This window comes from Lagenorhynchus albirostris, chromosome 19 (genome assembly GCF_949774975.1).
Source record: "Lagenorhynchus albirostris chromosome 19, mLagAlb1.1, whole genome shotgun sequence".
Lineage (NCBI taxonomy): Eukaryota > Metazoa > Chordata > Mammalia > Artiodactyla > Delphinidae > Lagenorhynchus > Lagenorhynchus albirostris.
In genome coordinates this window covers 10,213,125-10,350,455 of record NC_083113.1, presented here as the reverse complement: position 1 = coordinate 10,350,455, position 137,331 = coordinate 10,213,125, and the positions used below count along the sequence as shown (strand labels likewise).

General features: G+C 53.8%; 8 protein-coding genes and 1 non-coding gene across 27 annotated transcripts in view; 3 read left to right on the top strand and 6 right to left on the bottom strand.

Moving 5' to 3' along the window:
- The window catches only part of CALM3 (calmodulin 3), a 7,907-nt gene extending 2,517 nt beyond the window's left edge, over positions 1 to 5,390 (top strand). The window contains exons 2-6 of the mRNA XM_060130506.1: positions 1,978 to 2,008; positions 4,257 to 4,400; positions 4,568 to 4,674; positions 4,943 to 5,078; positions 5,218 to 5,390. Of these exons, the coding sequence (XP_059986489.1) occupies positions 1,978 to 2,008; positions 4,257 to 4,400; positions 4,568 to 4,674; positions 4,943 to 5,078; positions 5,218 to 5,246 (447 nt within the window). The 3' untranslated portion in view covers positions 5,247 to 5,390. The remainder of the gene's footprint in view (positions 1 to 1,977; positions 2,009 to 4,256; positions 4,401 to 4,567; positions 4,675 to 4,942; positions 5,079 to 5,217) is intronic.
- An 8,030-nt stretch (positions 5,391 to 13,420) lies between these two features.
- On the bottom strand, positions 13,421 to 16,006 carry PTGIR (prostaglandin I2 receptor). Its single transcript, XM_060131570.1, has 2 exons — positions 15,008 to 16,006; positions 13,421 to 13,970 (listed from the first exon to the last, which is right to left on the bottom strand). The coding sequence occupies exons 1-2, from the start codon at positions 15,773 to 15,775 to the stop codon at positions 13,584 to 13,586; spliced, it is 1,155 nt and encodes a 384-aa protein (XP_059987553.1). The 5' UTR covers positions 15,776 to 16,006; the 3' UTR covers positions 13,421 to 13,583.
- A 6,681-nt stretch (positions 16,007 to 22,687) lies between these two features.
- Positions 22,688 to 28,140, bottom strand: GNG8 (G protein subunit gamma 8). 7 transcript variants are annotated; one of them, XM_060130105.1, is made up of 3 exons: positions 28,014 to 28,140; positions 23,192 to 23,277; positions 22,688 to 22,877 (listed from the first exon to the last, which is right to left on the bottom strand). In XM_060130105.1, exons 2-3 carry the CDS (start codon positions 23,273 to 23,275, stop codon positions 22,749 to 22,751), a joined length of 213 nt encoding a protein of 70 aa, XP_059986088.1. In that variant the 5' UTR covers positions 23,276 to 23,277; positions 28,014 to 28,140; the 3' UTR covers positions 22,688 to 22,748. The 7 variants fall into 7 exon arrangements, with proteins under 7 accessions (XP_059986088.1, XP_059986083.1, XP_059986082.1 ...); XM_060130100.1 differs by lacking the exon at positions 28,014 to 28,140 and adding an exon at positions 27,882 to 27,900; XM_060130099.1 differs by lacking the exon at positions 28,014 to 28,140 and adding an exon at positions 25,469 to 26,683 and having other exon boundaries at positions 23,213 to 23,277.
- Positions 28,141 to 33,653: 5,513 nt separating this feature from the next.
- On the bottom strand, positions 33,654 to 43,035 carry DACT3 (dishevelled binding antagonist of beta catenin 3). Of its 2 annotated transcripts, none has more exons than XM_060130086.1 (4): positions 42,742 to 43,035; positions 37,262 to 37,358; positions 36,880 to 37,032; positions 33,654 to 35,899 (listed from the first exon to the last, which is right to left on the bottom strand). In XM_060130086.1, exons 1-4 carry the CDS (start codon positions 42,988 to 42,990, stop codon positions 34,512 to 34,514), a joined length of 1,887 nt encoding a protein of 628 aa, XP_059986069.1. In that variant the 5' UTR covers positions 42,991 to 43,035; the 3' UTR covers positions 33,654 to 34,511. The 2 variants fall into 2 exon arrangements, with proteins under 2 accessions (XP_059986069.1, XP_059986070.1); XM_060130087.1 differs by lacking the exon at positions 42,742 to 43,035 and adding an exon at positions 39,219 to 39,293.
- A 7,006-nt stretch (positions 43,036 to 50,041) lies between these two features.
- Positions 50,042 to 80,521, bottom strand: PRKD2 (protein kinase D2). Of its 2 annotated transcripts, XM_060129732.1 has the most exons (19): positions 80,344 to 80,521; positions 79,637 to 80,056; positions 77,297 to 77,435; positions 73,821 to 73,952; positions 70,562 to 70,716; positions 70,225 to 70,447; positions 68,552 to 68,629; positions 68,323 to 68,476; positions 65,631 to 65,748; positions 65,254 to 65,331; positions 63,592 to 63,850; positions 62,080 to 62,132; positions 61,862 to 61,934; positions 61,280 to 61,386; positions 60,243 to 60,404; positions 56,116 to 56,214; positions 52,296 to 52,563; positions 50,785 to 50,870; positions 50,042 to 50,452 (listed from the first exon to the last, which is right to left on the bottom strand). In XM_060129732.1, exons 2-19 carry the CDS (start codon positions 79,874 to 79,876, stop codon positions 50,240 to 50,242), a joined length of 2,637 nt encoding a protein of 878 aa, XP_059985715.1. In that variant the 5' UTR covers positions 79,877 to 80,056; positions 80,344 to 80,521; the 3' UTR covers positions 50,042 to 50,239. The 2 variants fall into 2 exon arrangements, with proteins under 2 accessions (XP_059985715.1, XP_059985714.1); XM_060129731.1 differs by having other exon boundaries at positions 79,637 to 80,493.
- A 73-nt stretch (positions 80,522 to 80,594) lies between these two features.
- On the bottom strand, positions 80,595 to 108,804 carry STRN4 (striatin 4). Of its 5 annotated transcripts, none has more exons than XR_009536909.1 (18): positions 108,506 to 108,804; positions 101,614 to 101,717; positions 101,044 to 101,117; positions 100,033 to 100,111; positions 98,013 to 98,210; positions 95,869 to 96,010; positions 92,169 to 92,328; positions 91,469 to 91,582; positions 91,013 to 91,128; positions 88,998 to 89,173; positions 88,845 to 88,892; positions 88,362 to 88,483; positions 87,003 to 87,173; positions 86,709 to 86,849; positions 86,157 to 86,255; positions 85,891 to 85,977; positions 84,349 to 84,584; positions 80,595 to 80,715 (listed from the first exon to the last, which is right to left on the bottom strand). XR_009536909.1 is itself a non-coding variant. In XM_060129733.1 (17 exons), exons 1-17 carry the CDS (start codon positions 108,785 to 108,787, stop codon positions 84,415 to 84,417), a joined length of 2,283 nt encoding a protein of 760 aa, XP_059985716.1. In that variant the 5' UTR covers positions 108,788 to 108,804; the 3' UTR covers positions 83,326 to 84,414. The 5 variants fall into 5 exon arrangements, 2 of the variants coding, with proteins under 2 accessions (XP_059985716.1, XP_059985718.1); XR_009536908.1 differs by lacking the exon at positions 80,595 to 80,715 and adding an exon at positions 83,326 to 84,094; XR_009536910.1 differs by lacking the exon at positions 80,595 to 80,715 and adding an exon at positions 83,326 to 84,094 and having other exon boundaries at positions 91,013 to 91,107.
- FKRP (fukutin related protein) lies at positions 108,424 to 125,123 on the top strand. 7 transcript variants are annotated; one of them, XR_009536913.1, is made up of 3 exons: positions 108,424 to 108,447; positions 110,035 to 110,093; positions 123,716 to 124,658. XR_009536913.1 is itself a non-coding variant. In XM_060129738.1 (3 exons), the coding sequence occupies exon 3, from the start codon at positions 114,277 to 114,279 to the stop codon at positions 115,762 to 115,764; it is 1,488 nt and encodes a 495-aa protein (XP_059985721.1). In that variant the 5' UTR covers positions 109,233 to 109,630; positions 110,032 to 110,093; positions 114,237 to 114,276; the 3' UTR covers positions 115,765 to 118,135. The 7 variants fall into 7 exon arrangements, 2 of the variants coding, with proteins under 2 accessions (XP_059985721.1, XP_059985720.1); XR_009536915.1 differs by lacking the exon at positions 123,716 to 124,658 and adding an exon at positions 110,203 to 110,458 and having other exon boundaries at positions 108,427 to 108,447; XR_009536912.1 differs by lacking the exon at positions 108,424 to 108,447 and adding an exon at positions 124,918 to 125,123 and having other exon boundaries at positions 109,233 to 110,093; positions 123,716 to 123,950.
- LOC132510566 (U6 spliceosomal RNA) lies at positions 120,531 to 120,634 on the top strand. The gene has a single exon (XR_009537367.1). It is a non-coding gene; the product is annotated as a U6 spliceosomal RNA (small nuclear RNA).
- SLC1A5 (solute carrier family 1 member 5) lies at positions 123,065 to 134,416 on the bottom strand. Its single transcript, XM_060129736.1, has 8 exons — positions 133,221 to 134,416; positions 130,863 to 130,905; positions 130,400 to 130,447; positions 129,033 to 129,199; positions 126,948 to 127,181; positions 125,979 to 126,173; positions 125,698 to 125,832; positions 123,065 to 123,925 (listed from the first exon to the last, which is right to left on the bottom strand). Exons 1-8 carry the CDS (start codon positions 133,787 to 133,789, stop codon positions 123,691 to 123,693), a joined length of 1,626 nt encoding a protein of 541 aa, XP_059985719.1. The 5' UTR covers positions 133,790 to 134,416; the 3' UTR covers positions 123,065 to 123,690.
- Between the last annotated feature and the right edge of the window lie 2,915 nt (positions 134,417 to 137,331).

Sequence of the window (137,331 nt, the reverse complement as noted above, 5' to 3'; positions counted from 1 at the left end):
TCTTAACAGGGAGGGAGAGAGTGTGCGATGGGCCCTACAGTCAGAGCCACGCCTATTTGCAGTGACCCTGTAGGAGTGTGGCCGAGCCTCTCTGCGCCTTGCAGCTTGGCGGTGGGGAGCGGCAGACACCGGCCTTCAGAGCCACTCTGGGCCATTCTGCAGCCTGTGCCAACCGCCTTGCCTGCAGCCCCTGCCACTGCTGCCCGAAGGTGGTGTGGTAGGGGTGCGGAGGTCCCCGACTGGACTAGCTTTTTCCATCCAGGCCAGGGGAAGAGGATGAAAGCAGAGGGGATGGCGGCCCTGCTCCCCAGACTGCTGCTCTCCCGTCTGCCTCCTCCCCTCCCCTCCCCTGGCATCACCTGGCCTTGGTAACCAGAAGCCCATCCTCTGTTCTCACTTTCCCCCAGCAGCTTCCTCGGGTGTCAGGACCTAGGGGATCGGCTCCGGCTTCTTTACCCGTAGAAGCCAGGGGAAGCGGAGGAGCAAGGGGCTTGTGGGCCTGGGGCTGCCACGCTGGCGTTCAGGAGCCCAGCAGCCCTGGGTCTTTTTTGAAAGTGATGCAGAAGTGGCTCCATTTGGCCTCCTAACCTTCCCTTTAGACTTTGGACTTTTCCAGAATGTGCATGTGTGGTGTTTTTCCTTCTCTACCTTCCTGCTTCCCCCTCCCTTAGCCATCTCCCCTCTGTCATCATCACTTTGATTTCCCCTCCCATTCTGACTATTTGGGGCTTGGCCTAAGTTTCTCTTCCCTTAGATTCAAAAAAAAAAAAGAAAGAAAGAAAGAAAGAAAAAAAGAAAAAGGACATTTGAGACCTGTTCTAATGTGATCGGTCTTCATATTTGGGACAGGGTTGGGGGGTTGTTGCTAGCTCTGGAAACTTTATAGAGAATAATGCAAATACACACAATGGCATGCATCAGTTTGGGGGGCTCTCAGAGTCAACGTTAGAAGCCCCTTTCCCCTAATTGTGAAAGGAAATAAAGGAAGGGGATGGTGGCCTGGGGAGAGCGGTGCCTTTTTGGCAGCATTCACAAAAACCAAGGAAAATTCCTTTTTTGATGCTAAATGTTGGGATTTTGTTCCCCTCATGGCTGCTCCCCCGGAGGATCCCTATGCCTGGCTAGTTCCCAGCACACCAGTGTGGGACAAGCTAGCTTTTGCTTCTCCTCTGCCCCGCCCCCAAGCCCCGCATGCAGTAAGGGCTGCCTGCCACCGTCCTAACGACCAAACGGAGCGGCCAGGGCCGGAGAGGGTTCAAAACTGCAGTGCAGCGGGGGAAGCTGACTTTAGTCCTCCAGCCTCTGCCACCACTGCCTGCTGCAGTCCCCTCCCTGACACCCACCCTTCCTGCCCAAGAGAAACAGCGGAATGGTGCCCCGTGCACAAGAGAGTGGGGGGCTGCCCCCTGCCTGAGCAGGATTCTGTTAGGCACTCGGAGCGCCTCAGAGCCACCAGTTAGGAGAATTGTTGCCAGTTGGGTCCACTGTGCTCGGACCTAGTGCCTCCAAATCGGTGACATAGAAGCTAGCGAAGAGCCCCCAGACGCCTTCCCTCTGCCCTACCCAAGGACTGGCCTGTTTTGGTCTGGAGCCTTCTAGAGCTGCTTGATCAGGCCCCTAGGGCAACTGCGCCCTTCACTCAGCCTCTGGGGCTCCCGCGCTGTGCTGGTGCAGCTGGGTCGGGTCTGGGGCAGCACTTCCTCCCGCCCACCATGGCTCCAGAGCGCTGGGCTGGATTGGAGGCCTCGGAGCCTGGGCGGCGTAACCAGGCCCTGCGTCAGGCTGGCCTGCGTTTCCAGCCCACCTTAGTCCCCAGCTTCCTGGACCACCAGACTTTATCCCAGACCCTGGCTCTGGCATGACCTCCCTTGCCCAGGTACGTGGGTGCCGTGTGGAACCAGCCTCACCAGAGGGGCCCGGGCTGAGCAAGGAAGATGTACCAGCCTGTGACTAACTTTCTCCTTCCTGCTTTTCCAGGCTGACCAGCTGACTGAGGAGCAGATCGCAGGTGAGCTTTCCTCCCTCCCTCCCTCCCTCCCTCCCGCTGCCGCGGGAAGGCCTCTGCATCCCCAGCCAAATCTTGCTTCGGCCAGAGGAGCGTGTGACAGATAAACCTGTTGTGTGTAAGAGCACGCCACTGCCCCAGTAACACCAAAGCTCACAGTCCTGAGCCCGAAACCCACCGGACGGCAGGGCTGGCTCCTCTCCTGGCCATGGCTCCTCGGGGTCTTTTAATCAGCGGCTGCAGGGTGAGCCCGACCCCTGCCGGTTAGGCTCAGAAGGTGAGCTCCCTGACTCACTGTGGGGCTGCAGAGCTCCTGGCCCACTTGAGGAGCCTCCCAGGAGATGGCTCGGCACTCCCACCTCTGCACTTGCCTTTGCACGCACTCGCACTTGCTTCCTCCTGGGCCAGAAGTGCCTTCCCCCGGCGGTTTGCACTGACGGGCAGCTCCTTCTCATCCTTCGGGTCTCGGCTCCAATGTCCCCTTGGAAAGGACTTCCCTGACTCCCCTCTCAAATAGACAGCTTTCCTTTACTCTCCATCAGGTCACTCTGTTTCCTTCACAGCCTTTCTCTCTATCTGAAATTATTGTATGATGTCTTTACCTGCTGTATCTCCTGTCACTAGATGAGTTCCTTATTTGGGGACTTTGTGTCAGTCCCTGCTGTATCTTTGGTGCCTAAAACATAGTAGGTGCTCTGTAAATTTTTGTTGGCTCAATAACTAAAATGAATGAACAAAGGAATGATCACATATTTCCCAGTAAGCTAAAAGAAATCCTTGAATCCTGTCTAATTCATTTTTGTAGCCCCACTGTCCCCTAAAGCCCAGGAAGTCACAGCTGCAGGAAGTACTGTGTGTTGAGCAGGTTTCCCTGCCCCCCGCCCCAAGACGATGCGCTGCCTGAGGACAGAGGCCAGTTCTCAGTTAAGCTCCACAGCCATGGGCTGGAGCAAAGTAGCCCCTGGGCCCCAGCAGCTACCCAACCCCAGCTTTGCTGTCCCGTTCAACACGCTCCACGTAACTGGTACTGAAGGTCCAGTTTCTGAAGTGGGAGGAGACAGGGATGGACTTGCCTTCTCTCCTTTCCTCCCCTCCCCGCACCCCTCCTCCTCCCCCCACACTTTCTGCTTCTAAACTTTGGCCCCCGGTAGCTATGGAGACCCACCGAGGAAAGCCAGAGAACCCCCTTGTTGTTTAGCGATCATGAGCGCAGGGTGCCCACATGACCCCCTCCCCCAAAGAACAAGAAGGCCTCAGCACAGGGCGGTGGCAGCATCCCCAGGGAGACACTTAACGCTTCTCCAGGGCCCAGGGGCTCGAGGGCAAAGCTTCTCGGCTGTACGTGTGGCTCCTGCGGCACTCAACCCCCGCCCCGCCCTCGGGTAACACAAACACACGCTCCACGCCACGCCCCGTCCCCACCACCACCTACCCCCACCGTCCCCATTAGCAAACTGTCCACCACCTCACCCCAGCCCACGCCCTGTGGGAATAGGCTGCCAGGCATCTGTCCTCTGAGGGTTTGGGCTGGGGATAACCAGGTGCCGAAATGGGCCCAGTGGGAGGGCAGGAGCCACGCGCTTGTCTCCCGCTCCTGATGCGTCCCCAGCTGTGGCCTTCCCACTCAGTGCCACTAGCGCCTCATCCTCCTGGCTTGGCAGCCATCCCCTCTCCTTCCGTCCCCCCACCTACCCCACGCATCGTCCGTCAGCCGTGCTCTGCTGCCGGCCACCCCCAGACTCCACCATACACAGCGCTCGGCTCCTCTGGAAACCAGGGAACTGGGCTGGCGGTACCAGGCAGGAGGGATGCCGTGCCGCCCAGAGGCGTCCTGCACCTCTCCTTCCCTTCCTTTCCCAGCCAGCTGACCTTGGCTGGCATACTTCAGATAGAGACTTCCCACGGCTCTCATCCCCTCCATGACGTTGGTCCGTTTCATCATTTGAGGGAGAGGCTGAAGCCAGGGACCAAGAAGAGATGTAGGAAGGTCTAAGGCCACTGTCACCCATTTTCCCCTCTGTCCCCACTGAGTTAGGGTGACAGGCAGCTTTGCCTGGCACAGGCCAGGTGCTCAGTAAGTGTTGACTGAAAGAAGGAAGGGTCCGGCCCTGAGTACAGAGGCGAGAGGCTTGGGCTGGAGTTGAAGTCTTGTTCTGGTTTCTTCAGGTGGGCCTGACTCTTTCGGCCTGTCTCCCAAGGTCAGGACTTCCTTGTGTCCTCAGCCTCTGACTCATTGTCTTTCTTCTCCCAGAATTCAAGGAGGCCTTCTCCCTCTTTGACAAGGATGGAGATGGTACCATCACCACCAAGGAGCTGGGGACAGTGATGAGATCCCTGGGACAGAACCCCACTGAAGCCGAGCTGCAGGACATGATCAATGAGGTGGACGCAGATGGTGAGCCCCATGGAGCGGGTGGGCAGCCCCACTCCCGGTCACCCTCACGACCACGGGGAACCTTCCTCCGCTGATGGATGAGCCGGTGTCTATCCTCTGCCAGGGCTCCGGGCTCGTCTCCCAGGGCCCAGGCCCAGAGCATCCCTGCTCCCTTCCCCACCTTGCAGGGAACGGGACCATTGACTTCCCGGAGTTCCTGACCATGATGGCCAGAAAGATGAAGGATACAGACAGCGAGGAGGAGATCCGAGAGGCCTTCCGTGTCTTTGACAAGGTGAGCAGGCCTTTCCCAGAGTGGCTCTGGGACTCCGGCAGAGAGCAGAACAGGTGGCGTCCCAGGATGCCCTGTGTAACGGGAGTCAGAACTTCCAGGAGGCCCAGGCCCCAGTGCCATCCCCGCTGCCGACTTGCTCTGCCACCTCAGGAAGCCCCCCTGTCCCTGCTGAGTGTGGGTGACTTGACAGTTCCTGCACTGTGGCCCCCAGGGAAGAGCCGGGCAAATGCCTCGAGCTCAAAGCTTTTGTCTGTCCCCTGACACCCAGGATGGCAATGGCTACATCAGTGCCGCAGAGCTGCGCCACGTCATGACGAACCTGGGTGAGAAGCTGACCGATGAGGAAGTGGATGAGATGATCAGAGAGGCTGACATCGACGGAGACGGCCAGGTCAATTACGAAGGTGAGCCGACCCGGCCCCTGTCTCTGGGCCAGCAGGAGCTTCTGGAACAAGCCCCCAGGTCGGGGCAGGGTGCGGGGTGCGGCTTGGGGCTGAGCCCTGCTCGCTGGCTGACCTCCTCCCTGTCTGTTTCCCTCCACAGAGTTTGTACAGATGATGACTGCAAAGTGAAGGCCCCCGGGCAGCTGGTGATGCCCGTTCTCTTGATCTCTCTTCCCGCGCGCGCATCTTCAACACTCCCCTGCGTATCCCGGTTCTAGCAAACACCAACTGATTGACTGAGAATCTGATAAAGCAACAAAAGATTTGTCCCAAGCTGCATGATTGCTCTTTCTCTTCCTCCCGAGTCTCCTTCCATGCCCCTGCCACCTCTTCCTTTTGCCCTTCCCCCTTCCATTCACATCTTCCAAGGCCTGATGCATTCATAAGATGAGCCCCCTAGTCCCCTTGTCGGGGGGGCCCTGCCCTCCTTCTCCAGCCCGGGTGGCTCTCGTCCGTCTTGGTTTGTTTCTTTTCATATGTCCTCTTATATTTTGGGTGCCGGGTGGCTGCCAGCCCTGTCCCGGGACCTGCTGGGGAGGGGCCAAGGCCCTCCGAGGGCCGGGCAGGAGAGCATGCCTTTCGCTGTTGCATGCGACCAGCCCTGTGATTCCCTGTGCCGATCCCAGCAGCCTGTTGGGGCAGGGGTGCCGAGAGAGGCATTGCAGAAGGACTGAGGATGGGGCGGGGGGGCGGGGGGGGTTCCAGAGTTGTGGTGTTGACTGGATGTGGCCCAGGAGGGGGTCAAGGGGCGAGGGAGGCTTGGAAGCCGGCATTCTTTCCCACTTGAGGAGGCCGGCTCAGAGAAGGGGCCGGAGAGAGTGGACGAGGCTCAGATGCCATCGGCTGCTCTTCTGAGCCCATCTGATCGGCTTCCTGAGGTGGGGCTGAGCGGGGCTGCTCCCCGGACCCTCCTGCACGTTGTCCAGCCCGTGCTCCTGACGCGATCTCAAGCTGTCCTGTAAATACCTGGTGCTAACATCCCATGCCGCTCCCTCGTGACGCCCCTGCCCCCCCGCATCGAGATCCCCTCGTCGGAATGGATGTGGGGATGGCCGCTTTGTAATATGCTGGTTATCCTTTTTCTTCATGCCCCTTAAAGCTTTAATTTTGTCCAACACCATGCTGGGCTAGCTGAGGGGTGGAGAGAGGGAAGATGTGCCCCACCACACTCTGAAGAGAACATGCCTGCAATAAAACAGTCCTGTCGGCCAGCTGCCCTGGAGGACCAGCGGCCGTGGGCAGCTCTGCTTCCTCCGCCGGCCCCTCCCGCTCCCCTGTGGTGACTTGGCTGGCTCCCCGACCTTTGTGCTGTCTCTGTGCCCGCCTCTGCCCTCGCCCACCTGCCTGCCCTCACACTCCCCGGCCAAGAGCATGAGCCGTGACCTTGCTTCTGATTTTCGCCTCTGGGACAATTCAGTCAATGTGGGCAGTTTGGTCATCCGGATTTTTTTTTGTTTTTTTCCCTGTTCATTTCATCTGCCCTCCACTCCCTCCCCAGCCCCAGGTTGATCAAATGGCTTTTCCTGGGACCTGCCCAGCTTTGAGAATCTCTTCTCATCCCCACCCTCGGGCACCCAACCTCCGGGGGACGGAAGGGGAGGGATGGGGCATAGTGGGAGACCTAGCCGAGAGCTGAGGGTTAGGGCAGGTAAGCGTTAGGCTGTGGATGTTTTCGGAGTGTTTTGGTTTGTTTTTTTTAAACCGGGCAATATTGTGTTCAGTTCAAGCTGTGAAGAAAAATATATATCAATGTTTTCCAATAAAATACAGTGACTACCTGACTCTGCTCTTCTACTCTTGTCTTGGTTAATGGGCCTGCTGCCTGCAAGGGCCTGGAGCCCTTCCCCGGAAGAGCCTGTCCTCCATGCTCGCTCAAGAGACTTGGCCTCAGCACTGCACAGCCACAGTTTAGAGCCCAACCAGACTGCCGGGTGGTTGAGGGCAGGATTCTATCCTGGCAGCGCAGCCCGTCAGCTCTGAGTGCTCGCCATTGGACATCTTGGGACCTGCACGCGTGTGCGAGAGAGACTGAGCCCGCCTTAGTGGGGGCCTGTATCAGTCACACGAATGACTGCAAGATGAGGCCTGAGAAGGCCTGAGGCAGGTCCATTGCGTCACAAGAACATCCCAGTTTGGGGGTTGAGGGCGGCGGGCAGCATCAAGCTGAAAGGTGAGTGGTCACCTGGGTGTGTGGGGGTGGGGGAAGGAAAGGCATCATCCCAGAGAACAAGAAGGCAGGGTCAGGCCCTGGGGACCTAGGCCGGGGGGGGGGGGCGGGGGGGCGGCGGTCTCGACACGGTGCTCCGGCCAAGAGGTGACCAGTGTCAAGCGGGAACCCTGAGTGCCAAGTTCGAACACGTGGTGGGGAGAAAAGCGGCGTGATCCCGAGCTCACAGCTTCAGTCAGCTCCTGGAGAGGGCACACGACTAAGATTTGAAAGAAAAAGCCCCAAACAACTGCAAACCATAGAAAGCTCCTCAGCTTCCCTGAGGTAAGTGGGGATGAAAAAGAAAGGAGGGGAGGCCCCACCCCCAACTACCAAACACTGGTCGATAGACGTCATCTAACATCTGAGCTGCTCTCACTCAACCAGGGGCTGGGCAGGAGGCGAGCAGAGACAGCTCAGTGGAGTAAAAAGACTTCTGCTCACCTTTACCCGGCCTTGGGAGGACGGAGAAGCCTGGCAGCGTTCAAACTCAGGGTCCTTCCTGTGGCGGAAAGGAGACACATTTTTCCAAAGCCCCAGTTTCTCTGCCCCCTTTTTCTGCCATCTGGTTGTGGCTTGAAATTGGTGCAGTAAAGATGGTAGAGTGTTGTGGGTAAGAGCTCGGGGTCCGGGGCACTTAACTGCGTGCATGGCCTTGGGTAGACGGCTCTCTGCCCCTGTTTGGAAAGTGGGGCTGTGATAACACTGACCTCGGGACTTCCCTGGCGGTCCAGTGGTTCAGACTCCATGCTTCCACTGCAGGGGCCGTGGGTTCGATCCCTGGTCAGGGAACTAAGTCCCGCATACCACGTGATGTGGCCAAGAAAACCCACTGACCAGGACCAGCCGAGGATTGGTGAGCCCGCAGGAGCCAGGCCTGGGGTGCAGTGAGCGTCCAGGGGGCATGAGCTGCTCTCCATTGGGTGCTTTCTACTCCACGGGCTGTGCCTCTAAGCTCTGCCTCCGTGATCTCATTGAATCCTTCAAGCAACCATCTGGGCTGGGTGCTGTTAGTCCCCATTTGGCAGACTAGGAAACTGAGGCCCAGAGAAGTGCAGGAACTAGTCCAGGGTGATTAAGCAGAAAGTGAGAGCTGGAATCTGAACCAGATGTGACCTGAGCAGTCAGTCCATGCTCTCAGCTGCCTGGCTTTAGAGTAAATGGTCTTTTTTTTTTTTTTTTTAAGATGATTTCAGGTAGGCCAGAGACAGCCAGTGGGAAGGCTAGGCTGAGGCTGGGGTCACAACGGTGGAGTCTGTGATGGGAGCTGCCTTCTTAGCAGCCAGGATACCTGTGGAAAATTCTGGTCTTATAGCTGTGAAGAAGATAGGTTTTGGTGACTCACAGAATTGGGCTCCAACCCAGCGTGACCACTGCAGTGTCTGTATACTCACTAAGCCTCAGGTCCCACCTCTGTCACTTCCTACCTGATAACCTTGGAGCAGTGACTTCACTTCTCTGAGCCTCAGTTTACCAGTCTGCAAAATGGAGAATAGTAATTGTCTCTCAAAGGAGGATCAGAAAATATTGTGCCGCTTTTTAGACATCGTCTCATTTACTTCTCACCCAGGCCAGGTTGAGTCTTAATAAAATTTAGTATGCATCTATGACATGCATCCTCCCCAGTGGGCATATGAGCACAAGATAAGTTATCATCAAGAGCTGACAGGAGGGGGCTTCCCTGGCGGTCCAGTGGTTAAGACTCTGCACCTCCACTGCAGGGGCGTGGGTTCAATCCCTGGTTGGGAAGTTCTGCGCTGCGTAGTGTAGCCAAAAAAAAAAAAAAGAACTGAAAGGAATGGAGGCAGGGGTCGGGGGGGCAGCTAAAACCTCTAGCACCACACTTCTTGGAAGTGGGTGAGCTGGGACTTGAACCCCAGATTATTCGCATCCCAAATGCCCACGATTTTAACCACCGCATTGCTTTGCCTGCACTTCTCTACTGCCCCGTCGTTTATTTTCCCCCTTGGGCCCTGTGTTTTGACTTTTACTCCCATATGGCCTGCGTTATTAAAAAGTCATGACTTCCCTTTCCCATTCTTTATTAATCACAGACACAGAGATGGCGCTCTGCGCTGCTAATGACATGAGCAGGCAGGGAGGGGCAAGCATCAGCTGATGCTTGCTGTGGGTCATTTCCAACTCAGGCTTACAGATCCCGTGGGCCAGCTCAAAACCTGTCCTGAGAAAGTGACTACACAGGGGGACACATCGGGAGGTGCCCAACTGGGGCCCACTGGAGGGAAATCCAGGTTCCCCTCACCTCCCAGAGGGGAGCTCCAATGCAGTGGCTCTGAAACCACCTCTAAGTGTCATTCCCAGTGTGACCAGCAGGCGGGGCAGTGACCACAGAAGGCCCAAGAGCAGCTACTCCCGGGGACTGGCCAGGGTGTATGTGTGTGTGCATGCCTAAGTTCCATCTGTGCCCGAAAGTCAGAAATTAATCAAGAAATGAAGTTAAAAGTGCATAAAGTCTCCTTGAGGGAGACAGACCTGTTCCCAGCATGTCACTTCTTGACCCCAACGCCAGACCAGAGCGGGCGCCTCCCTTTCACTGTGTGCTCGGTACACTCCACAGCTTGTAAATTTATATTTTTGTGGCTTATTGTAATACATATTTCTGTGATTATTAAATTCTCACCACCACTGCATTGTGAGCGAGGCAGGGCCAAGGCGGTGTCAGTCACTGCTATTTCCCCAGCAGGCACAGAGCAGGCTCAAGGGAATGTGTGTTGAATGAATGAATGAAACGAAGGAAAGGAGGCGTCAGAGGCCAGAGTCAGAACTGTGAGCACAACAGAAACACTCTTCTTTACTTGGTTCACTTTCTTCCAATCCTCAGGTCCTGGCTCAGCCATCTCCTCCTCCAAGAAACCCTCCCTGATGTCCTCCAAGACTCCACCCTTCACAACGTCCAGCCCTGCCCCCTCTGAACTGTGAGCTCCAGGAGCGCAGGGCCAAGGCTGTCTGTCCCTGCCATGTCCCCAGCGTCATAGGGACAAAGCCTGACATACAGTAAGCCCTCAATCAGAGCCTGCTGAATGAGTGAATGGACGTCTGTGCTACAACAGGCTGCAGTGAGGACCATTGTGGAGCCTCAGATGCACTGAGAGCGCCTGAGAGGAGTGATTAAGTCTTCAAGGAGGAGGAATAGCCTAAAGCAGGAACTTGAAGGGCAAGGGAGCTTTTGACGGATGGAGAAGGGGAAACACGTCTCATGGGAAGGGTGAGCTCAGCGAGCTAAGAGGTGGAGGCCCCAAAGGTCATGGGCTCTTTGGGGAAACCTCGGTCGTCTGCTGTGGCCAAGCAGAGAGTGTGGGAGCCCTTGGAGCTCGGCAGGCAGGGGAGGAACCATTCAGACAGGACCTCCAGACAGGACCATGGCAGCCAGCGGAGAGGCTACCCGGGCAGTCGGGGGTCAGGAACCAGCCAAGAGAGGAGCTTCCACATCATCCTGGAGGGGCCGAGGGAGTTGTTGGAAAACCCGCACCCTGGCAGACAGTGTAGACATCCAGGCCAGAGCTGGTGGGGGTCTAAGATAAACAGTAGGATGCAGAGGAGGGGGAAGGTTCCTGAGATGTTAGGCCTGGTGGGTAAAAGCCAGCAGAAAACCAGCTTCAACACTTAATCCTCTCCTCCCCTTAATCCACATCCGCAAAATAGGACTGAAAATGGCACCCACCTTGGGCGAGGATGCTGTGGGTTCCAAAGCCCAGCCCTGCGCTGCCATTCAGCCAATGCTGAGGCCAGAACTGACCCACCTTCCAGGGGCGGCACAGAGAGAGGAGGGAAGCGTGCCCCCCACCCCCGGGGTCTTGCCTGGACAGGCAACCCTGCCCCACCTCGACTCCTGCCTGAAACGCAGCCCCTCCATCCCATCCCTTCTGCACGCTCCTCCAGGGGCACCTTTGGGCTGGTTCCCACTGAGGCCGGACCGGGATTGGTAACAAAGGCCGGACCCCACCTGTTGTTTCTTGAACTGTTTTTTGGTTTGTTTTGGTACAAGTCAAATTTTTACTATTAAATTCAAGCAATAGGACTTCCCTGGTGGCGCAGTGGTTAAGAATCCGCCTGCCAGTGCGGGGGACACTGGTTCAATCCCTAGTCTGGGAAGATCCCACATGCTGCAGAGCAACTAAGCCTGTGAGCCACAACTACTGAAGCCCGCGTGCCTAGAGCCCGTGCTCCGCAACAAGAGAAGCCACCGCAACAAGAAGCCCGCACACCGCAACGGAGAGTAGCCCCTGCTCGCCGCAACTAGAGAAAGCCCACGTGCAGCAACGAAGACCCAACGCAGCCAAAAATAAATAAAATAAAATAAAATAAAATATTCTAAAAATAAATGAAAAATAAATTCAAGCGATACAATATTTCTCTGGCAAGACTGCTATAAAAGTTTCTAAACTTCCTCAATTTTTTTTTTCAGTATTACATTATTTTTATTGTGGTAAAATACCCATAACACAAAATGTACCATTTTAACCATCTTAAAAAGTACAATTCGGTGACATTTAGTACATTCATGACGTTGTACAACCACCGCCACTATCTAGTTCCAGGACATTTTCATCACCCCAAAAGGAAACCCCATACCCATTAAGCAGTCGTTTGACCTATTTTTAACTCTCGCAGACACCCCTTCAAATGAAACATAATGTCTGGTGGGAAGAAGTCAAACCAATGGAGAAAAGCGTTGTTTTCAAACAGCATTTGCCCAGATGCCAAAGACCACTACAGTAGCCACAACAATAACAACGGCAGTAACAGTAACCCGTATTGTGGGCTTTACTCCAGGCCCTGTGCTAAACTGCTTTTCAGGGGAATCATTTAATCCTCAGCACGGCCTCGTAAGCTAAGTATTAGATTATGATCATCATTCTACGCAAAAGGAAACCAAAGCAAACTCATCAGCCCAACAGTGATCTGAGCTAAGAAGCTAAAAAGATAGACCAGGGACTTCCCTGGTGGTCCAGTGGTTAGGACTCTGGGCTCCCACTGCAGGGACCACGGGTTTCATGGCCGCCGCTATTGTCTTTATAGGAAGCTCATGCCTCATCTACTCCTCCAGCCCTCCCCAGGGGCAGATTTACTGTTTTAACCCTGAAGCCAAGTGAGAAAGAAAGGGGAACCCAGGGCTGGGGGTGAGTCTGGGGGGCTTTCCCATTCACCTCCTCCCACCAGCAGAAGCACCACTTCCTTTCATGTTCACTCCTGGAAAACCCTTGAATTCTGTACCTGAGGGCAGGGGATGGCAACGAGAAGGGGGGAGGGGTGGATGGCTGGACATCACCCCAGCAATCAGAAGGGGAATTGAAGGCTGGAAATCACCCCAGAGGAATCCAGGGTGGGGCCGAGACTGCTCTGTGTCCCCAGCACTTGGTAGAGTCAGCGACCACTATGTTGAATGAATGAATGAATGAATGAATGACATTTGGGTGGCAGTACCCAGGACACAGGCGGTGAAGTGAGGCTCTGAGAGGGGGCATAGGGACAGGCACAGGACTTAGGTCTGAGTTCTTGGGCCGTCCCTGGGTTCTGTACCTCCCACCGCTTCATTCCCCAGCTTCTCCCCCAGCCCAGGGCCCCACCATCCACATCTTGCCACTCACCAAGCCATGCAGTTTCCAGGCACCTGTCCAGTGGTGTCACCCACAATGCAACAGTCTCCCCTTCTTCACCTCCCCTGCGGGGACCAGGCCTCCCAAGTCTGATAGGGAATCAGAAGTAAAGGGAAGCAGGGAGCTTGTCGGAGAATCCTGGGCTCCCATGAGGCAGAGAGAGGGTGGCTCTTGGAGTGGACTGGGAGAGGGCAGGGCTGTCCGCTGGGGGTTTGGAGTGGGCATCCAGGGCACCCTGCATGAATGAGGATCAGAGCCAGAACCCTAACCAGAGCAGACCTGAGTGCACAGAAGCTGTTGGGAACTTTTCTGCCTTCTAAATATTTAGACAGCGAGATGGATAGGCAAAGCGAGGGCCAGACCAGGCCACCCAGGTCACCGGATATTTTGAGAGAACTGTTCTTTTTATGCTCCAGGATAATTGTTTCCTCTCCCTCTCTCCCTCCTCCCACAGCCCATCGTGGCCACCCCGAAGGAGGAGAAATAGCAGCTGATCACCCCCCTGAATCCAGGGGGTCAACATTCTGGCCGGCTGGGCTCCAGGATCCAGCTCTGGGCTTGTCCACCCGCAGCCACCGGTCAAGTCCCTGAATTTCTGGCTGCTGCTCTCGGAAGACAGGGCAGGAGATCACGGGGCAGATGTCAGCAGAGGGAGCAGGCTGTCTCGGACCCCACTTTGGACGGTGTTCCCACGGTGCTGCTGGATGGCTGTAGGACAGGCAAGGGTGCCCCCTGCCCCTTGCCCCAGGCTGACGAATGCACCCAGCTCCCATCCTTCCCCCCAAGAGCAGTGGGGACCCTTGAGCCCTTCCTCCCCGAGGCCGGCTGGGAGAGGGACGTCTGCAAGTCGCCCGGGCCAGGCCTCAGGCACAAGCAACAGAACCAGAGCTTGAGCCGCTGGAAGACGGCCTTGCGGAAAAGGATGAAGACCCAGGGATCCAGGATGGGGTTGAAGGCATTGAAACGGAAAGCGAGGAGGTCCCCCATCTCACTGCTGTCCGGGGCGATGGCCTGGGTGAAGCCGTGGATCTGAGGGCAGAGTGAGGGTGTCAAGCAGCACCCACAAGTCCTCTGCCCCCACCCACGCCCCACCCTCGATCCCCTCCCCCCTGCTCACTGGCAGAAACAAGGGAGGGGTGGCCTGTCGGAAGGGGAAGGAAATAAGATAAGATGAAAACTAATAAACAAGTGCATCTGGGGAGCAGAGGGAGAGGAAGCCCCAGGAGACAGCCAGCAAAGCCCTAGAGGGAGAGAGATGGGGCGGTAGGGCTGGGTCCCAGGGCTGTGTCTGTGTGTGTCCAGTTTCTGAGTCCTCTGTAACCCCCCAAAGGTTTGACGACCCTCAGATCTAGCCCAGCCTTTGCGTTTTACAGAAAGAGAAACCGAGGCCCAGAGTATAGACAGGATGACTGGGTGCCACGGGACCAGGGTTGGCCCCGCTGCAATTTGGGAGGGGCAGGGCAGGAGTTCCTGCAGGAAAGGGGCGAGGCCAGGAGATGCCAAGGGCAGACCCATGGGTGGGGCTGGGGAAGTGGGGAGCACGGTGGCAGGGAGATAAGACTCTGGCATCAGAGGAGCCCAGGGTGCAGACCTGCCTCTGTGTGATCATGGGCAAAAGACATCATCACCTGTCCTCTGTAAAAATGGTGACAGGGCAGAGACTTCGTCACATTTCTTGCTAAATGCTTGTGGAATAGATGCATAAGATCATTTTGGAGATTATCGGAGAAAGGATTTCTAAACCACTGAGCACAGGGTGGACAGAGAGCAATGAATGGCGGACCTTATTATCATTGTAGAAGGAGAAGGTTGGTGGGGGGTGGAATTGGTAGGGTTGGGGGGCTAGAGATGTGGAAGGGGGAGACAAGGGTCAGAAGGGGTCAAATGGGGCAGAAGCAAATGGGGAGACTTCTCCAGCAAGTTGGGAGTTGTTTGACCCTGGACAAAGCTTCTCATCTCTTCGGGTCTCAGTTTCCCCATGTGTGAAATGGGTACAAACGATGGAGGACGGCGCTGGGCTCTGCCTTCCTCCCCACCGCCCACCCCGATCTGCCGAGGGGACTCACCGTGAGAGGCAGGGAGCACACGGCCATGATGCCCGTCATGAGGGCCAGCAGAATCAGGTGGTCAACCTCGTCTTCGCCCGCCCGGGGGCTGGGGACCAGCGAGCCGTGGTGGCGCCTCTGCTGGCGGTACATGCGGCAGAGGCTGAGGGTGACCGAGCCGTTGCAGAGGAAGATGGTGGCCACCAGCAGGGCCACGAGGCTGGCGTAGGCCAGCGAGAATGCGCAGCCGCCCAGCTCGGACGAGCGCATACGGATGAAGCACCAGCTGCCCGGGCAGTACTGCTGGTGTTGGCCCAGGCCCAGCAGGGGCAGCGAGCAGAAGACGGCGCAGAAGGCGTAGATGGCGGGCAGCGCCAGGCGGGCGCGGCGCGGCCCGTCCAGCCGGGCGTAGAGGTAGGGGTGGCTGAGCGCCAGGCAGCGCTCCACGGCCATGGCGAAGAGGATGAGCGTGGAGGCCAGGCCGAAGAAGGTCATGGCGAAGGCGAAGGCATCGCACAGCGCCGGGCGGCCCCGGGCCAGGCCCAGCAGCGAGCTGTTGCGGGCGTAGGCCGCGAACACCACCGGACTCAGGAAGCACGTGCCCAGCAGGTCGGTGACCGCCAGCCCGGTGACCAGCACCGCGAAGGCCGAGGGGCGTGACCGTCGCCGCGCTCCCAAGATGCCCAGCGCCAGCCCGTTGCCCACCACGCCCGCCACGAACATCAGGGCGCTGGTGGCCGGGCCCACCGAGTCCCGCACGTACGTGAGGTTCTGGCACGAGTCCGCCATCCCCGGCCTCCGGCGGCCGCCCGGGCCGGAGGGGTCCCCGGGGTGGGAGGTGGCGACGGAGGGGAGCCGCGCCGGGTCCGGCCCTGCGACGCCCACCACCGCGCTCCCCTCCCCGTGGTCCTCGCTGCAGTTGGAGGTCGGGGGGAGGGAGGGTCCCAGTCAACCCACCGCAATTCTTGTGCGACTGTTTCTCTCCCCTCTGTCTTCCCCAGGCTCTGGTACTCTCTCTCTCTCTTTCCCCTATTTCTTTCCTTCCCTACATCTGTCTCTCTGTCTAGTCTTTTCCTCTTCAAGCCCCTAGTTCTTTCCTTCTCTGTCTCTGTCTCTTGCTGTGTCTCTGTCTCTGTCTCCTCCCTGGTCCACCCCCTCTGCCTCCCTCCCTCCCTCCCTCTCTCCTGACAGCCGTCTATTCCCTTCTCCGCGTTTCTGCTTTCCCAGCCCCTCCTCACTGCCTGCGGTCTCTCTCAGCTCCTCCTCTGTCCCCTCGCTCCTTCTCCGGGGTCGTGCTCGCTGGGTCCCTCTCCGAGTGTCAGCTTCCCCCTCCTCCCCTCCCTCCTCCCTCCCTTTCTACTCATCTTGCCTGCTCACCCCGGCTTTTTCATTTCCTCTCTCTGCCCCACGTTCCCCCGCCTCTGCTTTCCCCAGAGGGCCCTGGCCTCCGTCCGCCTTCCCTGGCACGCTCCCTCCATGCCCTCTCCCCAAGACATCCGTCTCCCGCCTCCCCCTCCCCCTCCCCGTGTCCCCTCACGGTCCCCATCACCGAGCCACCTGCCACCTCGCACACTCAGGACTCTGCCAGCGTTCTTCCCTTCCCAGCGCCGGCCGGGTGGGGATCACCCGAGTCATCATCACCCTGGAGTTGGGAGCTTGCCAGCAGGGACGCGGGCGGGACCTGAGGGGCACAGCCGACCAGTCTGCAAGGCTGTCTGGGGTGGCTTCTGGCATCTATTCTGGGCTCAGGCCCCACGGGGTTAGAACATTGCCCAAGGATTGAGAAATGACCAGGAAATTCCTGCCTGATGTAGTGTTTTCCAGGCAAAACTGAGCTTGCTTTTCCCTGGACACAGTTCACTCCTTCCATGAGCCCTGGGGGGGTGGGGGGCGGGGGGGGGAGAGGAGAGACTTGGCATCTGCTGGTACGGGACCAGCCCCCACCCCATCCCGCCAGGATTTCCACTGCTCAGCATCAAAGGGGAGCACCCTCCTGCCCTCTTGCCTCTCACACTAGCACTCCCAGGCCTCAGGCCAAGCTCTGGTGACCTTGACTTCAAAGAATAATATTTTAGCCACAGACAGCCGTCCAGGGCTCCAGTACTGCTGTTCCTTAATTCCTCCCACTCCTCTACAAACACACCACCAGCGCAGAGCCGCCACCCTCCAGCCAGTGTGAGCAGCCTGTGTGTCCCAGACGCCAGCACAGCGGTCACCAGTCCCTGTTGCCACTGAGCCTGTGGCTTTCCATGCAGCCTCCCAACCCATAAGGGCCACATGGGACCTCAGAGACCTTCTCAGACACCTCTTAGTTTTCAGGGAGTCAGTCTAAGTGCAGAGATGACAAATTCAAGCTCTCACTCCATTTGACTGGAGTTTCTGTCCCAGTTCGACCACCCCCTTGCTATGGGATAGTCCCAGGCCAGGATGAGAAGCCAGTGGACCTCAGTTTCTTAATCTGTACAATGGGCTTCGTGGGCCTGGTGGCCAACCATGGCCAGTGGCCCATCCCAGACCCCCCTTTGGAACAAGGAGAGAGCCTGTGTACGTACTGTATCCCAGCCAAGGCCAGGAAGGATGATCCTGACCCCAAGGACTGGACGTGGGGCAGCTACAGACTTCCCCTCTCCGTCGCCATGCCACCCCTGCTTCCGTGACCACAATCCCCTCCCCCCTCCCCCTCCTCCATCTCCCTATCACCCACGCCCAGCTGGTACCCCCAGCTTCCGCCAGGATGGATGCCCCAGCTCCAGCCACACCAGGGGCTCCGAGAAGGACCCTTCAGCCCCACTCTGAGGGTGCCTGTGTGTGTGTGTCTCAGGCATCCTGGCCACGTGGTACCGCCCTCACTCTCTGCGATCCCAGGCGGAGCAGAGGGAACTCAGGAAGTTCTATCATATTAATGATGATGCCTGGCAGGCTCGCGTCCTGTCTCTGCATCAGGGATGTTGCAGGAGTGCCAGGGGAGTTGGGGGTGGAGCTCTGGTTCCTGGAACTTCCCTCCTACTGGCTTCCTGCCCCCACCGGCACTGCTGAACGTTCAGGAAGTCCACGCTGCTCCCATGCCCATCGGGGCCTCAGACAGGCGCCTCCCCCAGGCCTCAGTTTCCCCACCTTTGCCGCTGGGGGCCGGGAGCCCTGGCGACCCTGGCATCAGTTCTGTGCTCCAGAGCAGGCAGGAGAGGTGGCAAATGTAACTCACTCCTAAGGAGAGGACTAAGGGTCCCTGGGGTCCATGCCAGTGTTGGACACGCTCACGCCACGACAAGGGCACAAAGCGTTCCCCTTCCACCGGGGTGCCCTGGGGTGAGAGGTCACCCCAGCTGGGCTGGGCTGGGGGTGGGGTGACTTCTGGGGCGGGAAGAGCTGTGGGAAGGAACTGCTCTGGATGGGTGAGTCAGCACCCTCCCCCTGCCACAAGTCAGGCCTCCCCAGAGGGACCCTGGGGCAGCGCCACAGAAGAGAGAGGACAGCCCAGAGACAACTGGAAATGGACGCACAGCACTGGGAGCGGGGGAAGAACGGGTACCTGGGAGGGGGTGTGCTAGGGACTGTGGATGTGTGAACTTCATGTGTGGGTTTGTGTGACCTAAGCGAGCATCGTATCAGCATAGTGAGTGTGGTGTGTGTGTGTGTGTGTGTGTGTGTGTGTGTGTGTGTGTGTGTCAGTGGAGGGCATTCTTTCCTCTAAGGTCTCTTTGTGCACTGTGTTTACTGGTGCGTCCACGCGTGTCTGTTTATTGGGGCCCACCTGTTTCTTTATGGCTGTGTTGGCCCACGTGGGTCTCTAAGCCTCGATGTTCGTCATCACATGGCTGCCATGCCCTTGGGATGTTGTTGGAAGGTTAGAGACGGAGTTCACTCTGCCTGCCTCTAGGAAGTCCTCAAACAGCTACCGTTGGTGTTGTTATTCAGCGAACCCTAACCCACTCACCGTGGGTCAAGGGCTGGGGGCGCAGAGGGCCTCAGAGGGCACCATCTGATGGGCGCGCGGTCCCAAGTGGCGTGCAACAAGTGATGGGAGAGGAAGGTCATAGCTGGAGCCTGGGCAGGCCCTCAGCTGAGTCATTCCATCTAGGTGGGTGTGCTCAAGGGGGCAGGCACCAACCAGGCCAGGAAATGGGACAGGGATGGGCTCTTCCACACCTGCCGGCCAGTGCCTCCTGCTGCCTTACCAGGTCTGCCTGACCTAAGATGCCAGCCCACCCTGCGCCCGACCCTCTCCTGGCTCCCTGGTTTCCGTCCTTCTGGTCCTGCCCTGGGAGGAAGCTGGCCTCACCGCGTACCCCACACACACGCCACCAGCTGCTCACGCCTGCCAGGCCCGCCTGTCGCCTGTGCCCGCTCACTGCTGTGAGAAGCCTCTGTGTGTCCATCCTGACCCATCCTTCCGTAGCAGGTCCCAGCCGCCCCAGCTAGAGGCCAATTTTCTCTGCCCACCGCCCTTTTCTCCACCACCAGTGGGTCCTTGCCTACCTACTGGCCGCTGTTTCCCTCTCCGGCTCCTGGTGTCCCTGCTCTGTCGCTCCTTTCCCACCTTTGCCTGGGCCGTGCACCTCACCTGAGGTCCCCTCACTTCTGTCCTTCAAGGCCCCCTTTGAACCCCTCCAGCACCTCCTGAAGTCATCCATCGACTTCTCCCACTCCATCCTCAAACCCCGACTGACCAGGTGACATCACTTCTCCATGCCGCTCTTCCATGTCTGTAAAATGGGGGTAAACAGAGTCTTTTGGGGGCTACCGTGAGAATTACGGGAGATGGGGCTTGTGAAACCGGACTCCCAGTAAGTGATGGCCATGATTCTGGATCCTTCTGGCTCTGGGCTGCCCCACCCCTTACCCCCGGCCCCTCAGTGCCAAGCACATGGGTGGGGTGTGGAAGGAGGACAGCTGGGTGGGGCAGCCCCCAGCCCTGGGGTTTGGGGTGAAATGGGAGAGAACTGCTGGGCGCAAGCACTACCCCAGGCCTTCACCTCTCTGCCTCTTGGCCTGGCTCTGCCTCCAGCCTGGGCCTGACCCCAGAGCTGACTTCAGAGCTGGGGGTGGCAGGATAGAGCAGCGGGTAACCAGAAGCGGATGCTACGGAGTCCTACCCGCTAATGACGTTATCTGGTTTGCAGGCTGGTCACCCAGGACCTGCTCTGGCGTCTCCCTTCTGGCTTCTCCTCCCTCCCAGCCTCAGTCTGGGTGCAGGCTCACCCAGCCCCCCTCCTTCTCCAGGCAGACATTTCCTCCCACTCCCGGCCCCCCATCAGGTCAGCCAGCCCCACTTGCTTCTCCCCAGCTTCCATTCCCCCAGACCAGTTCCAAGGTCCCAGGGCTCAAAGGATCTAAATCCCAACAGTCCAGGCTCAAGAAATCCTTACACTCCTGAAGTGCCGAGCTCTGGAATCCTAGCCCGACAAGGGCGCTGGACCCCAGCATCCTGGCCCCGCACTGGTCAAAGACTCCAGAATCCCAGCCCTCCAAGTTCCTGGGATTCTAGATTCCTTTGCATTTCGGGTTCTAAGATGCAAGGATGCTGGGTCTGTGAAATTCCAGAATCCTTCTGGCAACTTCCCTCCCAGCATCCCTCCTCCCCCCACTCCCCACCCTGAGCTCATCCTTGGCTCTCTCTGTCCCCCATCTCCCCCGGGGCTCCCACAGACATGATGCAACCAGACCAGAGCCGGCTGAGAGGTAGGAGACAGGAGGGAGATATAATTACAGCTTCTCTTGCCTCAATTCAACAGGAAGCTCAGAGTTGGGACCCAGGGGACCCTAATCCAATGTGAATAATGGAGCACTTGCCAGACACAGGCACAGTCCCTCTCTGGGCAGCGGAGGCCCAGTGAGCCACCTTCATCCAGATCCAGGGTGCAGTCTCAAGATGAGAGAGTGAGGAGAGGGGAGAGGTTGCAAACTCAGTGGCCCTTGGACCAACCAGGTAAAATAATTAACCAAACCCACAGGTCACCCAGTCTGCATTTCTTTTTTTCTTTTTTTAAAATTTATTTATTTATTGTTGGCTGCGTTGGGTCTTCGTTGCTGCACTTGGGCTTTCTCTAGTTGCAGCGAGCGGGGGCTACTCTTCGTTGCGGTGCACGGGCTTCTCATTGCGGTGGCTTCTCTTGTTGCGGAGCACAGGCTCTAGGCGCGGGGGCTTCAGTGGCACGCGGGCTCAGTAGTTGTGTCTCGCGGGCTCTAGTAAGCACAGGCTCAGTAGTTGTGGCGCACGGGCTTAGTTGCTGCTCCGCGGCACGTGGGATCTTCCTGGACCAGGGCTGGAATGCATGTCCCCTGCATCGGCAGGTGGATTCTTAACCGCTGTACCACCAGGGAAGTCCAGTCTGCATTTCTTTATTTTCAACAGAGACATGGGTTCAAGATATTTTACGTTTCTCTTCATTCCTCTGTAAGAAGCCCTTGGCACAGGCTCTGTGATAGATAGTAACTGACTCTCAGCCTCCTTAACTGGGAGACAATGGGGTATGGTGGGGACTTTGGCAAACTAGAAGGCCCAGGGCCCATCTCATAGCCTCTGGTCACCCTGCAGGGTTGTGCAGGTCTGAGGTCACCAGCCCTTCCAAATGGAAGAAGCCAGAAATATGGATTTTTATGTGAAGTACTCCTATCTAACTGCAGGCTATATAGGTCCTGCAGACCACCAATGTGTGAAGTGGTAAACACAGGACAGGAACCAGGGCTGTCACAGTCACCTGTGTCCAGAACAAAGGAAATCGGGAGGCATGCATACACTAATTTGTCTCCCGTAGCCACACATCTCTCTTCTCTGGGTCCCCAAGTTTTTGTGTTTGTTTTTTCGGGGGTTGTTTTGGCCACACCCCGTGGCATGCGGGATCTTAGTTCCCCCAAGGAGGGATCGAACCCGTGACCCCTGCAGTGGAAGCACAGAGTCCTAACCACAGGACCGCTAGGGAAGTTCCCTGGGTCCCCAAGTTTTATTATTACCATGTCCCAGCTCAGATGTTCCCTCCTCCAGGAAGCCCTCCCTGACCTTCAAGCTGAGTCAGGCATTCCCTCTGAATTCCCCCATCCCAGCCTTGCCCACTCTGAATCATCACTATCTGGGGACAGGTCTGTCTTTCCCACTGGATTCTGAGCCCCAGAAGCCCAGGGCCAGGACTGTCTCAGTCATGACCGTGTCCCCAGTTTCAAACAGCACACGGCCAGGAGTGTTTGGAATAATGAATAAATGAACAGAGAAAAGTTCAGTGCTTAAGGAGAGGGGGGCCTGTGTCAGGGACTAACCAGATGTGGAAAAAGGGGGTGGAATCATTCAGGGGATGAGAAAGGTGGACACTGGGGATTCTAAGAACCTCCAACTCAGGAGGGAGGAGAGAAGAGAGGCCAGCTGAGAGGTTCAGGTAGCGCTGGAGTCCAGTCTTCACCCCATTATCTCCTAGCCACCTTTGGCTCAGTTTCCTCATCTGTAAAATGGGTGTCATACAAGTAGCCAGCTGCTTTCTGAGGCTGCTGGGTCGATTAAATAAGTTCAGGATCGCGGAACACTCTGTGGAGGCCAGAGCCAGGAGCGCTCATTTCCTCCCCTAACCCCTCCGCATCCACAAACCCCGCATAACCTCACGCCCCGCCAGACACTCCACACACACTCAGAAGGGGTGAGACGGGACACCGGCTCCCCTACGGTGGCCCCAAGCTCTGCGCGTGCCTCAGTTTCCCCGAAAGCACAGGCACCACCACAGTCACCACGTTTATTGGATTCATACTTTGACAGGGGAGGGTAAGCTGTCGGGAGGGCTCAGAGCAGGACGCAGAAGAGGCGCTTGTCGCGGAAGGGGTTCTCTGCGGCGGGTACCGGCGTCACCAACGGGTCGTCTTTGGCATGAGTCTCGCAGAAGGCCAGGAGTTCGGCCGCCGCCTGTGACACCTGCGGACACCCGGGTGGAGATGTTCACGCCCCGCCCCGCCCTTTGCCTGGGCCCCTCCTCGGGTCAGGCCCGCCCCTTATCAGACCCCGCCCCCTTGTCCGGACCGCTCCCATTACCCGGGCGCGCCCTTGGGCCCCGCCTTAGCTCTGGCCACGTCCCTTATTGGGCTCCGCCCCCTTGCCTAGGCCCCTTCCCCGGGTTCTGTCCGGTTCCGAAGGAGATCTCTACACGGCTCCCGGCCCCACTCCCAACACTGACCGGTCCAAACCCCAGCCCCGGAGCCCCCGCCTTCCTCCCCACCCCGACCCAGCACCTTCATACGGTCGATGTTCACCTCCAGCTTCAGCTGTTCCACCGTCTTCCGGGCCTCCGCTATCTTGGCCATGTTGTTGGACATGGCTGCGGCGGGGACAGGGTTAAAAGCCGGCGGGAGTCGGGGCGGAGGGGCAGGCTAGGGCAAAGCTGGGTCCCCAGATAGGGATGGCGGTGGTGATGGGACCCAGTAACAGGGGCGTGCGTGGAAGGGCGCACGAAAGGGGTGCCCAGAGGAAGGTGGAGGAAGGAACAGCAAAACAGAAGAAAAGGGGAGAGATGAAGATCTGCGCAGATGGGGGACCAAGAAGCCGGCCGAAAGAGGGACAGATGAACAGAGAGGAGAGGGGCAAGTGGAGGGATGGAGGGGTGCACGGATGGGGTACCTAGAGTCAGGTGGAGGGAGGAACAGAGAGAGGAGAAGGAAGCCGGGAGGGAAGCACAGGTGGGAGGCTGAGAGGCAGGTGGAGGGAGGGACAGAAGGACAGGGCCACAGGTGCTGGATCAAGATCCAGGGATCCAGGTGTCTTCACCTCCCGGGGATACAGCATGAGCCAGGAGGGGTCCCTCCCCAGGCCAATTAGCGGTGGCTCCAGGGAGAAGGGGGAATTAAGATCACGGTGGGAGGGGCCCAGAGGGGGCCTCATTAGGGCCTTCGCAGCAGCTGCCCGCTCCGCCCCCCTCGGGGAGCCCCCCTCACCCCAGCTCTGGCCACCTCAAAGGCTTCTCTTGCTCATTAGCAGCGGAGAGAGGGCTGGAGAGGGGGGGCAACCCAGCCATGACTGGGAGAGGGGCAGAAAGGATGGAAAGAGGGACAAACAGAGGGGCAGAGGAAGAGACAAAATGACAGAGGCAGAGTCTGAGGCACAGGGGGGAATAAAGAGACTGAGGAGGGATAGAAAGATGGAGAGATGGGGAGGGACGGAGTGATGGAGGGAGCAGCGAAAGAGGGAGACAAATAGAGGGGTAAAGAAAGGGACAGAGTGATACAGGGGGAGGGAAGCACAGAGGGGACGAGGGGACAGAGGGAGGATAGAGAAGGGGAGATGGAAGGGTTGGGGAGGGATGGAGTGATGGAGTGGGAGAGGAGAGAGAGGGACAAATGGAGCGGTAGAGGGAGGGACAGCGAGGAGAGGGAGAGAGAGGCACAGAGGAGATAAAGGGACAGAGGAGAGAAGGGGCAGGGGGACAGAGAGAAGGAAGTGGAAGGGCAAGAGGAGAGATGGAGTGACAAAAGGGGACAGAGAGGGGCACATGGAGGGACAGAGGGAGAGACGGGCCGATGGAGATGCAGAAGTGTAAAGTCATTCATTCACTCACGCATCCATTCATTCCCAGGCAGAGGAACTAGCTGGCGGGGCCGAGACCGGAGCCTCCTACCTGTTGCTGCTCAGGGCCGGGATGGCGGGCGGGTGGCAGAGGCTGGGAAGCAGCGTCTGGGTCCCCCCTCAGCCCCGCCCCGCCCCCTCTCCTGGGGCACAGTCTCTGAGGACCCGCCTCCTCCTGCCACTGCCACCACCATCCCCTTCGCCCTCGCTGCCTCGCCTCCGTCTCTCTGGGTCCTCTTGTTATGTCTGTCCGTCCCCCTCTTTGTCTTTGTGTTTCTGTGCCTCTCTCTCTCCCTCTATCTCTCTTGCAGTCTCCCCTCTCAATCTCTGTCTCTCACTCTCTCTCTCTCTCTGTCTCTCACTCTCTCTCTCTCACACACACACACACACACACACGCTCACACACACGCTCACACACACACACACACTCACAGGTAAAGACAGTCTCTCAAGATGTGCCTCATGCTCTGCTGCATTTATTCCACAGTCACACAAATCTCTCCTGTGGGTCCCACACAGCCTCTCACGCCATTACATATGCTCTGCCACCCTGTCACATCCCCCACCTCAGTGCCACCCCATCCCAGATGACCCCTCCCAGCAAGCAGACTCACACTCACCGTCCCTGGCAGAGAAACGAACAATATCACGCTGTGTCACACGGTGCTGCACACGGTCTCCTGAACCAGCTGTGCTCAACACACAACCTCCCAGAGCGCCACAGTCACACAGCCTCTCAAAATGTCACACGGCCCCTCACAGGCTCTCCGAGTCTGGCCCATCCTCACTGGTGACATCTTACACAACTCGAGAGTGTCAAGCATACACACACAGCTCCGCACAGGATCGCACACAATCTCTCAAGATGTCATGCCGAGCCTTACACAGTGTGTCACACACAGCTGTCGCCCTCACACCGCAATCTCCTGGTGTCACACACGTACACTTACACACACGAGGTTTCTCTTGTACACCCATCTGAGTGCCCAGGACGGTTGAACACGCTCTAATGCACTGTCCTGACACTGGGCCAGTCTCAGGGTCCCACATGATCCGTGTTACACACAGTCCCACCCAGCTTCTCCTACGTCATCAGTGTGGCTGAAACATCCTGTCTCACACTCACATGGTCACTCTCACACCCAGCTCCCCCGCCCCCGGGGCCTCTCACACTGCTTCTCACATCATTACCTGGTGGATCACACTCATTCATTCTCGCCCTCTCTCACACACCATCTGCCCGTGTGACACACACAACTCTCCTGTCCTCACCATGTTGCACAGTGTCACACACGATCTCTTGCTCACGTATGGTTTCTCGATGCCACAAACATCCCCCAAATAGTGTCTCAGGGACACCCAACCTCACGGTGTCACACGCAGTCACCTATAGGTCATCTCGGTCACCTCACATACACTGTCACACACAACGTCTCGGTGTAACACGATTTCACACAGTGAAACTCTGTTTCTGGTTGTCACAGAAAATCTCACAAGGTCACACAGCCACACACAACCTCTGGCGTCACGCGCGATCTCAAGTAGTACACACTCACACAGTGAGTCTCTTGGCGTCACACACTACCTCCCGGTGTCACCCACGGGCGGCCACAGTGCTCTGTACCAGGCACACCCATGCGGGCGCGCGCACTCTGCCTGCTGTCCTCTCCTTACAGCCCCCTGCGGGCCACACGGGGGCGCCCGCGGCCCGCCGAGCTGCCCACCCTGCCGGCGCCAAAGCCGTAGGCGGCTGTGGAAACCCTGAGGGCAAGGCGCCCCCGCTGTCCGGCTAGGCATGCAGACGTGGGAAAGAGACACAGAAAGGTGGAGGGAGCTAGAGGGAGATCATTGAAGATGGACTGGGACACAGAAATTCAGAGAGGGAGAGAGAGACGCAGGGAGAGACAGAGGCAGAGAGAGATAGGGACACAGAGACGGAAATTTGGAGAGATAGAGACCTAGGGACTAAGACAGAGACAGGCAGAGGGTTGCAGAGAGAGACAGACATCGAGACGTACAGGGTACAGGAGACACACACAGAAAAGTACAGAGACAGAAATAGTGACCGAGAAACACAGACACCCAGAGACACAAAACAGAGCGGGGTAGAGAGACAGAAAACTCAGACCGCGCCCTCCGCAGGGGACCTGAAGGCGGAGGCGCGTCCGAGGGACCTGACCTCGGGGCCTGACCTCCGGGCAGCCAAGGGGGCGTGGTGGTTCGGGGCGGGGTTTATAAGGGGAGTGTTCGGAGGGCGGGTCGGTAGGGGCGTGGCCTGGGTGCGGCGTGTCGCCCAAGTGGGCTGCGGGAGGGGCTGAGGCAGAGACCGGGGAAGAGGTGGAGGTGGGGGAGAGCCTCGTCTCTACTGCACTCACCCCATCCCAATTCGGTTTTTACCGCTTGAACAGGGAAACGAGACCTGCCGGGAGCGGATACGGGCCGGGGTCCCTGGTAGCGATTTGATAGAGGGGTATCGGACTCTAGCTCCCCTCCCTCCTACCCCGCGGGAGCAACGGGGACAGATGGGGGAGGGAACCAGGCTCACATCTGGAAAGCATCAGGCGCGCCGGACGTGCCAGGGCCCCGGGCCCAGCTGCGGAAGAGCGGAGGGGAGTTAGGGCGCCCCCGTCCCCCTCCCTTAGCGGGGTCGGCCGGCGCCGGGGAGGGGCCTGGGCGTACGCCGAACCTCGGCGCCTTCCGCAGCTGGTTTCCATCAGCAGTTCTGGCCCGGGCAGCCCCCGAGGAGGAAACGCAGCTTAGAGCGGGGAAAGACAGGGTGACAACCCAGTCTCCCCTCCCTCCCTCCGACAGCAGCCAGAGGCTGGGGGCGGGGGAGACGGACAGGGGGACACTAACTGAACGGAGCGTAACCTCCATTTCTCTTCCCAGTTGCGGACCTTTCCACCCTACGCATAACCTTAGTTTCCAGATGTGCAATCCTGCCCTGTGTTGCCCAGGAATTTCCCAGCCTCATGACAATGGTATTACTGGCCCCATTTTCTGGAGGGAGAAACTGAGACCCTGGATTCGGATTCAGTTCTGACTTTAATTATTCAAGAAACATGCAGTGGGACTTCCCTGGCCGTCCAGTGGTTAAGACCCAGCGCTTCCAGCGCAGGGGGCACGAGTTCGATCCCTGGTCGGGGAAGTAGGATCCCCCACGCTGCCTGGCACTGCCAAAACAATATATTAAAAAAGAAGAAAAGAAAAGAAAGAAACGTGCAGTGAATGCCAACACTAATTCTAGTGTCAAATACCCAATCCCTATTGAACACTGTCACTCAGATGTCTAGAGTATCTCAAATTCAGTGGTCCAAAACTGAGCTCCTAATTCCACCCGCCAAACTCCTACCACAGTCTTACCCATCTCAGTTGATAGTAAATCTTTGGGGTCAATCTGGACTCCCCTCCTCTTCTCACACCCCACAACTGATCTAGCAACAGATCCAATTAACTCCATCTTCAAAGTCTGTCCACAATCCAGTCACTTCTCACCTCCTCTGCTGCCCCCACTCTGGTCCAGGCATCATGCCCTCCAGCTTGGACTATTATAGTCGCTGCTCACTGGGTTTCCAGCTTCTAACTCTGTTTCCCTCAGCCTGTTCCTCACAGAGCAGCCAGAGGGACTCTAACAAAGTCCCCAGGTAATAATAGCAAGGGTTAGTGAGAATGGCGAAACTGGAACCCTCATACGTTGCTGGTGGGAATGGAAAATGAAGCTGCTATTTTAGAAAACAGTCTGGCAGTTCCTCAAAAGATTACAGAGTTACCAGATGACCCAGCAATTCCATTCTTAGGTATCTACCTAAGAGAAATGAAAGCATATGTTCACACACAAACTTGGACATGAATGTTCATAGCAGCATTATTCACAATAGCCCCAAAGTGGAAACAACCCAAATATGCATCAACTGATGAATGGATAAACTAAATGTGGTACATCCAAACAGTGGACTATCATTTGACAATAAAAAGAAATGAAGTACTGACACATGCTACAACATGCATGAACTTTGAAAACATTATGCTAAGTGAAAGACGCAGTTACAAAAGACTGCATATTGCAGGATTCCATTTCTATGTCCAGAACAGGCAACTCTACAGAGACAAAAGTAGATTAGTGGTTGCCAGGGGCTGGGGAGACTGGAGGTTGACAAGTAAGGGAGACAGAGTTTCTACTTGGGATGATGGAAATTTTCTGAAATTTACTGTGGTGATAGTATAGTCACAGCACAACTCTGTGACTAGAATAAAAGCCATTGATAAGACATTGATAAAAGACATTGAAGAAGACATAAATAAATGGAAAGACATCCCGTGTTCATGGATTGGAAGAATTAATATTGTTAAAATGTCCATACTACCCAAAGCAATCTACAGATTCGATGCAATCTCTATCAAATTTCCAATGGCATTTTTCACAGAAATAGAACAAACAATTCTAAAATGTGTATGAAATCACAAAAGACCCTGAATAGCCAAAGCAATCTTGAGAAAGAAATACAAAGCTGGAGGCATCATGTACCCTAGTTTCAAACTATATTACAAAGGTATAGTAATTAAAACAATATGGACCCAGCAAGCCCACTACTGGGCATATACCCAGAGAAAACTCATGCGCCCCAATGTTCATTGCAGCACTGTTTACAATAGCCAGGACACAGAAACAACCTAAGTGTTCATCAACAGAGGCATGGATAAAGAAGACATGGTACATATATACAATGGAATATTACTCAGCCATAAAAAGGAACGAAATTGGGTCATTTGTAGAGACATGGATGGACCTAGAGACTGTCATATAGAGTGAAGTAAGTCAGAAAGAGAAAAACAAATACCGTATATTAACGCATATATGTGGAATCTGTAAAAATATTGGTATAGACGATCTTATTTACAAAGCAGAAACAGAGACACAGATGTAGAGAACAAATGTATGGATACCAAGGGGGAAAAGGGGGGATGGGATGAATTGGGAGATTGGAATTGACATATATACACTATGGATACCATGTATAAAATAGATAATTAATGAGAACCTACTGTATAGCACAGGGAACTCTACTCGATACTCTGTGGTGACCTAAATGGGAAGGAAATCCAAAAAAGAGGGGATATATGTATATGTATAGCTGATTCACTTTGTTGTACAGTAGAAACTAACACAACATTGTAAAGCAACTATACGCCAATAAAATTTTTTTAAAAAAACCCAATATGGTACTGGTACAAAAACAGAAACATAGATCAATAGACCAGAATAGAGAGCCCAGAAATAAACCCATGCATACATGGGCAATTAATTTACAACAAAGGAGCCAAGAATATACAATAGAGAAAAGATAGTCTCTTCAATAAATGGTGTTCTGAAAACTGAACAGCTACATGTAGAAGAATCACAAAAAGTAACTCAAATGGATTAAATACTTGAAACTAAGACCTGAAACCACAAAAGTCCTAGAAGAAAACATAGGCGGTAAGCTCCTTGACATCAGTCTTGGAGATGATTTTTTTGGATTTGACACGAAAAGCAAAGGCAACAAAAGCAAAAATAAACAAGTGGGACTACATCAAATTAAAAGCTTCTGCACAGCAAAGGAAGTCATCAACAAAATGAAAGGGCAACCTACAGAAAGGGAGAAAATATTTGCAAACCATGCACAGGATAACGGATTAATATCCAAAATATATAAAGAACTCATACAACTCAATAGCAAAAAAAAAAAAAAAATCTGATTTAAAAATGGGCAGAGGATCTGAATAGACATTTTTCCAAAGGAGACATACAGATGGCCAACAGGTACATGAAAAGGTGCTCAACAACACTAATCACCAGGGAAATGCAAATCAAAGCCACAATTAGATATCACCTCACCCCTATCAGAATGCCATCATCAAAAAGACAAGCCATAACAAATGTTTTCGAGGATGCGGAGAAAAAGGAACCCTCCTGCATTATTGTTAGGAATGTAAATTGGTGCAGCCACTATGGAAATCAGTATGGAGTTTCCTCAAAAAATTAAAAATAGAACTACTGTATGATCCAGCAATTCCACTCTGAGTATTTATCCGAAGAAAATGAAAACACTAATTTGAAAGGATATATGCACCCCTGTGTTCATTGCAGCATTTCTTACAATAGCCAAGATTATAGAAGCGACCTAAGCGTTCATCGATGGGTGCCTGAATAGAGAAAATTTGAATATAATGCAATATTATTCAGCCATAAAAAAGAAGGAAATCATGCCACTTGCGACAACATGGATGGACAAGTGACATAAGTCAGACAGAGAAAGACAAATATCACATGGTCTCCTTATATATGGAATCTAAAAAAAACAGGCACAACATTGTAAATCAACTATACTTCAATAAAAACTAAAATTAAAAATAATTAAATAAAATACAGTCCTTCAGCAAAATAAATAAATAAATAAAAACAAAACCAAGTTCATAGGTACAGAGAACAGACTGAGAGTTGTCAGAGGGGTGGGGGGGATGGGCAAAATGGGCGAAGGGGATCAAAAGCAAATTTCCAGTTATAAAATAAATGTCATGGGATGTAATGTACAACATGGTGACTATAGTTGATAATCCTGTGCTGAACATTTGAAAGTTGCTAAGAGTCAATCTTAAAGGCTCTCATCACAAGGAAAGGAAAATAAAGAAACAAAAGCCATTGAGCTCTATATTTTATATGGGTGAATTTTATGGTAGTGAATTATGTTTCCATAGAACTGTTAACCCCTCTTCCCCTCCAAACACCTAAGTCCCTCTTCTGCTCTGAGTTCTCCCATGGCTCCCATCTCCGGAGGAGTAAAAACCAAGTTCCTCACCATGGCCCACGAGGCCCCACGGGATGCAGTGGTCCCAATCATTCTTTGCCCTCGCCTCCCCCTCTTCTCCCCCTCACTCACCGCTCCAGACACGCTGGATTCCTGGTTATTTTGCCCACATACTAGGCACTGTTTTGGCTTCAGCAGTGGCTGACCCCTCTGCCTGGGAGGCTCTTCCCCAAGAGATCCACAAGCCTAACTCCCCCACTTCCTTCAGGTCTCTGTTCAAATGCCATCCTCTCAATTAGACAGCTCTGATCACTCTACTTAAAATTACAAACTCCTCTCTTCCCCCATCCCTCCCAATTCCATCATATCTCTGCTCAGTTTCCCCCCACAGTCCTTAACACCTTTAAAAATGATAGAAGTTATATATTTATTATGTCAACATCCCCTCCTGCCCCCCCCAGCCCCTATCCCTGTGAGCAGTTCCTTATGTATCCGTCTAGAGATGATCCATATAGAAATAGGCTTATAGGGCAATGGCTAACAGCATGGACTCTTAGGCAGTCTGAACTTAAATTCTGGCTTTGCTACTTATTGGTTTCAGGTAAGTTACTCAAGAGATCTGTGCCTCGGTTTCTCCATCTGTAAAACGGGCATAATAATCATATCTACCTCCATGAAATTGTGAGGATTAAATGAGTCAGAGAATGGAGTCTGGCATATAAAATAAGTGCTCATTGAGTGTCAGCTGTTACTTTTTATGATTAAGCACTAAAATTTTAAAAAGGAAGAAAGGTCAGCCATCTGTAATTCAACCATGTTGACCACTGTGTGGCCTGTGTATCCTTAGACAAGTCCCTTCCCCTTTTGGCTTTAGTTGCCCCTTTTATGAAACAGAGATGGGGCAAATACTCCCAAGGGCTTGAGAAGCAATGACTTTTCCCGCAAACTTTAAAAAATAGCTTTGGGAGTTCCTTGGCAGTCCAGTGGTTAGGACACAGCACTTTCACTGCAGTGGCCCCGGTTCAATCCCTGGTTGGGGAACTAAGATTCTGCAAACCGCGACTAAGAGGATTATGCTCTTAGTCGCGTATGCTGCAACTAAGAAGCCCCCATGTCGCAGCTAAGAAGGTACAGAGAAGCCCCCATGTCGCAGCTAAGAAGCCTGCATGCCTCAACTAAGAAGCCCACGGGCCACAACTAAGTCCACATTCTACAACTGAGACACAGCACAGCCCAAATAAATGAATAAATAAATATAAAAAAAAGAAAGTAGGGAGACATGCTAATTAAAACAAAACACCATTCTGCTCCCCCCCCCCAGATTGGCAAAATGAAAATGATTAATAGCATCTCTTGTTTGGTGAAGGAGTGGGAAAATGGGCATCTCAGGGGTTGCTGTTGGAAATGTCAACTGAGGGCAGTCTCAGTGGAAGGAAGTGTGACCAAGTCAATTAAAAATTTTTAAATGATGGTACTGTAATGACCAAGCCAGTCTATTTCTAGGAGTGGATCCTACAGAAATATATATATGTAAAAAAGAGGCATGTACAAGGACATAACTGCAGTAAGGTCCAAAATAGCAAAGGAACTGAGGAGCTGACAACAGGGTTAGATTATGGGTACCCCCGACCCCATGGAATCGTATGCAGCTACTACAGTGATAGGAAAATACGTCATCTAAATTTAGATGAAATGAACAAATCCCTAGAATACAACTTAGTAAAACTGACATAAGAAGAAATAGAAAAGCATAAACAAATAAAATAAAATAGAAAAGCTAAATAGTACTAAACCCTCAGAGATTCAATTAATTAAAATCCTTCCCATATAGAAATCGCCAGGCACAGATAACAAAAAAAATTGATAAACAATGCATACATATGGCTCAATTTATGTAAGTATATAGTTTTACCTATATAGAGTATAACTATATGTATATGCATATATATAGTTACATATATTTATATAGCTACAAGATTCATATATGTATGCAAACACATAAAGGAAAACATACAAGGATGCACATCAAACTGATTATGATGACTTCTGAGAGAAGGCGTTTGGGGCTGTCCCTTTACCTACATTATTTCCATTTAAAAAATTTTTGTTTTTTATTTCTTTATTATTTCCATTTTTATGAAACCATATTTATGACCAAACAAAACTCAACCAAAGGTCAGAGTCATTGAAGTAAAATATTCAATGGTAAGAAAATGCTATTGAGACCTACCCTGGGATCTGCCATCTGGTTCTGGACACTACATACCCAGAGCAAACCGTAGTTGCTCAATAAATATTAGTCCAAAGGAAAAGCCCATTTAGCCACAGAAGGAGAGTCCACCACCACGTATGTAACACTGTGCATTTATTTACAAAGAGGTTAGAGAAACACACAGATTCTGGCCCCCCTGTGCACTGGGGAGTCACCATCGTCATAATAAATACAGTAAGTTTAAAAAAAGAAAAAAAATACTGGATCGGAACAACGGAGGGTCATCCTGGACTCCCCCCACTCCCTCTCACAGAGGGTGCCACGAGATAGAAGCCATCTTCCTTCCCCTCTTCTACCCTCCAATCCTCCATATCTGTCCGGGGAGGGAGGTGAAAGAGTCTTTCTTTCTAGGTGTTACCAACTCCTACTTGACCCTCAAAACCCCAAAGTCAGTGCTCCTTCCCTTCCCAGGGCACTCTGCAGGCACCGTCTGGGTCAGACACAGAGTCTCTGACCAGGGTGCTAAGGGGGTATCCTAAGGGTCCAGGGACATGGAGGGGGGCACTTTGTGAATGAGGGGGGCCATATCTGGGCATGGAAAGGAGGAATAAGAAGGCTCAGTGAGAGAAATGAAGGGGAACAAACGGACTAAGTGTCTAAACTAAAATGGGGAAATTCAAACTGAATTACCCCTGCTGCATACCATAGTACACCCATAGTACAGATGAAGAAAGTGAGGCCCACAGAAAGGGAACTTTCTTGCCCAAGGGCTGCAGAGCCAGCAGCTGAACTGGGTCAAACAGGGCTCCTCCCCCATTCCTCCCTGTGGTGGAGGGGGAGCCTTTTCAACCAAGACTGCAGTGGATGGGGCAGTGAGGAAGGGTCTTTGGAAGCAGAGAAAATGGTGGTCTTTGGAAGGGAGGTGTAGAAGGGTCAGTGATTGGGGGTGTGATGGTGCAGAGGCCATGAAGGGGGAGCCCAAGCAAACCTCTAAACTCACACTGTAGTCATGACCTTGAGAGAACCCGAACGGAAACGCAATATCTTCTTCTTGAGCGCGTGGGAAGCCTTGATCTTCACAAAGACTTTGGCGGGGCCCGCGGGCGCCCCTACACCTGCACCAGCCCCTGGCCCGGAGGCCGCGGTGGCTGCCACCAACTGCTGCGGCCACACGAGGCCACCGCTGCCATCGGAGTCGCTGGATGCGGAGCTGAAGGCAGGCGACTCTCCCTCGCTGGCGCTAGATTCACTCTCCCCGTAGCCGACGCCGACGCCGCCTGTCGGGCCCCGGCGTCCGAGGGGCCCCAGGCGCCCGGCCGAGCACTCCGAGTCGCTGCCCGCGCAGCCATAGAGCAAACGGCGCTGAGAAGCTGACGGGGATGGGCCAGGACCCGGGCCTCGGGCGGCGGGACCGCGGGGCCGGCCTCGGCGCCCATCGGCAGCGTCGATCTCGGCCGTGGAGCGCCAGCGGCGGCAGGACCCCGCGGCCTGAGCCGCGAGAGTGGGCGCTGGGCCACGGCGGGGCCGTGGCGGCCGAGGCTCTTCTCTTTCGGCTGTAGGGTACTTGGGGGGGCCCGGAGGAACCGCGGCGGCGCGGCCCAAAAGGCTGGTCTCGGACTGGGAGCGAGCGGCCTTGCGAGCCCTGGGCGAGCCCCGGCGGCCCGAAGCCTCGGTCATGCGTCCGCGGCGGCCCGCGGCCCGGGGACGCTCCCGGGGTGGGGACTGCTCCACGCTGCGGCCGCGGGTTAGCGGGGGCGCTTTGCGGCGCGCCGCGCGGCCGGGGAGGCCGCGGGTGGCGGCCTGCGCGCCTGGGATGTACTGTGCCTTCACCAGGCGGCCCTCGGCCGGGCTGTCGGGGGGCGAGGGGGCAGCGGGCGGTGCGGCGGGCTCGGGGGCCGCCTCCGACTCCCATGGCGAAGCCCAGCCGCGGCCCAAGGGGGCCGGGCTGGCGGGACGGCCCACCGCGCGCTCCACCGGGGGCTCCGGCGCGGACCGCGCGCCTCCGGGGGGCGGGGACGCGTCGGGCGGCCGCTGGCGCACGCTGTTCTGGCGCCGCGGGCCCCCGTCCGCGCCCCCGGGACTGGTCCGGGGCTGGCCCGCCCCCCGGCGGCGGCGCCTGCGCAAGAGCGCCGAGATGTAGCCGTCCAGGGGCCGCCCGGAGCCCGCGGCGTCTGGCGAGTCCGGGGGAGGACGGCTGCACGGCCGCGGGCTGCGCAGCGCCACGGCGTGCAGGGGGCTGGGCGTCAGGAAGGGCCCCGCGCGGGCTCGTCGCTCCGCGGAGGAGCAGGCCTCCGGGACCGCAGCCGTCGGGTAGGGCGCCGAGAAGGACCGGGGCACGGCTGCCCGGGCGCCCACCGCCTCGTGTGCACTGGGACTGGCGTCTCCTAGGGGAGGGAGGCAAAAAGGGAAGAGAGGCTCTCAAAGCCCTTTCCCAATGAGCCTAGGAGGGGCAAATTGCCCACCGCCTCTCCTACTCTCCCACTCCCATTAAAAACAAAACACACACACACACACACACAACCTGCTCTCACCCCTTCTCGCACACTAGGTTGATAACAAAATCTTCACAGTGGCCTATAAGACCTTGAATGGTCTGTCCTGCATCCGTGTCTCTGACCTCCAACTCCTCTACATTTATAGGTTTTCAGCTACACTGGCCTGGATGAAGGGGCCAGTCACGCTCCAGCCTCAGGGCCTTTGTACTTGCTGTTCCTGCTGCCTGAACTACTCCTCCCTCAGGGTATCTGCTTGGCCCACTCCCTCACTTACTTTAGGGCCCCACTCAAATGCCACAGTCTCAGTGACCTCCTCTCCGGCCATATTTTCTAAAATTGGAGTTCCCTCCCCAACTCCAAGGGACACGCTGTCGTCCCCTTCCCTAATTTTCTTTTCATGGTACATGTCAATATCTAATATCCCAGATATTTTACTTATTTAGCTTGTATATTACCTATTTCTCCCACTAGAATGTCAGCTTCATGAAGACAGTGATTTTACTGCTGTATCCCTCACCCCTAGGATATGTGCTAGGAATGCACATAGTAGGGACTCAGAAACTTACTTGAATAAATGAACAGCAATTTTTGTTTACCTAATGGCTACCATGTGCCAAGTTCAATGTCTTAGGGCAGAGGCTCACTGAATAGTCAAAACTTCCCTATGAAGTAGGTGCTGTCATTAATCCCATTTTAACAGATGGAGAAACAGAGGGCCAGAAAGAAGCAACATGCTCAAAATCACACAAAAAGGGACTGTCACGGCCAGAATTCGAATCCAGGTTGGTCTGACTCAGACGCTTGTGTTTAAAAGCATCCTCTTATTGTCCATTCCCTGGCTCTCAGGGGCCCAACCCCACCCACCTTACCTAGGGACTTGGGCCTCTCGCTGGCATAGATGCCCCGGGGTTCAGAGGGACCCAGGCGTCCATAGGAGCCAGATCCAGAGAAGCCACTGTCCCCACAAAAGGTCGAGGGTGGTGAGTCCGGACCTCCTGTGGAGCTGGGGTCTTCATAGAAGCCTGGATTCCAAAAAGAAGGGGAGAGACAATCGGGGGGCCTGAAAGGGGAAACCAGGGGTGGGGAGGAAAGGAGGAGATCAAGAGGCATAGAGTGGGGAGCCTGAGAAACAGGAGACAGTGGGGTGGAGGAAAGGAGGAGATCAAGAGGCATAGAGTGGGGAGCCTGAGAAACAGGAGACAGTGGGGTGGGGTGTCCCAGGCAGACCCCACTACCTCTAGCCATGCTTACCCGAGCTGCGCCCACTCTCCTGTTCCAGGCCCCCAGACTCCAGGCTCAGGTCTCCCAGCTGCTGGCCCAGGTCCCAGATGAGCCCGGGCAAGGCTTCCTGAGGAGGTGGGAAAAGCAAGATGGTCAGAAGTACCCCCGAGCCCTCTGCCAACTGGTCCCCTATTCTAGGAGCTCATGGGCAGGGTTTCACTTTGACAGGGAGGCTGTGATTTCAAAAAGGTAAAAGAGTACCCAAGTTCCAGGATCCCCCTGAAGATCTCTGTCCCTTCATCCCATTAGAAAGTCCTCTGGCTGTCTAACTCTAGTCCCTCATGCTGCAGTCACCTCGTTCCCTCTTAAGTGTGAGTGATAAGTCTTCAGAAGTCCCCATCCCTTGTCCCCTCCCTATCAGCTCTTCCCTCTATCTGGTGCTCATGGCCCCTTAACTTTATTAGAATGTCCCTCTTTGAGTGTAACTTCAGGTCTTCTTGCTGTAAGGGCAGTTCGCCGCTAAAAGTTGGTGTTGAGGACCTAGCAGATCTCTTAGCCATCCGTTCGTCTGCCTTCTCCCAGACTTTGACTCTCCTTTCTCAGATGCTCCTATCTTCCCCCACTGCTCCTTATAACCAATGGAAGGTCCTTCTGCAAGTCTTCCTTAAGTCCTTCCTGCTGCAGATTTTTAAAAAAATAAATTTATTTATTTTTGGCTGAGTTGGGTCTTTGTTGCTGTGCGCGGGCTTTCTCTAGTTGTGGCGAGTGGGGTCTTCTCATTGCAGAGCATGGGGTCTAGGCGCACGGGCTTCAGCAGTTGTGGCACGTAAGCTCTAGAGCATAGGCTCAGTAGTTGTGGCTCAAGGGCTTAGTTGCTCCGCAGCTTGTGGGATCTTCCTGGACCAGGGCTCAAACACCGTGTCCCCTGCATTGGCAGGCGGATTCTTAACCACTGCACCACCAGGGAAGTCCCCTGCTGCAGACTGACTCTTTCCCTCATTTGGATGACACAGGCTGACCATGACTCATAAATCTTTGCTTCTCCTCTCAGAAAGAATCCCCCCCATGCCTACTGGAAAGTCCTTCTGTGAATCTAGCCTTAGTGGTATTGTACTACAGCGGTGAACCCCAGCGGGTTCCTTTGTCCCCAGCAGGGACCACATCCTCCTCCTGCCCTTGCTCCATTCCCACCCAGAAGCCCCCATTGTCTGCTGCAGCTCCACATCCCCATGGGAAATTTCGATGGAGTCTACCCTGGATCCTTGCTGCAGGAAAAGACCATTTCCTATCAGATGTGGATAAATGAAGGTGAAAACCCTTTAAAAGGGGAGTGACTATGACGCGGTGGGGGTAGGGGCTGAAGCAACACAGATGGGGTCTCCAAGACACTAGGACTTAACCCTATTTTGGAAAACAGGGCCAGAGCCAGGAAGAGTCTCACGCGGATCTGGGTGAGGCCAGAGGTGGTGGCAGCCTCAGGCAGACGGTTGACCCTCAGACAAAAGCGGCTTGTCTGGACGGCAGGCGGCAGGAGGGAGGGAAGGAGGGAGGAGGGGCTGAGAGGGCGGACGCCCAGCCATGCCTATTTAGGGCAGAAAGACTGGCCGGCTCCCCCGCAGACAACGCCCCCCCCACCCCACCCCCGCCCCGCAGCTTCCTACTCCTTCGGCTGCTCTCCTGGGCCCCAGTCCCCACCCCTCCCCCCTAGAACAGAAGCCCCCATCTGGGCTTGTTTATGGGAGGAAAGTCAACAAATCGTTCCACTTTGGGCTCCTGCCCTGCGTGTAAAGAGATGCTCGGGGTGGTGTCATCTTTGAGCAGAAGCCAAGCATGCAGCCGAATTGTGCAGCCTCAGGGGTGGCTAAAAAACGTCAAGGACCTCCCCTATACCCCATAGCCCGCCCCCCACTAATCACGCCCTTGCTCACGCTCCTGGAGCCACACTGGCCTCCTCGCTGTTCCCTGAACATATCACACATGCTCCTACCTCGGTGGGATGTGTTTCCCCAGCATACCCTCCTGGCTCTCTCCCTTGCTTCATTGAGATTGTTACATGCTCCCTTCTCTGACCACTCTTTCCAAAATAGCTCCTGATCATTCTGCACCTGGGTTGCCCTGCCTTTTTTCCACCATAGCAGTAATGACCTCCTGACTTAAAGTGACATATCAGGCTATTTGTTTATTGTCCTTCTCCCTAGATTGTCAGCCCCAGCCCCAGGAGGGCAGAGATTTTTGTCTGTTTTGTATACTGCTGTGCCTTCCCCCACCTCCACACGCACCCCCCCCAACCCGCCCCAGTGTCTAGAACAGCTCTTGGCACAAAGTAGGTGCTCAGGAAATATTTGGGGAAGGAATGAATGAGTACCACAGAATACTATACAGCTGTTAAAATGGAATGAGGCAATTTCTACATAGAACCATCTCCAAGACCTATCATGGAGTGGAAAAAGAAAAATGCAGAATGTATAGTATAAGGGTGAGTCAGAACTACCGGGGAGTCGTGTTAAAACCTAAATTACTGGGTCTGACCTACAGAGCTTCTGATTCCAGGCAGAAGCCTGAGAATTTGCATTTTGAACAAGTTCCCCAGTGACGCTGCTAGTGGTCCAGCGGGCCACACTTTGAGAACCACTGTCCATAGTGTCTGACACCTCACCCAAGAAACTGGAATTTGAAAAAAAGCAAAGCGAACTCTACGTATCTTGGTATGTAAGCTGTTTCTGCGCATAGATGCAGAACTCACGCCAGGGTGACAGTGGTGGTGATCACAGGGGAGAGGGTGCATTTACGGGGTCAAGGGAGGGATGAGGGGACTGGATGGTAGGATGAAGTGTTTATGGAGGCATGGCTGGGAGCCAGATTGCCAGGGTTCAAATTCAGCTCTGCCACTTCCCAGCTGTGTGACCTCAAGCAGGTTACTTCACCTCTCTGGGCCTTAGTTTCCTCATCTGTAACATGGGCATCATTCGACTCCCTCTCCTATGAGGTTGTTGTGAGGATTAAATGAGTTTAAACAGCAGTTCCTTTTAGGCACTTAATAAATGCTGGATTTTATTATTACATGAAAGCTATGAATTTATAACAAGGAAAATATAAAATCACGTTTTACTTGTGTAGTTAGAAATAAGAGAAAAAAGATTTTTTTTTTCGGTAAGTTCTGCAGGTCTAATTTCAGTTCTTCCACTGCAGGGAAGAGTAGGAGTTTGGAAGATAAACAGCAGAGGCCTCCTCTTCCCCTGTGCCTGGACCCCCCAGCACCCCCATAGTCTACACACCCCACCCCATTTGTAAGTCTGACCTCATTTCTTCCAGCTGCAAAGGGACAAATCTTTAAAAGACCAGAAGGTCCTTGGCCTGAATCTGGCTCCCTGCCTACCCACAATGCCCCTCACCCTTTTTTTGCAAGCCCTTCAGCAAGTGGGCCTGAGGCTCTCCAGCTCAGGCAGGTTTAACATGAATGTGGTTCGGACCCCTGGAGACCCCTTTGCCCAAACTTTCCCAGACCTTGGCTGCCCCCACTCACATGCCCCCAATCTGTGTCCAATTCCCTTTATCTCTGTTAGGAAGTCCTTCTGCAAGTCTAACTTTAATCCTTCTTGCTGGAAGGGGACCACTTTCCTTGGTGGGAGAGAACAGAACTCCTGCCCCCATTCAGGATTCTTGCCTCTTTTCTCTGAGATACCCCTAATCTTTCCCTTCATCCTCATCATTCCTATTAGAAACGAACCAACTCTGGCTTCCATCTTTCTTGCTTCAAAGGGAGTGTACTCCTGGGAGGGGGGTGGAGGAGTGGGAGGGGTAAGCTTCATAAAACAGAGACTCAGGGACCAGAGGAGGCTCCCACCCCCTCTTTGGAAGGACCCAGGAACCCCCAACACCAGAGGAGTTTATATTTAGCGCTTCTCTGCTCCTCCCTCAGTGGCGCTGTCTCCTTCCCGTTGCCTGCCACCGCCTCCTCCCTGACGCTGGGACGGAGCTTTGCCTGGAGATTGTGGGGGGAAGAGGCCCCTCCACTACCACTTCGTGGGGGAGATACTGAGGGCTGGGGGGTAGACAGAGGGGCAGAGAAGGGGGAGACTGAGGCAGAGAGAGGCAGAGGATGAGGGACAGGGAGGCAGGACACAGCTGGCCCATCCGCATGCCTTCTCCCTTTCCTTGGAGGGGTGGGAGGTGCCTTCCCAAGCCCAGCCAGCTCAGGGTGGGGTGAGCTGCTGAAGGCCCCTACAACGCGTCTCTAACTTTGGGAGGGGGTGAGGCCTCCCACAGCTGTTTCTGTTTCCAGAGAAGAATGTGCAGGGTCCCTCTCCCCACCGGGGGGGGGGGGGGCTGGGGGGGGAGGGACTGGGCTTGCAGCCCCAGAGTCTGGCTTCAGTATTCCTCCCCATTCTCCATCTGGGGAGGGGGCAGTCGAGGTCAGTAGCAGGGAGAGCCCCCTCCCCCCACTACCTCGGCTCAGGTTTCCCCAAACGGGAAGCTCTGACCACACACAGGCTTGGGGATGGGATCAGCAAGTGAAGCCCGGGTCTGGGGCCTGGCGGGCTGGGGGGAGGGGAAGAGAGAGAGGGACAAGGATGTGGGGCAGGAAGAGAGAGAGGTGCAGAAATGCGAGAAGGGAAGGCCAGGGAGACAGAGATAGAGAGACAGAGGATTGAGAAAGACGGAGAAAGAGACACAAAGTCACAGAGATGGGGCAGTTGGGAAAAGAGTGCAAGAAACACAGGAAGAGGTCAGGAGAATTAAGAAATGGCATAGAGACGGAAAGAGGGGTGATGCTCCTTAAGTAATTCTGGAGAACTCTGGCTCATCTTCCACTATCAGAGCACCCAGGGAATCTAAAAGTCAGACACCCATGCTGCCTCAATCTACCGCCTCTTGGCTTAACAAGGGCTGTGGCCAGGTAGGAAAGGAGGGAAAGTGTCACAGAGGGTCAAGATCACCGTGGGATCCTAAGGGACTGTGAACTTCCTCTCAGCAGCAATCCCTCCCTCAGGAGGCCCGAGGATCCCCTCCCCCCCTCCCCGCCCCCTCCGGAGATCTCCAAGCACACCAGGACTTAGGGAAGTCGGGGCCCGGTATGGAGACCGGGAGAGAGGCATGTTTGGATCCTGCCGTGTGACCTTGGGTGAGTCGTTTGCCTTCTCTGAGACTCAGGGTTTTTTTCTCTGTGAAGTGGGAACTATCACCCCCTGCCCCCCAAGCTGCAAGAAGACAACGCTCGCCAAATACTCAGCCTGGGCTTGACACATACTTGGTGCCCAGATGGATTTTCTTTGGGGAAGGGGTGTAGGGAATGGACCTGGGGGTCCGGCGGAGGCAATGCAGCCCCCTTCCCCAGTTTGGGGGCGGGGAGGCCTGATCCCGCCCGCCGCCCCGACCCCCCAGCCCCACCCCCCTCTCCTTTCCCCCTCCTCCCTCCCCCACCCGGACGGGTGTCTGAGCATCCAGCCGAGACAGGCGGACAGACAGACACAGACGGGGGCAGAGGGACGGACGGACAGGCGGCCCCTCACCAGCTGCTCTTCCAGGGCCGCTGCGGCCCGGCGCGCCGCCGCCGCATCTTCGTCCTCGTCGGCGTCCTCCTCGTCCTCGGCCTCGGCGCCCCCCATTCCGGGCTGGGCCAGCCGCAGCGCCTGCTGCACGCGGTACTCCTGCCTCTCCCGGAGCCAGTGTAACTCGCAGAGCCCGGCCAGGCTGCCCTCCAGCCAGCCCCGCAGCCGACCCCTCTCGGGGCTCACCGGGAAGGAGAAGGCCCGGATCATGGCTGCGGCCCCCCGCCCCAGCCCGGCCGGGCCCCGCGGCCACCCCTCTCCCGGTCCCACCTCCCCGCCCCAAGAGCCCGCCTGCCCGCCCGCCCGCTGGCCCGGCTGTCACCGTCTCATCTGCATAGGCGCCCGCCCATTGGGCCGCCCACCCGCGCCTTATCTGCATGGCCACGCCCCCGGCGACAGAGCAACCATCGCTTATTGGCTGGTACCCTTCCTTACGAAGATGCTCTGCTGTGCACCCGCGCCCCCCAACGCGACGCATGCTCGCAGCTGCCTACTCGCTCTGCTTACTGGCCTCTTCGCCACGCCCCCCTTCTCACCTCCCTTTGGGCCGTGGCCATGCCCCCACGCGTCACAATGAAACAAGTCTGCCCCTTGCCCCGATGTCATTGGTCCTTGTCTCCCCTGCAGCTGGTTCCGCCCCCTTGCAGGAGAGGTCTGGCTACCATTGGACTGTCCCGCGAGAGGGGCAGGGGTGATCTATAAATAGAGAATCTGTCCCCGTGACATTTTGGCAGCTGCTTCTCTCCCCCCACCCCTCGTAACCTTCAGCTTCTGAGGCTAAGCGGGGGGTCGGAAAGGGTTTGAGAGTCGAGTGCTGATTTTGCCTGCTCTTCCAGGAAGCCTTCCCAGACATTCAGCTGTAAAAGTAGAGGGCCAAACCACTAAAAATTGGTAATCCTCCCATAAAATTGTGCTTCTGAGCGAGACCGGCTTCACGAGCATACGACCGGCTTAGAAGGGCCCCGAGCTTGGTTTAATATTCTGCTGTTACTGTCTTGAAATTCTTATTTTTTTGAAAACGGGCCTCGCATTTTCATTTTGCACTGAGCCTTTCAAATTCGGTAGCCAGTCTTACGTCTAAGAGTTTAAGATCGGTCATGTCCCAAATTCTGGAATTATAAGACCCTGGCTGTAAGATTCTATGATTCCACCCTAACAGAATCTAAGCGTCTTTTGTCTCCCAGATGCTGTGAGGCTTTGCGCTCACCATTCTACGATTCCAGGGGCCTTTGTTCTACGTTCTAAGAGGCTTTGTTCTCAGCCTTCTAAGATGCTCTGTTCTCAACGTTCTGTGGTTCATAAGTCTGAGCCTGACGTTCGTTTCCAAGGTTCCCTCCTCCCTCCCCTGGCTCCGCGAGCGGGGCTGGCGCCCCCTCAGGCGGCCAGCCAGTGTCACTACACCGAGTGTGCGTCCCTACAACCTTCAAGATTTAGCTTCAAAATTCATACCCATTTCTCAGACAGACCTTCACTCCCTAAAAGCCAGGGCCCAGAAGATCATGTAAGACCCTCCCTCTTTTATGATCCCAGGTTACCTTCCGGTCCTGAACTGGAGAGACAATGTTGGTGACTGAGAGCAAAGACTCCAGAACCAGACTGCCTAGGGTGAGCCCTAGCTCTGCCACTTTCTAGCTGTGTGACCTTGGGAAAAATGCTTAACCTCTCTGTGCCTCAATTTCCTTAGCTGTATAATCGGAGTTGTAACACTGTCTACCTCATAGAGTTGTTATGAGGATTAAGGGAGATGTTTGTCAAGTGCTTGGAGTAGTGCCTTCCATGTATAAAGAGCCACAGAAGGGCCTGATAAATAAGTTAAAAATAATCTAGTGAGTCCCAAGGAGAAAAAATGAGTCTGGGTTTTAGTAGAGATAAACTTTATTTAATCCCCCTCTTGTTTTATTATTATTATTATTTACTTACTTATTTTGGCTGCGCTGGGTCTTAGTTGCCGCACGCGGGATCTTAGTCGTGGCATGCATGCGGGATCTAGTTCCTTGGCCAGGGATCGAACCCGGGCCCCCTGCATCGGGAGCATGGAGTCTTACCCACTGGACCACCAGGGAAGTCCCCCCTGCCTCTTGTTTAAGACAGATGTAGACTGTCCTTACATTACCTAAATTTACCAACAATGGGGAGATGATCAGGCTGATGAAAGGGGATATGGAAAACTCTCTCTCAAACAAGATTTTCTTAGTAGTAAGGATCTGGGGTGATGTCAGGATTGGTCTTCATCTCTGCTGTTTGTGCAAGACCAGTTGAACCATTTGCTGTGTAAATGTTGGATCTGGAGCTGACTTAGGGGTTCTGGCCATTTGAAGATGGGTATTCCTAGGAAGACAAATAAAAAGAGAATTATTCAGGGTTGAATAAGGGAGTAAAACCAAGATTTGAGACCAGAGGGCAGCCATTTAAGAGGGTTCCAAGAAGGAGGTGAAGAGAGATCCTTGGTTGGTGGAGTCAGAACAGCGGTAGCAATTTTGTGGATTTCCTTGTTGGCCTTTTCATGTTGATGACGATGATGTCTGCAGAGTTCCTGGGGATGAACCTGGAACTTCCTGGTTCCAGGAAGTTCCTGGGGTTACTTCCAACCGCAGCACACAAGTCCCTGCCCTGGAAACCCCTGAAGAGTTGTCCAAACATGGTCAGAGGCCAGATGAAATCCTTGGAGTTTACTCCCAAGCATTTGGTTTCTTATCCCAAGGTTTCTTTGGGTCCTGATGAAAAAGGAGATTACAGACATCCTGGATCTGCATGATTTCAGCCTCCACAGGATTTGGTGGATCTCTCACGTTTGTGAGGAGTTGGGTGTTTGACAGGAGAAAGAATGAATTCTGAGGTATTGACAGAATGAAGGGAAATTGAAACGCTGATAAGGGCTGCGAAGTCGCCACGAGTAAATTATGAATCACTGGGGGGCAATCCAAGACTCGTGGAAATAATTGCCTTATTTATTTGAGTGGTCAGAAAACAAATGTCGATTAAAGGTGGAAAACCAAGGAGAAGGTGCAGGGACAGGACTGGGACCATGAGATGAGTCACAAGAGGCGCGATGCCACTGACACCAAGAGACATTGTCAGTGACATCAGTTGACTCGGGATTAGTAATATTGTGATAGCTGGAAAACCCAGGTGAGTTCAATGAGGAGGTGGTTCCTGCCATTATGGTTTTATGGCATCATTTAAAGTTCAGTGATTACAGAAACTGAGTCCCGTGAAGGGGCCATTAGGGAAGTTGTATTGAATAAAAGGAGGACATGAATCCTGATTCATAGATGGTGCAGGCAGGGAGAACTTCCTGTAACAATCGAGCACTGAGTTGGGAGGGGTCTTGGAAGGGAGTATGTGGGACAATGCTCAATCCATCTGCAACGATCCTATTTTCCAAATCAGGTCACATTCTCAGATACTGGGGGATAAGGCTTTCACATATATTTGGGGGGACACAATTCAACCCGTAACAGACCCAGAAACCACTGGAGTTGCATTTTCAGTCTTGGGTGAAGATGAAATTAATGATGGGATAAATGCGTTCTGTGGATAAGGTCTTACCTTCAGGTGCAAGGACATGTACTAAATAGTATACTTGTGGCTTACATAGTTGTAATTTGTCCCCAGATATCTTGCGTCCCTATGGGCAAGGGCACGGGGTAGATATTGAGTGGCAGTGAGTGAGCTGTTGAAATGAACAGAACAGACGAGAAGATGATCCACGTTTTGGATTAGAGAGGAACTGCAAGGGAAAACCAAATCCTTAAAATTTATACTCAGCGTCTGAGAAAAGTAAGTAGGAACTTCAGTGAGTCCTTGAGACCTACCTGTCCGTGTATATTGTTGATGTTCCCAGGTGAAAACAAAGAGAGACTGTGAATTGGGGGGTGTTGGAAGGAATAGAGGCTGGCCAGGAAGGTGTATGGATCGGGAGCTCTCGGGAACCAAGCTTTGACTATTTTATTTATAGCCTAGAGGTCTTGGACTAGCCAGTATCCCAGTGGAAACACTGGGGTTCTTCTTGGTTCCCTGACCAGGGATTGAACCCAGGCCCTCGGCAGTAAAAACGCAGAGTCCTAACCACTGGACCGCGAGGGAATTTCCAACATTGGGGTTCTTGACAGTCAAGATGGGAGTGTTGCAGGGGCTGGAGGTGGGTATGAGGAGGCCTTGAATGATGGGTTGAGTGTGTCAGAGCATGTGAAGGTGGTTTCAGGAGGGACATGAAAAAGATCTATTTCCACTTTAACAGGCTCAGCCTCTGAGATGCATCCTATGTTTGCTGAGTTGGAGGCCCAAAGAGAATCACGGGTTGGGGTCAGCATATCTTGACTCTGTGGGCCTCAGGGAGAGGTTGATGGGTTTTTTTCTGGGGGGTGAGGGAGATTAGTGATCTAAGATGGACAGTGGCAGTCAGGGACTGGGAAAAATAGGCTCTCTTGTGAACATGAAATGTTAATGTTCCCAAATGATAAAATATCCCTTCCTGAAAGACTTATTGGAATAATCTGAGTAAGAAACTGTGCTGGGTAGTAAGGGGCCTAACAAGACGGACGGAGAGTGGCTTAGACATGGTGTGGCAAATTGTGGCATCTCATGGCAATCATTGCTGGGCAGGGGGCTTCTCTGGTGGCGCAGTGGTTAAGCATCTGCCTGCCAATGCAGGGAACACGGGTTCGAGCCCTGGTCTGGGAAGATCCCACATGCCGCGAAGCAGTTAAGCCCATGCGCCACAACTGCTGAAGCCCACGCGCCTAGAGCCCGTGCTCCGCAACAAGAGAAGCCACTGCAGTGAGAAGCCCACGCACCACAACGGAGAGTAGTCCGCAAGAAGCAAGCCACTAAGAAGCAACGAAGACCCAACGCAGCCATGAATAAATAAATCAAATAAATCAATTTAAAAATCATTGCTGGGCACCAAGGGAGGGTAAGGGGTTGGGGGGACTGTGAGATACTTAAGGGGGTGGGGTGGCCCCTGTATCTACAAAGCCGGGGCTAGCATGTCCATTAATGAGAACGGTCATTTCCCTCTGTGGGTTGAAGGGTGTTTATGGACACAGAGGAAAAAATCTGCTGGGAGTCCCTGAGGAGACTGAATCCAATTCCGTTTTGTATTTTAAAGCTGGACAGTCTCAAATCCAACGTCCCTTTTCTTTACAGTACCTATAGCTGTCTCTGTCAAGATTTGCTTTAGTGTTTTGTGATGGCCCTGATAGGATGGACCTCTTTTTTCTTTTCCTCTCCCGTTGTTTAAGTAGCAGGGTCTTAAACTGGATTGTGTGAATTTTTTTTTCCTGCATCCTCATGTTGGGCTCTCTTGGAGTTCTGGAATCAAGGCATTTCTCCAGCTAACATGGTGTTTTTCATCATGTCTCTAATTTTTGGTCTCAGAATGTTGACAAAACTCGTGGCCACGATAGAAGCGGTGTGACTGTCAAGGACCAGGCCTTTCCATACATTTCCTGGACTGGCTGTATCATTGCAGATGGATTTGGGACTCTGTTGTCTACACTCCTGGATTTTAGACCAGTCAGTTTTAGGAGAAGCATTCAGGATGGAGTCTAAGAGACATTTATTCCCCCATAGTATTGGCTTGGATTCTGCCTCGGAGGTGTTCTGGCTCATTTGGAGATCCTCATTGACTGAAGTTCATTTAGCTTTTTCAAACTAAAGATGTGCAGCTCCGGAACCGACCAGCAGATGGACTAATGGATATAAATTGGAAAGACTTGGAGCGTAAGCTCTGGGTACTAGCCTAAATTGGCTGCTAAATACCACCCTGTTTTTATGGGGCTCGGGAAAATCTCTAACTATGGCGTGTAACTCCAAGCGTGACCAAGGTGTAAAGAGAACTTGTCTAAGTGCATGCTCTGATTGCTTGCCTTCAGCTGTAGGGCCAACAATCTGAGTGAACAACGGGGAGCTAGGGAGCTGAAGGGCAGGGGTCAAAGGAAGAGAGAGGTTCCCTCTGCCTACAACCTCAGGGCCAAGGTGAACCTTAAGAAGTCAGCTCAGGGACTTCGCTGGTGGCCCAGTGGTTAAGACTCCACGCTCCCAATGCAGGGGGCACAGGTTCGATCCTTGGTCAGGGAACTAGATCCCGCATGCCTCAACTAAAGATCTGCATACCGCAATGAAGATCGCGCATAACGCAACTAACACCTGGTGCAGCCAAATATTAAAAAAAAAAAAAAGTCAGCTCAGAAGAGCTGCCCCCAGACCCCCAGGCTCCCTCTAGGCTGCCCCACCCTCTTGGGCTCTCCCATTCCAGCCCTCCCCACTCTGGGTCATCACTCACAGGGAACGGGTCTGTCTCCCCCACGGGATGGTGAACCCCCCTGAAGGCAGGACCTGGGCTCAGTTACCACCGTGTCCCCAGCATCATCCAGCACGGTGTGAGAAATGGATGAACCAACGAGTGAGCACATTCAGTGTGTAGACAAGTCATCGCATCAATTTAAAAGAAAATACCAACTGTTGTGTATCAGCTTTCTACCGTGGACCAGACTTGTGCTAACTGCATTGTTATTAATAGTTGTGATTAGTAGCAATAAGACCAAATAAAAAATTAAACCGTTAAGCCATGAGATTATTTGCTTTTCTATAAATCCTTCCCCCCTCCGATCACATTCCTTCCATCTCTCCTCCATTACTCTTCCCTCTCCTATGCTCCTCCACACTGTTCCCCTCTAGTCCTCCCTCCTGGCAGTGCTCCCTCTGTATATATATATATTTTTTTTTTTAATTAATTAATTTATTTTTGCCTGCGTTGGGTCTTTGTTGCTGTGTGCGGGCTTTCTCTAGTTGCAGCGAGCCGGGACTACTCTTCGTTGAGGCACGCGGGCTTCTCATTGCTGTGGCTTCTCTTGTTGCAGATCATGGGCTCTAGGCGCGCGGGCTTCAGTAGTTGTAGCACGTGGGCTCAGTAGTTGTGGCTCGCGCGGGCTCTAGAGCGCAGGCTCAGTAGTTGTGGTGCACGGGCTTAGTTGCTCCGCAGCCTGTGGGATCTTCCCGGACCAGGGCTGAAACCCCTGACCCCTGCATTGGCAGGCGGAGTCTCAACCACTGCGCCACCAGGGAAGCCCCCTCTGTATATTTTTTACCCCAGTTAGTTCTCCTTCCAAAACTCCTCTCCCTTCAGTGCTCCTCCCCCATCCCTCCTCCATCCCATCTTCTTTCCAGGTGAACTCCATCTGGGTGAACAACAAACTAATGATAGGAGAGTGCGGTGTGGCCAAAAGATCAAGGCCATTGGGCCAGGGATGAGTCCGTTTTAATTGCTGGGAAATTAGCTTTGTAAATAACCCCGGCCCCTGCCCCCAGCCCCGCCTTGCCCCTCCCCCGGGGCGTGTCCAGTTTGGGCAGGAAGCTGCTTCCCCTAGAACAGTTCATCGCTGGGAAGGCGTGGAGGGCCCCTCTCCGAAGACAGGAGGAGCGCATCACGAGGCAGCCAGGGCGTGAGCACGAGGCCTCAGAGGACACTGATGCGCTCGGCCAGCCCCTGCATCTCGTGGTCCCGGGGTGGGAGGCTCCCGCCGAGCTCTCCGTCGGCTGGCAGCCCCGACCCGGGCAGCGGGTGCTCTGCCACGAACTGCTCCCAGCGCGCATCATCACTCTCGTGCGTAATGTACCGTTCGCCCATCTTCCCCTCCAGCTCTCGGAGGTCCAGCCACGTCTGGTACTCCTGGGCGGAGGAGAACAGGGGTTAGTTTGGGCGCTGCACCAAGGGCAGGCAATAGCGGCCAGAGCTTCGCCCCCATATGATCTGCCCTGCCAGTGAGAAGCCGGGTACGAGGGAAGGTGAAGGCACACCCTTCACAACCTGCCCAGCCAATTAGCTCCACCCCCTTCTACAGCCCAGCCAATGGGAGGCTCAGCAACGTTCCACGTCCATGAAAAATGTACCTACCTCCTTCACTACCTTAGCAGCCAGTAAGATATGGCTCCACCCCTTCCTCTAACCCGTCCAATGGGCCAGCCCCTCCCACTTCGCTCTCAGCCCCGCCCCTGCATCACCTGTAACCAGGGGTGGCTGAGAGACTTGTCCACGCTGTAGCGCTTGCGCATCTTCACCTGCAGTAGGTTGTTGATGAGGTCGATGGCTGCACCGGAAGGAGAGAGACGGCTCAAGCCCTGCGGGGTGTGGGGCCGTCCCTCCTCCAACAGGAATCCCAGCCTACTAGCCTGCCATCCAGGCCTTCCTTCTTCACTGGCATGAAAGCGTCACCTGCACTAATCACTCACCCACCCATTTCCTCATTAAATTACACATTTACCCCCACCCCTCACGAGGCACACACACTAGATCCTCCATCTCTTCTCCAAGTCTCTACCTCAGTTTCCCCATTCCTATGTCACCTTCATAAGTTTTGTCATACACAAGTACATACAGGATCTTGGCTTGCAGGATCTCAGTTCTCCGACCAGGGATAGAGCCTGGGCCACAGCAGTGAAAGCACCGAGTCCTAACCTCTAGACCAGCAGGGAGCTCCCAAATGATTGTCTTAACTAACCTCCCTCCCACACTTCCTGTCCTCCTGAGCTTCTGGCTTCAGGACCTGCCCCTTGTTCTAACTTATCTAAGGCTTCTTGATGCACCCCAGTATCTTAGCCCTGCCCTTAGCTCACCCTCATACTTGGCTTTGCCCCAGAGCCACGACCTCAGGACTTAATTTTCCCAGGCCCATCTTGAAGTCGGCAAGGCGCATCACACTACCAGGTCACAACGCCACAGCCCCTATATGCATGGATCCCAAGATCTGCCTCCATCCTGGCCCCCAACCCCTGCCACCATATGCTTCTCTGACCTCCACCTGCTCCCAGGTTCCAGGTGTGACTTTGGTCTCAGGGCCGGTCAGTCCTTCTCCTGGACAGCTTCAGAAATCCTCCATGGCCCTGCCCCTCCTCTAGCCATGCCCCTAAACCAGCTCCCTCCATCACTGGATCCAACACCATGGCCCCAGGCCCATCTCCATCCCAGTCACAGACCCAATACACGGCAAATTAGCCAAGCCCGTGTTTCTTAACCTTGCCCCATGGTCCCACCGCTTCTGCAGGACTAACCCTTTTGGGGTCATAACCCCAAAGACTCCAGGCCCCAGCCAGTGCCTTGAGAGGATCTGTTCCCTCTCTTGGCCACCCCAGCCCATTGGCTTTCTCAGGTCTAGTCCCTCTCCTGGTCCCACCCTAGACAAGCCAAGTCTTAGCCCCCAAGGCAGCAAGGGTCTGTCTTAGCGCTGCTAGGACACTTCCTTTCCAAATCACATGACCTAGTCTAGGCCTGAGTCTAGGGACCCTGGTTCCATACACCCTCTTGAGTCCCTAGCCCAACGTCCCAGGTCCTGGTGCCTCCCTGTTTAAAAGACGGCCCTCCCCATGCCCTTGCCCCATCACTAGGCTCCACCCTCATGACACCAGGCTGTTTTTTAGGGCCCAACCCTCCTGCGGCCCCGCCCATTCTTCCCACCATGCCCCCACCAGGGGGCCTCGGCCCTCGCCTCGGCCCAGGGGTCAGGTGAGTCCCACACCTCCCGCGGAGATGCAGCTCCAAGGGCAGGCTGGGTACATGAAGGCAGCGTTCTGAATCTGGTCTTTGATGTCCTCGTCCTCGTTGAAGGGAAACGTGCCACTGAGGCTGACGTACATGATCACGCCCACTGACCACATGTCCAGCGAGCGGTTGTAGCCCTGGTTGAGCAGCACCTCGGGCGCCAGGTAGGCCGGCGTGCCCACCACCGAGCGCCGGAACGACTTCTCGCCGATGATACGCGCGAAGCCGAAGTCACACAGCTTCACCTGCGGAGGCGAAGGGTAGAGGGTCTGAGGGTGTGTGGAGGTCGTGTTTCCCGCCCCTCCGCAAGTGTACCCCACCGCGGTATTCCAGACAAACTCGAACGCTGGTTCGAATCCAGCTTCCTCTGTTCACTAGCTGGGTGACCCTGGGCAAGTGACTTCCTCTCTCTGTGCCTCAGTTTCCTCATCTGTACGAGGAGGAGGAGGACGAGGGGGAGCGTACCAACGCCTGTATCAGATGGCGGCCGTGAGGATTCCCTGAGTTGATCCATCTAAAACTCACAGGACAATAAATGCCCGGCGTGCAGTGAGGGGTCCATAAAGGCTCCCTGCCACTTGACCTCTGTCACATCGAGCAGGTCTCAACCTCCTCGTGCCTCTGCTTCCTCTTTTGCACAGTGGAGATGCTAACAGTTCCTACTTAAAGGGTAGGGTGTATGAACTGAAATATATGGAAGATGTTAGGAGCAGCGGCAGGCATAGAGCGAGCCTCGGTGACCTCAGCGGAGGGACCTAACTTCTCCCAGCACGGGTTTTGTCTTCTGGGTTGGGAATGTTAACAGCAGCTGCCGCTCAGGCTTCCCTGGGGATTAAATGGGACCGAACATGTAAATCGCTGACGATGGTATCCAGACGGTAACAGGTGAGAACTTACCTTGCCCTTGTTGGGGGCAGTCTAGGGTCATGGACAGGCTTTAGAGCCAGCAATATCTGGGTTCAAGGTCCTGTCTGCTGCTTACCAGTCCATGGGCAGCTGCTACCTCTATTCACATACTGTCCCTTCCCTACACAAAACCCTTCTCTGGCTGACTATTGCCCTGAGCCTCTGTTGCCTTCAAAAACAGCCACACCCCAACCCCTGACCCAAATCTCAATGTGACAACCAAACCACCCTTTCCTAAGATCCTTTGCCCTTCTGACAGACCTTATAATCTTTTCCTTTTCTAAGATCCACGCTTTTCTACCTATCTTACAATGGAATATTATATGGCCATAAAAAGAAGTGAAGTTCTGACACATGCTACAACCTAAATGAACCCTGAAAACATTAACTAAGTAAAAGAAGCCAGTCACAAAGACCACATATTATATTACTGTATATTCCATATATTTAATTCCATTTATATGCAATGCTCAGAACAGACAAATCCATGGAAAGCAGATCGGTGGTTGTGGGTTGGGGGGATGATGGGACTGGAGGATGTTGGCTAAGAGGTATGAGGTTTCTTTTGTGGTGGTGAAAATATTCCAAAATTGATCGTGGTGATGGTTGCACAACTCTGAATACATTAAAAGCCACTGAATTGTATACTTTAAATCGGTGAATTGTATAGTATATGCATTATATCTCAATAAAGCTGTTAAAAAAACAAAAGTACAGATCTTTCCACCACAGGGCCTTTGCACAGGCTGTTCCAGCTGCCTAGAACACTTGTCCCCCCAGAAAACTACTCCTTCTTCAGATAGGTTTTCTCTGACTCTCCACTGGGCTATACAGTTATGTGAGCTCATTGAACTGTGTCACGGAACTCATCACAGATATAATTACATTTCTGGGACAAATTGATCAACATTTGCTCTTCCCTCTATGATCTTTGCTGTCCAATATGGTGGCCACTGGCCACATGTGGCTGCTGAGCACATGAATGTGGCAAGTGCAACTGAGGAACTACTTTCTATTTAATTTTAATTAATTTATATTTAAAAAGGGATCCTAGGGACTTCCCTGGCAGTCCAGTGGTTAAGAATCCGCACTTCCACTGCAGGGGGCATGGGTCTGATCCCTGGCTGGGGAACTAGGATCCCACGTGCCATGCGGTACGGTCAAAAATAAAAAATAAAATAAAAATAAAAAGGGATTCTAGATTTTGTTATTGGAAAACTTTTAAATACGCTTGGAACAACTTGGGTGTGTCAATCTACTTTCCCAACAGTTAATTTTATGAAATCTAAGTACAAAACCGAGTATTTCTGATAGAAATTTAATATCTGAATTGAGATGTGCTGTAAGTGTAAAATACACACCGGATTTGGAACACAGTATGAAAAGAAAGAATATTTCATTAATAATGTTTATGCTGGGACCTCCCTGGTGGTCCAGTGGCTAAGACTCCATGCACCCAGTGCAGGGGGCATAGGTTCGATCCCTGGTCAGGGAACTAGATCCCACATGCTGCAGCTGAGAGTTCACATGCTGCAACTAAAGATACTGCATGTTGCAACTAAGATCCGGCGCAGCCAAACAAACCAATAAATAAATATACTTTTTTTAATTAAAAAAAACTCAATAATGTTTATGCTGATTGCATGTTGAAATTGTCATATTTAGATATACTAAATAATTATTAAAGTTAATTTCACCAGTTTCTTTTCACTGTTTAAAATGTGCCTACTAGAAAATGTAAAATTACACATACGGTTCACATTATATTTCTAGTAGATATTACTGCTCGAAGTTAGAGTTTCTCATTCACTGCACTATTGACATTAGGGAAAGATAATCCTTTGTTATGGGGCTGTCCTGTGCACTGTAGGGTGTTTAGATGCCCGTAGCAACTGCCCCCCCCAAACAGTTGTGACAACCAAAAATGTCTCCAACATTGTCAAATGTCCCCCGGGGGGCAAAATCACCCCCCCACCCCCGCTGTAAACCAGTGGGCATAGAGATGGGGATGTCTCTACTTACCACAGTTCCTAATGCCCCAGCATGGAGCCTGGCACAAAGCGGGCACACAGTAATTTTTAGTTGGTGACCAAAATGAACTTTTAAAATGAAACGAAATAATCACAAAACATAGATAATAAAGCAAAAACTTCACAGGGATGTGGAAGGGCTAAATGAGAACCTATAACTAAAGGCCCGTGAACACAGTAGGCACACAATCAACTGTAGCTGTTATAATCATCACTCTTGCTTAATCTGGTTCTGCCCCAAGGGGGTTCTCATCGACTAGTCAGAGGCTCATCAAAACTGTTTTGCTAAGAGACCCACAGAAGAAATTACCCGTGGCCCCCTTCTGATATCTGTTCTCTGCTTCTCCCCTTCCTAAAAATCCTGAATTTTTAATGAGCCACATGGTCACCCAGAATGAAAACTACATTTCCCAGTTCCCTTTGCAGCCAGCCATGACCACGTGATAAAGTTCCAGTCAATGGGATGTGAGAAGTGCCCCATGCAACTTCAAAGTATTGCCTTAGGGAAGGTAAGGGGTGTATCCATTTCTTCTACCCCGTTTCTTTCCTCTCTTCCTCCCACCCCCATTATCTTTTCACAATTGGGGGCGCGGCAGCAGCACATCATGGACCATGAAGACCAGGCAACACCATAGAGAGGCCAGCACACGACAGCAGGAGCTGTGGTCCCAACACCATGGAGCTGCTTTTTCACCCTCAAAATGCTTATGCTGGACCCTACACGAGTGAGAGACAAGCCTCTATCTCATTTAGGCCATTATCTTGGGTCTCTGTGTCTGATTAATTATCTTGATTAATACAATCCCCACCCACCACCAGTACTGGAAGGACTTCCCCAAATCAGGAGGAGACATGTCTGACCTGAGGAAATGGGTCGGCTGACGCCAGCAACACATTTTCCGGTTTCAAGTCACAGTGGACGATATTCTTGAAGTGAAGGTGTCTCAAAGCCACCAGGATCTGAGGGGAGGCAATGGAGCCAGTAAGAAAGTTAGAAAGGTCCCTGCCCCAAGATTCTGCCCTCAGCAGCCAGCCCTCCACACCCCATCCATGCCCCACTCTGTACCCCTAAAGATGCCCCCCAGCACTAGGGGAGGCACTGGAGCACCAACGAAGAATTTCAAAACCCCAGAACCATTTCCATCAGAGATAGGAGTTGGACATACAATTCTAGGAAGGCTGAACTGGAGCAGAGATTTGGGAAGCTCCTGAGACACCTTGGCATGTGGATCATGATGAAAAAGTGCTATGAATAAAGCAGTGGCTTTCAAGGAGGTACTATTGTGTGATTCCATTTTTTAAAAAATATTTTTCAGCCATTAAAAAAATGGAAACAATACAAACAATACCAACATGACATGTTATAAATTAAACGTAACACCTTTAAGAGGTGGGGGGATTGTAGAGCCAGCCTACTAAGGTAGCAAACCTGGCTCCACACTTACTAGCCTGTTGCCTAGGGCAAGTCTCTTAACCTCTCCGGGTCTCAGTTTTCTCACCTGTAAAATGGGGGTAATAGCAGTATCCATCCTCATGGGTTGCTGTGAGCTTTAAGTGAGTTGAGGCATATAGAGTGCTTAGGGCAGTGTCTGGCACAGAGCAAGCACTCCACGTGAGCTATTATTATTGTTGCTGTTTTTAGTTATTATTCTTGTGGTGGTCTGTTAGCAGACATATTCCTGTGAGTGTTTCAAGTAAAACTTTTCCTGCTGTATCTATTAATTCAAGAGTATTCTATGATGGCAAGGTGAGCTGACTTAAAAAAAAACAAAAACAAAAAACTGTTACCATCTGTTACCACTAATCTACGGGAGCCATGATTTTCCTTGATTCTAGGTAACCCAAACAAAATGCCAAATACACCGGAAGTACAGTGATATAAGCATGAAGTTGTAATCTATATGTTAGAACTGAAGTATTTGTACTTTCTCATTGTTTTTGCTGGATGATTTTCGAGTACGGAAATGCTATTTGAAAGCTACTGCTGAGGTCCAAGCTCCTCATTCTACAGACAGGGAGACTGAGATCCAAAGACATATATGGACATCCTCTTCTACAGATCTTCAGTGTTTTTATTTTTCCAACCCCTAGTAAATGTGGTGAACAGAAAGGGCAGATTGGAAGCTAGACAGACCCAGGTTCAAACCTTGGCCAGACAGCTACCTAGCGATGTGACCTTGTAGCTGTGTGACCCTGGGCAAGACCTAGGAACCTCCCTCCACCTCAGTTTCCTCATCTGTAAGATGTGGATTATAGTAATACCTACCTCAAAGGTGGTTGTGAAGCCTATAAGTTCATGAGGTATAGGGCTTAGCACAGGACTTGGGGTGGGGCAGGCAAGAGGCAAAAAGCAGAGATCTGCAGAGGGAAAGAGAAAGAGAGAGAAGAGCACAGGCAAAAAGAGAGGAAGAGATGAAAGACCAGAAAGAGAAACTGCTTCAGTTGCTGAAGGCAGGCAGTTTCCTCTCCCCACCTGAAGTCTGGATGAGCCTGCCTCAATGGGTTTCTAACCCCACCCTGCAAGTCAGCCTGACAAAGGCACACAGCTTGGGAGAGCAAGGGTGCTGGGCCTGGAGAAAGGAAGCCAGCACAGGGGACTTTGCAACCAACAGAGAACATGTCCCAGAATCAGGTGTGGAACCAGCCAGGTGGGAAGATCTTTCTAGGGAGGCTGTGAAACCCAGAAAATGAAAGTAAACCATGAACAAAATAAAGAGGAAAAGAAATACTGGGATTAGAGATGGGTACAACACAAGCAGCAAAGATCCAGGGTCCTTCATATACAAAGAGCTCTTACAATTCAATATTAATCCAATTGAAAAATGGGCAAAGAGTGCATAAAGCACAGGCCAATAAACATGTGAAAATATGCTCAACTTCACCCATAATTTTTAAACCAGCAAATGAAGCCACATGTAGTATTATTTTTCCACCTTTAAAACTGGTGATTGGGCTTCCCTGGTGGCACAGTGGTTATGAGTCTTCCTGCCAATGCAGGGGACATGGGTTCGAGCCCTGATCCAGGAAGATCCCACATGCCGCAGAGCAACTAAGCCAGTGCACCACAACTACTGGGCCTGCACTCTAGAGCCCACGAGCCACAACTACTGAGCTCACGTGCCACAACAACTGATGCCTGCATACCTAGAGCCCGTGCTCAGCAACAAGAGAAGCTACTGCAATGATAAGCCCACGTACCGCCAGGAAGAGTAGCCCCCACTCGCCACAACTAGAGAAAGCCCATCCGCGGCAATGAAGACCCAATGCAGCCAAAAATAAATAAATAACATTAAAAAAAAAAAGACTGGTGATTATATTGGGAATTCCCTGGCTATCCAGTGGTTAGGACTAGGTGTTTTTACTGCTGTGGCCTGGGTTCAATCCCTGGTTGGGGAACTAAGATCCTGCAAGCCATGCAGCATGGCAAACAAACAAACAAAAAACCTGGTGATTATATTATCCAGAGTTAGTCAGGAGTGAGAAAATAGACACCCTCAAACTTTGTTGGTGAGAACAAAGATTGAAGGAGGTTTTAGAGGACTTCCCTGGTGGCACAGTTGTTAAGAATCTGCCTGCCAATGCAGGGGACGTGGGTTCGATCCCTGGTCCAGGAAGATCCTACATGCCACGGTGCAACTAAGCCCATTCGCCACAACTACTGAAGCCCATGCGCCTAGAGCCAGAGCTCCGCAGCAAGAGAAGCCACCGCAATGAGAAGCCTGCGGGCAGCAATGAAGACCCAACGCAGCCAAAAATAAATAAATTTATTTTAAAAAAAAGAAAGAGGTTTTAGAGAATAACCGGGCAACAGCTTTTTTAAAAATTTAAAGCACATTTCCCTGGGCTCGAGAGTCTACTCTTCGAAATGTATTCTATTGAAATTCTGCCACCAGAACCTGTCGATGTTTGTAGACAAATGTTCACAGGATGTTGTTTGCAGTAGTGGAATAGTGAAACCAACTACATGCTCAGCAACTGGGGAATTTGGTGATACCCGTCATGGGGCGCAATTAAGAAAAAGAGACAGTTCTGCTAACTACACACTGAACTAGAACAGTCTTCCAGAAGCACTGTTAAAGTGAAAGTAAGCAGAACAACGTAGCGTTATATACGTGAAATCAATTAAAATGCATGCACTTGTGCACGTGCACACACACACAAATAGCACAAATTAGTTTGACTTTACTCAGTAAAAGCACAGCTCCCAGGTTTAAATCCCACCAGCTGTGTGACCCTGGGCAAGTTACTTATAAGGTCCCTGAGCCTCAGTAAAATGGGAGTAATAATAACCACTACCACATAGGTTGCTATGAAGATTAAATGAACTAAAACAGTGCCTGGCATAGAGTAAGTGCTCAGTAAAGTTTAGTGACCACATTATTTATCATCCTCGTTATCAGCATCCCCCGTCCCAGCCCCGCCCACTCTGGGGGATCACTGTCCAGGGCTGGGGCTATTTTGGTCACCGCTGTGTCCTCACACTGCCCAGTATGGCCAGGCACAGTGGTTCAGGCAGTGTTTGTTGAACCATTTAATAAATGAATGAATGAATGAGCTCCTCAGAGAAAGGCCTCTCTCCCCTTCCTTGTTTCTTCATGAATAAAGTCAGGCCCAGTGAACCTGACTCATTATATAAAGTAATAAAAAATATAAAATGATAATCATTTATTATTTTTCTATAATAATAATTATTACTACTCTATTATTTTCTACTTATTATCCTATTATGTTTCTATTGTTATTACTCTATTATTCTATTAACTGTTCTATTATAATCTATTATAATTTAAAAAGTATCACTCTATTACTTTTTCTATGATTGTTATTATTACTCTATTATTACGTTTTCTATTACTCGCTATTATGACTCCCACCCAAGGTCTGCCTGCCCTTCGGGGGCACACGGCACATGCGCGTCTTGCAGGGCAGGTGGGGAGCCTGGGCGGGGAGGCTGGCGTTGGGCGGGGCAGTGGGCGGGGCAGGCGCACCTGGGTGATGAGGAACTTGGTGAGGCGCTCAGGCAGCCGGCCCTTCTCGCTGGAGAGGATCATCTCCAGCATGTCCCCGTGCAGCTTCTCCATCACCACAAATACCTTCTCCGGGGTCTCGAACATACACTCCAGGTTGACAATCCCCGGGTGCCGCAGACTCTGGGGTGGGTGGGGTGGGAGGGGGGGCGGGGGTCAGAACCCAGGTCACCCGCAAACTTGAGACCCTAGAGGGCAAGCCATAGGAGCAGGCAGACGACAGACAAGACAGATATCCCCGGAGGGTCGGCTGTTCCTTCCCTGGGGGTGCCATTGGGGGAGGGGAAAGGGCTTCCACAGCCCCAGACAGAACCACCCTCCAGCGCCACCAAGTGTCCAGAAGGATCTTTACATCATGAAATTCTGGTGAAGGTCCAGGGTTGTGGGAGCAAGAGAAGGGGAGCGTGGAGAAATGGGAAGGAGCTTTGTACATGTGTATCTTTTAAATCCCTGCCCTCCTTCCCTTCCCCAGCCCTTGCCTAGCTGAACCCCATCTCTCCTGCCCAGGTCCCCACCCAGTCTCCTCCCTGGGGTCCAGGTTCCAGCCCCACACCTTTTCCCCCTACCCTCCAATAGCAGCCAGAGGGATCTTTCGAAAGTTCACATCTGACCCCGTCCCTTCCTTGCTCAAAATCCTTCCATGGCTCCCCAGCACCCTCAGGAGAAAGCCCATAGGGTGTGACCCCCAGCCTCCCCCCTAGCCTCACCACCCACCACCTTTCTTCACATAAACCATCTAGTAACCTTGAACTCCTTCTAGTTCCTAGAAGACTTCGTGTTCCCTCTCACCTCTGGACCTTTGCACGGGTTGGTCCCTCTGCTCAGAGTACCTTCTCTACCCCTTCAGTCTCAACATGCATGGTGCCTCCGCTAGGAAGCCTTCCCTGACTATCCCCAGACTGGAGGAAGTGGCAAGGGGGCAAAGGAGGAAGTGGGAAGGGAAGGCCCTTCCTGGGTGGGGAGGGGGGCAGAGTTGGACCACAGATCTCAGGGGTCACCTGCAGAATGGCTACTTCGTTCCGGAGTTGGCTCTCCTGCTTGGTGGGGAAACGCAGTTTGTCGATGACCTTTACTGCCACGTCCCGGCCTGTCTTCCGGTGCTTTCCTGGGCAGGGGGTAGGGGAGATGGGGGATGAGGGGAGCAGGACCTTCCAGTCCTGGCAAGAGGAAGGCCCCACCAGAGGGACACAGCTGGAATTGGGCAGAGGTGGATGAAAGGCCATCATGGGGGCTCTGAGGGGTCCCCAGGAGAGATGCGAGGGGTGGGGGGCCCTGGGAATAAAGGTGGAAAGTAAAGACAGAGCTCCGAGGAGGGGAATCTATAACATGGGAAACTAGATATATAACCAATCAGAATCTAGCATCTAGCTCTGTGGCCAATCAGCATAGAATTTACCTTCCCTATTAATAACGGGAGAAAAGTCATTGGCCTTTCCCAGTGAGAAAAGGCGAGCCTGCAACCATCTGCCCCCAGGATCTAGCTTTCTAATCAGCTAGAAAAAGTGGTGAGTATGCAGGCAATCACAGGGAAGGTCTGGGCTCAAGACCCCTTTCTGGGTCAGCTCTTGAAGCATCCTTACCGCCATAGACCACTCCAAACTGGCCCGAGCCCAGCACCTCATCCGGGAAGATCTGGTAGACAGTGGCAATGTCCTGCAGGGTGGGGACAGGGAGGGTCAGGGGTGCAAATGGAGATGAGGAGGTCAAGGAGACTAGGAGGGTGGGAGAGCTTGGAGGCTGTTTGGGAGCGGGAGGGGGAACACATCCTCGGGGCTGTGGGATGCGGGCAGGGTCTCACCACATTCTCTTGGATCTGGCTGTTAGACACAGAGATGCTCAGAGAAGCTTGTCCTGGGGAGAGGGGGAGGCGGAGGTGAGGGGACCCCAGGCTCAAGGTCACGTTCACCCATAACTCCACCCTCTGGAGCCAGTAGTCAGGCTATTGACTGACTTGTCCACTAAGAACCTCAGTTTCCTCCTCTGGAAGAATGGAAACCATAAAAAGACCTCTCTCCTAGGGCCAGTGAGAGGAGGAAATGAGACAGGAGCTCAAAAAGTGAGGCCATGGATGAGTTCACGGAGCACTTCACTCTGTGATCTCAGCACCAAGCAATGATCCCATTTTACAGAGGAGGAAACTGAGGCTCAGCGGGAAACTCCAAACTGACTCCGGCCTCTTCGCCTGCATTTGCCCCACTACTAATCCAACCAAGGTCAGACATTTCCAAAGTCTTGATCCTTCTGCCATTTGAACATCTGTCCCCTCCCTGAGGAACATCCAGCCCTCGCCCCTCAGCCTCCTCCCTGGTCTCCCTGCCCCGTTCCGCCCTCTCCTATTCGCCCTCCATAAGGAAGCCAGAGGGATCTTGCTGAAGCACAAACCTGACTCCATCCTTCCCCTGCTCAAAACCCTGCCATGGCCGCCCAGTGCCCTGAGGAGGAAGGCCGAGGCCCTTAAACAAGCAGAGTTTGACATGCTGGCCTCCTTGCTGGGCCTCCGATACAGCAAGTTCTCTCCTATCTCTGCGCCTTTGCATTTGCTGTTTCCTCTGCCAGGAATGCTCTTTCCCTCATTGTGGACTTAGTTAAATCCTCCTCATCTCTCAGTCTCAGCTCAAATGTTACTCCTGGGGCCATGTCAGATTCCTTTAGCACATGTTCTACGTCCCACTTGTCTTTCATCCAGGATGACCTGATGAATGTCTGTTACTCACCCTCGACTATGAGCTCCATAAGGCGGGAACCTGGGACTCCCTGATTATCCTTTGCCTCTGCATGAAAGGATTTCCCACTTCCTTTCCCTTCATTTCACCCCTCTTCAACTTCCAGGTCTTAGCTCAGATGTTGCCTCCTTCAGGAAGCCCTCCGGGACACCCAGGCTGAGTTAGTCACCCCCTCTGAGCTCCCACAGCCCTCTGGCTCCCCTATCCCAGCCCTGCCCACTCTGAGTCATCACTGTCTGGGAACAGGTCTGTCTTCCCTACTGGACCAGGAAGGCAGGTCCTGAGTTGTCTTGGTCATAGCGGTGGCCCCAGCATTACCCAGCACAGGCCAGGCACAAAGGAGCACGAATCAAAAAGTCTGAACTCACAGTTTGGCGGAGTTGGCACCCCTGGGAAAAGACTCAGAAAGGGAAAGTAACATGCCCAAGACTGTACGTTAGGTCTAGGGCTTAATGATTTAGACCCAGGCCTGCTGAGTCCAGAAGCCACGTTCTCCACTCTGACATTCCCTGGCTCTTCCCTTCTCCAGGATCCCACCCAAGCCCTCCAAGACCCATCCTCCCAGGGACCCAGGGTGGGGGACTTACTGTGGGGCGCATGGCCTGGGGCACTGGGTGCATCCTGGAGGATGACAGGCATCAGGGCCTGGCGGATGGCTGTTTCCCAGCCCCGGGCAGTCTCGGCCCCCTGCCCGCTGGGCCCCCCTGGGGCCCCGCCAGGGGTTTCGCCCACAAAGTAGGTGGTGTTGGCAGTGACAATCTCGAAGCAGTGTGGGTTGGTGCCTGGTGGCACAAGGCTGAAGTTCTGGGCAGGCTCCACGGCGAGGATTTCAGACAGTGGAATTTCCTGGCAGGACACAGAGCCAGCACCCGTGAGGGCTCCAGGCTGACCCTGGGGCTCTCCACTTACTCAGATGAGCACACAGAACCCAGTGTCATTGCAGAAGGGGCTGGTTTGCATGGAGGGGTCAGGAAAGGCCTCCTGGTGGAAGTTACCTTGAAGCAGAGATTGGAAAGGTAAGAAGAGGCCAGCTGGTGGAGGAGTGGGTGGAGCATGTGCAAAGGCCCTGAGGTAGAAAAGGCTTGTGTTCAAGGAACATGTCGTATCCCCATTACATGGATGGTGCCTGGCACACAGTAGGCATGCCATGTTTGATGAACTAATAAAGGATAAAAATAAAATAAATAAATTAATGAAATCAGGCTAGGGCCAGGCCTCATGGGCCTCATGGGCCACAGGGAGGAGCCTGAGCTTTGTCTTCAGGGCCTTGGGGAGCCACAGAAGGGTTTAGTGCAAGGTGGGGAGTAGTTCTCTCTGGCTGTGTGTGGAGGGTGGATGGGAGAGGATGGGACTGACATAGGAGACCAGGAAGGAGGCAGAGGGGACCCTGGGAGGAGAGAGGGTGCAGTGTCTATGGGGAGGAAAAAGAGTGTGCTTTGAAAAGTGTTGAAAGACAAAGGAAGGGAGGAAGAAAAGAAGGAAAGAGTGAGAAAGAGAGACAGACTTATGTAGCCAATAAAACCAGGAGACAGAGACGTTGTGGTGGGGATGGTATTTTAGATAAAGTGGCTTGAGGAAGACGGGAAGGATAAGAAGGAAGCAGCCATGGGAAGGGTAAGGAAGATGCTCCAGGGCAGGTAAACAACGAGGTGTCTGGGTTTTATTCCAAGGGCAGTGGGAGCCATTGGAAGCTTGTGATGGTTTTAATGGACTTCTCTGGCTGCTGCGTGGGAAAAGACTGAGGACAAGGGCAGAAGAAGGACTGTGGAGGAGACTGGCGGGAATGCAGCGCTGGCATGGGAGGCGGTGATGAATGAATACAAAGAAAGAATTCAATAAATTAATTATAAAGTTATAATGATAACACACTTATAGTTACTGGGAGTTTAACGGAGCTTAACATACGCCTGGCCCTAAACTAATTGCTCCACGTAGATTATCTCTTTGAATTCTGGCATCAGCCCTGAGGCGAGGACTATTCTTTGAGGCCTTTTACAGGTGAGACACGTGGGGTGCAGAGAGGTGAGGTAACTTGCTTGGATCCCCCAGCTGGAAAGTGATGGAGCTGAGATCAAACACGGGGAAGGGCATCCAGGTGGGCGACACTTGCTGATGGGATGGAAGCGGGCAAGCAGGGGTGGGCAGAGAGTGTGATTCGCAGGTGTTTGCCTGAAGCAACTGGGAGAGGAGGGGAGAAGATAGTGGACAAAGAGGAGAGGTCTGGGGGATCTGGGAGCCAGAAGGCCCACCTTGTAGTATCTGTTGGTTGTGTTGTTCTGGAAGAGCGTGATGCACTTGCAATCCAGGCGCCAATAGTGCCGCTTCCTCTGTTGGGAGAGGTGCTTGAGAGACTGAGGTTGTCTGCCCCACATGCTGCTAGGGCTCTGACTCTAATCCCAGCCAACCCCGCCCCTAATTCTAGCCCCGCCCCACCCCTGACCTTGCCTTAGTCCCGCCCCTCCCCTAAATCCTGTCCCTCCCCCTTCATCCCTATAGCCACCCCTCTAATTCTACCTCAGCCTTCAGCATGACCCCGCCCACTCCAAACCCCAACCGGCTCCGCCCCCTCAAACCCCGCTCTCCCCAACTCTAGCCCCACCCACCTGACCGCGCCCCACCCACTCACCAGCGTGTCCTTGTTGCTGTAATGAACCACCCAACCCTCACGTAACGTCGTGCTGGATTTCCGTGTTGTGTGTCGCACTGACTGCACTACCCTCATTAGGGGGATGTACCCCAGGGAGCTGAGGGTTGGGGAGAGGAAGGGGTGAGAGGTTACAAGCAGAAAATAGCAGTAGTGCCTGGGGCCGCGGCGGGTGGTGGTAGAGGCCTGTTCGGGGGCCGGGGGTGGGGGGGTGGGGGGGGTGCATCTCTGGGCAGCCAAGGGTTTTTTTGGCCACACTTTTTTCCTTTGTGGTTTCCAGATTTCCCATAATGAGGAAGGGGACTCTTGAGAGGCCCACATTAAGAGGCTGCGTTCCGAAGCCAGGCTGCCTGGCAAATTACCTAACCACTTCATGCCTCAGTTTCTCCACCCAAAGGGGTTGCTGTGAGAAGTGAAGCCTTTCTTAGGAGTTTAGCATAGTACTTGGCACACAGTGGGCCTCCAATAAGTGCTAATTAGTACTGAGCCCATTGATTGTGGAGCCAGCTGTGTGACACTGGGCAAAGGACTCAACCTCTCTGTGCCTCATTTCTCTCATCTGTGCACGTGCTATTATGACAGTGAGGAAATGAAGGCTGAGAGAAATTAAGTGACTTGCCCAACTTCAGAACCAACATCCTCTTGATCCCTGCGCTAGACCTGGACTTGAGAGGCCTTGGCCACTTCTCTTTGCCTCTCTGAGACTCGGTTTCCTCATCTGTGAAACAGGCTGCCTCTCCCAACAGCCCTCCCCTCCCAAGTCCTTCAAGGTCCAACTCTGATAGCCTATGATTCTGTTACTAAACACTCCCAGGAAAGACCTGGGAGAAAGGGATTCTGAGGTTTCAGGTGGCTAGGGCCGGGTGGCACGAGTAAGAAACTCTCAGTGATCACTGTGACCTGAATACCCGTCCCCCCTCTGGCCTCACTTCCCCTCCTCTTCCCATCACTCTCCCTGCTTCAGCCATCCCAGGTTCCCTGATACTCCTGCAACATTGTTGATTCTACCTCAGGGCCTTTGCACTTGCTATTCCCTCTGCTTGGTAGCCTCTTCCCCCAGATATCTTCCACACCACTCCTTCCCTCCCCTCCCTCAGATCTCTTTAAAGCTACATTTCCTCACAGAGGGCTCCTTTAACACCCTAAGTAAGATAGCATGTCCCCATTTTCTATCCCCTCTCATTTCCTTTTTAATTTTATTTTTGATAGCAGTTATCAGTATCTTATAATAACCTATAACGGAAAAGAATCTGAAAAAGAATACATACATTATTCTCTCTCTCTCTCTCTCTCTCTCTCTCTCTATATATATATATATATATGTACTGAATCACTTTGCTGTACACTTGAAACTAACACAACACTAAATCAACCATACTTCAATTAAAAATTTTTTTTCTAAAACATATGAAAAAAAGTGAAAAGGTTCAAAGGATGAGATTAAAAATAGAGAAATGGAAATGCAAATATTTTCTTCTCATACCTCCAAATGGATCATCTCTCACCCTTCCCACTTTAGAGATTCAAGATTCAAATACTAGGGAGAACTCCTTTTCCATTTTCTGAGCACTTATAACCTGGCAAGCACTTTCCCTGCATGATCAAATAGAATTTGCACAATCTGTAAGGCACGTCCCCAGTCCCCAGGAGGAAACTGAGGCAGGCAGAGAAAGGACCAGCAGTTTAAGTGATGGAGCTGGGATCCAACTCTCAGCCTCCAGTGCCCTGTGCTTTTAGCCCTGCTGCTTTCCTGCCACCTCAATGAACAGTCATCCATGGAGGAAGCCAGGCCTTGTCCTAGGCACTTGGGAGGCGGATAAATATCCTTGCCCTTGAGCACTTGAACTCACATTCTAGTGAAGCTGAAGATTAATTCCATTTCTAATTTAAAATGTGTAATTAAGTAAACGTTATTATTTTTCAGAGCTTCCATGCCAGAAGAAAGCCACTGCCTGTCAGTTCGTTGGGGATATTTTCCTTTCCCCATTTTACAGATGGGAAGACTGAGGCACCAAAAGGAGAAGGGACTTGTTTAAGGCCATACACATCAATCCAAGGCCAAAATGGATATTTTCCCTTCCTTTTTAAGATTTAGGGCTCTGGGATAAGAGTTAAACTAACACTTACTGTATACCAGGTACTGTTTTACATACTTGATTTACATTAATTCATTTCATTCTCGCAACAACCCTATACGGTAGGTACTACTTTATCCCCATTTTACTGATGAGAAAACTGAGGCCCAGAGAGGTTAATCTCTTGCCTAAGGCCATACAGCAGTCTGGTTCTAGAGTCCATATTCTCACTCACTCTTTGTCCTGTCACTTTGCCATATGGACTGTTTCTGGAAGGACCCACCAGAACCTAATCCCAGTGGCATCCTCTGGGCAGAGGGGCTGGGCAGCTGAGAGGCAGGGAAGTGGGAGGGGTTGACTATATATGTTTTGAGTGACTGTATTACCAGTTCCAATAAACGAAAAACAATTTAAGTTAAAATAGGCTTCCATTAAAACTTGTTAAAAATGTAAATCAGGAAAAATGCTTAGGTTAAAAAAATAAAGTTCGGATGCTTGAAAACGTTTGCCTCAGGAACCTGAGAAATTTGTAAGAATGGGGTGATGTCAACCCATTGTAGGGACGGAGAACGGCCTTTGCTGGAGAGGGCCCTGGGTACCTCTGGGCCTTGCCTCCCTCGCCTTCCTCCTCCTCGCTGGCATGGAGAGCATTTTCTGAGTGGGAGCCCGGGACGAAACCCGAGTCATCTGACTCATCCATGAGGGAGCTCTTGTCAGCCTCGCTGAAATCAGTGGCCTCCTCCATCGGCACATCTGGGAGGACAGGGGCATCAGAGGGGCCTCCACACAGTCCTGCTGCCCTTTCCCGCTCAGCCCCCAGCCTCTTACCTCCGTTGATGAGTGCCTCCCCCAGACAGTCATTAGGGACTCGGGTGGCGCAGCGTTTGTGACAGTTGAACTTGCAATCTGGTAGGAGGACAGGGAACATGAAGTCGGGTGGGAGGGGGAAGAGAGGTCACCTCTAAGCGTTGACCCTTGACCCCTAGCCCCCAGTCTCAAGAGTTCGCTATTGCTTTTTGGGGCAGGAAAGCTAAATGACCCTTCCCTGGTCATCCCTCCTTTAAGCCACAGTCCCCAGTTATAGAGAGGCTTGATTAAATAGAGGAGGGCCAGATGAAGTGTCCGTGGCTTGATAGCCCTAGCACTCTAAGGGTCTAAAGTTCTAACAGTGTAGATATCCGTCACCCTAGATTTCTACAATTATAGAGTGTAATCGCAGGTAACGTTCTATGATTCTAGACTTCAGGCTTTTGAGGGTGGGGTTTCTCAACCTTTGGCACTATGAACATTTTGGGCTGGAAAATTCCTCGTTGTGGCGGGTTGTTCTGAACATCATAGGATTTTTAGCAGCATCCCTGATCTCTACCCATCTGATGCCAGTAGCACCAGCCCCATATGACAAACAAAAATGTTTCCAGACATTGCCAAACATCCCCCCTTGGGCAAAACTGTCCTTGGTTGAGAACCATTGTTTGGTTGAGAAGTTTGAAGACTCTGAGGTTCTGGGGTGCTATACATCAAAGATCCTGGAATTCTATGAAAACTTATTTTGCTAAGGTCCTTATGATTCTAGATTTCTAAGACTGCAGAGTCTGATGTCCAAGTTTCTAGAATTCTACACATCTATGCTTCTACAGTTCTACAGTTCTAGACTGCTAAGATTCTTTGATGTCTGAGGTTTTAAGGTTTTATGTATCTAAACTCTAGAATTCGGTGACTCTACAGTTCTATGATTCTAGACTTCTAAGCCTGTAGAATCTGAGAGTTCCAAAGTTCTTGGGTTCTGTACACCCAGGAATCTAGAACTTAATGTTTCTATGGTTCTTTAACTGTAGACATCTAAGATTCTAGAATTTGATTGTTCTGATGAATTCTAGAATTGGATGGCTCTAACCTTTTTATGGATCTAGACTTCTGGTATTTCAGAATTTGATCATTCAAAGTTCTGGGATCTTAGATTTCTAGGACTCCAGAATTTGATGGTTTCAAGGCTATATGATTCTAGACTTCTAAGACTCAAATGTTTTGCTTCTAGGTTTCTATTCTTCTCAATTCCTATGGTTTTAAAGTTCTAACATTCTGAGAATCTATAATTTGATAGTTCTAATATTTATGAGTCTAAAGTTCTATGATTCTTTTTGCTGAATCCTATGATCTAGAATTCTTGAAACTTATGTTTCTAAGGTTCTCTGATTCAAGAATTCTCAAGTTCTAAGGTTTTAGAATTCCATGCTAAGTATCATATGAATCTAGATTTCTTAGGTGCTAGGATTCCAAGTTTCTAATGACTGAGGTTCTAGGATTCCAGAATTCCAAAGGCTCTAGAACTTCAGGATTCAGGGCACTCCCTTTCCAAGGCCCTGTGCTTCTAAGGATCAGAACAGAGATTTTTGTTTCCTGCCACAGCCCAGCTGAAATCCTAAGCTTCAGTGTGTCTGTGTGATGGGGGGTGTTCTGACTCTGTCCCTCGCCACCCCCCAACGTGGGGGGCCCCCGCTGACCTTTGCACTGCAGGCCCTGGCGAAAGAGGCCCTTGAGCAGTTTCTTGCAAGCCTGGCAGACGGTGGGCCGCGTGTAGCTGTGGATGAGGAAGGTGTGTGGCACCTTGACCTTGGACAGCAGCATCTTGTCCAGCTCGATCGGGCGACCGGTGTAGGATGAGACAGAAGATGAGGAGGACGAGGATGGGGGGCGGCGAGGGATGAGCTCGGTGGTGCTACGGCTCTATCAGATGGCAAGGTGGAAAGGGACACCTCAGCGCATCGTCCCTGCGCCTGGACCTCATCAACCCCCAACCACCACCCCTCCCCACCCCTCCCCACTCCCCCAGCTGCTCACCAGCTCATCAGTCATGCTGAGCAGGGACTCAGAGGTGCCGAGGCGCACCGAATGGCCACTGGCCAGAGACGTGGACGATAGGCGTCGCTTGCGGGCCCCACTGCAGTTGTTGGGGATGCTGAAGGCGCAGCGTTTGTGGTAGTTCAGTCCGCAGCCTGTGTGGGGCGCCCGACGGTCAGAGACATAGCCTCCACCTGACCTGGGCACTGAAGCTCAGCTCCCCCCACCACGCGCCCCTCCCCCCCCTTCGCCACCTTCTCCTTTTCTGAGGATCTGGAACACAGCACGTCCCTCAGGATGCCTCTTCCTAGTGTAATTAACGTCAGCGGAAAACTACAAAACCCAATTCAGGCAGAACTGCTAATGGCTGAGAGCCTTCAGGAATAAAGGTTTGGGGAACTCCCTGACGGTCCAGTGGTTAGGACTCCGCGCTTTCACTGCCTAGGGCGCGGGTTCAATAATCTCTGGTGGGGAAATTGAGATCCCACAAGCCACTCGGTGAGGCCAAAAAAAAAAAAAAAAAAAAAACAGGAATAAAGTTTTGGGCCACCCCAACAGACAAAATACCATGAGCAGGTGAGGTGCTGGCTGAGGGCAAAGGGAATATGGACCAGGCAGTGGAGAAGGCAGAGAAGGAAGCCACAGCCACGTGACCAGTTGCAGCCGTGAGGACAGTCATAGTATTTCTTCCTTACTTTGTTATGAATATGTGCATACACCAAATATTTTTGTTTTCTTCCCTCTTCTACCCCCTTATCATCTAACATAAGATATTAATAATAATTAACTTTATACTGTGATATTTGTTACGGGATATCAAAGGAGAAGACGGAATATCACACAAGGACATCGTCTTATGGGGAAAGAGAGCATTTTTCACTTGTACTCGGGATGGTTGTATCATATCATGTGGAAGTGTGACTTTGTTCTTTCTTTTCTTTTCTATTTTTAATCCTTGACCACGAAAGAGTCAGGCTCAGCTTGTCATTTCCTACTGGACTTCCTGAATGCTTCTCCATACATTTCTGGTGATTCCAAATGATTCCAGGATCTCTTTCTGGAGTAAAGAATGTTCCTCCAGCCTTTGGAAGCTTCCTTCGGACATTTTATGAAGATTGTCTTCTGGCAGCCGGCCTCTTATAGACTTTCCTGTGCAGTAATTCCTCATCATAGGCACTGTCTCAAATGCACAATGTCATGCTGCAGAGGCAAGCTTGGGGATTGCTGTTGGTGCCACGAGGAGAGTTTCAGGATGGCAAATTGCACACAGGAACCATATCCCAGTTTTGGCCTTTAATCACTCACATGCTTCACAGAATTTCAGAATCTCATCTATGGTTCCTGTTATGAGTATCAAGGTAGAATCAAACTCCCGTAGGAAGGCGTCAATGGCATAAAGTACAGGCATAAAGTATTGGAACCCTATGAACTTGGACCATCATCTGTGATGCTGGGCCGATGAAGTCCATTCGGAGAATGGCCATTAGAACTTGGTGATACCAGGGTTGCTCCATGACAACAGTTACATAAACCAAGACTTCAAGAGTTGGATATGGCATGTGGACGATGGCAATATCGATAGCAGCTTTGAATGCAGTAAATTGGTGTTTTGCAGGCCTGACACAGCTATTATCCCTAGAGTCCTTAAATAATGCCACAAGTATATTTAACTTTTTTTTTTTCCGTGCCGTGCGGCATGTGGGGATCTTAGTTCCCTGACCAGGGATTGAACCCGCACCCCCTGCAGTGGAAGCACAAAGTCTTAACCACTGGACCACCAGGGAAGTCCTCCACAAGTATATTTAGGGCTGCATGATAACAATCCGAGTCGATGCTGTGGGTCATCTGGAACACAAGGTATCAGGGACTCTGGATTTCTACAGGAGCATGATAGCCACAAAGCTGGAGATCCTTAGGCAATGGAACATCTGAGAATACGCCTCCAATAGTGGAGCACACTGAACAACAATGGAGATGCAGGTCGTCATCATATAATGGATGGTCTTCATCTGCTGTGTGTAGAGCAGAGCCAAGCTGGGTGTGCGGCCTTCCTCTGCAGGGGAGGCGTGATCTCAGCATTCCCCCTCAGAAGCATCAAAGACGGGAACAGTGAACCTGCGGATCCTGACACTTGGGCTTAACCTTGAGACATCTTGTCTCAGAGGAACACACTGTGTTCCTTTATTTTTTTTAAGTATGATTTAGGGAGACGTGTATGGGTGCCTGTTATAGACTGAATGTTTGTGTTCTCCCCAAATTCATATGTTGAAGCCCTAATCTTCAATGTGACTGTATTTGGAGATGGGGCCTTTAAGGAGGTAATTAAGGTTAAATGAGGCCATAAGGATGGGGCCCTGATCAGTGGGATTGGGGTCCTTATAAACGGAAGAGACATGAAAAATCGCTCTCTCTCCACGTGCTATGTGAGCACAGGAGGAGATGGTGGCCATCTGCAAGCTAGGAAGAGAGCCCTCACCAGGAACCATATCTTGTCAGAACCCAGATCTTGTTTACGCCACCCAGCCCGTGATCTTTTGTTAGGACAGCCCTAGCAGACGGAAGTGCCAAGCTGCCAACAGGTGGACTCTGATAGCTTTATGTGTCACATCCCCAGTTATTCAAACGATAATCTGCGTGTTGCTGCGAAGGTATCTGGAGATGTGATTCAAGTCCACAATCAGTTGACTTTAAGTGACGGAGATCATCCTAGTTAATCTGGGTGGGCCTGTTTCAGTCAGTTGAAAGGCTTAAAGAGCCGAGCTGAGATTTCCGAGCTGGAGAGCAGCTTCATCTCCTGCCTGTTCTCCCTGACGACCCGCCCTGCGGATTTCAGAGTGGCCAGCGCCCACAATCCTGTAAGCCAATTCCTTCCAAAAATCCCTTAACATATGCCTCCCTACAGGCTCCGTTTCTCCTGTTGATCCCTGACTGATATAGGCTCCGCCCTCTTCCCCATCACCCCTGTTCTCCCCCATCACCCCTGTTCTCCCCCAAAGCTCTGCCCCTTACCACTCCCTCGGAGCTCCACCTCCCAGTCCCCACCCCCAAATAGAGCCCCACCCAGACCCCGCCCTCCACCCAAGCTCCGCCTCCTGTTCCCACCTCCAGTTCCTTCCCCAAGCCCTGCCTCTGGGCGCTCACCTCTCCCTCCGAACCCCACCTCTTAGGCCCCACCTCCTGGCCCTGAGCTCCATCCCGGCCCCGCCCTCACGCCCACACCCTACCTCCTGGCCCCGCCTCCAGCCCCTCCGCCTCTCACCTTCACACTTGAGGCCCTGGCGCACTAGGCCGAAGAGCATCTCTCCGCAGTGATCGCAGAAGGCAGGCGCTCGGTAGGAGTGCACCGTAAGGGCGTGCGGGCGGATCTGGAAGTCCTCGAAGGTGGCCGAAGCTGCAGGCAGCAGGGAGGGGCGGATGGTTGAGTCGGGACCCGCGGTGGCCATTTCACCCTCCGCATTCCCAGGTTTCACACAGCCCTCTCAAGTGCAATGTTTGATCTTTCCTTCAATCATTTACTCGCATCCTACATTTCATTCGACCTGGGTTCAAATCCCAGCTCCACCATTGGCCAAAACACCTATGTGCCTATGCCAGGGACCGGGGAGGGGGAATGGGGAATTGTTTAATGGGCACAGATTTCCAGTTTTGCAAGATGAAAACAGTTCTGGAGGTTGGTTACACAACATTGTGAATGTAATTAACACTACTGAACACTAGACTTTGAATATGGTTAAGATGGTAATTTTATGTTGCATATATTTTATCACAATTAAAAAATTTTTAATTAAAAAACACAGATAGGGCTTCTCTGGTGGCACAGTGGTTAAGAATCCGCCTGCCAAAAAAAAAAAAAAAGACAAAACACCTGGAAAAGGTAAGGGTCTGGACCATGCAGGTGTCTAGGGAAGAACATGCCCAGTAACATAATAGTATCGCCTTATAGTTCTTTTTTTTAAATTTATTTTGATGAATGTTCCGCTTACACTTTTTTATTTCTATTTTTGAAAACTAATTAATTTATTATAATTTTTGGCTGAGTTGGGTCTTCATTGCTGCACGCGGGCTTTCTCTAGTTGCGGCGAGCGGGGGCTACTCTTCGTTGCAGTGCGCGGGCTTCTCATTGCAGTGACTTCTCTTTTTGCGGAGGACGGGCTTTAGGCCCGCGGGCTCAATAGTTGTGGCTCGAGGGCTCAGTTGCTCTGCAGCATGTGGAATCTTCCCGGACCAGGGCTCGAACCCGTGTCCCCTGCTTTGGCAGGCGGATTCTTAACCACTGCACCATCAGGGAAGTCCCTATGGTTCTTTTTTATGGGTTAAATGAATATATGGAAAGCTTTTTTTTTTTTTTGGCCACGCGACGCGGCTTATGGGATTTTAGTTCCCCGACCAGGGATCGAAACGGGGCCCTCAGCAGCGAGAGCACGGAGTCTTAACCACTGAACCGTCAGGGAATTCCCGGAAAGCTCTTAAAACAGTACCTGGCTCAGAGAAAATGCTCAATAAATGTTAGCTATTATTTTAAAGTTTCATTTTTGGACTAAATCTTGTTCCTCTCCCCACCCCCATCCCCCCCAATTTCTGTCTAATATTAAGCTATTTTTCTTAGTATTATGCAATGGAGAGGGGACTCTGTTCTATGTGCCAAGCACTGTTTACACAGGCAGGATAAAGCTCTGAACAAGAGAGTTTCTCCACTCTCAGAGATCTGACATTCTTTTGAGGAGAGGGAAAAGATACATAAAACAAACAAACAAACAAACAAGGATATTTCTGACACTGAGGAAATGGCATTTAAGCTGAGATCCAAATAACAAGAAGGTGCTAGCTATGAGAAGACAGGACAGGGTCGGGGGTGGGGGAGAAGGACAGCAAGTGCAAAGGCCCTGAGGTGGGAGGGAGCTCGATTTCTTCAAGGGACAGAGGGCAGACAAGATGGTTGGAACAAAGAAAATAAGAAGGACAGTGTTAAGAGATGAATTTGGGGAATTGGCAGGGCCCAGGTCATGGACAGCCTTGAGGCCACGTTGAGGAGTTTGCATTTTGTTCCGAGGGTAATGCAGAGTAAGGGGAGGATTCTGAGCAGTGGAGTGTCATGAGCTGACTTAGGTGCTACTGCAATAGTCTGGGCAGGAGGTGATGGCGGCTTGGATCAGTGGAGGGAGGAAAGAAATAGATTCAGGATGAGTGAGACCAGTAGGTTTGAGGATGGACCCAGTGAAGGGGTGAGAGAAAAAGAGGAGCCAGGGATGGCCCAAAGTTTGGGGCATGAGCACCTGGGTGAATGGTGATACCCTTCACCAAGCTGGAGAATACTGTGGGAAGAGCAGGTTTAGAAGGGTGAAAACAAGATTTCTGTCTTGGACAGGCTGTATCTGAGAGGCCTGGAGCTGCCGAGTAAAAGCCTCAGGGAGACAGCTGCACGAACAAGACTTGGGTTTGGGGAGAGACCAGGATGAAGATAAAAATCCAAGGGTGGCAAGCCTATATGAGGGACGTAAATCCAAACTTCTTTTTTTAATGATTTATGCTCTTTATTTATTTATTTATAATTTTTTTTTTGGCTGCGTTGGGCCTTCGTTGCTGTGCGTGGGCTTCCTCTAGTTGAGGCGAGAGGGGGCTACTCTTTGTTGCGGTGCGCGGGCTTCTCATTGCAGTGGCTTCCTTGTTGTGGAGCACGGGCTCTAGGCTCCCAGGTTTCAGTAGTTGCGGCACGTGGGCTCAGCAGTTATGGCTCGCGGGCTCTAGAGCGCAGGCTCAGTAGTTGTGACGCACGGGCTTAGTTGCTCTGCAGCATGTGGGATCTTCCCAGACCAGGGATCGAACCGGTGTCCCCTGCATTGGCAGGAGGATTCTTAACCACTGCACCACCAGGGAAGTCCCGTTAATCCAAACTTCTAATTGTCATCCATCCATCCATCCAACAAATTTTACGGAGCATTGCAGTACGCCGGGTGGGGGTGGGGGGCAGGGGAGGACATACAGCCATGAGTAAGGTACCTCCTACCCCCCTACCCTACCCTCCTGAAGGAACCAAGGGCTAAAGAGTCCTCTAAGTGCTGAGAGCTTGCCCACCCATCAAATGGGAATGGCCAGTGGGTGGACTAGATTTTGGCTGAAAATACAGGTACCCGGGTTTCATCTCATGCTGCAGAGTCTGATTTAATTTAGCATTTCATTGGGAGGAGGCACAGGCAGCAAAACATTTTTAACTTTACATCAAAGTGTAACGTAGGTCTAGGAAAGGACATATCAGAAATGCACAGCTTAATGAATTGTCAAACTGTACACTCCCATGTCACCAGCATTCTGATGGATAAATGGAAGTTTAAACCATTGTGCCCCCCACCCAACTCCAGCTGCCAAAAAGGTACCCACTCTCTTGGCTTCTAACAAAATAGGGTAATTGTCTTTGTGCTTCGTAAATGGAATGATACAATATGCAGTCTGATGTCTAGCTTCTGTCCCTCAGCATTAGGTGTGAGATTCATCCGCGTTGCCGTGGATGGTTTATGTTCAGTGCGGTGCGAATTCCACAATGTGCAGGCACCACACCTACCCATTCCGTAACGGTGGTTTGTAAAAAGCTCCCGCGGTGATTCTAATTTGCAGCCAAGGCTTAGAACCGCTGGTCCCTAACTTTAAGAACTAAGTTTCTGGGCCCACCTCCCCTCCCCCTCCTCCCGATGCCCCGCCCCCGCTCGAGGCTCCGCCCCTAGGCCCGCCTCGGCCTCTCACCCGACAGTACCACCTCCACCAGGTCGCCCTCCTGGATGTCTCCGGCAGAGCGCACCAACTGCAGGAGGTTGGCCGACGTGGGGTCATGTTTGAAGAGCAGGATCTTGTCGTAAAGGCCATAGAAGCCACACTCGGGGAACTGAGGAGCGGGAGAAGGAGGTGGTGACGGAAAAGCTCAAAGCAGCGGTCTGGAACCCTCCCAGGGCAGGGCCGGCTGTTTCCCCCGGAAACTCAGAGACCCCGCAGCCCCTCGCTTCCTGCCCGCTCCCTCCCAAGCGCAGCTCCAGCTGAGCCGGGCAGGGTGCCAGGGCCCCAGGTGTGCTGGGAGCGAGCGCTGGCCAGAGTTTGAGAGAGTGGCTCTGGGAGCGTGGGCACCTAGAATCTTCTGGAGATGGACGGGGGTAGGGCTGAGTGAGCATCCCTTCCCTTATCTCCCCACCACCTCCCGCTCCCCCTCACCCCCAGCTTCCTTCCTGGAACTGTTGTTGTCCCTGTTACCTGGCTCCAGGCCCAGCACTGGGGCTGGGCGATCTGGAAGGAGGGGATTTAGGACTCCTAGTTTGGGGGGGAGGGGGGTGTGGAAAGGCTAGGGCTCAAGGGAGCTGGAAACTGGCACGGTGTCCCCCACCCAATGCCTCAAGGACCCAGGTGTCCCGGTCCTTAGCTTGGGGAGGCGGGGCAGGAAATGAAACCTGGTAGAACAGAAAGTGAAACCGCCCAGGTGGAGCCACTGGAAGGAAGGAAAGGGGCCCTACCACACCTGGACGGGGTGGGGAGGGGGGCAGAAAATAAAACTGCGGTGAGGCCTGAGGCGGTAGGCTGAGGACTTGCGCATCGGATAAAGAACTTCACCCAGGGGACAATCATGCCCTCTCCCCAGCCTGTTTTCCCAAGGAGCAGGCTAAGTGTGCGAGCTGGGCCTGCTAGTTTTGGGGTTTGGGGTAGGTGGCAAAGGAAGCTCTATCTGTTCTTGTTGCTGGGAGAGGGTCCACAGGTGGCCAGGACTGCCAGGGTCCTGACTGCCTTGGAGGTCTTTCTCTAAGCTTCAGTTTCCTTGTCTGTAAAATGGGGGAGTTGGCCCAGTTCCTAATGTTTTGTCTGCAGCCCAAAGAATTCTTTCCCAGGAATCTAAGAAGATCCTACAATTTGGGTATTTTGGGATTCCAGCATGCTCACATTATAGGATTATACATTCTAGATTCCAACAAATTATCATGATAAGTTTTAGGATTTTAATAACCTAGATTAGTAGTAGTCTAATATTTTAAAGTTCTAGGAATCTGCTAAACTAGGGTTCTAATATTTGAATATCTTAGCATGAAAGGATTTCAGCGACCCAGCATTCCAGAATTCTAACATTTTTACACTCTAGGAGTCTAACAACGATGGAATCAAATATTCCAACATTTTAATGTTTTAGTATTTCAACAACCTCGGGTTCTAATGTTTGAACACTTTAATATCAGAGGAGTTCAGTTACCTAGCAGTTGCATATTCCAACAATTTAGAATTCTAACATTTTAACACTTTTACAGTCCAAACTTCCAACAGCAGAGTAGCCCACTATTCCAATTCTTTTTTTAATTCTAACTTTTAACATTCTAGAATCCAAGCATTGTGTCCCACCTGATTTCCCCTTGCCGTGCTCCCCCAGGCCCCAACCCCAGTGACCCTCGTGTCCAAAGCGAAGAGTGGGGTGGGACCGGGGAAGGTTCGTTTTCACAGACTAGCATTAGAGCCGGGGGGTGGGGGGACACTGATCAGGAGAGGGGACAGACACCTCAGAGCCTCTGGACTGTGAAGAGGCGCACCTGCCCCTCCACACACGCTCAAGCCTGGGGGAGGGCAGAGATTGGACTCTGAGACCTCACTTGCCCCTGGCAGCTACTGCAGGCACCCACACCCACACATGTCACTTGATCGCCACGGCCAGCCTGGCTTCAGTTTCTACTGTTTCCACCAAATGGGAGGCCGGGGATAGGCCTGGACAGGGAGGTCCCCCGACATCTGCTGCTCCCACCTGCCCCTTCCTCTCGGCTCCTACACCTCACCCGTCCCTCCCTTCCTCCATGCTGTCTGCAGCAAACAACAACATCCAGGGACATGCAATTTGGGGAGGCCTCTGGGGCACCCCACCCCTGACCAGGCCTCTCTCAAAGGAGTGGCGGGGTGAGGAGGCAACTGGGGGCCAATGCCCCACCCCCACCCCTCAGTCGCCCAAGGCTTATCCCCCTTCTCTCCCTCTTCCTTATATACTGGGCTGGAGATCGCCTCTGCCAGCACCTCCCCACCCTTCCAGACCTCTCCTCAAGCTAGATGAGGGGAACCCTGTGCCCTCACCTTCTGGTCAACGATGGAGCAAGCCAGCTGCTTCACGTGGGCCAGCTCGGAGGCGGTGGGCAACAGCACGAACTCGCGGGTCAGCCCGATCTGGATGTGGAAGGACACCCCCGAGCCCGGCGCCGGGACATGGGACAGCAGCGGTGGCGGAGCCTGCAGTTCCAAGCTGCCAGAGGGCGGAGGAGACCCCGGCCCGGGAGAGCCCGGGAGCCCGGCGGGATGGGAGGGTGCGGCGGCCATAGGGCGAGGCCCGGGACCCGCCGCCCGGCGCCCACCCGGGATCAGGCTGCAGGAGCCTGAGCAGGGAGGCTCAGGTCCCTGGATCCGAGGTATCTTGTTAGCTGGTGGTAGGAGCGCGGGGATCCCGGGGATCCGAGAAGAGAATCCTGGCAGGTTGAGGGAACTCGAGGAGGTGGGACCCTGGGAAGTTAGAGAAAAGGAATCTCGTGGATCAGACGCCCGCCCGGAGATTAAGGGATCACAGACGATCAGAAAGGAGAAATCTAATGGTTTGGGCGGCCCAGCGATTGGGAGATTCCAAGAAATCAAAAAAGAAAATCTAGTAGGCCGGGGTCACAGGGATCAGAAGAGCCCAGGATCCAAAGGCTCTCTGGAGAAAGAAGGGATTGGAAAAGGAGCAGGTGGGGCCAAGAATCCAGTGGCTGTAAGAAGAGGATCCATATAAGAAGGGAGCTCGAGGGATTCACCAGATCTTGGGGTGGAGAGCAGGAGTCTCTGAGTCGGGGATCGAATGGATCCCAGGGATCCGACGGCGGGCCTGGGAATGGGCAGAGGGATTCCGAGGGCTGGGGTGCTAAGGCGGGAATCTCACGGGTCTCAGAAGTTGGAGAAAAATTCGGTCGGGGGCCGCGGAGAAGGGGGTGTTACCGGCGGCAGTGGGGTGCCGGGGGGTGGGAGGGAAGGGAGGGTCGTCCGGCGCCGGGCGCCGGTGGCTCTTTTTCCCACTCCAAAGTTTAATTCGGCGGCTGCGGCCCAGGAGGAAGTGTCCGGAGTGACAGTTCAGTCGGCCAATCGGTGCCGGCCTCGGTGACGTCAAGAGGGCGGAGCCTGACGAGGGCCTGCGGGCGGAAGAGGAGGGCGGGCTTAGCGCCTCCGAGTTGGGGCGGCATCTCCCGCTCCCGGGTCTGGGGACCCGGGGGTGGGAGATGCGGGGAAGGGAGGCGAGACTGATTCCTTCCCACCTCACACCCAAGTCTGGAAAACTGACTTTTCCCTGAGCTGGAGAGGGAGGGGCAAGCCACCCTCACCCCCACCACAGGTCGCGAGGCCGGGGCTGAGGAGGCGTCTGGCCCTTTAAGGAAGGGGGCCGTCTCGCCTGGCCTGCATCCGGCGCCCACCGCTGGGGAAAGGGTGGGAGGCGGTGTCAGGTCTGGCCCGCTCTCCGGGCCGGGCCTGCCTCTTCCCAGGGCGTCAGCACGCCCGCCCCCTCCTCCCACTCCCGAGCCCATTACACAGGTGGGAAGACCGAGAGACCTCCAGATGGGCAGAGGTCCTTGCCTCAGGTCTGTCTCCAGCGACCTTGGCCAAAGTGCCAGGAGCAAACTGCAGAGGCCAGGGCTGGGTTACCCGCGCGCGGAGAGAGTCAGGCACAGGGCAGGTGGAGAAGGGGTGTAGTTTCCTTCCATCAGCTCCCCACTCCACCCCAGTGTTTAGGAGGGTGAAGAGCCAAAGAAAAGCCTCGGGGTGCCTGGAAGGACCATAGCGACCAGGGAGGACCACACATCCACACCACTTCATAGATGGAGAGCACATAGTTCTCCTGGGGAAGTGTGCACATGTCTGTCTCTGTGTGACTTTAGGTTGGTGACCTACCCCCTCTGAGCCTGTTTCTCTTTTAGATGGGACAATAATAGGACTGACCCCAGAGGGTCTTTGTGGGGATTAATGAGATGGTTTAAGGGTGCCTACAACACAGCAGAAGCTCAGTAATGGTGACTGGCTATAATGCGCTGAGATAAAGGGGTGGGCACCTCAGGCACTCAGGTGTTTGTGGGTGGGTTTGTTCATTTAGTCTTTCAGCAAGTATGGATTGAGGCCCTAATATGTGCTAGGCCTGTCATAAAACACCTCTTCCAGGACCAATTCCAACTTGGTTTCTCCTCCCTAGCTAATAATGAGTGGCTACCATTTAGTTTACATACAGGAAGCTGAACCCTCAGAGAGGCAAAATGACTTGTCCAAGATTGCCAAGCGAGTAGCTACCACCCACTGGCTTCACTGAGGGGCCAAGGCCTGGCTGAGCCCCAGAGGCATCCCAATAGAGATGGGCCACCGCCGCCTAGACTCCCGACCAGCAGGGCTGGGTAGCGGGGATGAGGAACTCACGATGAGCCCACATTCCTGGTAAAGGGCTGTTGGGGGTAGCTGAGGTCGGCACAGTAGCGAATCTGTCACCACATCCGGGGGCTGGCTGGGGCTGGGGAAGGAAGTCTGAGGCTGGAGCGAAACCCTAAACCACCACCTGGGGAAGCTGCACAGAGCCCAGAGGGATGAGGGGGCAGTGAGGCCGCACGGCACCCATAGCTGGGCTCCTGTCAGCCTCACCTGATGGCCATCTGCCCACCTGTGCCCTTTGTCCAGACCAGCAGACGACCACCATGGTGAAAGCCTAACATGAGTGTGCACTTCTCAGGCCTTCCTCCTTCCTCAAGTGTTCATGGGGCCCTGACAGGAGCCAGGCCCTGTTCTGGGCACTGGGGTGCAGCCTTTGATAAGCCAGGAGGTGGGTATTACTGAAAGGCTCACTTTACAGGGGAGGCTGAGGCCCAAGGAGGTGCCAGGACTTGCCCAAGGACCTCTGGCTGGTAGGCAAAGAGGCCTCATAGCAAGCAGAGGGAGTCACAAGGGACTGGATACCAATTCTGATTTGTATCCTGCTGGGCCCTGAGCAAGCTCCTCGAGCCCCCGCCTCCATCTCTCGTCCTTTGTAACGTGTGCATAATGCTGCGCTCCCCTTCTTGAGGTTGTGGGGACCTAGTGAAATGGCACGTGAAGAGCTCTGAGGGCACAGCCGACTACTGTGATTCAGCCACCGCAGAGAAGGGAGAAGGGAATGGCATGTCCCAGGGTCTCCCTTCCTTCCCACTCCATGCAGGCCCAGGCGTGGGGCAGGGAGAGAAGGGGGGCGTTCAGTTTTCTGGATTAGCACTTTGGCCTCACTACCAACCATCACACAGGGGGCGGGGGGGATGAGGAGCTGAACCGTCACATTGTTTCATCTGCTAGTCAGGGCTCTGCTGTAGCCCCTGGGGAGGGAGCGCTTAGGGACAGAAAGGAGGGAGATTCGGTCCTTGCCCCCACTTCCGTCCCGCCACCCACACCCCACCCAAAATCTGGGCCCCTCTCTGCACCCCCGCCCTACCACGAAACCCCAACCCATCACATCCCGTCGCCGAGCTCCACCCACCCCTGGCAGAGCCAGTCACTCCTCCCCGCGAGTCCCTGGTCCCCTCAGTAGTCAGCACCGCCGCCCATCTTACTCCAAAGGGTTTATTGAGACAAGGTTCACAGGCAAGACCAGGGCAGAGGGGATGGGGCTTATAAACAGGAACCTGGAAGGGGGCCTGAGGGCACAGGGTGGAACCCAAAAACGAGAGTGAAATAAATAGAGGAAGAGAGTGGAGGGTCAGGAGAGGAGACGGACAGACTATCACACAGTGATAACAACATGGGTGGGGGTGGGGCTCCATTAAAATCCCATTTATTTATACAGATATACAGGGAGTTACGGGGGACCCGAGGGACCCCACTCCACCCTCCATGCGCCACAGAGGGGCAAGAGAAGGCCACCTCTCCCCATGGGTGACCCCACGGGGGTTTGGGGGGCTGCCCTTGGAGGAGTGTTGGGGGGAGGTAGGGGCGGGCACCTCCCCCGAGGGCATCACCAGCTCCCCAGGCAGTTACTGGCCCTGGCGGCGTTGGGTAGTGTCTGGAAAGCTGTGCTGAGGAACTGGAGGGGAGGGGGTTTACTGGGCGTGCTCTGGGGCGGGCCAGGCCCGCACCTCCACAGAGGACAGCCCAGCCTGCAGCTGGCTCCAGGGCCCCGGCAGACCCAGAGCAGGGGCATTGGGGGCTCCTCCCGGCACAGCTCCCACCCGGATCCAGGGAGGTGGAAAGGAGGGGTCAGGGGTTCAAAGAGAGAACCTGGCACCTTCTGGCGTCTTGGAAAAGCTAATCCCTAAGGACACCCAGCCCTGGCTGTACAGCCCCTGAGAAGGCAGCTCAGAGACCTGGAGTGGGTGTCAGGGTGAAGAGAAAATTCCCAGAGACCATCCTGGAGGGCGATTCCTGAAGGAGGCCACGCCCCGGCAGGATGCCCGGGGGAAGGACGGGCCGAGGGGAGGGCCTCCTGGGGAAAGGGCCAGTTAGCACCACCAGGCTCCAAGGCAGGCAGGAAGAAGCCAGGCCTTGGGGCCTACAGACCAAGGCTGGAGTCACCTATGGGGGGCAGAAGGGAGGGGAGACTGGACCACAACCTCCAGGGTGCAAGAGGCCAGGCAGCTCCAGCCCCTCCTCTGAATGCCCAGGGGCTACCTTGGCAATTCTCACAGGGCATCCTGACTAGGATTTCGGGTCTTGGCACCCTCTGGAAATGCCAGGCGAAGGGGTGTTTGTGAGGGCCCCATCGGGGGTGAGGATGCAGGGGGCTTCTGCCCTCCCAAGCCAAGCCTCCCTCCCATCTGGCCCCTCACCTCAGTCCCACCTGCCCAGCCCCGCTCCCCAGCCAGCGTGGCGGCCTGGGCGGGGCCAGGTGGGCATCATACGAAGACCTTGGCCAGGGCGTCGGCGCCCGCGCTGGCGATGAGGGCCTTGCTGGGGTGGCAGGCGACAGCATGGATGGCCTCCTCGTGCTTCTTGCGGTGGGCCGTGATCTCCTGAACGCATGTCTTATTGTCCAGGCTCCACAGACGCAGGGAGCAGTCGTGGCCTGTGCAGATGTGGGAGCAGTCGTGGCCATCACCCAGCAGCTCCGGGTCCCCCTGCCTCCTTGCCCAGACCTGCTCCCCGAACCTGGCCTCATCCGAAGGCCTGGGAGTTGGGTGGGGCTCGCTCCTCTGCCCAGCTGCCTCCAGATGCCCAGCGTGAAGGACTGCCCTTCTGACCAGCCTATCATCCAGCCATCTAGGCACCGAGTGTTCACTGAGCACCTACTGTGTCCTGCACTTGGGGGCGTGGTGAACAAAACAGGCAAATCTCCCTGCCCCTGTGGTGCTGCGTCCCAGTGTGTGAGACAGTAAACAAGAGAACAGGATAAACGAGGTCAGGTGGTCACAAGTGCTGTGAGCACAAGTCAGTCAGTGTGAGGACCGTGTGGCCCAGGGGGTAGGGCAGGGGGAAGAACCTTCCAGGCAGCGGGGACAGCCAGGGGCAGGTCCTGAAGACTGACAGCCTGAGCAGGCAGGCGGGGGGTGGGGGGAAGTAGACTGCGCCAGGCCTTGGGGCCATGAGCCACTGCGGGGAGACCGCCGGACTTAGGCGTTACCAGGATCTGGTGGGCTGCAGTGGGGGAACCTGGGCCCTGTACTGAATTTTTGCCTGGGCCTGATCTCACTGACTGTTCCCTCAACCGGCGTCCTCCCTGGAGACAGCTGTAGCACCGTCCTGGGCCACCCCCGCCCTCCACTGCCACTGCTCACGCCTGTGTGTGCACTCACTTGCTGACACCCCGGGGCAGGCTCGGTCTGGTCAGGCCTCTGTAACCGCCAGCGCACACCCTTCACCCCCTGGGGAGCTTCAGCCCCTTCTCCATCCACCCAAGTCCCAGCCCATCCCGTTGAGGTGCAGCTCCACACTCACTGGGGCTCAGTGCCTTTATCCACAGACAGCAGGTGCACCAAATGCTAAAATTTCTCGTGGGGACCGAGAGTCAGATAAACCTGAACTTCAATTCCTGCAACCCTGTGGGCTGTGACCAAGTGAAATGACTTCTCTAGCCCCAGTCACCACATCCGTGGAGTGGGAATAACAGTACCAACCTCATTCAAATCCAATGAGATGATGTGGGAGAGGGCCTACAGTGGGCTCCGGTGCACAGTGCTTTGCTGTCCCCATTCCAGCCACAGAGGGGCTCCAGGCCCCTGCTCGGACAGCACTCCCATCAGCTCCCCACCCTCAGGGAGCCCCCGGAGTACTCCCTCGGGACCAGAGCCTGGGTCTCTTCCTCTTCCTCTCCCCAGCCTGCCAGGAAAGGCACACGCCCTCACTCCTTAGGAGCCAGGAGGCTCCCGACTTACTTCCTGACATCAGGAATACGCCATTGGGGTCCACGGCTAGGCAGGTGACTGCATCCAGGTGGGCAACCATGGAGTGCACGGATCTCCCTGAAGGGAGAGAGGTGGGCAGCAGGTTACTTTCCACTCTGCGCCTTGCCTGGGAAGGTGAAGGGGCTAGAAGGGACACAGCCTTCAACGTGGACACCAGGAGGTCTGCCATCTGAGCCTGGTCGACCCCTGCTCCCCCTGAGCACACGTGAAGGGGGGCCAGGAAGGTTGGGCCTCACCTGTCCGGTTGTCCAGGAAGCGGATGCCTCTGTCGTCATGGGCGGTGATGGTGAGGGGCTGGCTTGGATGACTCACCACCTGGTTGATCTGGGTTGGGCCTGACAGGAAAAACGAGGGAGAGGGGAAGAGGTCAAGGGTGGGAGGCAATCAGGGAGACCGGGACAAAGATAAGAGGAGAACCACCATCCCATGCCCATCCTCTGCTTAGACAGCGAGCAGGGCCGGGCACTCCGGCCGCTCCCTCCTGGGCCCTGTGCTTCATCTGTGCAATGGACACTGCATGGCCTCGGGGCGAGCAGGAGGGATGACAAACACGAAGACGGTCCTTCTGCTCCACCAAGTGGCCCATGGGCGAGTCCCTCGTGATGTCTCTCCAGTCAGCCCTCCTGAGCACACTGTGCCGTCCATAATGGCAGTGACCGGGACCTGATCTCCGTCCCTCTCAGAACCCCCAAGGGGGCAGGGTAGCCACTTTCCATTGACTGGGCAGCAGGTCACCAAAGCCACAGGAGAAACTGGGGCCCTGGAGGCATTCCTGGGGCCTCCCTTACCGCTGTTTCCCCGGGAGTCCAGTGTGAGGAGGGCACTGCCAGCCTCCAGGTCATACAGGACGGTGTCGCCAGAGCGGAAGGAGGCCACAATGTGGGCAGGCTCGGTGCTGGTGAAGGCCACTGAGGTGGGGGTCCCATGATCTGAAGGCGGAGGGGGAGAGAAGGCTGCCTAACGGCCCTGCTCTTCCCTGGGCACAGGGGGACAGGAGGCGACCCTCCTCTGGGGGCCTCCGTCTGTACGGCTCCTGTGCCACCTGTCAGGGTCCCGCATGCCCCCATGTCCCCCCCACTCACCGCTCGCTGTGGGGAAGGTACAGAGGCAGGTTGGGCTGCTGCTGCTGGGGTCCCAGATGCGGACGGTGCCGTCGGCAGAGCAGGAGGCCAGGCGCTGGGAGGTGGGACTGAAGGCCAGGCCCCACACTGCATCCCTGTGGCCCTCCAGGACGTGGCTCAACACGCTCGGGTCTGGACCCGCCAGAGGGAGAGAAGGGCTGCGTCAGGGCCGCCGGCCCCGGCCCCAGCCGCGACAGCCCTGGAGCACCAGTTCTGCCGAGACACAGGCACTGAGCTCGAGCTGCCCTTTCGTCTGGCTTCGTCTCCAAATCCTCACGCCTGCTCTGACCGCTAGCTGTTCTGTGAAGCTTTCAGGGCCCTGAAGGCGCCGCAGAGTGGAAGCTCCAGAAGGTGGGGATTTCCTTGTTCCCTGCTGTCCCCGCAGGCCCGCGATAGTGCCTGGCACAAAGCCGCTGCTCGAGATACCTTTTAGGACTTAGTTAAGGGGATGAGGGACAAGGGTGGCTCTGTGGCCCTGGGACCCTTTGCAGCCTGGCCCCTGTGGGTCAGCCCCACCCTCGGTCCCTGCGGTGTTTTCTGCCCAAGAGCACGGCCTTGTCCGGTCTCTCCAAAACCCTCTGGTCGTTCCCACCATTGCCTCCCTGGTCACTCGAGTCCACACAGGGTGCTCTGGCTGGGTCCTGCTGACAGCCGACGTGTGACAACTTGCTTAGCCTAGAGCAGATACTGCCTGGGACTGACCCTTGACCTCTGAAAGGGTGAGACCATTCTTCAGAAAACAGTATACATTCTCTGAGAGGAGACACAGACCTCTAAACTCTGCCATGACAGCCTGTTGTACGGAGCCACGTGTGCGATCAAAAGGGTTATCAGAAGAGGCGTCAGAGGGCAGGGACACGGAACAGATGTTGACAGTCTGGTCACTTCTCCACTTAATCTTAAAGGTGGCCCAAGGATACAGCCAAACTCCCTACAGCCTGGCCCAGCTAGAGTCTCCGTCTCACCTGCTCTACCTGCTCGTCGCTGGCTCCCTGCGCTTGACCACGCAGACGTGGGCAGAGCTGAGCACAGAGGGCTGCCAAGGCCCACCACGCCTTCGCCCAGGCTGGTCCCCGGCCCCAAAGCTCAACCCCAATCAGCTCCTCTGCGAAACGCTCCCCCACCGCCCCCGCTGCTGCCTCTTCTTGTCCCACCCTCGGGCACGTGCTGAATCGCCCTGGCCCGTGCTTCACCAGACCGGGAGCCCTTGGCAATGCCGACCCCCAGTACCCAGTGTGAAGCCTGGGGGCTGCGGGAACCAAGAGGCCCCGGTGGCAGGGGGGTGGGGGAAAGGAAGGCAGGGGAGGGAGCTGTCCTCACCGTAACCGTCGTACGGATCCATGTTGAGGTCTGGAATCTTCCAGCTATGGATGCGGGCATCTGCCCCACCGCTGTAACAGTATTCACTGTGGCTGCCCATGGCTACTGCCAACACGGGGCCCCTGGAGGATACCAAGTTGGGTGAAGCGGGGAGATGAAAAACTCCAGGCTCCCCCTCTCCCACGGGACCCTGAAGTGCTCCACTAGCATTTTTCAAGGCTGGCAAAAAGGAATCCAGCATCTGGACCTCTGGTGGTACCATCCAGGCAAGGTGCCTGTCCCAGTCCCCGTGTCTGTTTCCTCCTCCGAAGGCTGTGCTGAGAAGCAGCTACGGGGGCACTGAAAGTCTGCAGAGCGCCAGGAACAAGGTGGGGCATGTGCAGAGGGTCACGGGACTCCGAGCCCTCCTGCCACCCTGCCTCAGCCCCCAGGACAGCAGTGGGCGGGCCAAGGGCCAGGCTGCCTTTGGGGGCACTTCCCTACCTGTGAGCCCGGAAAGCATGGATAGGTTCCACGTCTAGCGCAGCATTCCTGGGGGGAGACAGAGGAGCTGGATGTCGCTGGGAGCCCCTCATCACCCTGTCCCGGCGCCCAGGTGCCCTCCCCACCCCCCCACCCTGGGGCTGCTGCTCTCACTTCTTGGCCGTGACCGCCTTCTGCAGGTTCCAGAGCTTGAGCGTGCCGTCCTCGGAAGCAGTGAGCAAAGCCGACTGGCTGTGATGGAAAGCCAGGGAGCGGATGCCGTCGTAGTGGGAGCGGAGGGTGAATTTGGGGTTCCAGGTCTTCTTAAAGGCATCCTTGCTGTCAGACAGCTGGGGTGGGGGAGCTGCCTCAGTGTCTGCTCGTCCATCTCAGCTGTCCCGCAGACACTAACTCCCAGCCCCACACGGGGCACCTCACAGACTGGCCTCCAGCCCGGCCCTCTCCCACTTCCTCCTTGCCCGCAGTGTCCCCTCACTCACTCAGCAAGTGCCTGCAGTGTGCAGGGCCTGGGCTGGCTTCTGGGGAGGCAAAGGGGAGCCCAAACCCTGGGGATCTCACCATGCAGAGGGAGCCTGGGGGAGACAATCAGATCGTCTCCACAGCGCAGAGGATTATGAAGTGCGAGCAGTGCCACGAATTACAAATGCACTGAGAGGAGGTATGGGGCAGCCTGTCCTCCTCTGTGGGGGGTCAGTAAGGCTTTCCTGAGGAACTGACAAGCCATCAGGATGTAGCCAGATAAGGGGAGGGGACAGAGGATGGAAACTGCATGTGCAAAGTCCCTGAGGCAGAGGCAGCAAGGGCGGATCCTGAGCCTGAGAGGAGGACTGGGATGCAGAAAGCAAGGGAGAGAGCGGCAGGAGATGAGGCCAGGAGGGCTGGCCAGAGCCACAATAGTGGCCCACGCTCAGGAATGTGCAGCTCATCCCAAGCAACAGGGGAGCCACAGAAGGGTTTACAGCAAGGAAATGACACAGCTTCTTCCGGCCGCCCCGTGGGGGGGCTCGACTCGGGAAGACAAGAGTGCCTGTAGAGAGAGAGGTGAAGAGGTCCTGAGGGAAGTCTCCCAGGGAGACGTGAGGCAGACCAGACGCTGCGGAGTGGAGATGGGGACAAGCACACAGTGGGGAGAGACTGGGAAGCCGAATCAATAAGCCTCTGAGGGAGAGTCCCAGAGACACCCCACAGGTCCTGGCGGACGATGGTGTCGCTCTCCAGGTGGGGTACCTGGGGAGGGCCACTCGGGAAAGGAGACGAGCAGATTGTCAGTCAAGCCTCAGTGCCCTGCCCCAAGATGAGGTGTACCCCTGATGAACCCCTTCATCTGGGCTCTGTCCCCCAAGGTCACCACTTCTGCCACAGAGGTTTAGGCCGGAGGGTCTACCCCCTCCCATGCACGCTGCCCCGTGGGGATGGGTCTCACCTCGGGGAGAGCAGAGGAGCCCTGCAGCGTGCTCCCTGCTCAAACCCTCCGCTCCAGTCTCGCTTCCCAACACCCCACAGCAGTGTCCTACCCTTGCTGGGATCACTTGAAATCTTGCTAGAAGCTGTGGTAAATGTCCTGCTACAGGAACTTGCTCACACACGCCCATTTCAGAGATGCCCAGATAGCCAGAGGCCCGGCCACAGATCTCAGGACACTGGCCCTAAGGTCTCCCTTCATTCCAGCCCAACATACCAGATCGGCCTGATTTTTTGTTTTGTGGCTTAAAGTCACCTTCCCTTCCAAAGTCAGCTCAATTCTCACCTCCTGTGCAGACTTTCTTACCCGAATTGCCGCCAGCCCAAAGCCCCCTTCCTCTAATGCTGTATTTTGACTCAGCACCCCCTTCACCCTTGCCTCCTGTCTGCGGTGGGTCCTGGACTTGAGGTGCACGGAAGCCCAGGGTGCGAGGGAGCAGCGCCGGGAGAAGGAGCCTGGCAGCATGATTGAAACATAGGCGCCAGAGCCTTTTAGGCCAGAAACCTCGGTGACCCCAGTCAAGTGCCACCGCCTGTCTGTGTCGGCACCTCTGTGAAACAGGGAGCTGGCGAATGAGCTCACATCGTCCTCGTGTGTGAGGGGCTGGGCACAGGTCGGGCACACGGTCAGAGCTCAGCCAGTCCCGGCACTGCGTCGACCGACGCCCCGTGGGGGCCTGTGGGGGGTGGGCACCCTGAAAACTTACATCACAGCTGAGGTCGTTGTCGTTGGTGACGGTGAGATCTGCCAAGTCCCCCAGGCTCACCTCCCCGCCCCCGATAGTGTCCATGATGAAAACGTCTGAGGAGAAGCCAAAGGAACCTGGTAGGGGGAGGGGAGGGAGGGTGCAGAGAAGGGCAAGGAGAAAGAGAGAAAGACAGAGAGAGGCAGAGAGAGAGATAAGGAGTGAGAAAGAGAGACAGGGAGAGGACAAGATCAAGAATCACAGCTGGAAAGAAAGAGACAGGGAGAGACAGACAGACAGGGCAGGACAGACAAAAAGAGAGGGAGACAGAGACAGACAGACGAACTTTTGGGACAGGGAGGCTGCAGACTAGAGGCTGGGCCTCGACCCTGAGGACACAGAAGCCCTGGGCTTAGCTCTGCAGCCTCCCTCTGCCGTGGGCCCTCAGGACTAGGCCAGGGTGGAGGGGCCTCTTACCTTCGTGGGGCCGGGGCTGGGGTGTGCCGGGAGGTGGGCCGGTCACTTTGGGTGGCAGCCCATCCACATCCCGAAGGTCGGCCAAAATTCCCTGGAGTTTGACCCGCCGGGTTTCTGCAGGGACAAGGCACAGGGCAGGAGTTACTGACTGGTTCACTCAGCCACGTGCAGGCGATGCCTTCCCCACCACCGAGAGCTCTCCTGCAGCTGTGGGGAGGCCGGAAAGCCCTGGGCTCCAGGTGGGGATGGCGGACAGGCAGAGGAGACAGACTGAGATGGGACCCTCAATGGGCTGCCCTTGCTGGGGCCTCAGTCCCCAGCCATCCTACATGACCCCCGAGGGCCGCGCAGCCGGGAGTCACAGGACAGGAAGCAGCAGCTGCACTGCCCCGTCTGCCTTCTCCACTCCGGGTCTGCATCCTGTCCACCCCGCCCCCTCCGAGGTCCGCCAACAACTGGCTGCTCGAGTGGAGGACTGGAGGCCCTGCTGCAGGAAGAGCCGGGCCTGCCTGTGTCCCCACAGGGGTTTTCCAGGGAAGGAGTGAAGGCCTGGCCATCGTGGTGCAGGCCTCCCGCTCTCCTTGGCCACCCTCCTCTCAGGAAGTGTATCCGTCCGGTGGAGACCCTGGGGCAGGAAGCAGCTGCAGGCGGCTGTGTGTGCCCGCAGTGAGGAAGGTGGGCCAGAAAACCCCCAACTCACCCAGTTCATGGTGGGTCCCCTCTCCGGCGCATCGCCGGGGGTCTGGAGAGCCCTCTCCGTCCTCTCCTGAGCCCAGGAAATCAAATTCGTTGATGGCATCCTCTGAGTCATCTTCCTCGTCTTCATCCTCCATTTCAGGAACCAGGGCCTTGGATGGCAGCTGGGACATGGAGACAACCAGGGGTCAGGGGCTCCTGCATGGGCCCAAGCCCACCCAGTCTCCAGGAACAGAGAAACCAAGGCTCCTGGCCTCGGCCCGCAGGGTCCGCCCCAGCCCCACACTTTGATGCCGTGCTCCCCCTGCTGGGAGCATTCAGGGCTGCTCCTCACTGGAGGAGCTGCTCCCCCAGCCTGGCTCTGGAGACCCCTTCCGCTCCTGCTGCCTCCAGCAGTGATCCCCACACAGGGCCCCCCTCCTGGCCTTCACTCAGGCTGTTCCTGCTCCCCCATGCCCCGCCCCCCAGCACAGTACTTCTCATGAAAAAACGTCGGATAATATGACAGCCTGTTTCGGGGGCGAGGGAAGATATATGTGTTTCTATGGGTGTGAGTGGAAGGAGGCACTCAATCAAAGTGAGAACAGATCCACGGGTACAATAGTAATAATAATGAACACTTACTGGGCCAGCCTCTCTGGGTTACTCAGTGCACTGAATAAGCTTCACATATATGATTTCACAGCCCCATGAATAATTACTATTGTAATTACTATCCCCATATCACAGATAAGGAAAACTGAGACCGAGCAGAGTGAAGCCCCTTGCCCAGGTCACCAGCTCAAGCCATTCCTTATACACTAAGACGGCTCTGGGGTGCGAGGTTACCTGAGGTTCTCCGAGTCTTCCTTATAATTTTCTACACTGGCTGAATTTTTGTTTTCTTACATAACAAGCAGGAGCTACTTTTAGAGTGAGAGAAAACACCCCAATTCCTCCATTTTGAGAAAGAACGCTGGGCGAGTGAACACTAAGTTTGCTATTTCCCACAGTCGGTCTTAACCAGGAGCAAGAACCAAATCATCCTGTTCTCCTCAATTCACAAGCTTGGACCAAACCCCAGGCTTGTGAACTTAGGAGCAGCACCACACCTGTCTCCCCACACGGACACCTCCGAGATGCAGCCTCACGAAGTGGCATCTTGCGTATGATTCTTTACCCTCTTGTGGCGTAAGCATCACCGTGTTTCACATAAAGTGCCAGCCGGGAGCTGTGTACTTGGCACTTCAAAGGCTGCACTTAAATGGCTTAAGGGAGTTTCAGAATTTTCAAATACAGTTTTGAATCCGAGTTCTGCTTTAAGTGCTTCGGAGACCACTGGTTCCGAACACCACCTCTTCCAGGAAGGCTTCTCCCTCCTAAGTGTTCCCTGCCTGGGCCCAGCCTCAGTCAGACTGTGAATTCCTCGAGGGCAAGGCTGATGCCCCTCCTCCCAGAGGCTCAGCATCCTGAGCTGGGTCTGGAGGGTATGAATTTGGAGCAGCTATGCTCAGGCTCAGGCATCGTGGAGGGCCAGCCCCTGGCCTGTGTGGGAGGAGGGGGATGGGACGTGAGTGCCTTCCTCTTCCGTCCTGGGAGAAGACCCAGGGTCAAGGTTCAGACAGCCTGCCCAGAGAGAGAATGGCAGGGGTCAGTCCACGAGAAGGGCCCTATGCAGTTACATCCTGCCATCACTGCCTGGGACTGTTAGTGCCAGGCCCCTGCCAAGCACTGCTAATACTGCTGCCGCCGAGCACCTGGCCTGGCAGCCACCGTGCAGCCAAGGGCTTTGTACGCATGAACTCATTTTAACTAATTCCACAAACCAGAGACAGGTACTAATTTTTTTTTTTTTTTTTGCGGTACGCGGGCCTCTCACTGTTGTGGCCTCTCCCGTTGCGGAGCACAGGCTCCGGACACGCAGGCTCAGCGGCCATGGCTCACGGGCCCAGCCACTCCACGGCATGTGGGATCCTCCCAGACCGGGGCACGAACCCGTGTCCCCTGCATCGGCAGGCAGACTCTCAACCACTGCGCCACCAGGGAAGCCCGACAGGGACTATTAGTCCCTGAGACTGAAGCCAAGACAGAGAATCATGCGCCCGCAGTTACAGAGCCAGGCCACGGCCACTCTGGGAGTCACGGACAGGTCTTCTGAATCAGGGTCTGGTCACTGAAGGTCTGCTGTGTGGAGACAGAGGGCTTGGGGAAGCATGGGACCCCTACATAATGAGCCACCTGACAGGGCATGTGGGACAGATGCGGTGACTGACGCAAAGGCTGAAGGGAATACGCGATCATTTCTGATGGGAGGAGCGGAGAGGAGTGGGAAGGTTTCCCAGAGGAGGCTGAGGCGAGACCTGCAAAAGGAGTGAAAATCCCAACAGGGGGCAGGAGGGACTAGGCGTTCTGGACCAGGGGAGAAGCTCAGAGACCCCGGACTCAGTGACACCCTGCTTCTCCTGCAACCCCAGTACCAGTGTGCCGGCTCTGTGCATTCCATTCCCCTCAGTGCGTTCACTGAGTGCCTGACCTGCGCGGGACCCTGCGCTGAGCCACGCCGGGGACACTGGACATAGAGCTGAGGCCAGAACAGACCTGACACCAGACAGGGAGGACCCAGAATGGTCCCGGTCAGGACGGGGGAGCCCACAAGAGCCTCCTGACCCTGTGGGGGGAAGGGGAGCAAGGGCGAGTCAGACAAGGATTCCTGGAGGAGGGGGGTGTCTGAGGTGAGTCTGAGGAGGGAGGGCTAGAGCTCGGGTGGGAAGGCCGGGTCAAGGCAAGCCCCTGAGGCCGTCTCCCACAGGCTCCCCTTCCTGGGCACGTGTCCCTGCATCCACTGTGGCACGTCCCTCTGCCTGTGACTACCTAGAAGCCCGCACTGGCCCCAAGCTCCTCCACGCCGGGACCGGACCTCGGCGTCTCCATGTTCTCATGGCCAGCACAGAGCTTGGCCCGTGGAGGCCCACATGGATGTCTACTGGACAGATGAGAGCCGGCCCCGTGTAAGGACGGCACCGTCAGGATGGCGGGAGCATGGGGCTCTGGCAGTTAAGGAGTGGGGGGAAATGCGGTGGGAGCTGTATCTCCAGGCCAAGCTGAGACGTGGACTCTACCTTGCGGGCAGTGTCCCTGGGCCTCGGTCCTGCCACCAACAGCAGACTGGACACTCACATCCTATGAAGTCCCCCCTGGAGTCCCCCGATCTGGCTCCAGGCTGAGCCCTGGGCCCGGCCACACTCCCTCAGGGTGCTGGGGAGGGAACAGTAAAAGACTCGCACAGTCCCTGCCTTGTGGAGCGCACAATCTACTGCAGGAGACAGAGGCAGAGTCACACCAAAACATTTCTAAGTCCGACTGTGGCCAGGCTGGCCAGAAGGAGAGCACAGAAGAGAGGGCGTCTCAGAGCTGGCCTAACCTGGAGACTCAGGAAAGGCCTCTCGGGAACATCTGAGCCCAAGGAAGGAGGATGGAGAGAATGACGGAAGTGCAGGTGGAGAAGGGGCCGGCCCTGATAGAACAGACCTAGGCACCTCCCAAGGTACCTGAGGCAATGGCACGGCGGGACAGGAGATGGGGACCCAGGGAAGCGACATGATCAGGACACAGACCAGTCCTCAGAGGCAGCCCCAGAGCACTCACAGAGGCGCTCTGCTCTGCACACACAGCAAGGGCCCCCTTGCAGAAAGGGGGAGGGGCACCCCTTGAGCTCCCGTGCTCACCTTCACGCGCTGCTTCTTGTGCTGCACGCTGTCCAGCTCATCGTCCTCATCGCTGTCCTCATCCTCGCAGCTCTGCAGGAAGGGAATCTGCTCCAGCACTGAGCCACCCAAGCGCTCTTTGCCGTCTTTGCCGGCCGCATTCCTGCCCACGACAGGGGGGGCAGAGGGGGCATTAGTCTTGCCAGGCGACAAAGCTCAGATGGGAGAGTGCCGAGGCTCGGGGGCCAGAGCCTGGACCCGGCTCTCAGGAGTGCCAAGCCCACCCTGACCCCAGAGGAACCTTGACTCTGATCACACGCAGGGCTTCAAGCCCAGCCTCTGCCTGACACACCCCAGCTGGAACCCTCACTGGGACCACAGACCAGGCCCAACCCCGCACTGAGCTCTGACCCTCCCTGAGTCCCAGACTAGCCCCCAACCCTGACGGCACGGCCCTGGCATATGCTGAGTCAGAAGGAGAGCTGGACAACCAAGCGCCACTGACTCAGCAGCTCCCGTTCCCACGGCCGCTCCAACGGCGAGCACACAGCAGGTGAGTGGCGGGGACAGACCCAGCAAGAAAGAGGAACCGGCCACTCCACGGCCACTCGGGCCCCTCACAGCCTGCACTCTCCCCACTGACAGACGGCGCTCCCCTGTCCACCCCGGCCCGCTGTTTAACGGCTCCGTCGGGATGACAAGTTTTAGTGAAGGAGGTTATTTTCCAAACCTGACTCCAGGGCAGAAAGGAGGGTAGAATTTGAAGTTCAGATAAATGCCAACAGCCTCCTTTTCTGCCACTGGACTGATGCCCCAGAGAGTTCTTGTCAACTGCCCGGGTGGATGGCTGCCACTCCGCCGGGACGCTGCGCCCAGGCTCTCCTCCCGCTCACTAGCTGCCTCGGCCTGGCCTCCTCTGCTGGACCGCCCCCAGGGCTCGGTCCTCGGACCTCCTCTCGGCACCATCGACACCCTCTGCCTCAGTGACCGCCGAGTCCCGTGGCTTCCAAACCCACCCGTGTGCTGGTGAACTGGAGGTACGTTTAGGAGTCAAGCGCCCCCACCCCTCGTGCTGGGGGTCAAACAGGCACCTCAAACTCCACTCGTCCTGAACGGCCCCCTTGAAGCCCTCCCACCCTTTGTCTCCTCCATCTGGGTCAGCACTGCTCCCAGCTCTCAGACCACACCCTTCAGTCACCCCTAATTTCTTTTCCTCTCCCCCCACAGGCAGTCCTTTAAATAGTGTCGGCTCAGCCTAAAAACCCACCGAGAAGCGGACCCCTTCTCACCCCTCCACTACTGATGTCCATCATTTCTTACCTGGACATCTGCAGGAATCTCCTACCCGGCCTCCCGGCTCCCAGCCCGACCCTCCGTCAGCCTCTCCGTCTCCAAGCAGACCAAGTATATCAGATGATGTCACACCCCTGCTCGAAACCACTGGCTTCCCACAACCCCAGCCTCCAAGCTCCTTCTGATCTGACTCCTGAGATCTCAGCGCACCGCAGACCACAGCCCCCACGTGCTCACGCCACTGCAGCCACACCAGCCTCTGTGGCTGCTCCCGAACGTTCCAGGCCCTTCCCATCCCGGAACCTTTACACTTGCTGTTCCCTCTGCCTAGAACATTCTCATTCCAGCTGCTTGGGTGGCTTAGCCTCCACTCCACGCAGTTCTCTTCCCAAATGTCACCCCATCCGAAGCAGTACTACTTCTCCCATCACTCTTTCTCACTGCCTTTTACATAGCACCTCACGTCACCACCCATTAAGTTATTTATTTTGACAAATTACAATTACTGATGAGAGAATGAACGAATGAGAGCTCCCTGGGGGCGGAGACCGCATGTTGTGCCCCCCTCACCCCCCGGTCCTGGCATGCGGCCCAGGGGCTGCCTTCAGCAGGGGCTCGGTGTTTCCTGGGGAGCACACAGGCCTGAGCCTCGGCGGGGCCGGGCCAGCGGGAGCTGTGATGCACAACAGCAGCAAGGCAACGCCAGGGGAGGGGAACCCAGGGGAACCCAAGACAGAGCCTGGACACCGCACAAGGAAGGGACAGAGGAGCCCACGATACACTCCAGGAAGGAAGCGGCCCCCAGAGCATGGCGGACTTCCTCAGGATGCAGAAGGCACACAGGGATGCACCCGCCAGACCCAAGGGCTCACCTCTTGATCTGCTCCTCGATCTGTTTCACCAGCAGCGACTCGCCACCGCTGAGTCCCCCGGGGCCCGGCGTGGCCCTGGGGCCCCCTTCGCTGGGCTCCATGGCCCCGTTGAGCTCCAACGAGCGGCCCAGTAAAGAGCGCACGCGCTTGGACCGCATGTCCAGGATGGTGTCGGTGTAGCCCACCTCTTCCAGGTACCTGCAGGGAGGCAGAACCAGGGCGGGTCAGGAGCCTTGTGGCTTCTTCATACGCTGCGGGGGGCCGATGCAAATTAGGCCAGGCTTTTTGGAGGAGCAACTTCAGACTATACATCAAAATTTCAAAGAAGCATACCCCTGACCTTACCATTTCCCCTTTGAGACTATTTCCAGTGGAAGCCTTTGTACACGGGCACTGTGCTGTCACAGATGCTCGCGGAGACACTGCACATATGGGTGAACCAAAACGCAGGGGCCAAACTACACGTCCGCTGCTGAGGACTGTGGGAGCAAATGACTGCTGGGACACTATGCACAAGATAAACAGAGCAGAGTGCCAAGGAAAGAGGCCATGATGAACAGTGCAACAAAAACTGTAAGTTAGGTGTTCCTCACAATTCAAGTGTTTGTGGGAAAAAAAGAATGTGCATATAAGTATAGACCACACACAAACACACATTTCATCACGCCCCTCACTAGGCCTAGAGAGAGACACACTAAACTGAAGAGCAGTGACCTCTGGAGAGCGAGATTGGGGATATTAATAGGAACTTCTGGCATTTACTCTACTCACTTCTATGAATGAGCATTTATCACTTCTGCAATTACGAGAACTGAAGCCAGCTGGGACTGGTCTAAAAGCTGAAAATATCTGTGGCTTCAAAAGACTGGAGACAAAGAGTCCCATGCTGGTCCTCAGGAGGCGCCTCCAGAGACTCTTCTGTTGAGCCTGACCCTGTCCCTTTGGGAACATCAGACAGCGCCTGCCTCAGCCTGCTGTCTGGCCTGCTATCTCATCTCGGGTGCCTGTGTGTGTCCAACGCTTCCCCTCCCCACCAGTGGAGGGGCAGGAAAGTGTGGTGCGGAAGGAGTTGGGCTCTGGGGACAGGCTGCCCGAGATCACACCTCAGACCCTCTGCTGATTAGCTGTGACCTTCCATAAACAGATACCGTCTCTGCCCCTTGGTTTTTTCATCTGTGAAAATGAGGGGAATGCTAGCAGTTACACTACACAGGGGTTTATGTGAGGAATCCTTGGGTGCAAAGCGTTTAGCGCGGTGTCAGGCTCATAACAGGTCCCTGGCAAGCGTCGCCTGTGATGATCTTTCTGTTGTCACTGTTTGCACACCCTTTAAGCTAGCAATTGCACTCCCAGATATTCAGCTTAAGGAAATCAAGGATATGGACAAATAACTTCCTGGTGTTTGTCACACTGTCTACTGAAAAAAACACCTTCAACGAAATACACAAGAAGAGACTGGCCATAGGAAGTCATGATTATCCACGTGACAGACTACTATATAGGTCTTGAAATGATGCAACGTAAGTAATTTAGTGGGAAGATGTTCACAACGCTTAGCAAAAGCAATGCATTATGAAACACTGCGAAGGGGGAGCCCCGGCTTTTATAAAACACACACACACACACACACAAATACATATCCATGGAAGAGAAAGCATATGTGCCAAAATGTTTACAGGGGCATGAAATTCCTTGGGTGGTGGAATTATGAGTGATTTTTATCCTTTTCTTTCTGTTTCCCTATGTTTCCCTAGTTTTCTAAAACACACACATCTCTTTAATAAAAAACAATTTAACATTACCCAAGGCACAGAGGCACTTGGGGTCGCTTTCCACACGTGCCTCCTGCAGGGAGTCTTCCCTTGCTCTCCCCGACGGGGTGACAGCTGTGGCCAGCAGGGATCCTGACAGCTCAGGGTCCCCAGGGGGACAGGAAGGACTGTGGAGTCTTCGGGCTTATCTCCCAAGCCAAACATGTGTTCTCGCCCCCCAGCCTCCACCCTGCCCTCCACACACTCACTGTCGGAGAAGCTGCCGCCCCTCTTTCCACACCAGCGGGCTGTTCTCCAGGGTGACCGACTCCACCGGGCCATTGGAGACTGGAGGGTGGAGAGAAGGGAGGTGGGCTGTCTTGGTCAGGGCACCACCACACACCCATCACCTCCTCCATCGTCCTTGGAGCCCCTTCCTGAGAGCGTCTGAAGCCTCCCTCTGCCCCTGTGCTCCTCCTCTCTAGTCTCTGGGTCACTTCCCCAACCATTCCCAGACTATCCTCAGACTCTACTTATGTTATTTTCCCACACGGGAAATGGGCTCAGTTCTGAGTGAACGGGCAGACTCGACCGCGTCCCAGCCTGGCTCTGCCGCTTCCCGGCTGTGTGGCCTTGAGCAGGTTAGTTTACCTGAGCCTCAGTTTCCTCTTCTGAGAAACGAAGTTAATAATCTCAGCACCTATCTCTTGGGATTGTTGAGGATTAAGTGAGACAATGTTTGTTTTATTCATCAAATATTTATCGGGCATCTACTATGTGCCCGGCTAGGTGCCTGGACTACATCAGTCGACAAAAACCCCTGCCCTGGTGGAACTCACACTCTGGTCGGAGGAGTCTGACATGAAGAACAATGATCACTGTCAGCCTGGCCTCGAAGGCCCCAACCCCGTGAACACACCACTCTTTCAGGTCTCCGTGCTCCAGTACACTCCTCCCTCTACCTGGAGTGCCTTCCCTACTTCCCTGACGATGAACTGATGCCTCCTTCCAGGAGCGCAGACGGTCTGTCTACCTCACACAGGGACAGCAGGCAGGACTCCCAGCCTTCTTCACCCCCTGTCCCCACTCCCCCGATCGCCCAGCACAGGACCTGGCAGAGCAGCCTACGGGGGAGGGACACTGAGACCCAACCCCTCCCCACCCCGGCCGAGCCTGCTTTCTGTGGAGCACAGTGAGAGAGACATGGCCCATCTCAGCTTTCCTCTGTCACATTCGGTTTTGTTGGGAGGGGGCAAGAGGGGAGGATCGGGGGTGCGTACCTTGTTCCGACAGTTCTGGTTTCTTCTCCCCCTGGTTCAGGTCTGTCCCGAATTTCAATTTATGATATTTGGCCCTAAAAGATCAAGCGAATAACCAGTGAGAGACGCGGAAGAGTAGACAGGGCCAGCCCCCACCTCAGGAATCCCAGATCCCAGATCCTCTCTAATCAGCTCTCCTCCCTCTGAAGCTGAGCTGCCCGATTATGAAGCAGCCCGGGCGGAGGAGGCATCACGGATGGCACTGTGAAGAGCCCACTCTTTGGAGTCAGGCAAACTGGGTTGCTATCCCAGCTCCAGAGTCCTTGAAGAAGTCCTCACCCTCCGGAAGCCTCACCTGTACCCATTAGGCCACTGGAAGGGATAAATGAGACAATGAATATATGGTGTTTGGCATGCAGCGGGCCACCACCATTATGAATACTGTTATCAGTTGTTTACCCCGAATCCCACCCACTATTTCCTGTTCTGTCGCCCTCTCCTGGAACCATGCAGGACTGGGTGATGGGGAAGAGAACGCTTGACCCCAAAGGCTTGATCCCTGAAGGCAGGACGGGGGACAGCTGGGCTCACCTTTCCTGCTTCAGTGCATATTCTAACATCTTGATCCGCCGCACCAGGTCTGTCTTGAGATTCTCTTGCCCCTTCCTTTCTCCCTGGAGGAAGGCCACCTGAGCCTGCGGTGGGGAGAGAGGGAGACAGGAAGGCAGCAGGGCTCAGGCTCACTGACATGTGTCACTCACTCAGGGACAATCAGCTCCAGCCCTGCCCCCACAGCAACACACAGCAGCCACTTCTTCAGGCGTGAAGACCCTGAGCCAGGGTTCCATGGAGCAGTGAAAGGGCGGCTGGATCTGTCTCCATGTCACCCGCAATGAAACAACTGAAGAGAAGCCCTTGACCCCTGAAATTAAATAGGGACAGCCTGGGCCTAACTTGGTCCCCACCTCTGGGGAGGAGGTGGGCCAGGGAGGTATTAACAGCCCTGGGCGCCTCCTCTCCCCACTCAGGCAGCTGCTGTCCCTAAGGTTGCTGGTGGAGGTGGTGTGCCACTACTCCTACCAGAGCATCTGTCTCTGGGAGGCGTGGGAAGCTACTTCTGGCGTTTAGGGACAAGAGTGGGCGGCTCAGCTCAGCTCCCGCTGCAGCGCGAAAGCTTCCCCACCCGACCCCCACGGTGGGGACCAACCTTTCCACTGGAGTCTGCCCAGGGTGAGGGAGACGTGCCACAGCCACGACCCAGGGCCCCTGCCAACCACTTCACACTGTCTGCTGGCATGGGCTGCCCCAGTCTGCTCTGGTCTGTCAACAGGTCTTTTGGAGACACCGGGTCAACGGCCTTCGAGGCGGGATCTTGGCCCCTGACCAGGTTCCGGAAGCCCAGTGCCAAAGCCCTGAGTGCAGGGCTCCTCCCTGGCTTCTCCCCAAGGCTCCTCTGTTCCAGGCTAGGACCGCCTGAGCTCCAGGCTTGGCTCGGCCACTTACTCGCTGCATGATCTTAGGCAGGTCACTGGCCCTCTCTGAGGCTCTGTTTCCCCTCACGTGTTAAGTTCTTCTCAGTCCAAAGCCTGGCACAGAAGAAAGGCTAACAAATGCCAGCCCCTACCTCTTATTATTTTTATTCTCCCTGTCTGTTCTTCTAGAGTCTTGAAATGGGCCCAGTTCTTTGAGAGAGCTAGGATCCCTCTGAGACCTAAGGCCCATCGGGCAGAGCTGGCTGTGGCTCACAGGCCTCCTGCCCCACAGGCAGCTGCATCTTCCTGAAGCCAATCCTCACGCATCAAATGCTTATTGAAGAACTTCAGCAGCTCCCCCAGAAGACCCCAGTCGCCCCAGACACCTTTTCCAGGTGGTGAACGTTCCCAAAGCCTCGCGTTCAAGGACTGTCCATTGTTGGCGGCCTCTCAGACGCCCATGAACACGCCTCTTCCTCGCCTTGCGGCTCAAAGGACCCTGACCTATCTGCCCCCAGCACTTGGAGCACAGCACAGCCCTGTGCCCACAGGCCTCCTATCACCCGTCCTGCTCCAGGGACCAGGTCTCTCCCACAGGTTAGTAGAGAACCAAATGTGCGCCGGGGGCCAGGGCAACAGGCACACTCAGACACCACTGGTGGCGCCATGAACTGACAAACCCTTCCGGGCGGGCAATCTGGCTATATCCACAAACGTGTGAAATGCACATGCCTTTCGTCCTAGCAGTTCCACTTCTAAGGAATTTACCCCACAGGCATAACTGCAATGGTAGACTGCCTTTTGAAGAAATAAAAAGGCATATATGTATACTAGTGTATGACAAAAGTATCATTCATTCATTTACTCACTCCACAAATATTTATTGAGTCCCAACTATGTATCAGATACAGTTGTGGACAGAGGACACAGCACTGAACAACACGAGGTTTATATTTTAGAGGAGGATGTGGGAAAAACAACAAATAAATAAATACACGTCACAGGTACGCTATGGAAAAGAAACCTCACCTGTCCATTGAGAGAAAGGGACTCCCCCCAATACTTTTTTTCTTTCTACACTTTAAATCAACATATACGTACATAAACACCTAAGGCCAGACAGGCGGATTCATACGTGATCAATGTCTTGGAAGTTTGAATTTCTGTCCTTTGTATACCTTCTCAGTCACCCTGAGGTCTACTCTGTCCATGAGTTGTTAGAAGGTGGGGGAGCGGTAGAGAAGAAAAGGTCGATCACCAAATACAAGTCCGGGGTCACGGCCTCCCTGTACCCTCACCCTTCTGGGCTTCCGTCCATGAGCTTGTTTCCCAGTGCCTGTGTGGCCTGCTGAGCCCACATGCATTCAGTATCTGACACTGGTGACCGCCTGTGACGGGCCAGGTTCTATGTGAGGTGCTGGAGAAGGAATGGAGAAGACGAGTGCCTCCTGTCCCCACAGAGCCCTCAGTCTGGCTCAGGCGACAGACAAGAGCAGCCACAACTAACACAGGATATGACTAGGACCCCAGGGAGGGAGCAGAGGCGGTTATGGGAGGGACACCCAACCCACTTCTGGAGTGAAGAAGTGACAGTTCAGCTAAGACCTGAAGGCTGATTAGCAGTCGGCCAGGGGCCAGAGATAAGGGTGGCAAGGTGGGCTTAAGGAACTCTACAAAGGCCAGTATGCCTGCATCCGAATGTGTAAAAGGGTTAGTGAGGAAAATCAGAGAAGCCTGCAGGCCTGACAAAGGATCGCAGACCATGTGAGCAAGTCTGAAATTCATCCTAAGAGCACAGGGGAAGCTACGGAAGGGTTTTTTAAGCAGAGAAGAGATATAATCAGATTTACATCTTACAAAGGTAATTCCGCAAGCTAGAATGTGGAGAAATGATAGCTGCAGGGGGCGAGGGGAGGGCAAAGCTAAAGGCCGAGAGACCAGTCACAGAAGGAAGCAATCCCAGGAATCCCAGGGAGAAATGACAGGGGCCCAGATTAGGATCAGGCAGGGGGGCAACGAGTGGATTTAAGTTAATAAGGAGGTGGCCCTCACCTGCGGGGGAAGAAAGTGGAGTCGAGGGGCAGAAAGCAGGGTCAGACCTCACACCTGCTCAGCCTCCCGCACCCCCCTTGCCCCATAGCAAGCCCTGATTTCCCTTCTCCTAATGATGATGCAAGAATCTCACTCTGGGGGACTTCCCTGGCAGTCCAGTGATTAGGACTCTGCGCTTCCACTGCATGGGACACGTGTTTGATCCCTGATCGATCGGGGAACTAAGATCCTGCATGCCATATGCCGCGGTCAAAAATAATCTCACTTTGCTCTGTGGGCCTCTTCCCAGTTCCTCTGGCAAAGAAGGTAAAAAAGAGAACCAGAAACATGTGGCTGAAGTGTCCCGAGTTGGTGGAATACCACGGAGAGGGGAAGTGCTGGTGGCCAGTCCCTCCCACCCCGCAAACACCAGCAGCCGGGGCTGCCTGATCTGTTGGCAGGTAAGGCTGGGATCTGGAAGTTTTCTACCCACCACATCCACCCACTGCCACTCTGAGACAGGGCCGCCGCCTCTCCTCCGGCTGTTCCCTTTCCACCCAGGCGGCATGGAAAAAGCTTCCGGAGGGGCCTGAGCATCTCAGTCCTCCGAGGGGCCGCTGATGACTCTCTGTACCCCAACCTTTCTGTCCCAGCCCGCTCCCCGTCCCAGCTCAGTCCCATCTGGCCCTGCATCTCCTGCACTCCACTCGTCCTCCCCAGGGTCTGGGGGCCCCTGGCAGGGTTGAGTCCCCATGGATCCACCAGAGCCCCTTGTGAGGCTGGCAGTAGAGACGGGCCAGCTCCATACCTTCTCCACCAGCTGCTCCTATGTGAATGTCCAGTTCAGGCCCCGCCCCCAAGGTTCCTCTCTTCCTCAAAGAGCTTGCTCCCCTTTGCAGAAGTACCAGAGATCGTGGGCAGAGCCACGCAATCAAAGACTCAACTGCGTCAGTGTGTACAGTTCTCTGTAACCTCCTGCACAAACCAGCCTTCTCTATTAGCCTGGAAGTTTCTGAAGGGCAGAAACCACACCACCTCCTTCTGGGAATTCCCCTACCTGGCAAAGTCCTGCTTACTATCAGACCACGTCGATGCCACCTCCTTGCTCCCATCTTCGGGCGCCTCCTGACAGGACCTCACGAGAGGCTGCCTTTTCTGCCGCTCCCCACATGCTGACTGCACGTGGGTGCTGTGCCAGGAGCAGCTGCACGCAGCTACTTGGAGAAAAGGTATTCAGAGTTTATCAGAAAAATCTGACGCAGTCCAGGCCTTAAAGGATCTCACAGGAGAAGTCACACCTCCCTAAGTGATAAGGGCTCGAGCAGAAGTGTATAAAAAGGGGTGCTGCTGCTGGGAGTGTAAACGTGGGGCGACTTGGCACAGCTAATCACCCCTTTATAAACACATCTATTCTACCATTCCACCCATCTATTCTGCTGTATACTCACAGGGGAACACAGGGACATTCACTGCAGCCATTTCCCACAGGCAGAAACGGGAAGCAACCTAAAAGTTCAGCAAAAGGGCTCAAACTTAAATGAGCTACGGTACAGACACCGGTGGAATGGAGTTTTCAAAAATAATAAGACCTCTCTCTGCTGATATGAAAGGAACACAAAGACACATGAGTATGTGGGATAAAAAAGTCACCGAATGATACATGTAGTATGATCTCACATATTACACACAGAGGTGAATTACTTTCATAGCAATAACAGTTGGGGGGGACTTTCCCTTTTCACTTGCGCGCGCACGCGCGTATTCACATCTATACACTCTGACGCTTCTGAGATCTTTGAATTTTTACTAATGTAACAGAACAAAAGAAAATAAACGTACAAAGTAAGAAATGCTGGAGCCTAGACAAAGGAGAGCCTAACTGGGTGCTATCCACAACTTCCTCTCAAACGCCAAGAAGGACCACCAAATGCAGGAACAGACACATCTTTTCTTTTGTTTGTCTCAAAGATGAGGAAGCGGGGTGGTGAGTGCTGTAGGGTACACTGGTCTGTTACGAGTGCCGGATGATCCTGGGGAGGCCACTGGGTTTCCTTGGAACAGGCTTCTCATCTGTCCTGGGCGTCAGAGAGGTATAATACATGGGCTTGAAAGCCCACAGACCACCCCTGCCACCCACAGGCTGTGACCCTAGATAAATCACTGACTTTCTCAATGCCTCCATTTCCTCTTCTGATTATTAAAAAAAAAAAGGGGGGTGGTGGTGGAGGAGGAATAATATCACTTACCCTCCCAGAATGTTGCAAGGATTAAATGATACCATGTATCTGAAGTGCCTAATACAGTGCCTGGCACATAATATGTGCTCAGCAAACAGCAGCTGCTATCATGATTGCTAAGTGAGGGCAATGCCATTGGCTCTGCCTCCATAACGGGATACTGAGAAGATCTAATAAGATGTACCCTGGGGAAGAGTTCTGTAAGTAGAGATGGGACACCATGGGACACCAAAGCAAGGGGTACTTACATAAGGATTTCTCTCCCACCCCAACCCCAAGCCTCTGCCACCACACAGCTAAGATCCCTATTGGGGTGGGAGAATTGCGGGATGCTCTCTTTATTCATCCTAAAGACAAAATTCTAAGCCGGTATTTACTTGGGTCCCCACCTCAACTAGATAGGAAATAGCAAATCGGAAGGGGAAAGACGAGCTGCTAGAAGCAGGTACTGACTTCTGCTAATAACGCCCCAGCCCAGGGACCCTTCAAATCCTCACAACTCTTGATACCCAGGCTCATGACACTCTGCCAATCGACCCACACTTCTCAAGGTCACAAAACCCAGTCCAGCCTCAGCCTCTTCCAATCATCATCCGAGGGCACATCCCTCCCCCAAGCTACTCGACAAACCATAGGGTCCTTTCCCAGAAACTTCCACAAACACCTCCCCCCAGGATCCTTCTGAGATGCTTCCTCTGGCTGCCTTCCTGCTCTACAAAATGCGCCCCCTGCCATCCCTCAGGTCCCCCGGATTCCTCCTCACATTCTCCATCCCGCCTCCCATCTCCACAGCTGGACATGTTTGACCCTCCCCCACTCCAGTTCGGGGTTCTCCATCCGACTTCCTACACACTTCCCATCTCAGGGCGGGGGTCCCCACTCCTCCACACCCCCAAAGAGTTTCGGCTCTCAGGCTCTTCCAACACAGGTTCTTGGGGCACGTCCTGGCCCCGTCCGTGCTTCCGACCCAGGGACCCCCTCCCGTGCCCTCCGAAGCCACGCCTGCCAGGGCTCCCCAAAGTTTCCTCCTCAGAGGGGAGGGCACACATCTTCATCGGGGACCCCCCCCCGACACCTTGCTCTCATCCCCCGAGTCCTCAACACAGCCGTCTTTCAGTCCCTCCTGTCCAAACGCTCCGAAACACACCCGTCCCGAGCTCCCTGACTTCCTCTTCCGACTCACCCGGGTTACCCGCCCCGACCCGCTCTCGCCCCCAACGGATCCCAAGTTCCCCCGACTCCCCCTCTCTCCCACCCGGGGCCCAGCGGGCTCCACCTCCAACGCGCACCTGGTCGGGGACGGAGTGGGAGTCCCTCGGCACCCTTGGAGCTTTTTGCTCACTCGCATACAAGACTCCTCCATCCTCTCTCATCACCCTTTGCTGAGTTCTCTTGGGGTCCCCTAGGGGCCCCGAGGCCACTCTCTCAGGAACCCTTCTGCCAGTCCGTTCACTCCCACTCCCACTTACAGCCGGTTCTGCTCCCCTGCGCCCCTTCTCTCGGCGGCCGCGGTCGGGCCCTCCCGGCCCTGGGCCCCCCTCCCGCCTCCACCTGCCCGGGTGTCCTTAGGATCCCCCTCGGACGGCCCCTCACTCCGTCTCGGGGCCGGTCGCGGTCCCCTACCCGCCCCCCCGGCCGTCCCGGCGGCCATTGCTCCAAGATGGCGGCGGCGGCGGCGGCGGCGGGTGAGGCCGGGCCGGGCCGGGCCGGGCGGGGGGTCGGGGGTCCCGGGGCGGTACTCACCTGCAACTCGGCGCGCTCGGCCTCCCAGCGGGCCTTCTCCGCTTCGAAGCGCGCCCACTCGTGCTGGATAAAGTGTAGGATCCCGGGCAGGCTCAGGGGCTCCGGTCCCGCCGTGGGGCCGGGGCTCCCTCCACCGCCGCCTCCCTTAGCAGCCGGGCCGGGACCGGGGGCGGGGGCAGAAACCGGGGCCGCCCCCGTCGGGCCGGGGCCCGCGCCGGAGCCGAGCGGACGGCAGGAGGAGGCGGCGGCGGCGACCGCGGCGGCCGCTCGCTCCTCCATCATGGAGGCCCCGGGGCCGGCCCGCGCGCCCGCTGTGCCTCGCGCGCCTGCGCGGCCGCGCCAACAGTCTCGCGCGCGCGCTTGGTGGGGGCCGGGGGGGCCGGTGACGGGAACGAAGTCGGACGCGCGCCTCGCCCACCCGGGTCGACCCCGAAGGGGCGCGCGTGGGGGGGAAGGGGCGGGGCGGGGCGGGGCGCGCGCCCGAAGGAGGGCAAATGCGACCCAGGCCCGGCGCGAGGGTTGCCTTTGGGAAGCGCGGGACTTAAGGAGGGGCCGCTTTCTGCCCCCCCTCCTCATGCTTCACCCCAAAGAAAGACTCTAGTCCTCTCCATACCCAAACACCATTCTCCTCGACAATCACTGTCACTCTTTCAGAGACAGAGCGACCACCAACGGTGGTTTCAGCACTGGCCCCATCCTGATTCCTGGCCCAGGTCGGTTGTCATGGTAACTCTTCCCAGTCGGGAACACCCTTAGCCTCCCCTCCCCTCCACCTTTGTGGTTATGGAGCTCCAAACCTGTCCTGGCCCTGCACCAGGAAGAGGTTGCTAAGGTAACCCAAGTCACTGGTGGTCCTTATACCCCTACCCTGATTGGTTACTATGGCAACCTCACCTAGCACTCAGGTAGAAAGGACCCCAGCCCCAAGGACACTGCTGAGGGAAACATCTCTCCCAATCCCTCCGCCCAGCCACCCAGTTGGCATTACCATGGTAACCATCCATCTCCCCCTTTCCCATCAGTGGGAGGTCTGTGGACCAAACCAACCAGGTGTTTTTATTTAGAGGAGATGCTCTGCTGAGGAGTAGTCGCTATGGTTACAAGGCCCGCACCATCCCCAGGGAGGTAAGAAAAAAGCAAAGCCAAGTCCTGGTTACTATGGTAATGGGGGCAGTCCCCCTTCCAGTGACCCTAGGAACCAGGCCCACCAAGGTACAGGACATTTTAGGATTGTCTCTCAGGATGGAGTGTGTCTAGGAAAGGGGTTGTCATGGTAACACCTTCTGTCACTTCTAGCCTTACCTTTCTGGACACATTTATGAAAGAAGGGATGGTTATAGGTTGCTATGACATCCTTCCCTTCACTCCTTCCCTTCACAGATGCTTCAGGTGGTCCCTGAGCTTATGAGATTTCAAGAGAAACGATTCCTTGACCTTCTCGTTGCCACTTTTTTAGGTAAAATGAAATTGTGCTCTATTGTGTGAAATTGGCTGATTTGGGGTTTTCTGGTTTCTCCTTCCCTCAGCAGTGCAGCTGAGCTGGGCTGGAACTGCCCGCCTGGAGCTCCCTCAGCCTGCAACCTAGGAGGTAAGAAGCCCCTCAGTGTCACCTGCACTCACGTAGGAACTGCCCTTGTCCCCAAAGGTTTTTCCACACATCACTCATTTTCTCGATCCATCACATTCCCATTGTACAGATGCAGCAACTGAGGCTCAGGCCAGGTGAAGTCTAGCCTGAAGTGAATGTGGATCCACTTACCTTGTTTTGTGGGCAATGGAGAGACAAAGTCTCAGCTTAACTGTCCTCTCCTCCCCTGACCACCTTTTCTCTCTCACACTCCCTGATGATTTCCTGCTCTATCTGTAAGTTGTTTGCAGGGATTTTGTCTGTCTTCCTACCTCTGGAGGGCCTGCCCAACCACTGCCTGGTTCACCCCGTGTCCCCAGAACACAGAGGGCACTCAATAAATATATGTTTGTTGAGTTAGTGAGTTGAATTAATTAATTAATGTTCATATTCAGCTTTGAAAGCACCTGTCAAGTGAGGGCAAGGGAAAGGGGTTATCTCACTGAAGATGGGTTGAAAGTTGGACTGTCTTTGTGGACCCAAAAGAGACAGCAGAGTTTATTGGCTAAAATCACAACACTGGAGCCAGCTTCCCGGTCAAATCCCAGGTCCACCACTTCCCAGCTGTGTGACCTTGGGCAAGTGACTGCACCTGTCTGTGCGTCAGTTTCCTCATCTTTAAATGTGATCATAATGTGAAGATTAAACAAGTTAAGATCGGTAAAAAGCTTAGAACAGGAACTGGCACATCAAGAGCAGCTAGAATTGTTGATATTATTATGATCCTTCAAAACCATCGTTTCATCCACTTTGCCCCAGTGAAGGAGTTTTGAGTCCTTACAGCTGGGGAAGCCAAGACTGACCTTGTCAGGGTACTAGGTGATTCCTCTCTCTCTCTACTCTGGTTCCCTCACCTCCTCAGCTGGCTGTCATACCTGCTGGTCTCTGAGAAACTGGCTTCTGTCCTCTGTCCTTTTGGGCACCTCCTGGCCCAGAGTCAGCCAGATAGCGCCTGCTGAGAACCAGGTTCCGGGGGCGGAGACCTGGGTTCCGCGCCCTTGGCCTTCCTCTCTCTGCGCCGCAGGTTCCCCGTCTGAATAACAGGAGTCAGTCATTCATTCCGCACACATTTATTGAGCACCTGCTGTGTGCCAGGTACCGAGCCATGTTCTGGGTGTACAGCGGGGAACAAAACAGACAAAACAAGAGACAAGATAAGTAAAATCTACGTGAGAACTACTAGGGGAGGAAAGTAGCCCAGGGATGGGACATAGGAAGTATGTGGGTGATAGGGAGAGGCATTTTTAAGTAGGGCGGCCAAAGGAAGGGATCACTGGATAGGTGATATTTGAGCAAAGACCTGAAAGCCAGGGGAAAAGGCATGCAGCTGCTACCTGGGGGAGAGCATCCAGGCAGAGGGGACAGCCAGTGCCACAGCTGGGGTCTCCTGGGTGTATTTGGAGAATGGTGTTTGGTGGCCCACGTGGCTGCAGCTGAGCGGACAAGTGGGAGAGGGTGGGGGGATCGCGTGGAGCCTGTGGGTCCCAGCGAAGACTTTGGCTTTTCCCTTGAGTGAGTCTCGAGCCACAGAAGCCTTGAGCAGACGCAGGACAGAATCTAACTGAAGATTGAACAGGATCCTTCTGGGCTCTGAGTGGGGCACAGACCATAGGAGACAAGGCCGAAGCAGGAGGAAGGTCTCTTCAGAATTGTTAGAAGACTCTGAAACCATCTAAAGGTCTCTTCTCTGTTTCTGTGTACCTGAGCGCTAAAATTCTAAGATTTTTAAGACCCCGAAGATTCTGTGGTCCCCATGGCTCCTCCCCCCCCCACAGGAATGTGAATTGCCTAAGCTCAGTGGTATTGTCTTTCTCTGTGTGTTGTGTGTCCACGGCTGTTTCCCCAGGGCCTAGGACAGTGCGTGGTATGTTGTAGGAGTTCCACAACCTGGAATAATGGAAGGAAGGAGAGATTGATCGCAGGTCCAGAAGGCAGTTCCAAGGTTCTGAAGAATAACAAGTCACTCCGAAAGTGCAGCTCAGACTCTTAAGTGCCATCTGAGTTGGGTCAGAGAAGGGCAAGCAGGCCTGGGATGGGTAAAGAGGGATGAGAGGGCGTTTCTGGAGGGAGAGAGAGAGAGAGAGAGAGGAGACAGGGAGACCAGGGCAGGGCCCCAGGTGCATGGCCACAGTGCAGAATTTGGCCCTGGGGACCTGAGTGGGCTTTACAGACACACAAAACCCCTGCCCCCAGTCATCATCTTTTCACCAAGTGTATTTTCAGTGCCCAGTCGTGTGGGAGGAACACAGTGGTGATTGAGACAGTCCTGGCTCTACCCTCCTGGGGCTCACAGTCTAGTGGGGCAGACAGAGCCATCCCCAGACAGTGCCAAACCAGAACAGGTAGCCCAGGGGTTCCGGGAGCCCAGAGGGGACTTCTGACTCAGACTGTGGTTCAGGGAGGGCTTCCTGGAGGAGGGGCCATCTGAGCTAAAGCCTGAGCATAAGTGAGTTCTCCAGGAGAAAAGAGGCACGGGGAGAAGGGGTGATCGAGAGGAGACTCTTCTAGGCAGGAGGAACAGGATACACAAAGGTTTAGAAATAAGATCTGTTTGAAGAAAAGTCCAAGATGGCTTAGGCACAGAGTTCGAGGATGCATGGCAGGAGATGGGGCTGGAATGGTGGCAGGCAAGGGCCAGGTCATACGAGGCCTGGTGGGACTTTGTAAGAAACTTAGACTTTCTCCCCAGGGCACTAGAGAGCCATGGCAGATTCTGAGCGAGAGAGGGAGAGGTCAGATTTGTGCTTTATGCAGACCCCTCTGGCTGCCACGAGGAGGGGACTTAGGAGACTGTGGGAGGCTGGGTGGGGATCTGGGTGAACCAGGGTTGAAGGGAGAGCTGTGGGAATGGGGAGGAGGGGGGTCAGAAGTATTTAGGAGGTAGGAAGATTAGCGGGGTCTCTGACGTCCCCCTCTCCGGGAGGGGCAGAACCTATGAAGATCCTTCATGGGGAAACTTTAGTATCTGCTCAGAAGAGAGAGTTAGTTATTCCTTCTGTGCTGGAGACCAGCCACATCTTCAAGTTGTGATGGGGACATGGAGACAGCGCCACCTGGGGGTTGCTTAGGAATGTGGCCCATGAATAGAGGTGGAGGTGCCCTATGGAGGGAGCACAGCCTCTTTGGATGCAGCCCACTGTACTTCAAAAAAAAAAAAAAAAAAAGATTTTTTTACTTGTGATAAAATACACATAACAAAATTTGTCATCTTAACAGTTTTCAAGTGTATAGTTCAGTAGTGTTAAGTATATTCATATTATTGTGCAAACAGTCTCCAGAACTTTTTCATCTTGCAAAACTGGAACTCTATACCCATTAAACAACAACTCCCCGTTTCTGCCTCCTCACGGCCCCTGGCAACCACCATCTACTTCCTGTTTGTCTGAGTTTGACCCATTCCATTAAAAAAAAATTAATTAGTGGCCAACATTACAAACTGGAATAATTCTATGATTTAAGAAAACATTTCTACTTTCCTTGCAAAACCAAAAACATCTGGCTGACCATCAGGAAAGAGATGGCCAGATGGCAGAGGATTTGAGGAAGTGAGAAGGAGGCAGCAGGGGAGGGGCTTGGTGGCCAAGGTTCTGACCCCGAGGCCGGGGTGGGGAGGGGGGTGCGGGGAAGGGAAGAAGAGATCAGGGGTGAGAGCAGGGAATGAATGGGGTCTGGGCATTTATAACTGAACCCGAATCTGAATGAGAAGTTGACAATGAATAAAAGGGTGAGACTGAACAAGGAAGAAGGGAAGGTGATTCATTGGTTAAAAACTTCCTGAGCATCTAATGTGTACCTGGCTCTGTGCTGAGTAGCCTTGGGGACCCAACAGTGACCAAGACAGGCTCAGGACCTGCCCTCACACAGACTGGGCCCTACTCACTAATGAATTAGAGTGGTAGGCTAGAGTCGGGGAACCCAGGGGTCTGAAGGAGCCCAGAGGGGTTTGCATGACCCAGCCTGGCATCAGGGAGGGCTTCCTGGAGGAGGAAATGTCGGAAGTGAAACCAAATAAGGAAAAGGCTGGGACAGGAAGACAAGGCTGAGGATGGGTGGGGGGGTTTCTGACAACCAGCTCCAGTCTCCCCTTTCATCCCCGCTCCCCAGGATACCCGGGAAGCCCAGCTAAGGGCCTGACTTCAGCCCCATGCGGCTCACCCGCTGCCAGGCTGCTCTGGCAGCCGCCATCACCCTCAACCTCTTGGTCCTGTTCTATGTCTCGTGGCTGCAGCACCAGCCCAGGTACTCCCCGGCCAGGGGCTCCCGCCGTGGATCTGCCTCCGGCCCCCGGGTCACCATCTTGGTGCGGGAGTTCGAGGCCTTTGACAACGCGGTGCCAGAGCTGGTGGACTCCTTCCTGCAGCAGGACCCAGCCCAGCCGGTGGTGGTGGCAGCCGATACGCTCCCCTACCCGCCTCTCGCCCTGCCCCGCATCCCCAGCGTTCGCCTGGCGCTGCTCCAGCCCGCCCTGGACCGGCCCGCTGCAGCCTCGCGCCCTGAGACCTACGTGGCCACCGAGTACGTGGCCCTGGTGCCTGACGGGGCGAGGGCCGAGGCACCGGGCCAGCTGAAGCGCATGGCTGAGGTGCTGCGAGCGGGAGGCGCACGCCTGGTGGCCGCTCCCGTTGCTTCGGCCAACCCTGCCCGGTGCCTGGCCCTGAACGTCAGCCTGCGGGAGTGGACGGCGCGCTACGGCCCGGCACCCTCCGCACCCCGCTGCGACGCCCTGGACGGGGACGCCGTGGTTCTCCTGCGCGCCCGCGACCTCTTCAACCTCTCGGCGCCCCTGGCCCGGCCCGTGGGCACCGGCCTCTTCCTGCAGACCGCCCTCCGCGGCTGGACGGTGCAGCTGCTGGACCTGCCCTTCGCCAGGGCGCGCCAGCCCCCGCTGACCACGGCCCACGCGCGCTGGAAGGCGGAGCGCGAGGGGCGGGCGCGGCGGGCGGCGCTGCTGCGGGCGCTGGGCATCCGCCTGGTGAGCTGGGAGGGCGGGCGGCTCGAGTGGTTCGGATGCAACAAGGAGACCCCGCGCTGCTTCGGGACAGTGGTGGGCGACACGCCGGCCTACCTGTACGAGGAGCGCTGGACACCCCCGTGCTGCCTGCGTGCGCTGCGCGAGACGGCCCGCTACGTGGTGGGCGTGCTGGAGGCGGCCGGCGTGCGCTACTGGCTGGAGGGTGGCTCGCTGCTGGGGGCGGCCCGCCACGGGGACATTATCCCGTGGGACTACGACGTGGACCTGGGCATCTACCTGGAGGACGTGGGCAACTGCGAGCAGCTGCGGGGTGCCGAGGCGGGCTCGGTGGTGGATGAGCGCGGCTTCGTGTGGGAGAAGGCTGTGGAGGGCGACTTCTTCCGCGTGCAGTACAGCGAGAGCAACCACCTGCACGTGGACCTGTGGCCCTTCTACCCTCGAAACGGGGTCATGACGAAGGACACGTGGCTGGACCACCGGCAGGATGTCGAGTTCCCCGAACACTTCCTGCAGCCTCTCGTGCCCCTGCCCTTTGCCGGCTTCGTGGCGCAGGCACCTAACAACTACCGCCGCTTCCTGGAGCTCAAGTTCGGCCCCGGGGTCATCGAGAACCCCGAATACCCCAACCCAGCACTCCTGAGTTTGGCAGGAAGCAGCTGAAGCTCCAGCGCCTGATCTTGGAGCACATTCAGGCACAGGGCATTCATTGTCCTTTGTCTTGGTGCTGCTGGCGTTTGGTGGGCAAGCCAGGGATGCCAAGCCACCTTGCTGGGCCCAGCACAGCCCGGGACCTCAAAGGCGTGCCCTGCCCCAAATTTCCAGAACCGGGGCTCCAGGGCTGGGGCAGAGTTTTGGAAAGAGAGGGAGAAAGAGTGTAGGTTCTGGGGCCAGACTGCTGCGTCCCAATTTCTCTGCGCCTCGGTTTCCTCCAGGATTCAGTGTGTGCCTTCAGGGTCTAGCACACAAAGAGCCCCAGGACACTTGGCCGTTGGAGTTGCTTCTGCCACTAGAGGGCGCCCTCGTCCTACCTTGGGGGCCAAGGCGAATGTAAGCCCGGGACCTCTGTTCCACGGCTTTCACGTCTCTTGAGCCTTTGGTCTTCCCTCTAGCCTCCTGTGCCTGGCAGGACAGGATGACTAAATCCCCTTCTTTCTGAAAACGACCTCCTTCCCTCCTGGGAGAGCGCTGTGAGGTGCATGCTGCTCGTAACCCCATCTTGCAGAGAAGCAAACAGGCTCTGAGGTGTGGCTGTGGTTAAGAACCGGGTTCTGGATCCCGGCCCCCTCCATTTAACTGTTACCTCATTATTTTAGCTCTCTGCACCTGTTAGCCACTCGCAAGGTGGGGTAAACAATAATCATAGCTCACATTTACTGAGCACTTAGTGTGTGTCAGGCATCGTTCTCAGTATTTCACACGGAGTAACTGGCTTATCCCTCACCTTGCCCCTCTGAGGTGAGAGCTGCTGTTATTTTGATTTCACAGATGAGGAAACAGGCCAGAATGGTAAAGCCACTTGTCCAAAGTCAGACAGCTTGGGAAGTGTCAGAGAGGGGCCTTGAACCCAGGCTGTCCGTCTGTAGCCTGCATTGCCGTTGCCTGCTATGCCCCTCTCTGGTGATAGTACCCCAGGGGGGCTTTGGGAAGCCACACGGCTTAGCAGGTAAAGCGACAGCAGCCTTCCTCTTGTGATCGTGCACCTAAGAGGAAATACTGTTTGGGCATGTACCTCCAATAGGTAGATTTATTTATAACTTATATCCAGGTACTACTAGCATTCTGTATATTAGTAATAAGGCTTAAATTATTCCATTTTAAAATTAAAAATAAATAGAGAGGGTTTTGATTACCAGCCTCATCCCAGTGACTTGTCCCGCACACCCCTTGGGTGTATGCACCTGGCTTTGAGACCACAGGCTCTGAAGTGGGAGAGGCCTGGGTTCAAATCCAAGTGCTTCAAATCCAAATCCCACTGTGAACTTGGGCCACCAGTGACTCTGACTCTCTTCACCTTGGCTTTGCACCTGGGAAACAGGGCTAATGGTGACCCTCGCCCCACAGGGGTGCTGTGAGGCACTTGGGTGGTAAAGGGGTCGGGAGTCAGGGCTGGGTGTGGCTCCTGGCTTGGCTACTTACTTTCTTTGTGACCTTAGGCAAGTCATTGCTCCATTGAATGGGTGGCGGGGATTGGTGATATTGCAGAAGCGTGAAGCCCTTGGAGGAGGGAGCTTCGCACACCAGCAAGAGAAGATAAATGCCGATTTGGCCCAGACTCCTGAGGCTCAGACATACGAAGCCTGACTTACAACGCAGCCTCTGTTTTTAACCACTGAACCTGCCAACGGCTCGCAGTCTGTTGGGTTCCCAGGGAGCATTCTGGAAACATATGGGGATGATTTGGGTTATTGCTGTGATCGGACCGTGCTCTTGGCTGGTGGAAGGCACGGCCCAGGGATGGAGATGTCTTATAATATATGCAGGGCACCTCCACACAATGAAGCAGGGTCCCTTGTCACATACTATTTTAAAATGTCCCATTGGGCATTCATGAAAGGCGGTGATGTTCAAAATATTTTGCAACTGGCATGGTAATATAAATACATAAATCAATATCTGCATCACATCTTAAAATATTTTTTAATTCTCAAAATAATCAATATTAGCTATCTATATATACATATTTCTTTAAGGTGTTGCCAAGAACGTAAGTTGAAGCTCAAATCACTCGTAAATTATTGTAATGGTTTTGTTTCATTTAGAAATTGTTGGTGTGATTTCTTGATTGGCACAGCTGTATATACGTATATACATAAAATAACATGTTATATATGTACATATGTATATTTAAAATAACCTTGTCTTAGCTGTGGTTTGATAAGGGAACCGCATCAAATGCTTTTAGCAACTTCCCATTAAATTGAGAATCCTTAGGACTTGAGATCTCAATAGATAAAGAATTTCTCTTAGCAGCAACTGCAGTGTTTTGGTGTTTTTCTCCTCTCTTTGCTGTTCCTGAACTAACAGCAATTACGTCTGAAACTTTTCTAGCCCTTAAAATATTGTCTAATAGTTTTGTCTATTCAATATGTTTATTACCAACTAAGTAATGGGATGACAGAAAACCCATCACAACAACTAACTTGAACTAATTTATCGCAATATGTATTATTGAATTTTACACTTTCTCACTCACTCTTATACTATTCACCAGCCAGAAGTATTTCAATACTTTAACAACCAGCCCATCCATACTAGTGCAAACTAACGAAATTTTAGCCTTACTTGGAAAAACCTGGTTAAGAACGATCTGAGCCTAGAACCTAACTCTCCTTAGGCAAACACAAAGTCTTTTTAGATGGTTTTCATAGGTTCTGACTTTTCCAGGAAGTGCAACTACCACGTAAGATGAGGGAAGCTTGTGTTTTGTTTGAAACCTGGCCAAGGATTGTCAACAATATCAGAAAACCCTGTTCCACCTGGTTCTTGGTAATTCAACACCTAAACCGCATGTTTACAGCCGCGTTAGGAGCTGCCTATGTTTCCGGTGTAAATGTTTGTCTCCCTCCTCGGTTTCTAGGCAGGTGGCCCCGCACATTTGCATATTGAAATGCATATTTTAAATTCCTATCCTTTTATTTCTCCTTTTTCTTACAGTTGGGGCAATGGGATCATTTTGTGTGTGTGTGTGAAGTATCTGCTTTTATTTTATTTTTATTTATTTTTATTTTTTATTGAAATATAGTGGATTGACAATGTTGTGTTAATTACTGCTGTACAGCAAAGTGATTCAGTTATATATATATATACATTCTTTTATATTCTTTTCCATTACGGTTTATCATAAGATATTGAATCTAGTTCTCTGTGCTGTACAGTAGGACCTTGTTGTTTATTGGAATCATTTTTAATATCACGTGCCCGTGGGTTATATCATCTGTGAACTTAAACACAGAAGCATTAAATTGTGGGTTATTAATCCATTGGTAAATGGTCACGGCCAAGAGTCCCCTACTATTACCCTCCTGGCTCTCCCTGGGGACCCCCTGGGTCTCCTCCTGACCCAGCAGCCCAGGGGTTGACACTAGGCACAGTGGGAGGAAAGGGGGTCCCAGGGACTGTGGGATGAGCCAACGCATTTACCAAGTAACAAATCTTCCGGGTATCGCCCCTGGACATTACAAAATATTTGCTCTGAAAAGTGAATGGCACTCAAAGACATGTTTACAAACGCGCCTTTATGCACGTTAACTCAAACTGGAAACTACCCAATGTCCGTGAACACATGAGACAAACTGTACATCCAGACAATGGAATACTCAGTGATTAAGACGGGTTGGGGGGGCCACGGGGGGGGAGGAATGAACTACTGATACGTGTAAAAATACGACTAACCCTCAAAAGCATTATGCTGAGTCAAAGAAGCCAATGCAAAAAGTCATATACCATATGATCCCACCAATGTGAAATTCTAGAAGCGTCCAAACGAATCCTTAGGGACCAAAAGCAGATCAGCTGTGGCCCGGGCCTGGGAGGGGACGGAGGGAAAGACAACAAAGGAGCACGAGGAAGTTTGGGGGCAGGTAGGAATGCTGTGTGTCTTGATTGTGGTGGTGGATTTTCAAGCGTGTATCTGTCAAAACCCATCCCGTTGTCTGCTTTGAGGGATGCAATTTATTGTGTGTAAATTATACCTCAATAAGGTTGACCCCCAAAAAGCAGATGGCGGAGAGGGGCCAAATGGCCTAGAAACACTGATCTGTCACTAGAAGACAAAGGTGAGTCATGACGCTGCCTGCCCGCCAGACTGTCACTCTGAGCTTGAACCCGGGCCCAAGCCCAATCCAAGGCCAGCCCGAGCCCTTCCTCCCACGCCAGGCTCCTTGGGAAAAAGCAAGAGGGGTGTCCCAATAATAGGAGTGGGTGGGGCAGGGGAGAAAGGGTGGGGAGGAGATGGAGGCTAGGCTCCAGAGAGTGGCTCTCCAGGGCTTTTTCTTCTGCTCTTATGTAACCTTCATCAGCGGCCTTTGGGTGAGGCGTAACAGAGCCATCGTCACCACATGGTGACACCTGGCAGTGCTTGCCCAAGGTCACATAGCGGGTAGGTAGCAGAAGCGGGGTCTGCACCAGGGCAACAGCCTCTTGTAGCGAGGAGGCTCTGTAGCTGGAGCCCAATTCATTCCTTCTGCAAATATTGAGTACCTACTATGTGCCAGGACCTCTGCTGTGCTCTGGACATGCAGCCGCGAGCAGGACAAAGGTGGCTTCCTCCTGGAGTGCACGTCCTAGTGGGGACAGGGTCTGGGAGTCACCTGAGACCCTATCAATACCGAGGAGGCTTGACATGGCTCCAGTCTTTCTATATGACCTGGATCAGCATTTTAGGCAAACTAATGGCACGTGCTCAGCACTTTAAAAAATGGAATAGAGTGCTTGCTTTGACTGCACATACACTAACATTGGAATGATACAGAGATTAGCTTGGCCCCTGCACAGGGATGACGCGCAAATTCGCGAAGTGTTCCATATCTTTCTAAAATATGACACAAATGAACCTATCTACGAAGCACACTCACAAACATAGAGAACAGACTTGTGGTTACCAAGGGGGCAGGGGGTGTGGGAGAGATGGGTGGGAGTTTGGGATTAGCGGATGCAAACTGGTATATACAGAATGGATAAACAAGGTCCTACTGTATAGCATGGGGAACTATGTTCAATATCCTGTGATAAACCATAATAGAAAAGAATATGAAAAAAATGTATATATATGTGTGTGTGTGTGTGTGTGTGTGTGTGTAACTGAATCACTCTGCTGTATATGAGAAATTAACACAACATTGTAAATCAACTATACTTCAATTTTTAAAAATGGAATAGAAAAAATTTGGTAAGTGGGAATTCCCTGGTGGTCCAGTGGTTGGGACTCTGCGCTTTCACTGCCATGGCCCGGGTTCAATCCCTGGTGGAGGAACTAAGATCCTGCAAGCCGCACAGTGTGGCCAAAATAAAAGAAAAATTTTTAATTAAAAAAATTTTTAAGGAAATTTAAAAATGGGTAAGTACTGTTTGGTGGAACATGGCCCAGTTTTATGTACATATATTTTCTACATAGATTGTACATGCAAAATATTACATGTGTAGGTGTGTATCTCTTTAAATAGGCATCCCTCATCATCTAAATTTCATCCATTCTCCCAAAAGCATGAAATAGAAAATTGGGCAGTAAACAGCTATTTCGAGTGAGGAAAATAATGCACTCCTAGCTCCATCCAAAAACCCCAACTGATTTCCCCAAATATCATTTAACACTCTTATTAAACCCTTCTGTAACAACCCACTAAGGTTTCTGGCATAATAGAAATCATTGAAAACAATTACTTAATTTATTCAACACTTACTGAACTCATTAGTGGCTATGTTTGTGTGCAATACACAATTTTGCACAGAATCAGATATGAATGATATTTCCCTGCCACACAGCAATGATCAGGAGAAGTAACTACATAAACCCAGAAAAGGTGCTCAAGCTGTAACATCTATAATTGGTGGTACCTCCAGGCACCTGGCAGAAGTCTACACAGGGACCTAGGAAGGGGGAGAGAATATCGGTCATGAGTAACGTGCACAAGTAACAATGCACAAGACAGGATCCTGTTAGAACAGGTGAGTCTTGACTGGTGCCGTCCAGGACTCAAATAGAACTGAAAACAGTTGCAGAACAGGTTTTTGATTCAAACAGCAAATTGGGGGTTTAAAAAAAAAAAAAAGAGCGAGTCATTATTGGGACTATTAGGATAGTGAGAGTTATCAAGGGGTAACTGCATTCCTGTGGAGGTGGTTATAGTTGGAAACGAATTTACCACAGGTGGGACAAAATTTTTAACTGGAAGCTAACGTACCTAGGGTACATACTGCACACATCTTAAGTGTACTGGTTAGTTTATTTTTCCAAACGTTTACACCTGTGTAAGCATCCGTCCTATCAAGATATAGGACATTTGCTGTGTCATAGAAAGTTCCCTTGTGCCCTCTCCTGATCTATATATAGATCCTCGTAGGTCACCACTGTTCCGATTTCTCTCACCATAGACCAGTTTAGCCTGTTCTAGACCTTCATTTATAAATGGAATTATAAGGCATGTACTATTTCTGGTTCCTTTCACTCAAAATGTTATCTGTGAGATGCATCGTGTTGAGTATATCAACACTTTTTTTGCCCAGCAGGCTTCCATCGAATGATGATTGTACCAGCTAATCCAATTGATTTGTTTCTAAATTTTGGCAATTACAGAGAGCAGCTATAACATTTGTGTACCAGCTTTTGTGTGAATAGCTTTCATTTCTCTTGGGTACATCCCCAGGAGCAGGACTCTTGAGCCCCATGGTAAGTAGATATTTTAAAATACACTTTGATATTAAAGTGCCCAGTTTTTTGGGGTTTTTTTTGCGGTATGCGGGCCTCTCACTGCTGTGGCCTCTCCCGTTGTGGAGCACAGGCTCCGGACGCGCAGGCTCAGCGGCCATGGCTCACGGGCCCAGCCGCTCCGCGGCACGTGGGATCTTCCCGGGCCGGGGCACGAACCCGCGTCCCCTGCATCGGCAGGCGGACTCTTAACCACTGTGCCACCAGGGAAGCCCTAAAGTGCCCAGTGATTTTCCAAAGTGACTGGACCATTTTGCATTCCCACCAGCAATGCATAGGCTCTGTCCAGTTCCACATTCTCATCAGCACTTGGTATTGCTTTTGTTTGTTGCCATGCCAATAAGTGTGTGTAGTGGTATCTCACTGTGGTTTCCAACAGTGCTGTGTGTGTATATATATTTTTTTATTTTTTGGCTGCGTGTTTTTTGATGAACAGATATTTTATTTCAATGAGGTCCAATTTACCAATTTATCATTTTGTTGTTTGTTGTTTTCTGTGTGGCTAGCACTTTTAGTCAAACTCTTGAAAACATCTGATTAGATACACTTGACAATTTTATTGCTGAAAAGCATCCTCTGGAGCAACAGCAGTGTGTGTCCTCAGTCTCCCCTCAGGGTTCCCGGGAGTGTTTCTGTTACTGTGAAGGGAACAGAGGGCCTGGGGGCAGGGTGGGATTGTACCGTGGAGAGTCACAGAAAACACACACACACACACACACACACACACACACAGCTAGAGCTACAGCCACCAAAATAACCATCAAAGGAGCCAGCAACCTGTCAGAACATCCTTCTGCTCGAAGAGGGAAGAATTTCCCATGGTGCCCTGTGCCCCGAGACACGAGGCCATGCAGGGTCCCAGGATGGGGTGTGGAGGCCGCTACTTCTCCATCTTGCTGTTTCCTAGCCTTGGGTGAGGACAGGAGTTGACGACTGGGGAGATTTGGGGACAGACAGTCACACACACACAAGCAAACGCATATACCCCAGCAGTGAGGCCTCCCAGATCGCATGGCAGGGAGGGAAGCTGAGGCCTGTGGCTCCCCGAGTGTGTGGGTGGGACTCTCCAAGAGGCCCTGTTTGTCCGTTCATCCATGCCGCATGATTCCAATGTCCAAAGCACCCCACCCCCCGACTGGGGCAGGGAGGGTCCCTACTGGGATTTACATGACTGATTCCTTCTCACAGGTGTCAGCGTCCCCAGCAGGTCCTGGACAGCGTTTGAGGAGAGGGTTCCCTTCCTCGGTGTGGTCCGGCAGCGCAGCCAAGGGCGCCTCACTCTTCACATGGATCAGCTCGGGCACTGAACTGCGGGACTCTGTGCGATCCACGTAATTTTGGAGGAGTCCTGCCCCAAAGGCGTCACCTTCCACGTTGAGGACAGTGCAGGACCGGTCGCTGAAGGGGGAACAGTGAGGGGGAAGTGAGTGGGAGGGGAAGGGTCAGGGCCCAACTCTCTCCCCTCTCCCTGCCTGTTACCTTCAAGTCCCCATCATGCCCTCCTTCACAGAACCCTGTTCTACTCCTCTTAGGAGCTCATCCCTCCATCCTCCCAGGATCCCAAATACCCCTTCCTCTAGAACCTTAAAGATCTTTTCCTCTAGAACCCCAGAAGCCTCCTACCCACCTACCTTCCCCTACAGTCCCAAGTGTCCCGTCAGGCTTTCTCTGCCTTAGGACCCCAAAGATCTCCTCCATCCTCCCTGGATTCCCAAAGATCCTTCTTCCAATCAAATACAAGATTTGTTCCTTCTGGAACCTCAAAAAATCATGCCTCCCTTTCCTTGGGGCCCCAGAGGACCCATCAATGCCTCTTTCTTCTTCTGAAATACTAAGTTCTCCCTCAGGTCCTTCTCCTCCCATTTAAAAAAACTGAGATACAATTCACATACCATAAAATTCACCCTTTAAAAGAATACAACCCAGTGGTTTTTAGTTTATTCAGGGTTGTGCAACAATCATCACTATTTAATTCCAGAATATTTTCATCACTCCAGAAAGAAACCCTCGTATCCATTAAGCAGTTATCCCCCATCTCCTCCCATCCCCCAGCTCTAGGCAACCACTAATCTACTTTCTGTCTATAGATTTGCCTATTCTGAACAGTTCATATAAATGGAATCATATACAATGTGGTCCTTTTGGTCTGGCTTCTTTCACTTAGCATAATCTTTTCAAGGGTCATATGTCGTAGCATGTACGTTTGTGTCACTGTTTCATTCCATTTTATTGCTGAATAATATTCCATTGTGTGGACATATGACACTTTGTTTATCCATTCATCAATTGATAGGTATTTGGGTAGTTTCTACCGGTTCACTATTATGAATAGTGCTGCTATGAGGACTTCCCTGGTGGTCCAGTGGTTAAAACTCTGCCTTCCAATGCAGGGGACGCAGGTTCGATGCCTGGTCGGGGAACTAAGATCCCACATGCCTCGGGGCAACTAAGCCCATGTGCCGCAACTACTGAGCCTGTGCTCTAGAACCCATGCACCGTTAGAGAGCCCGCCTGCCACAACGGAGACCTGACTCAGCCAAATAAGTAAATTAATTTTTTTAAAAAGGTGTTGAATTAAAAAAAAAAAAGTGCTGCTGTGAACATTCACGTGCAAGTTTTCGTGCACGTGTTTTCAATTCTCTTGGGTTTAAACCTAGGAGTGGTATTGCTAAGACACATGGTAACTCTCTAACTTTTGAAGCCAGACTGTCTTCTAACCTTTTACACTCTTAACAGCTTAATCATGATAGTTAACAATTACGTCGCATTTTCTACTTACTGTTCTAAGTAGTTCTAAGAAAGCTGCGTGTATTAAGTCATCTAATCCTCCAGGAGGAACTATTCTCTCCATTTTACAGATGGAGAAACTGAGACACAGGGAGATTAAGTACTTGCCCAAGGTCATTAGAGCTAGCAACAGTGGCTCTGGGAGCCTGGTCTAAGAGTCTGCTCTATTAACCACTGGGACATGCTACCTTTCTGGGGTTCCTCTTGGAACCCCAAAGATCCCTTTCTTCCCTCTGATTGGAACACTCAAGGTAAGGTCCCCTCCCCTTTCTTCTAGAACCCCTTCCTTCCTCTCTTCTGCTCAGAGGCTCTCAATGACCCTCTTGCTCGTCCCCTTTCTCAGGAGTACCCCTGAGCCCCCCGAACCCTTGAACCACACTCACACTAGCCAGTCCACAGCCAAGATCAAGGAGATGTCGTGAACCGGCAGGCTGACCGCCTCGAGGATGATGGCCAAAGTGAGGACACCTCCGGCGGGGATGCCCGCGGCGCCCACACTGGATGCTGTGGCGGTGACCCTGGGGGAGGAGAGGAGAGGTCAGGGAGAGGCCGCTCGGTAATGGGAGAAGCTGTGGCGGTGGGGCTGCTCCTCCCAGCTCGTGTCCATTCTCAAGGGAGAGGTCAGCTGCCTTGGGGGTCCTAGCCGCAGCCCCCCCGCACTCACAGGATAGTGATAATCTTCATGAAGTCCAAGGATCGCTGATTGAGCTGTGCAATAAACACTGCCGCCACACACTGGAAGAGCGCGGCACCGTCCATGTTGACAGTGGCACCGATGGGCAGAATGAAGCGGCTGATGTGCTTGGCCACGCCGTTCTTCTCCTCCACGCACTTCATCATCAGCGGCAGCGTGGCGGAGCTGCGAGGGGACCGCAGATCTGAGTTGGCGCGAGCTCACCTGGCCAGCCCGACCGGGCCCCGCCCACCGCTCAAGCCACGCCCCACCTACCTCCCCTGACCATCCCCTGGACCAGGCCCCACCCACACAGCACCTCATCTCAGGCGCAAGCTCTGCCCACCAGCCTAGACCTCTGCTTCCCCGGGGTCTCCACCCACACCCCTTAGCCCTCCCCGGCTCGCCATGCCCTTCTCTTCTCAGAGCCAGAAGGCACTAGGGATCCCACAGAATGGAAGCATTCCAAAATACAGGGAATCTTGGACCCCTGGGAGATTACCAAGGGCTACTCCTTAAAATACACATAAAAATTCATAACTAAATTCTAGAATGTCTGAGCGCTCACTGACTCACACCCCTTCCCCATCTCTACCAATAACAGACCTCGACTAAGAATTACTGTACTCTTGGGGATGCTGCTGTAGGGAGGGTTGGATCCTGAGGGGACAGGGCCCGCAGAGACGGACAAACTACTCAGGAGAGGCGGAAGGAGCTTTTAGAGGTTGGATCCAGGGTAAAGACTAGAGTCCCCCAAGGCCAGGCCTTGGGATGCGGAGGGGTTCTCAGGAAGGAAGGAATAAATCTCCAAGGCAGTAGTTTCCTAATGGTGGGGGGGGGGTTTCCCTCTACCCAGATCCCATGTCCCTAGACAAAATTTCAGGGGTCTTTAGACATCTGATGCCTGCTCCAGGCCCCTTAAGCTTAAAAACCCTGCCCTGGTCTGCCCCAAGGTCACACCTGGAGGAGGTCCCAAAGGCAGTGGCCAGCGGCGTCATGATGCCCCACAGGAACCGGTAGGGGTTCTTGCGGGTGAAGAAGAAGTAGATGAACGGCAGCACCAGAAGCCCGTGGATGGCGTGGCCAAGCAGGCAGCACAGGATGTATTTGCCGAGACTGGCGAAGAGCATCCCCACGTCCTCCATCTCCATGATCTTGCCGGCCACCAGGAACAAGATGCCCACAGGGGCATACCTAATTACCCAGGAGACAGGTCGCCACCTCTGACCATGTGCCCACCCAGGGCCAGGCATTGTGCTGGGCTCATGGCCTGACCACACTTCTCAGCCTCCCTCCACGTCAGGAAGCGCCCATAGCAACGTGGGCTGATGTTCGGGCACCTCCCCTGCCATCCTCCATTCCCTCCCCTTGAACATAGCGCCACTGGGAGATAAAAGAAGTTTGGGTGCTTCCATCAACCATTCGGAGTGGAGTCACCCACCAGATTTGTACTTAACACACGACCAGGGAAGAAACGCCCACCGTGCATATCATTTACATATTCTGGGTTTGTTTGTTACAGCAGCTAATATGACATAAACCAATACACTCTCTCACCATGAAAAATAAAACCGTGGCTCATGTCTTAATGACAACTCCCAGGTATGAAGCATTTATGATGTGCCGAGCCCTTGAACGGGATTGAGTCTTCACCACAACCCCACAAGGGAGCTCCTATTTTGAATCTCTTGCCGCTATCATTGAATTAAAATCAAATAGGTCTATAAAACAGGGGCCATAATGCTACCAACCTCATAGGAATCTTGGGAGGATGAAATGAGATGCCAGTGGAAATGAGCTGAAAGCTTTTTGTACACAATAAGTGAAGTCTATAGGCTTCCGCTGGAATTTATCATCACCCTCTCCTGGAGGGAAGATCCCAGGGGTTGCATGTGTCTCCCAGCCAGGAGGGCTCCCAACATCACTTCCCTGGTTGCCTGATCGCTATGGCTACTTGTCTCCAAACCCCTTCTCCTCTTTAGTTACAGAAGAAAAGCACCATTTCCCAGCCACCTGTGCACCTAGGTTTGGCCAAATGCCCAGGTTCTAGCCAGTGAGATGTGCCCAGAAATTATACAAGTACTTGACAAATATTAACTAAGCTTGTTTACTGTAGGCACGCTATAGGTCAGGCACTGTCCCAAGAACTTTACACGTATTAACTCACTCGTGCCTGGTACTATCAACGCCGTTTTCCAGATGGGGAAACTGAGGCACGGCGGGATAAGTAACTTGTAGGGCGCACAGCTGGGCAGTAGCAGCGCCAGGATAGGAACTCAGGCTGCCCAGCTGCAGAGCCTGCTCTTACCCACACACCAAGTGTTTCTATTACTTCCACACAGCAGCTTCGTAGATGTCAGCTACCCTGGAATCAGGGTTGGGGCTGGGGGAGATTTGGTAAAAAGGCAGCAGCCCTAACCCACCTCCTGATTTCTGACCTTCTGATCCAGGATGGGTCCTGAGAATCAGTGTGACACCATGTGGAGATGAGACAGGGGAGGTGGCAAGGGTGAAGCTGAAGGCCTCTGCACGTGTTTTTTTCCCTCATTATCTGAGGCCATTTAACAAAAGCTCATACATAATGGTGATGATCGTAGCTGACATTAACTGAACGCTCAGTAGGTGCTAGACATTTAAAACACTTTCTAAGTGCTTTACTTACACCTCAGTCACTCATGTCATCTTAATTATAAACCTATAAAGCAGGCACTGTTTTCCATTATTGATCCAAAGGCAAACATTTGATGACAGTGAAATCTCAGAAACAGATGCATTAGCCAGGCTGCGGCCGCAGCTCGGCGGTCTTTTTGTCACCTTCCAATAGGATCAAGAAGGTTCCAGGATCAGTATCAGCTCTCACGGCATAGAGTACTGTCCTCACCTTATAGATGAGGAAACTGAGGCACAGAGAGAGTAAGTCACTTGCCTGAAGTCACAGAGCCAGGGAAGAGTCGATGCTGGATTTGAATCTAGGCCGTCTGGTTCGAAGGAGCAGATAGAGGATCGCCCCACCCCGCCTCACCAGCCCCCTCTCCCACCACTTACCACATGATCCAGGAGACCAGCACCATGGTGGCATCGTTGAAGGAGTTGAAGAAGCGGATGAGCAGCTCTCCCTCAGGCCCCAGCTTCCGCAGGGCCACGCCAAAGATGATGGCAAACACCACCAGGCCCAGGATGTTCATACCCTCTACCTCACCCCCCATGGGCACCTTTGGGCAAGAACACATGGGGATGGGCGGGGCCGTTCAGTCAACCTGCACAGTGACTGAGGGCCTGTCCTGCGCACTGCTGGGACCCAGCAGAGACAAGACCATTCCCCAGGCCCCATCCTCCCAAGGCTCACAGTCCAGGTCCAGGGACCACCCAGAGTGGACAGGGCTGGGACGGGGGAACCCAGGGGAGTACGGGAACCAAGGAAGGTTGTGCTGCCAAGCTTGGAGGAGGGGAATCAGGGAGGGCTTCCTGGAGGAAGGGGCTAAGACCCGGAGACCGGGGGTGAACAAGGTAAAGGGAGGGGAGGGGTGTTGTTCCCTCTTCTAGAAGGAGTTAACAATATGCAACAACCTTGAAATGACTCTAACTTAGGCATTCAAAGAACATTAAGAAATTCACTGTGGCTGGAGCAGAATGGGCCAGGCAGAGTCACAAGATGAGGCTGGGTGGGTGGATGGGCAGGGGCAGGACCTCACAGGGGCCCCGGGGACTACGGCGAGGAGCCTAGGCTTTCTTCTGAGGGCACTAGGGAATATGACAGGGCTTTAGGCAGGAAAGAGGCTGGGTCAGGTTTGTGCTTTGGAAAGAATTCTCCAGCTGCCAGGCTGAAGGTGGGCGGGAGGGGAAAAGAGGAGCCTGGACCTGAGTGTGGCTGTGGGGAGGGAGAAGAGAGGACAAAATGGAGATTCCAGAAAGGCAGAAAAGACAGAAATTGGGGAGGGGGCTTCAGAGAGTTTAAAACAGATTGTGCCCAAATGTTAGAGGACCCAGGGGACTTCCCTGGTGGCGCAGTGGTTCAGAATCGCCTGCCAATGCAGGGGACACGGGTTCGAGCCCTGGTCCGGGAAGATCCCACATGCTGCAGAGCAACTAAGTCCGTGCGCCACAACTACTGAGGCTGTGCTCTAGAGCCCGCGAGCCACAACTACTGAGCCCGCGTGCCACAACTACCGAAGTCCACGCACCTAGAGCCCGTGCTCCGCAAGAAGAGAAGCCACCACAATGAGAAGCCCGCGCACCGCAACAAAGAGTAGCCCCCGTTCACCGCAACTAGAGAGCGCAGCAACGAAGACCCAACACAGCCAAAAATAAAAATAATAAATAAAAAAGAAGACCCAGAAGGCAGACGAGGCCAGGGTAAGAACAAAATGGAAAAACCAAGGTGCAGGGCCCCCCACCGCCTTCCCAGCTCTTACCTTCACCTGGGTTCCGTTGAACAATCTCTGCTTATAGGAGGTAGCATACTGCAGGTGGGGTTGGGAAGAGTCAGCATCAATTGTCATCGAGGCTCCCCCACCCCATTCTGGCACTGACAATGCTCAAAGCCCGCCCTAAGCTTCCCTTAAACGTGATCTCATTCCATCCCACCAGCAACCCTGCTGCAGTAGGACTATTCATACCCCCATTTTCCAGAGGCGGAAACTGAGGCTCAGAGAGGTAAAGGCACTTGCTTAGGGTCACACAGCCAGAATTAGAACCCAGAGGGGACTCAGAACCCATATTCTCATGAGGGGCGTGGATGGGTTTCATTCATAAATCACCCAGGAGCCCTGCAATATGGCCTGTAAATATGTGGGCGCGTGCGTTTTTCCAGGCACCAAGGGGCTGTCTCCCTCCCTGCCCACCCCCCAACCCTGAGGGACACCCCAGAGGACTCACTGAGCGGAAGGCTGCGGACACCAGGTTGGAGGGGAAGATATTTCTGCAGAGATAAACATGGTGGGGGGGGTATTAGATACCACAGGAGGAGGTCAGGGGAACTGGGTTGGCCTCTTGGGGTGAGGGGAACCTTGGAGGCCCCATCTGTACCCAAATGCGGTCCTCACCCATGCCTCAGCCAGGTTCAGACAGGTAGAGATGGACCTGGGCCTGCACATCTTTCCAGGGTGTGCAGAGTCTCAGCTGGAATCCTGGGGCCCAGGAAGCTGGTGTTCTAGCCCGGAGGGAATGTGGATTGAGGGTGAGGAAGGCCCGCTTCCCAAGGCAGGCTGGGGCAGGGTTACGGGGCCTGGCTCCATCCCACACTCGGCACCCTCAATACTCTGGACACCTTGCATCAGCCACTTCCTCCTGGAGGCCTGGGAGGGCTGACGAAAGGGCTGGCCCTGGGGGCTGCCTGGGGTGTTGCAGGCTGTGGGGAAGATCTGGGTGTGTTAGGGAAGAGGTGGTGAGAAAGCGACAAGGATTGACGGTGTTGTTGTGAATGCGCCTTTGTGTTTATGCAGCCACTCTCCTGTGAGGGTGTCTGGGTGTGATTAAGCGTGCAGCAGCGTGCATTAAACCCCACTGAGCATGTGAGGGAGTCGGACAGTGGCCCCGTGTACCTCAGGGCAAGACAAAACTAACAGCCAAGGTGACTACCGGCGCTGTACTAAGTGCTTTCTATAAATCAACTCATTTAATTCTCCTGACAGCCCTCAGGGCCCTGCACTATTATCCCCATTTCACAGAAAGGGAAGCCGAGGCACTGACAGGTGAAGAGACTGGCCGTCAGGAAGTGGCAAAAGGGGGATTTGAAACCAGCCGGCTGGTGCCACAGTCCGAACCACTCGGCACCCTCGGATCTTCCCTCTCACCAAAGACGTGGGTGCGCAGCTGCTGGTGGTGGTTGGTAGTTTATCAGGTGTTGGTATCCGGTTGGGGGGCGCAGGTTAGTGTTCAGATATGTGTGGCCCTGTAGGCACGTATGTGAGTGTGCATGTGCTCCTGAGCTGTGTTTAGGCAGTGTTCCACATGTTGGCGTGGTCCGTGGCATCGGTGAGCGTCTGCGTGCCCGTGTCCAGTTGTGTGTCAGTGGCTCATAAAGTTGGGTGGCTCTGAGATGTTCCAGCGAAGTCACCGAGTGGCTGGCCAAATGAGTTACGTGGACTTGGGCACAACGGGGACGCTTGCACACATAAACAAACTTCAAGTGGGTGTGCCCGTCTGCAGGTCGGCCCGTACCCACCCAGGCCAGCCAGGGCTGGGTTCAGGACACAGCTAATCTCCCCCAGCCAGGAGGTGCCCACCCACCGTAATTTCTGGACACCAAGCCTCCCCCCAGTATCGGCCTGCACTGATGCCCCAAGAGACTGGGGGGAACCCTGTTCCGTGACTCGTCATTTCCTTCCCCCGCTTCCAGGAAGTCCCCAACCAACCTGGCGACACACAGCAGGCCTCAAAGGCAAGGCCGTGTGGATCCAGCAGTCTGCCCTCCTTAAAAGGGGGGAAAGAGCCATTCTGCAGGGGAGGGGAGCAGAGCCCCAAAAGAAAAGAATCTGCCCCCTTTCTGGGCAGCCTAGTGCGAGGGGAGGGCGGCCGGCTACCAGACAGCAGGAAATGGGATGGAAAGTTTGTGGAGGTGGCAGGACCTACCTACCAGGAACATATAAAGGGGAAGTCAGGGTCCTGCCCAGCTGAACTGGGTGGAGAAAAGAGGCTGAAAAAAGGACCTGGCTTTGTCTGGGGGACACGTGGTGTGGGGAACCACGTGGGAAGAGGGCCTGGTTGGGGGTCATTCTGATCTCTTCAGGTCCTGCAGGGGTCCCTTACCCAGGGCTCCCAGAACTTTTATCCAGACACTGGACTTAAACCTTTATCCAGAAGTCCCATCCTGGGGCCCTTGGCCACCCAAAGATCCCCTTCCAAGTTCCCCTCAAGATCCTCCCCCCTCACAGCAGAGACCCTCTTATGTCCGCCTCAACCCCGCCAAGCATCACTTCTCCCTCTATAAGACTTCCACGCTCCTATCACCCTCCTGTGGGGTCCCGCTTATGTACGCAGGCCCCCATATTTAGAAATCTCCTCCAGGAGTCTGTTCTCACCCTCTGTACCCTGACCCTCAAGGGGCCAGAGCTCCCCCCAACTATCCCATCCTGTTTTCCTGAGGCCCTGGGGATGTCCCGGACACGGAGGACCCAAAACCCCCCTTCCGTCCACGTGGCGACTCCAGCCAACCCTAACACGCGTCCCCTCCCCACAAGGCTGAAGCACCCACCCCCTTCCCCCAACCCCTCCACCGGGCGGGCGGGGTCTGACCTCACAAGATCCAGGAACGAATCGAGCACCTCCTTGCTGGGGGCCTCTTCCACGGAGCCCGTGGCCTCGACGGAGCTGTTGATGGCGGCGAAGGCGGCGCCCGGCTGCAGTGCGAGCGCCAAGCCCACGCCGAGCGCCGACGCTAGCAGTGTAGTAACCAGGAAAAAGAGCAGCGCCCAGGCGCCCAGGCGGCCGAGCGCGCTCGGGTCCAGGCTGGCCGCGCCGCCGATCAGGCTGCACACCACCAGCGGCAAGATAATCATCTTCAGCAGGCGCAGCAGCAGCTCGCCCGGGAAGGCAAAGGCCTCCAGGCGCGCTGGGCCCAGCGCTAGCGCGCCGCCGGCCCCTGAGACCCCCAGCCCCAGAGCCACGCCCGCCACCACTGCCACCACTGTCAGCAGCACCAGCAGGTTGGCGCGAAGGCAGCGGCGCACCTGGTCCCCGGAGCCGCAACAGCCGCCTTTTGCCGAGCCGAGGTCCTCTAGGGGGACCAACGCCGAGACACCGTTGGCGGTGGGCTCCGCCGCCGCGTACTCCTTGGGGTCTCCCTTAGGCGGATCGGCTACCATGATGAACGCCCCGGGGTTCCTCAGAGCCTGGAAGCTGGGAGCGCTTGGGGCTCCTTCCCAGGACGCTCTCGTTCCTTGAAACTTTGTTAAGTTAACAGAGCCTGGAGGCTGGAACTTTGGAGGGTTCCCTGGAGTTGTGAGTTCACAGCGCTTAAGTTCCTTGTCTCTTGGAAGCTGGAGTGTTTGAGATTCCCTAGGCTGGGCGCTGGGGCTCCTCTGCTCTTCGTTTGCGCCCGGCGGTGAAAGCTGGGAGGTGGGAGCACCTGGGGTTCTTTACCCTGGGGGTTAGGAATACGGGCGTTTCTCAAGCTGGGACCTGGGGTCCTTGGCTCCGGAAGGCTGAAGGCGCCCAGGCGGCAGAGGTCTTCAAGAGGCTAGGTCCTGGTGGCGCAGATCCGGGAGGCGGGGACCTGGGGTGCCTGGGTCCTGGAAACGGAGAGCTGGGGAGCCTGAGTCTGGGGGCCGGAAGACAGAGCTCCGGGAAGAGGGGGGCCAGGCTCTTGGGTCCAGGAGGGAAGATCCGGTCCCCTGAGTGCCGAAGGCGGCGGCCCGGGATCCCGGGAAGAATCAGCTGTTAGCCGAGACCGGACCTCCCGGGCTCGCCGCGTGGCTCTGAGACTATTTGGCGGAAGCTGCCCGGATTAAGCACCCGGGGCGAGGCTTGAGAGAACGTGGACAAACCCACCGGTGCCGATTGGCTCGGTCGGGTTCAGGGCCCTCCAGGGCGGGGCTTTGGCTGGAGTAGGGCCAAGTCACCCAAACAGAAGGCAGAAAAACAATGGTTACATTCAGGGGCGGGGTCCGGGTGGGGTGGGGGTGGAGGGTCCGAAGGGGGCGGGGCGTTGGGAGGAGGGTATTGGATTGGGGGTCTTTAAGCCACAAAAGTGCCTGGCGCGAGGGTCTCTAGAAAGTGCCAGGTGATCCGCGGGTCTGCAAATCAATTTAGCCTGAAACTCCTCTTCCGCCCTAAATTCCGGTCTTTTGTCCCTTCTCGTCAATTCCTCGAATGTAAAATACAGATCCCTCACGTGATCGGTGTAAGAGTTAAATGAGATGGAGTGATTTATTTAATAATGTTAATAATTTTCAAAATAAAATTTCTCAGTTCAGAGCCCCACACGTATCAATTAATGACAGTTATTATATTAGGACTGTAATCCACTTCCCCCAGGTACGCAATTTGCAATTCATCCATTAAAAATTATAATTCAGTTTAATGACTGTGCTAATGCTTTTGCTTTCACCAGATATTTTCCCCTTTTTTAATTATTAAAAATTAATTAAAATTTTCAAACCTACAAAAAAGTTTAAAGGATTTTAGAGTGAACACCCATATACCCACCACCTAGCGTCTACAATTATTTCACGGTACTTCTATATAAAATTTCTAACCATTCATCTACCTCTCTAGCCATCCACCCATTTACCTCCTTTCGATGCATGTCAAAGTTGCAGATACCAGCGCACTTTGCCTATAAACACTTCAGTATGTATGCATTTATTAATCACAGTTCAATATTTCTACGTGGTCTTCTTAGTTCCCTGACCAGGGATTGAACCCGCGCCCTGGGCAGTGAAAGCACGGACTCCTAACCACTGGACCGCCAGGGAATTCCCTGTCTACAGTCCTCTTTTTCACAAAGTGCACAAACCGTAAGTGACATCTACTGATTTTTGACAAATGCATATGCCTGATTTCACTGGAATCTTCATAACTGCTTGGTGAGGTTGGGCCCACTATTCTACCCATTCTCCAGATGGGCAAAACTGGGGCTTATGGCAAGAGGAAGTCACTCGCCTTGAGGCCACACCTGGGGAGGCTGGGAGTTGCAAGCCTGCCTCTCAAGGCCCTAACCTTAAAGGGAATCAGCTGTGATTGGCTACGCCTCCTGGCAATATTGAAATCCTAATTCCTTCCCCACCTGGCCTGTTCTCTGATAACATATCAGGTGTTCACACTTGCTCAAAGAAGATCGATAGTGATCATCAGAGGCTTCCTTCTGAAGCAGCTGTGGGGCCTTAGGCAAGTCACCGCCTCTATGAGCCTGTTTCCACATCTGTAAAATAGGAAGAATAATAGTAGCTCAGACCTCCTTGGGTGCCGAAGAGCAAATGAGATCCTATGTTCAAAGCATTTAGACAGGGTATAGGTTAGCCCTTAATAAAGTTAACTACTACTACTACTGTTGTTGTTATTGTCGTTATTATTGAAGAACATGGTTTGGGCCCCAACCAGCCCCAGACAGTGCTGGGCATTGGTCACTTGGTCACTGCCAGCCCTAGCCCTAGCCCTGCTTGGGAAGGAGCTTTGAGAGCTTGTGATAACATCCTGCAGGATCTGAGGGGCCAAGCCAAGCTGAGAATTTGCACAGGATCTGATGGACCTACCACCCAGGCACCAGTGGCCTTGCAGACCTCCTTCCTGTGTCTCCTGGACGCTCTCCCCTCCCAAATTCTCCTAGCTTCCACGCCACCTACTTCAGAAAGCCCCCATTCCCCATTCCACCCTCCAAGTCTGAAGTCATATTCATTCAACAAACTCACGTTAAACTCCCACGTGCTCGGCTCTGTGCTAGACACCGGGAACATGGGCACTAAAGCCACACAGACATGGGTTCGAATCCTTGCGCCACCACTTACCAGCTAAGCATAAGGTTCTTCATTTGTCCTAGAGTCAGTGTGAGCGTAAATTTGATGGTGCACACGGTGACCCTCGATCAAAACACGAGGGGACAATTCCTGAGCACTCTATTCAATCCACAAATATTCCTCGGGCCCTTACTAAGGGCCAACTGCTGTTTAAGCTTCTAGGGATTCCACAGTGAGAAAAAAATTAAAAATAAAAACCCAGGAACTATAGTCATTATCTGTTAATTTTTGGCCATGCTGCCGTGGCTTGCAGGATCTTAGTTCCCCGACCAGGGATTGAACCCGAGCCCTGGCAGTGAAAGCGCCAAGTCCTAACCACTGGACCACCAGGGAATTCCCTCAATATCTTATAATAACCTATAATGGAAAAGAATATGAAAAAGAATGTGTGTATATATATATGTGTGTGTGTGTGTGTGTGTATATATATATATATATATATATATATATGTATATCTGAATCACTTTGCTGTATACCGGAAACAAACACGACATTGTTAAGTCAACTATACTTCAATACAAAAATTTTTTTAATAAAATAAAAAAATGAAAGCTCAGACAAAACTCCTTGCCAGCATTCTAGTGAAGAGAGACAAGGAAATGAACTTGGGCTGTCAGGTGGAATAAGAGCTGGAGAAAAGGAAACCGTTGCACAGAAGAGACAGAGGGAGCAGTCAGGATAGACCACTCTGAGGAGGTGACATTTGCGATGAGACCAGAATGGCAAGAAGGAGCCCCCTGGGACAATCTGGGAAGAACTTTCTAGTCGAAGGGAAGATCAGGTGCAAAGCTCTAAGGCAGGAGAGGCTTCCGACCCCGTCTGAATTAATGTCAAAAGTTATCATATCTGGGCTTCCCTGGTGGCGCAGTGGTTGAGAGTCCGCCTGCCGATG

Bases quoted from the DNA above. Each gene is read 5' to 3' on its own strand.
- PTGIR (XM_060131570.1), bottom strand. From the start codon at position 15,775: ATGGCGGACTCGTGCCAGAACCTCACGTACGTGCGGGACTCGGTGGGC. The intron at 13,971-15,007 runs GTGAGTCCCCTC...CTCTGCCCTCAG, and splicing joins TGTGCTCCCTGCCTCTCACG to ATCCACGGCTTCACCCAGGC.
- GNG8 (XM_060130098.1), bottom strand. From the start codon at position 25,568: ATGTGGGACCCTGAGACTGGCCCAGTGTCAGGACAGTGCATTAGAGCG. The intron at 23,278-25,468 runs GTAAGTGTACGT...TCCCCGCCGCAG, and splicing joins ACAAGAGAAACCTCGTGTGT to CCATGTCCAACAACATGGCC. The intron at 22,878-23,191 runs GTGCTGGGTCGG...GGGTGTCCGCAG, and splicing joins TGAACATCGACCGTATGAAG to GTGTCACAGGCGGCGGCCGA.
- DACT3 (XM_060130086.1), bottom strand. From the start codon at position 42,990: ATGATCCGGGCCTTCTCCTTCCCGGTGAGCCCCGAGAGGGGTCGGCTG. The intron at 37,359-42,741 runs GTGAGGGGCCGC...CCACCTCCTCAG, and splicing joins CGGCCCTGGAAGAGCAGCTG to GAAGCCTTGCCCGGGCTCAT. The intron at 35,900-36,879 runs GTAAGGTGGGTG...TCCCTCCCCTAG, and splicing joins CGAGAGGCCCAAGTCCCTAG to GAGACGCCAGTCCCAGTGCA.
- PRKD2 (XM_060129732.1), bottom strand. From the start codon at position 79,876: ATGGCCGCCGCACCCTCCCATCCCGCCGGGCTCCCGGGCTCTCCCGGG. The intron at 73,953-77,296 runs GTGAGAGGCCGA...TGCTGCCTGCAG, and splicing joins GGTGGAGGTGGTACTGTCGG to CTTCGGCCACCTTCGAGGAC. The intron at 65,332-65,630 runs GTGAGTGGGTGG...CTCTCCCAACAG, and splicing joins ACAGCAACAAGGACACGCTG to AGGAAGCGGCACTATTGGCG.
- STRN4 (XM_060129733.1), bottom strand. From the start codon at position 108,787: ATGATGGAGGAGCGAGCGGCCGCCGCGGTCGCCGCCGCCGCCTCCTCC. The intron at 100,112-101,043 runs GTACGCACCCCC...TCCACCCTCCAG, and splicing joins ACCAGAACTGTCGGAACAAG to TCTCCAATGGCCCGGTGGAG. The intron at 89,174-91,012 runs GTAAGTTTTCAG...CCCCCACCCCAG, and splicing joins ACAACGACCTCAGCTGTGAT to CTGTCTGACAGCAAGGATGC.
- FKRP (XM_060129738.1), top strand. From the start codon at position 114,277: ATGCGGCTCACCCGCTGCCAGGCTGCTCTGGCAGCCGCCATCACCCTC.
- SLC1A5 (XM_060129736.1), bottom strand. From the start codon at position 133,789: ATGGTAGCCGATCCGCCTAAGGGAGACCCCAAGGAGTACGCGGCGGCG. The intron at 130,448-130,862 runs GTGAGTCCTCTG...CCCCACCTGCAG, and splicing joins TGTCCGCAGCCTTCCGCTCA to TATGCTACCTCCTATAAGCA. The intron at 127,182-129,032 runs GTAAGTGGTGGG...CTGGGTAATTAG, and splicing joins CTGGTCTCCTGGATCATGTG to GTATGCCCCTGTGGGCATCT.